General features: G+C 45.3%; 2 protein-coding genes across 5 annotated transcripts; one reads left to right on the top strand and one right to left on the bottom strand.

The window, feature by feature from the left end:
* Window positions 1–30,978: 30,978 nt before the first annotated feature.
* Window positions 30,979–83,728, top strand: ppp2r3b (protein phosphatase 2, regulatory subunit B'', beta). 4 transcript variants are annotated; one of them, XM_061724249.1, is made up of 15 exons: window positions 30,979–31,110; window positions 34,920–35,194; window positions 36,719–36,878; window positions 62,751–62,942; window positions 65,245–65,348; window positions 66,031–66,133; window positions 66,276–66,350; window positions 67,233–67,319; window positions 67,609–67,765; window positions 70,175–70,223; window positions 70,312–70,401; window positions 71,444–71,619; window positions 79,513–79,631; window positions 81,264–81,370; window positions 82,988–83,728. In XM_061724249.1, the coding sequence occupies exons 2-15, from the start codon at window positions 34,950–34,952 to the stop codon at window positions 83,133–83,135; spliced, it is 1,812 nt and encodes a 603-aa protein (XP_061580233.1). In that variant the 5' UTR covers window positions 30,979–31,110; window positions 34,920–34,949; the 3' UTR covers window positions 83,136–83,728. The 4 variants fall into 4 exon arrangements, with proteins under 4 accessions (XP_061580233.1, XP_061580231.1, XP_061580232.1 ...); XM_061724247.1 differs by having other exon boundaries at window positions 34,902–35,194; XM_061724248.1 differs by having other exon boundaries at window positions 30,979–31,116; window positions 34,902–35,194.
* Window positions 83,729–99,991: 16,263 nt separating this feature from the next.
* On the bottom strand, window positions 99,992–103,391 carry LOC133446253 (E3 ubiquitin-protein ligase TRIM21-like). Its single transcript, XM_061724253.1, has 3 exons — window positions 103,305–103,391; window positions 102,944–103,095; window positions 99,992–102,600 (listed from the first exon to the last, which is right to left on the bottom strand). The coding sequence occupies exon 3, from the start codon at window positions 102,589–102,591 to the stop codon at window positions 100,945–100,947; it is 1,647 nt and encodes a 548-aa protein (XP_061580237.1). The 5' UTR covers window positions 102,592–102,600; window positions 102,944–103,095; window positions 103,305–103,391; the 3' UTR covers window positions 99,992–100,944.
* Between the last annotated feature and the right edge of the window lie 40,788 nt (window positions 103,392–144,179).

Genomic DNA, 144,179 nt, shown 5'->3' with positions numbered 1-144,179 from the left:
GATGGTTCCTCTAACGTAGTGATGGTTCCTCTAACGTAGGTTAGTGATGGTTCCTCTAACGTAGGTTAGTGATGGTTCCTCTAACGTAGGTTAGTGATGGTTCCTCTAACGTAGGTTAGTGATGGTTCCTCTAACGTAGGTTAGTGATGGTTCCTCTAACGTAGGTTAGTGATGGTTCCTCTAACGTAGGTTAGTGATGGTTCCTCTAACGTAGGTTAGTGATGGTTCCTCTAACGTAGGTTAGTGATGGTTCCTCTAACGTAGGTTAGTGATGGTTCCTCTAACGTAGGTTAGTGATGGTTCCTCTAACGTAGGTTAGTTATGGTTCCTCTAACGTAGGTTAGTGATGGTTCCTCTAACGTAGGTTAGTGATGGTTCCTCTAACGTAGGTTAGTGATGGTTCCTCTAACGTAGTGATGGTTCCTCTAACGTAGGTTAGTGATGGTTCCTCTAACGTAGGTTAGTGATGGTTCCTCTAACGTAGGTTAGTGATGGTTCCTCTAACGTAGGTTAGTGATGGTTCCTCTAACGTAGTGATGGTTCCTCTAACGTAGGTTAGTGATGGTTCCTCTAACGTAGGTTAGTGATGGTTCCTCTAACGTAGGTTAGTGATGGTTCCTCTAACGTAGGTTAGTGATGGTTCCTCTAACGTAGGTTAGTGATGGTTCCTCTAACGTAGAAAGAAAGAGGGAAAAAAGAGGAAAAAAAGAGGGAAAAAAGGGGAAAAAAGAAGAAAAAAGAGGGAAAAAAGAGGAAAAATGAGGAAAAAGGTAAAAAAAAAGGGGGAAAGAGGAAAAAAGAGGAAAAAAGAGGAAAAAAACGCACGAAAAAACGCACGCAAAAACGCACGAAAAAACGCACGAACACACGAAAAAACGCACGAACGCACGTAAAAACGCACGCAAAAACGCACGCAAAAACGCACGAAAAAACGCACGAACGCACGAAAAAACGCACGAACGCACGAAAAAACGCACGAAAAACGCACGAAAAAAACGCACGAACACACGAAAAAACGCACGAACGCACGAAAAAAACGCACGAAAAACGCACGAAAAAACGCACGAACACACGAAAAAACGCACGAACGCACGTAAAAACGCACGCAAAAACGCACGAAAAAACGCACGAACGCACGCAAAAACGCACGCAAAAAAACGAAAAAACGCACGAACGCACGTAAAAACGCACGCAAAAACGCACGCAAAAACGCACGAAAAAACGCACGAACGCACGAAAAAACGCACGAACGCACGAAAAAACGCACGAAAAACGCACGAAAAAACGCACGAACACACGAAAAAACGCACGAACGCACGAAAAAAACGCACGAAAAACGCACGAAAAAACGCACGAACACACGAAAAAACGCACGAACGCACGTAAAAACGCACGCAAAAACGCACGAAAAAACGCACGAACGCACGCAAAAACGCACGCAAAAAAACGAAAAAACGCACGAACGCACGCAAAAACGCACGAAAAAATGCACGAACGCATGAAAAAACGCACGAACGCCCGCAAAAAGCGCACGCAAAAAACGAATAAACGCACGAACGCACGAAAAAACGCACGAAAAAACGCACGCAAAGACGTACTTTCGTACGTTTTTGCGTGCGTTTTTTCGTGCGTTTTAAACACACGCAAAAACGCACGCAAAAACGCATGCAAAAACGCACGAAAAACACACGCAAAAACGCACGCAAAAACGCACGAAAAACACACGCAAAAACGCACGCAAAAACGCACGCAAAAACGCACGCAAAAACGCACGAAAAACGCACGCAAAAACTTAGGTTAGTGATGGTTCCTCTAACGTAGGTTAGTGATGGTTCCTCTAACGTAGGTTAGTGATGGTTCCTCTAACGTAGGTTAGTGATGGTTCCTCTAACGTAGTGATGGTTCCTCTAACGTAGTGATGGTTCCTCTAACGTAGTTATGGTTCCTCTAACGTAGGTTAGTGATGGTTCCTCTAACGTAGGTTAGTGATGGTTCCTCTAACGTAGGTTAGTGATGGTTCCTCTAACGTAGGTTAGTGATGGTTCCTCTAACGTAGGTTAGTGATGGTTCCTCTAACGTAGGTTAGTGATGGTTCCTCTAACGTAGGTTAGTGATTGTTCCTCTAACGTAGGTTAGTGATGGTTCCTCTAACGTAGGTTAGTGATGGTTCCTCTAACGTAGTGATGGTTCCTCTAACGTAGGTTAGTGATGGTTCCTCTAACGTAGGTTAGTGATGGTTCCTCTAACGTAGTGATGGTTCCTCTAACGTAGGTTAGTGATGGTTCCTCTAACGTAGGTTAGTGATGGTTCCTCTAACGTAGGTTAGTGATGGTTCCTCTAACGTAGGTTAGTGATGGTTCCTCTAACGTAGTTATGGTTCCTCTAACGTAGGTTAGTGATGGTTCCTCTAACGTAGGTTAGTGATGGTTCCTCTAACGTAGGTTAGTGATGGTTCCTCTAACGTAGGTTAGTGATGGTTCCTCTAACGTAGGTTAGTGATGGTTCCTCTAACGTAGGTTAGTGATGGTTCCTCTAACGTAGGTTAGTGATGGTTCCTCTTTAACGGCTCTCCGGGGCAGCCAGTTTGATGAATCAGTCTTTGTTCCAGCATCATTATCTTCCAATTACATTAATCCGGTTATTCCTCCGTCTCATCTACAACACTAACAGCATTCCTGGGAGGCGCTCGCTCTGTCATGTTAACCATTAAACAATTATGTGTGTAAGTGATAATATGTTGCTGCTATTATCAGCCCGGCGACATGCAAACATACATAAATAAGTCAGACTCTGCAGAGGCAGAAAACACAGATATTTGATTCAAACGAGGGGGAAGTGAGGGAAGGTGAAGGAAAAGACAAATATTCAGTGGTGTAAGAGATGCACAAGGCAAACAAAACACGGCGAGGTTCATGTTTGAATGATGAGGTTGTGGAGGAAGGTTAGCACGCACGCGGCTCGGACGGGAGGCCAAGGCTTCCCCTCCTTTGAACAGAGAATCTCTCCCTCCTCTCCTCCTCCTGCAGCGTCTCTCTCTCCCTCCTCTCCTCCTCCTGCAGCGTCTCTCCTGGTGGAGCGGCGGCTCTCTGCACGCTCACGTGAAGTGCGTAGGAAAATGCTTCCTGACTGCTGGGCCTAATTAGCGGCTGTTCCCTGACCCTCGCTGGCCCGGGCTCGTCTCATTGGCCCGGCCTCGGCAGAACACTGATTCGTTATGAGCCGCGCCGGCCGGCGCCTCACGCTAATGAAGGCTAATGAATAATCATCAGCTGCTGGCGGCGCGGCCGGCCCACCGCAGGGACGCAGGCTAGCGGGCTAGCAGGCTAGCGTGCTATCAGGCTAGTGGGCCGCTAGTAGGCTCGCCACCCGTCCCTGGAAATACGGAATTGTTACGTAATTGGGAATTAAAAGTTCCGTATTGAACCAATACGGACACTTATACATATACTATACACATATACTCTTACTTATTGATGTCATAACACACTTTAGTCATAACACGCTGGTGAAGGTCGGAACATTTGAATATGTCGCAAAACTTCATTCGTAGTAAATTAAATTAAAGGTGAAACAAATATGTTATTTCCCACTACATTCAAAGTGAGATATTTCAAACCTTTGTTTGTTATAATTTTGGTGATTATGGCTCACAGTTTATGAAAACCCCAAATTAAAATCTAAAAAAATTAGAATATTTTATGAAATAAAAAAAAACAATTAAATCACCAAAATTATAACAAATAAAGGTTTTAACATATCTCGATTTGCATGTAATAAGACCATGTAATATATTATTCTCACCTTCTAAGTTGAATTATTGAAATAAATTAACTTTTACACCATATTCTAGTGGAATTATTGAAATAAATGGAGGAGAACAGGTGAACAGGTGAACAGGTGAACAGGTAACCAGGAGAACATGTGAACAGGTAACCAGGTGGACAGGTGAACAGGTAACCAGGAGAACATGTGAACAGGTAACCAGGAGAACAGGTGAACAGGTAACCAGGTGAACAGGTGAACAGGTAACCAGATTAAAAGTTGTTTTTTTTTTTTTTTTTTTACCTTGTCTGCACACATATTATTGATTGATACCATGACGGTAGAAACCAAAAGTATATATATGTGCATTATTACTATATTTAATATATATACGCATACATATGCGTACACATACATAAATATACACATACAAACCCAGTGTTTTTTTTTTTTTTTTTTGGGGGGGGGGTGACGACATCCACTGCCAATCCAGGAAGCAGGAACACACGGAAACACACGTCAAGCACTGGAAATCTGCAACAAAAAACCACAAACAAAGCACGAAACCGGCACGGAGCCGACCAAAACACGAACAGCAATCGACCTAAATCTTGAGATCTGATTGCAGTCTGAGCTAAGCTATCGCTACCGCTACCTAACCCCAAAAACTAGAGAGCCAGCATGCAGGTGAACAAGCCAGTGTGTATGTCTATGTGTGTGTGTGTGTGTGTGTGTGTATGTATATGATCATGTGTGTGTGTGTGTGTGTGTGTGTGTGTGTGTGTGTGTGTATATGCATGTGACTAAGTGACTATGTGTGTGTGTGTGTGTGTGTGTGTGTGTGTGTGTGTGTGTGTGTGTGTGTGTGTAATAGACCAAACAAAGCTCCACCTGAAGTGTATCTATAGTGGGGGAGGGGGGGGAGCAACCCCGCCACCCGCGAGACCAGAGGCCGACACGGAAGAGCCCGGAACCCAGGCCACCGGCAACCCCACAGAGGGGAGAAGTAGGAGGGAGGCAACCCACCGCCTGCGAGGCCCCCCCCCCCCCCGGCGGCGGCCGAGGGGGCCCGCGGGCGGGGCCCCCACGGCGCGGGAAGAAGCAGCCAGGGATCCCGCGGCGGCGGACCGCGACCCAGGCAATCCCCGGCCACCCGGTCCGGGCCGGACACGCGGCCAGGAGGCCCTCACCCTTCAGGCCAACGACCCCCACCCGGCAGGGGGCCAGCCTGCCCGGAGAGACAGAGCCGCCCCGGCCGCCGACGCGGGCAGGCGCACCCGTCCCCCACGAAAGGTGCCCTCCAAGACCAGAGGGGCGCCCCGCCGCGGAGGCAGCGGGGGGGACCGGAGACGGGCCCGGAGAGAGGGAACCCCCCAACAGGGCGACACCCGTGCAGGCCCGACAACGGAGGGCCCCAGACCCAGGCATCCTATTCATTCATCCATTCACCTATCCGATACCTATACTAATAATAATATAATATACTATACATAATAATAATACTAATAATAATAATAATAATACTAATAATAATAATAATAATAATAATAATAATAATAATAATAATAATAATAACCATCTTTGTATAATATAATATTCATAAATTATTAAGTTTTGATGTCCTGCCAATGGAGGCCCAAATCCTCCATGGCAGGACCCTTCCATACCGCATTCTCACCGACACAGACACACAATCACGCACCGTTTCCCCCTCCCTGGGGGGGTCCAGCACCGTTTCCCCCTCCCCGGCAGGGTCCAGCACCGCCAGAAGGCACCCCAGGCTGCACGGCGGGCCCCGCCAGGCCCGGGTAACCCAACCCACCTATCCCAGGCCGGTGAGGGAACGCGGGTGATGTGGGACCCCCTCCCGCCCCTGGTGTTGAGTGCATGTGATTAATGCAATAAAAACAGGGAGGGGGGAGGGCCAAGTATCGATTTGACACCGACCCCCCCCCTCCAGATTAAAAGTTAAACAGGTGAACAAGTGAACAGGTAACCAGATTAAAAGTTAACCAGGTGAACAGGAGAACAGGTAACCAGGTGAACAGGTAACCAGGTGAACAGGTAACCAGATTAAAAGTTAACCAGGTGAACAGGAGAACAGGTAACCAGGTGAAAAGGTGAACAGCTGATTGGCTGCTGGGCGTGTCCTGGGGGAACGTGGGCAGCTGATTGGCTGCTGGGCGTGTCCTGGGGGAACGTGGGCGTGTCCTGGGGGAACGTGAGCAGCTGATTGGCTGCTGGGCGTGTCCTGGGGGGAACGTGAGCAGCTGATTGGCTGCTGGGCGTGTCCTGGGGGAATGTGGGCAGCTCTTCCCCTGGTGAGGAAATGTAAAAGTTGCTGGTGTTATTTTCTCCCCACCGTCGGTTCTTTTGATCTGTGTGTACATTATCTGCAGCTCTTTGAATTCCTACTCCACTGTCATGTTAGCTCTTTTCATCGCAGCAGACGACGGCAGCGCTAATAATATTCAACTTTTAGGTCACAGCGGAATGCTAATTAGACTAGCTATTTTAATTAATTTGTCCCTGCAGGTTTCCATATCAATTCAGTTTTAACACCGTATCGTGCACTTTGAGCTAAAAAAATTAAAATGAATCCCCAAAACAAAAACAACTTCAAAAAAAGAAGTATGTTAAGGTGTTGGAGCCGCGTTCATTTGAACTGTGTTTACATAAATACTGGTTGTTGCTCAATAAACAGAATAATATTAACAACGCTGACGTTCAGCCGTTATTCTGATTCCTGCAAGAGAAATAAACCCATCAGGTGTGTGTGTGTGTGTGTGTGTGTGTGTGTGTGTGTGTGTGTGCGTGCGTGCGTGCGTGCGTGCGTGCGTGCGTGCGTGCGTGCGTGCGTGCGTGCGTGCGTGCGTGCGTGCGTGCGTGCGTGCGTGCGTGCGTGCGTGCGTGCGTGCGTGCGTGCGTGCGTGCGTGCGTGCGTGCGTGCGTGCGTGTGTGTCATTCATCATGTTGAGAGGAAACACATTGCGTCCTGCAATGTGAACGAAGCTGAATTCTCCTCAGAATCAGAATCAGAATCCGCTTTATTGGCCAGGTTCGAACATTGGAACAAGGAATTTGACTCCGGTAGTTTTGCTCTCTATAAATATAATAACAATATTAAAACACAAACACATTTTATTCTGTTCTTTATTCTTTATTCAAGATTAACTGGAAGTTAACATCTGTTGAAGAATAATATCAATCCAGTTGAGAAGTCGCTGTGGTGTAGAGAGTTTTAGTCTGTGGTGTATTTAGTTTTAGTCTGTGGTGTATTTAGTTTTAGTCTGTGGTGTAGAGAGTTTTAGTCTGTGGTGTAGAGAGTTTTAGTCTGTGGTGTAGAGAGTTTTAGTCTGTGGTGTAGAGAGTTTTAGTCTGTGGTGTAGAGAGTTTTAGTCTGTGGTGTATTTAGTTTTAGTCTGTGGTGTAGAGAGTTTTAGTCTGTGGTGTAGAGAGTTTTAGTCTGTGGTGTAGAGAGTTTTAGTCTGTGGTGTAGAGAGTTTTAGTCTGTGGTGTAGAGAGTTTTAGTCTGTGGTGTAGAGAGTTTTATTCAGTAGCCGGCGGTGAGCAGACCTACAGAGCGTGTCTGGGTTGGTGTGCTGACCCAGAGTGGTTGGAATCATGACTTTTATACAGTAAGTTCAAAGTACAAAAGGCAGGAATAAACAAGCCAAGTGAGAGACAAAAACAATTAATGGGTATTTACAGTCAGATGTGATCTGTGGCCAAATACCGTTATTGGGCATTTGGCATGAATATCATTTAGTTGTAAATTACCCCATAGGGTGTTCTAGTTATTCAATGTTTGTTGAAGCTACTTCCAAGGTGTGGGCCCTGCAGTTGGGAGGAAGCTGGAGTTTCACGTCAGCCACGGTGTCACAATGCCTCATCACAGCCTAACTGGACGTTAACAGACTAACCGGTCGTTGTCCAACACGCGGTGCTTCAGTTCAGCTCTCACTAAATGAAGGTTCAGGTTCAGTAACTCCTATTTTCTCCACATCCTCCTTAAGGAAGGGAAACCGCAGCTTTAGCTCAGAAACTCAGCTCAGGGGGGACGAGGGCGGGGCTGTTTGGATGTTTATTATACTTTAAAATGAAGTGATCCACATTTCACTGCCTGCGAGGTAATTAATGTGTGGAAATCTTGAATTAAAGATGTAAATCCTGACACTTGGGCGGGGGGGTGGGTAAGGGACAGCGGTCTCCCAGGTCTGGATTATTCTTAGCATATACCAATTAACACCATGTATCTTCTTTTATGTTCACTTCAATTAAGAGCCTTTACAATTCCTAAGTTCTTTTCTTCTCCGTAGTTAGATGATGTCAGAGAGAATGATCAAAGGCTCGGCTGCCGTCCTGCACCGGAGGTAGCGCTGCTAGCGCTGCTTAGCATCAAGAAATCTGCATTAATAAGAAGCTGCTCGTTTCCTTCTGCATGAATTACAGAGAGGAGGTGGAGGTGGAGGTGGAGGTGGAGGTGGAGGTGGAGGTGGAGGTGGAGGTGGAGGAGGTGGAGGTGGAGGAGGAGGTTCAGGTGGAGGTGGAGGAGGTTCAGGTGCAGGCAGGTGAAGGCAGGTAGAGGAGGAGGAGGTGGAGGCAGTTGGAGGTTCAGGTGCAATTCAATTCAATTCAACCCTGCTGAAGGTCAGACTGGGGGAGTCGGGGACGTCAGCAGCACAGCAGGCAGGTGGAAGCAGCAACGGGATGATCAGGGGTGGGGACCGCAGGCCAGAACGCAGCTCCCGAGGCTCCGGCCTGCAAACATGCACAAAAGAAAAGAGAAAAAAGGGGGGCCGGCACAAGAAACTACAGGAACGATGGACAAAAATGATAGATATTATCACTCAGGTTATCATTCTTGGTCCAGAGCATCTTAGGAAGGGACTAGATGGTGTTGCGATGGCTTCCAGTGCAACTGTGAGAAACCTTGGTGTTATTTTCGATCAGGATTTGCCGTTTAAACCATATGTTAATCAGGTTTGTAAAATAGCCTTTTTCCATCTCCGTAATATTGCAAAGATTAGGAAAATCCTCTCGCAGAGTGATGCAGAAAAACTAGTTCATGCGTTTGTATCTTCTAGACTGGATTACTGTAATGTGTTGTTAGCAGGATGTCCAAGTAATTTGCTGAATAGGCTCCAGCTGATCCAAAATGCAGCAGCACGAGTACTGACAGGAATTAGCAGGAGAGACCACGTCTCTCCAGTGTTAGCGTCGCTCCATTGGTTACCCGTAAAATTCAGAATCCAATTTAAAATTTTATTACTTGCATATAAAGCCCAAAACGGCTTAGCTCTGCATTATTTGCAAGACCTGATAGTGCCTTATGTTCCTGGCAGAGCTCTCCGTTCTCAGAGTGCAGGTTTACTCGTAGTTCCTAGAGTATCTAAATGTAGATTTGGAGGGCGGGCGTTCTGCTATCAGGCACCATTACTATGGAACCAACTTCCAATCTGGGTTAAGGAGGCTGACACCACCTCCACCTTTAAACTAAACTTCTGTTTAGTAAAGCCTATAGTTAGTGTTTAGTAAACCTCTAGCTGGTGTTGGTAAATCTCTAGGTAGTGTAAACTTTAGTGTGTCAGAGTCGCTCCTGTAGTTTCTTGTGCTGGCCCCCGCTCCTCCCTTTTCTCTCTTTTGTCCATGTTGCAGCATCCTTTGCCGGACACCGGAACCTACAGGTGGTCGTGGGTGGCTTGTAGCTTGCATTACGGAGCACAAGTCTTTCCCCGACCCTGCACCCCAACCTGGGACTTGCTGATTGGGCCGGAGCTTCGGGAGCTCTGTCACTGTTTGGCTTAAGGTTTTTCTCCCACTAGGGGAGTTTTTACCTGCCATTGTTTATGTAATAACTGCTCGGGGGTCATGTTCTGGGTATGGGTCTCTGGAAAGCGTCTAGAGACAACTCTGTTGTATTAGACGCTATATAAATAAAATTGAATTGAATTGAATTGATAGATATGAGATATTTATAATAAATAAAAATGTAAATGGAGAAGAGAGGAAGGGAAGAGGAGAGGAGAAGAAGGGTGAGAGGCACCGCCCAGTGGGTCATGTCGGTGCCCCCTGCAGCATAGGCCTATAGCAGCATATCTACCACCAAGCTATATTTGAGACTAACTATTATAGTCTTGTTCTATAGCTGCAACTATGACTACTGACTCTAACACACTAGAGTTTACACTACCTAGAGATTTACCAACACCAGCTAGAGGTTTACTAAACACTAACTATAGGCTTTACTAAACAGAAAGGTTTTAAGTTTAGTTTTAAAGGTGGAGGTGGTGTCAGCATCCTTAACCCAGATTGGAAGTTTGTTCCATAGTAATGGTGCCTGATAGCAGAACGCCCGCCCTCCAAATCTACATTTAGATACTCTAGGAACTACGAGTAAACCTGCACCCTGGGAGCGGAGAGCTCTGCCAGGAACATAAGGCACTATCAGGTCTTGCAAAAAAATGCGGAGCTAAGCTGTTTTGGGCTTTATAAGTAATAAGATTTTAAATTGGATTCTGAATTTTACGGGTAACCAATGGAGCGACGCTAACACTGGAGAGACGTGGTCTCTCCTGCTAATTCCTGTCAGTACTCGTGCTGCTGCATTTTGGATCAGCTGGAGCCTATTCAGCAAATTACTTGGACATCCTGCTAACAACACATTACAGTAATCCAGTCTAGAAGATACAAACGCATGAACTAGTTTTTCTGCATCACTCTGCGAGAGGATTTTCCTAATTTTTGCAATATTACGGAGATGGAAAAATGCTATTTTACAGACCTGATTAACATATGGTTTAAACGACAAATCCTGATGGAAAACAACACCAAGGTTTCTCACAGTTGCACTGGAAGCCATCGCAACACCATCTAATCCCTTCCTAAGATGCTCTGGACCAAGAATGATAACCTCTGTTTTATCTGAATTTAGAAGCAGGAAATTTCTGGACATCCAGTCCTTGATGTCCCTAAGACATGCCTGAAGTTTAACTAACGGTTCTGTTTCATCCGGCTTCATAGACAAGTAGAGCTGCGTATCATCAGCATAACAATGAAAGTGTATGCCGTGATTCTGGATTATACTTCCCAACGGCTGCATGTATAAACTGAACAAGATTGGCCCTAGCACTGAACCCTGCGGAACACCATAACAGACCCTTGACTGTTCTGAAGAAACCTCATGTACATGAACAAACTGGAACCTGTCAGATAGATATGATTTAAACCAACGTAGAGCTGTCCCTTTAATCCCAACAACATGCTCTAACCTGTGCAGTAAAATGCTGATCTGTTACTGTTACTGCTGTTATTGCTGTTACTGCTCTGTTACTCCATCGATGCTCCCACCGTCTCCTGCAGGATCTAATGCTGTTTAAACAAAGTGCTGACATCATAATAAAAGGCCTCTCTGCGGTCGGAGCTTCAGGCCCCGGAGCAGGAAGAAGAATGACGATCTTCAAAGTCTGCGGCTGCCGTTACCGCGGATAATCAGACTCCAGCGGTTTCATACGACGCTGGCGCGACGGAAACTGCAGTCGGAACAATTACCGGATCACGGGGGAGATAAATAATGTGTTCGATGCTCCACTTTGACACTTCTATTACCCCGGACCTGTTTTGAAATCTGTCAGTTTAATTGAAGTGTTTCCTGAACGGCGCCAGAGAGAACCTGGATGTGAAGAATATATATTTAATTTGACATAGCATAGGGTTTATTTTTAAACACACTCCGCTGCTCTTTCACCCGGTGTCGTTGCAACTGTACCTGACTCTGACGACGCCGACGCTAATCCATTGTTCCTGACTTCATAAAAAAATAAAGAAGGAAAGGTTTGTAATTTCAAACATCAAAACACGAGCTGGTGACGCTTGTGCACGTGCGTGTGCACGTGCGTGTGCACGTGCGTGTGCACGTGCGTGTGCACGTGTGTGTGCACGTGCGTCTGCACGGCGGAGAGGTGTCTGGGAGCATTATGGAGAGGATGAAGAGGAGGAAGAGGATGGAGAGGATGAAGAGGATGGAGAGGAGGCCTCAGCCCTCTCCTCTGCAGGCCTGCCGGCAGCAGCAGCAGCATTAACAGCAGCAGCATTAACAGCAGCCGCCGCCACCGTGGGGCTCACACGCCATCTGGTGGCGGAGACGAGCAAGCGCGGGACCTGCCGGGAGCTGCAGAGACTTCTGGTCCAGATCTTCTGGTCCCGGGTTCTGGGTCTGGGTCTGGGTCTACAAATAATAATAATAATTAAAGCTGCAAGCAGCGATGAACGGCCCCTCGCGCGTGCAATTTTCTCTAATTATGGTCAAGGACTCAAAACTAAGTCCGATGACACCACCATGACTCTTTATATCAAACCATTCAAAAGTTATTGCAGAAAGTAGGAACTATCAAATATGGACCAATCAGATGAAGGGTGGGCGCGCTTTTTGGCGTCTAGCGTCGCCACGGTAACGCTTTTGACTGAGAAAAGTAATGCGTGTAGTCACAGGATGGAGACGCATATTTTGATGTATAACACACCTGGGTGCACGTTACGGTTCGGGCTGTATTAACTAAGTTGGGCCATGATACAGGTGTGTACCGATTTTCGTTCATGTACGTCAAACCGTATTGTGGGGCTTGAGGCACAAAGTTTTCTAGGGGGCGCTGTTGAGCCGTTAGGCCACGCCCATTAATGCAAACCATTAGATATCAAATTTATCACCAGGTCTGGCTTGGTGAAACATTTGGTGACTTTTGGGGCACGTTTAGGGGAAAGAAGCCCTCATTTAGTCAGAAAAGTAAAGAAAGAAGAAAGAAAAATTCCTACAGATACAATGTGTAAACTAAAGTAAACTAAACACGGGACACCTCATCGGCCTTCACCCTTTCCTGGTGTGGTGATTATTTTCAGAGGAGTATAAAGTACTTGAAAAAAGTAAGTAAACGTAGAAATACCATAACTGAAAAAGACTTGAGTAAAAGTCTTAAAGTAGCTCACATTAAATATACTTAAGTATCAAAAGTAGAAGTACAAGTATTTTATAGTACGCATTAAAAGAAGCAACACAAACAAAAATGATCCTTCCCTTGTTTTTTTTATTTAATTTCACTTTCATTTCACTTTCTTGCAAAATATAATTCTTTGATTATTATAATTTGTAACCAGTAACGAGGTGGCAAATGTCAAAGTAACAAAGTAAAATATATTTTTGAACTTTTAAATGTAGTGAAGTAAAAGTAAAAATAAAAACGCAAGTAAAGTACAAATCCTCAAAAAAACGACTTAAGTAGTGTAACGAAGTACATCTACCTCGTTACTGTACAAACTAACCCTTTTTTTGTGAGTTAAACCATTTTTTTAACTATTTGACTCGAACCTGAATTGAATTAAAACATATTTTTTCAGACATGGAAAACAAATTATTATCCAGCAATTCACTTTAATACAAAATAACCAAAAGAACTGAATAAATAAGTATCTTTCTTAAACAGAACCCCATCCTGCTTAACTTAAAATGGTATAAATTAATATAAAACAACAGAAAGAAAGCAGAACATCCATTCTGTAATAACCAGTTAAAACTGGTCTGTTAATTCCGGTAACGAGTGGAGACAGACGAGCCTCTTAAAGAAGAAGTTACAGGTCTGGAAAAGACAGAAATCAAAAAACCTAATACTTATTTTACCAATTAATTCAGTAAAAATCCTACAAAGTGATTTCCTGGATTCTTTCCCTCCATTCTGTCTCTCATAGTTGAAGTTACTGAGATCGAAATTACAGGCCTCTCATCTTTATAATATATAATATATAATATAACTGTCTGGTAACACTTTACAATAAGGGTCCCTTAATTAACGTTAGTTAATGCATTATTAAGCATTAATTAACAGTTTAATAATAGTTAAATAACCATTATTATGTATTACTTAACATTAATTAGCATATTAGTTAATGCATTAATAAACAGTTAGTTAATGCATTATTAAGCATTAATTAACAGTGTAATAATAGTTAAATAACCATTATTATGTATTACTTAACATTAATTAGCATATTAGTTAATGCATTAATAAACAGTTAGTTAATGCATTATTAAGCATTAATTAACAGTGTAATAATAGTTAAATAACCATTATTATGTATTACTTAACATTAATTAGCATATTAGTTAATGCATTAATAAACAGTTAATTAATGCCTACTGCTCAGAGTTAATTAATACATTAGTAAGCATTCATAAACGTTACATGATGTAATTATTTATCCTTATGTAGCATTACTTAGTATTAAGTAATACATTACTTAATACATAAGTAAAGCGTTAATAATGTCCCTAGTAATCATTTACTAATGGTGTTTATTTGGAGTGAATATGCATTAAGTAACAGCTACCTAATACATCTACTAATCATTCACTAATGGTGTACATGTTTACTGGATGGGCATTATTAAACAACTATTTAGAGTCTTAAGTAATCATTTCCTAATGGTGCTGTGTATGTTATCAGGTAGCTTACCTGACCTTATGAACGGTAACCTGACATAAACCTTAATAAATGTATAGGAGTGGCTCATAACCATTACTTAACCATTAGTAAAGGCTTGCTGGACCCTTATTGTAAAGTGTAACACATTTATCCCTTAGGTAACACATTATTAATGCTTAACTGCCTCATAAGCATTACTTAACCATAATTAACCATTAGTAAATACTATTCTGGACCCTTATTGTAAAGTGTAACACATTTATCCCTTAGGTAACACATTATTAATGCTTAACTGCCTCATATGCCCTATTATTAAACTGTTAACTAATGCTTAATAATGCATTAACTAACGTTAATTAAGGGACCCTTATTGTAAAGTGTTACCAACTGTCTTATAGTGTCTTATAGTCCACCTTGTAGAATTTAAAAAAAACATCATTTATGGAAACACTTACAAAGCACTAATGTTTATTGAACTAATTTACATGTAATGAAAAAAAGAACTTGACAAATGAGGCCTAGATACACGTTTATACATCTGATGTTAAAAGTGATAGTTTCATGGCAAACATTAGAAACTCCAGTCCGTAAAAGCTTCTTTTAAGGTTTTGAATCATCCGACAAAAAATGGCTTATTTTGATTTTATCATCAGAGTTAAGAAAAGCTGCAGCAACAATTTAAACGGGGAATAAATTCTTTGGTAGGAAACAATGTTAAAAGAAACAGGTGTCACTCCCATTGGCCAGGGGTGAGTGATACCTCACTCCCTTTGGCCAGGGGTGAGTGGCACCTCACTCCCATTGGCCAGAGGTGAGTGGCACCTCACTCCCATTGGTCAGGGGTGAGTGGCCCCTCACTCCCATTGGCCAGGGGTGAGTGGCACCTCATTGGCCAGGGTTGAGTGGCACCTCACTCCCATTGGCCAGGGGTGAGTGGCACCTCACTCCCATTGGCCAGGGGTGAGTGGGGGCTCAATCCCATTGGTCAGGGGTGAGTGGCACCTCACTCCCATTGGCCAGGGGTGAGTGGGGGCTCACTCCCATTGGTCAGGGGTGAGTGGCACCTCACTCCCATTAGCCAGGGGTGAGTGATACCTCACTCCCATTAGCCAGGGGTGAGTGATACCTCACTCCCATTGGTCAGGGGTGAGTGGCACCTCACTCCCATTAGCCAGGGGTGAGTGGCACCTCACTCCCATTGGTCAGGGGTGAGTGGCACCTCACTCCCATTGGCCAGGGGTGAGTGGCACCTCATTGGTCAGGGGTGAGTGATACCTCACTCCCATTGGCCAGGGGTGAGTGGCACCTCACTCCCACTGGCCAGGGGTGAGTGGGGGCTCACTCCCATTGGCCAGGGGTGAGTGGCACCTCACTCCCATTGGCCAGGGGTGAGTGGCACCTCACTCCTATTGGCCAGGGGTGAGTGGCACCTCACTCCCATTGGCCAGGGGTGAGTGGCACCTCACTCCCATTGGCCAGGGGTGAGTGGCACCTCACTCCCATTGGCCAGGGGTGAGTGGCACCTCACTCCCACTGGCCAGGGGTGAGTGGCACCTCACTCCCATTGGTCAGGGGTGAGTGGCACCTCACTCCCATTGGCCAGGGGTGAGTGGCACCTCACTCCCATTGGCCAGGGGTGAGTGGGGGCTCACTCCCATTGGCCAGGGGTGAGTGGCACCTCACTCCCATTGGCCAGGGGTGAGTGGCACCTCATTGGCCAGGGGTGAGTGGCACCTCACTCCCATTGGTCAGGGGTGAGTGGCACCTCACTCCCGTTGGCCAGGGGTGAGTGGCACCTCACTCCCACTGGCCAGGGGTGAGTGGCACCTCACTCCCGTTGGCCAGGGGTGAGTGGCACCTCACTCCCATTGGCCAGGGGTGAGTGGCACCTCACTCCTATTGGCCAGGGGTGAGTGGCACCTCACTCCCATTGGCCAGGGGTGAGTGGCACCTCACTCCCATTGGCCAGGGGTGAGTGGCACCTCACTCCCATTGGTCAGGGGTGAGTGGCACCTCACTCCCATTGGCCAGGGGTGAGTGGCACCTCACTCCCATTGGCCAGGGGTGAGTGGCACCTCACTCCCATTGGCCAGGGGTGAGTTGCACCTCATTGGCCAGGGGTGAGTGGCACCTCACTCCCATTGACCAGGGGTGAGTGGCACCTCACTCCCATTGACCAGGGGTGAGTGGCACCTCACTCCCATTGGCCAGGGGTGAGTGGCACCTCACTGCCATTGGCCAGGGGTGAGTGGCAGCTCACTCCCATTGGCCAGGGGTGAGTGGCACCTCACTCCCATTGGCCAGGGGTGAGTGGCACCTCACTCCCATTGGTCAGGGGTGAGTGGGGGCTCACTCCCATTGGTCAGGGGTGAGTGGCACCTCACTCCTATTGGCCAGGGGTGAGTGGCACCTCACTCCTATTGGCCAGGGGTGAGTGGGGGCTCACTCCCATTGGTCAGGGGTGAGTGGCACCTCACTCCTATTGGCCAGGGGTGAGTGACACCTCACTCCTATTGGCCAGGGGTGAGTGGCACCTCATTGGCCAGGGGTGAGTGGGGGCTCACTCCCATTGGCCAGGGGTGAGTGGCACCTCATTGGCCAGGGGTGAGTGGCACCTCACTCCCATTGGTCAGGGGTGAGTGGCACCTCACTCCCATTGGCCAGGGGGTGAGTGGCACCTCACTCCCATTGGCCAGGGGTGAGTGGCACCTCACTCCCATTGGTCAGGGGTGAGTGGCACCTCACTCCCATTGGCCAGGGGTGAGTGGCACCTCACTCCCATTGGCCACGGGTGAGTGGCACCTCACTCCCATTGGTCAGGGTTGAGTGGCACCTCATTGGCCAGGGTTGAGTGGGACCTTATTTGTCAGGGGGAGTGGGGGCTCACTCCCATTGGCCAGGGGTGAGTGGGGGCTCACTCCCACTGGCCAGGGGTGAGTGGGGGCTCACTCCCATTGGCCAGGGGTGAGTGGCACCTCACTGCCATTGGCCAGGGGTGAGTGGCAGCTCACTCCCATTGGCCAGGGGTGAGTGGCACCTCACTCCCATTGGCCAGGGGTGAGTGGGGGCTCACTCCCATTGGTCAGGGGTGAGTGGCACCTCACTCCTATTGGCCAGGGGTGAGTGGCACCTCACTCCTATTGGCCAGGGGTGAGTGGCACCTCACTCCTATTGGCCAGGGGTGAGTGGCACCTCACTCCCATTGGCCAGGGGTGAGTGGCACCTCACTCCCATTGGCCAGGGGTGAGTGGCAGCTCACTCCTATTGGCCAGGGGTGAGTGGCACCTCACTCCCATTGGCCAGGGGTGAGTGGCACCTCACTCCTATTGGCCAGGGGTGAGTGGCACCTCACTCCCATTGGCCAGGGGTGAGTGGCAGCTCACTCCCATTGGCCAGGGGTGAGTGGGGGCTCACTCCCATTGGCCAGGGGTGAGTGGCACCTCACTCCCATTGGCCAGGGGTGAGTGACACCTCACTCCTATTGGCCAGGGGTGAGTGGCACCTCATTGGCCAGGGGTGAGTGGGGGCTCACTCCCATTGGTCAGGGGTGAGTGGCACCTCACTCCTATTGGCCAGGGGTGAGTGGCACCTCACTCCCATTGGCCAGGGGTGAGTGGCAGCTCACTCCCATTGGCCAGGGGTGAGTGGGGGCTCACTCCCATTGGCCAGGGGTGAGTGGCACCTCACTCCCATTGGCCAGGGGTGAGTGGCACCTCATTGGCCAGGGGTGAGTGGCACCTCACTCCCATTGGCCAGGGGTGAGTGGCACCTCACTCCCATTGGTCAGGGGTGAGTGACACCTCACTCCCATTGGCCAGGGGTGAGTGGCACCTCACTGCCATTGGCCAGGGGTGAGTGGCAGCTCACTCCCATTGGCCAGGGGTGAGTGGCACCTCACTCCCATTGGCCAGGGGTGAGTGGGGGCTCACTCCCATTGGCCAGGGGTGAGTGGCACCTCACTCCCATTGGCCAGGGGTGAGTGGCACCTCACTCCCATTGGCCAGGGGTGAGTGGGGGCTCACTCCCATTGGTCAGGGGTGAGTGGCACCTCACTCCCATTGGTCAGGGGTGAGTGGCACCTCACTCCCATTGGCCAGGGGTGAGTGGGGGCTCACTCCCATTGGCCAGGGGTGAGTGGCACCTCACTCCCATTGGCCAGGAATGAGTGGGGGCTCACTCCCATTGGCCAGGGGTGAGTGGGGGCTCACTCCCATTGGCCAGGGGTGAGTGGCACCTCACTCCCATTGGCCAGGGGTGAGTGGCACCTCATTGGCCAGGGTTGAGTGGCACCTTATTGGCCAGGGGTGAGTGGCACCTCACTCCCATTGGCCAGGGGTGAGTGGGGGCTCACTCCCATTGGTCAGGGGTGAGTGGCACCTCACTCCCATTGGCCAGGGGTGAGTGGGGGCTCACTCCCATTGGCCAGGGGTGAGTGGGGGCTCACTCCCATTGGCCAGGAATGAGTGGGAGCTCACTCCCACTGGTCAGGGGTGAGTGGCACCTCACTCCCATTGGCCAGGGGTGAGTGGGGGCTCACTCCCATTGGTCAGGGGTGAGTGGCACCTCATTGGCCAGGGTTGAGTGGCACCTTATTGGCCAGGGGTGAGTGGCACCTCACTCCCATTGGCCAGGGGTGAGTGGCACCTCACTCCCATTGGTCAGGGGTGAGTGGGGGCTCACTCCCATTGGCCAGGGGTGAGTGGGGGCTCACTCCCATTGGCCAGGGGTGAGTGGCAGCTCACTCCCACTGGCCAGGGGTGAGTGGCACCTCATTGGCCAGGGGTGAGTGTCACCTCACTCCCATTGGCCAGGGGTGAGTGGCACCTCATTGGCCAGGGGTGAGTGTCACCTCACTCCCATTGGCCAGGGGTGAGTGTCACCTCACTCCCATTGGCCAGGGGTGAGTGGGGGCTCACTCCCATTGGCCAGGGGTGAGTGGCACCTCACCCCCATTGGCCAGGGGTGAGTGGGGGCTCACTCCCATTGGCCAGGGGTGAGTGGCACCTCACTCCCATTGGCCAGGGGTGAGTGGCACCTCACTCCCATTGGCCAGGGGTGAGTGGCACCTCACCCCCATTGGCCAGGGGTGAGTGGGGGCTCATTGGTCAGGGGTGAGTGGCACCTCACCCCCATTGGTCAGGGGTGAGTGTCACCTCACTCCCATTGGTCAGGGGTGAGTGGCACCTCACTCCCACTGGTCAGGGGTGAGTGGCACCTCACTCCCATTGGCCAGGGGTGAGTGGCACCTCACTCCCATTGGCCAGGGGTGAGTGGCACCTCACCCCCATTGGCCAGGGGTGAGTGGGGGCTCACTCCCATTGGCCAGGGGTGAGTGGCACCTCACCCCCATTGGTTAGGGGTGAGTGGGGGCTCATTGGTCAGGGGTGAGTGGCACCTCACTCCCATTGGCCAGGGGTGAGTGGCACCTCACCCCCATTGGTCAGGGGTGAGTGGGGGCTCATTGGTCAGGGGTGAGTGGCACCTCACCCCCATTGGTCAGGGGTGAGTGGCACCTCACCCCCATTGGCCAGGGGTGAGTGTCACCTCACCCCCATTGGCCAGGGGTGAGTGGGGGCTCACTCACATTGGCCAGGGGTGAGTGGGGGCTCATTGGTCAGGGGTGAGTGGCACCTCACCCCCATTGGCCAGGGGTGAGTGGCACCTCACTCCCATTGGCCAGGGGTGAGTGGGGGCTCATTGGTCAGGGGTGAGTGGCACCTCACCCCCATTGGTCAGGGGTGAGTGTCACCTCACCCCCATTGGCCAGGGGTGAGTGGGGGCTCACTCACATTGGCCAGGGGTGAGTGGCACCTCACTCCCATTGGCCAGGGGTGAGTGGCACCTCACCCCCATTGGTCAGGGGTGAGTGGCACCTCACTCCCATTGGCCAGGGGTGAGTGGCACCTCACTCCCATTGGCCAGGGGTGAGTGGCACCTCACTCCCATTGGCCAGGGGTGAGTGGGGGCTCATTGGTCAGGGGTGAGTGGCACCTCACCCCCATTGGTCAGGGGTGAGTGTCACCTCACCCCCATTGGCCAGGGGTGAGTGGGGGCTCACTCACATTGGCCAGGGGTGAGTGGCACCTCACTCCCATTGGCCAGGGGTGAGTGGCACCTCACCCCCATCGGTCAGGGGTGAGTGGCACCTCACCCCCATTGGCCAGGGGTGAGTGGCACCTCACCCCCATTGGCCAGGGGTGAGTGGCACCTCACTCCCATTGGCCAGGGGTGAGTGGGGGCTCATTGGTCAGGGGTGAGTGTCACCTCACTCCCATTGGTCAGGGGTGAGTGGCACCTCACCCCCATTGGCCAGGGGTGAGTGGGGGCTCACTCCCATTGGCCAGGGGTGAGTGGCACCTCACTCCCATTGGCCAGGGGTGAGTGGGGGCTCACTCCCATTGGCCAGGGGTGAGTGGGGGCTCACTCCCATTGGTCAGGGGTGAGTGGCACCTCACTCCCATTGGCCAGGGGTGAGTGGCACCTCACTCCCATTGGCCAGGGGTGAGTGGCACCTCACTCCCATTGGCCAGGGGTGAGTGGCACCTCACTCCCATTGGCCAGGGGTGAGTGGGGGCTCACTCCCACTGGCCAGGGGTGAGTGGCACCTCACTCCCATTGGCCAGGGGTGAGTGGCAGCTCACTCCCATTGGTCAGGGGTGAGTGGTACCTCACTCTCACTGGCCAGGGGTGACTGGCACCTCACTCCCATTGGCCAGGGGTGAGTGGCACCTCACTCCCATTGGCCAGGGGTGAGTGGCAGCTCACTCCCATTGGTCAGGGGTGAGTGGCACCTCACTCCCATTGGCCAGGGGTGAGTGGCACCTCACTCCCATTGGCCAGGGGTGAGTGGGGGCTCATTCCCATTGGCCAGGGGGTGAGTGGCACCTCACTCCCATTGGCCAGGGGTGAGTGGGGGCTCATTCCCATTGGCCAGGGGGTGAGTGGCACCTCACTCCCATTGGCCAGGGGGGAGTGGCACCTCACAGGGGTGGCCACCAATGTTGTGCAGGTTCATACTTCTCATGAACTAGTTCAAAGTTCAGTTCACATAGTTTAAAAATGAACAGTTCACGTTCATAGTTCACCATTTTCATTTTGAAATATATATATATATATATATATATATATATATATATATATATATATATATATATATATATATATATATATATATATATAAAACACCTTCAAACCAATATCTGCCTTAAATGACCTTATCTAGAATTATTTGAACACTTTTCACCTTTATTGTGATAGGGTTTACACTACCTATAATTATATTCAACCTTCACTTTGTTCCTTCTAAATGACAAATCATCATTCCTGTTATGCTTGGTGATTCCTGCTCCTCCAGTGCTTCCCTCTGGGATGCACATTGCGGCGTCCCGCAAGGTTCTATTCTAGGCCCACTTCTTTTTTCATTATATATGTTGCCATTTGGGTCCATTATAGCCAGACATAACTTATCATTTCATTGTTATGCAGATGATCTACAGATCTATCTGCCACTGAAGCCTAAAGTCACTAGTGCACAAAGCTCCTGCTGGAATGCTTTGCTGACATCAAGCAGTGGTTGGCACGCAATTTTTTACATTTAAATGAGGACAAAACGGAGTGCATTTTGTTTGGAGACGCCGTGACGGCCGACTTTGGCGCTTTGACCGGATCTTTCAGTCCCAAAGTCAGAAACCTGGGAGTTATTTTTGATAGCTTTTTAACATTTGACCGACAAGTGGACAATGTTGTGAAGGCAAGTTTTTATCAGTTGCGTCTTTTAGCCAAAGTCAAAACATTTTTGAGCCGTCACGATATGGAGAGAGCTGTCCACGCTCTAGTCAGCTCCAGATTGGATTACTGTAATGCAATTATGTCGGCATCGCCCAATCCTCTTTTAGCGTCTTCAGCTGGTACAAAATGCTGCTGCCCGTCTTTTAACGAACACACCCAGACGAGAGCATATCACCCCGTAACAATCACACCCAGACGAGAGCACATCACCCCGTAACGAACACACCCAGACGAGAGCACATCACCCCGTAACAAACACACCCAGACGAGAGCACATCACCCCGTAACGAACACACCCAGACGAGAGCACATCACCCCGTAACGAACACACCCAGACCAGACCACCCCGTAACAAACACACCCAGACGTGAGCACATCACCCCGTAACAAACACACCCAGACCAGAGCACATCACCCCGTAACAAACACACCCAGACCAGAGCAGATCACCCCGTAACAAACACACCCAGACCAGAGCAGATCACCCCGTAACAAACACACCCAGACGAGAGCACATCACCCCGTAACAAACACACCCAGAACAGAGCACATCACCCCGTAACAAACACACCCAGACGAGAGCACATCACCCCGGTCCTCTATTCCCTTCACTGGCTGCCTCTTCGTTTTAGAGTTGATTTTAAACTTTTAATGTTTGTTTTTAAAGCTCTTAACGACCTTGCCCTCCTTATCTATCAGAGATTTTAACGGTGCGTGAGCCTGGTAGAGCTCTGAGATCCTCCAACCAACGTTTGCTGGAAGTTTCCCGGTCAAAGCAGAAGCACTGGGTACTACAGTACTACAGTACTACAGTACTCCAGTACTCCAGTACTACAGTACTCCAGTATTACAGTACTACAGTACTCCAGTACTCCAGTACTCCAGTACTCCAGTACTCCATTACTCCAGTATTACAGTACTACAGTACTCCAGAAGTTTCCAGGTCAAAGCAGAAGCTCTGGGGGGACCAGTACTACAGTACTCTGGGGTGACCGAGCCTTTTCAGTTCTCCAGGCTCTGGAATCAGCTCCCTGTGAGTTACGCACCATCTCTGACCTTGGCCTTTTTAAACCTAAAATTAAAACTTATTTATTCAGGGTGGCTTTTAATACCCAGTAGTGTGTCGACACTTTTTATACTTGATGTTTTTATATGTTCATATGTTTTATTCTTGTTTTATTTTGTTGTATGTTATGTAAAGCACTTTGGGTCACCTTCAGGTTGATGTAAGGTGCTATACAAATAAAGTACATTTACATTTTGTAATTTTGCTACCTGTATGTGAAATATGAACTGGTATAGAGTTCCATCAACCATGGCTCTGTAAAAAACAGTTCTCTGAATCAAACCTGTTCTCCCCTCGGTGGTAGAACCTGCTTTCTGATGTGATTCTAGTATTGTAACCATGGTGAGCAAAATGATAATAGAATCTGTCATACAGTTGTTTCTGAGAGCATGTCACCAGTATATTTATCAGAAAACTTAACATAACATACGTAGACCTTTGTCTTACAGATAACCAGCCTAGTGTTTTATGCTGCTGGACACATTAGATCTATAAACACATTAGATCTATAAGGACATGATAAAGCACAACGTGCAGCTTTATTTTGTGCCACTTGTAATTTCTTTACATTTTTAACTAAAGTATTTGACCAAACCACAAAACAATAATCACGTTGCGAGAAAACCAAAGCATTCACAACCTGTCTCCTAACATCTAGAGATAAACATTTAGAGATTGTCAATGTCAATGTCAATTTTATTTATAAAGCACATTTAAAAACGACGAGGTCGACCAAAGTGCTGTACAGCATACAACAAAACAATACCAAAAGAAAAACACAGTGTAGAAACAATAAAATCACTAACATACTAAAATGATCAATAAAATAGTAATAAAAAATAGAAAATAGAGAATAGACGACAAAGAACCGACACATAAAGTGCACATTCACTTCTCACAGATGTGGGGAACTAATTTGTCACACACTAAAAGCCAAAGAAAATAAATAAGTTTTCAAAGAAGACTGAAAAACCACTAGGGTCTCAGCAGATCTAACATTTAGTGGCAAACTACATTCTTCTCACTAGTGACACCAGCCTCTTCCCATTTTGCAAACAACAGAATCAGTTTGTTTAGACCATGACAAATTATGATCTAAAATTACACCCAAAACCTTTGTCTCATAAACCTGTTCAACAGACATATTATTTACATTCAATTTCAGTAGTAGTTCAAGTTTAAATTGATATTTAGAACAAAGCAATATTGATTTTGTTTTGCCAACATTAAGAATTAATTGATTATAATCTTTCCATTCAGCTACTTAATTCCTCCTGCGGTCGGCACGTGAAACCAAGCGTCCTGTAGGTCCACCGTTGTGAACCACTCCCCCTGACCGACCACACGCAGAGCTTCTTCTGTGGTCGGCATCCGGACGGGCAGGGCCTTCATGTAGAGCGGTTCCCGGTCTAAAACCTCCTCCAGAGCATCCTGGACCGGAGGGAGGTCGGAGGAAAACTGTTTGCTTCTTCTGGAAATTCAGTTTAAACGTTTTCTCTGAGCAGCTCCCAGCACGTTTCCCTCCCTCTCCATAAGAGAACGAGGATAAAGCTAAACGCTGCCCTGACGAGGACGTAAACTGCTGATGGTTGAACTCCGCGCTGAGTCTTTACACATTGATGAGGCATTGGGACACCGTGGCTGACGTGAAACCCCAGCTTCCTCCCCCTGCAGGGCCGACACCTTGGAACTGGCTTCAACAATCACTTGAACCACGGGAATTCCATATGACGAAGTTCCTGACTCACTGATATGTTAATACCAACTCATTTGGCCACAGACTTGAACCACGAGAACACAATTTTACACAAATTACACAAATTTACAATTTAGTGACAGTCATGCTAAATGCCCAATAATGGCATTTGGCCAGAGATCACATCTGACTGTAAATTGTTTTTTGTCTTTCACCTTTAGTTTGTTTATTCCTGCCTTTTGTGCTTTGAACTTACTGTATAAAAGTCATGATTCCAACCACTCTGGGTCAGCACACCAACCCAGACACGCTCTGTAGGTCTGCTCACCGCCGGCTACTGAATAAAACTCTCTACACCACAGACTAAAACTCTCTACACCACAGACTAAAACTCTCTACACCACAGACTAAAACTCTCTACACCACAGACTAAAACTCTCTACACCACAGACTAAAACTCTCTACACCACAGACTAAAACTCTCTACACCACAGACTAAAACTCTCTACACCACAGACTAAAACTCTCTACACCACAGACTAAAACTAAATACACCACAGACTAAAACTCTCTACACCACAGACTAAAACTCTCTACACCACAGACTAAAACTCTCTACACCACAGACTAAAACTCTCTACACCACAGACTAAAACTAAATACACCACAGACTAAAACTCTCTACACCACAGACTAAAACTCTCTACACCACAGACTAAAACTCTCTACACCACAGACTAAAACTCTCTACACCACAGACTAAAACTCTCTACACCACAGACTAAAACTAAATACACCACAGACTAAAACTAAATACACCACAGACTAAAACTCTCTACACCACAGACTAAAACTCTCTACACCACAGACTAAAACTCTCTACACCACAGCGGACTCTGAACTGGATTGATATTATTCTTCGATAACATTAAAGACGGAGAGGTTCCATCTTCGTCACAAACTGGTCATGAAAGTTGGGTCAGAACAGCCGGCCCCTGCGGTTCCAGCAGAACCTTTGAACGTTCTTCAAGAAAACAACATTCTGCTTTGGGTCAAATGCTATTTGTTGTGGGTGATTAGAGTGTGAGAGCTGCAGGGTTGAGAGCTGGAGCCGTAACTTTCTCTGGTGGGATATTGATCGGTTGATGGGGAGATGTGAGGCTGCTGATCTGCAGAACAGAACGGCTCATTACACGCCGCCGCCAACGTGGAGGCTTCACGTCTGATCCGTCGTCCAGGGACACAATCAGCAGAAAACAGTCGATACAGTTCACCCCCACGGAGCTGCTGATGTGCTCTTGAGCAGCAAACCTGCAGCTGCTGATGTGCTCTTGAGCAGCAAACCTGCAGCTGCTGAACCTGGTGCTTTAACCAGACAGAGACGATGATGATGATGATGGTGATGATGATGATGATGATGATGATGATGATGATGATGATGATGATGGTGATGATGATGATGATGATGATGACGATGACGATGATGATGATGATGACGATGACGATGATGATGATGATGATGATGGTGATGATGATGATGATGATGATGATGATGATGATGATGATGATGATGATGGTGATGATGATGATGATGATGATGATGATGATGATGATGGTGATGATGATGATGATGATGATGATGATGATGATGATGATGATGATGATGATGGTGATGATGATGATGATGATGATGACGATGACGATGATGATGATGATGACGATGACGATGATGATGATGATGATGATGGTGATGATGATGATGATGATGATGATGATGATGATGATGATGATGATGATGGTGATGATGATGATGATGATGATGATGATGATGATGATGGTGATGATGATGATGATGATGATGGTGATGATGATGATGATGATGATGATGATGGTGATGATGATGATGATGATGATGATGATGATGATGATGATGGTGATGATGATGATGGTGATGATGATGATGATGATGATGATGATGATGATGATGATGATGATGATGATGGTGATGATGATGATGATGATGATGATGATGGTGATGATGATGAGAAACGCTGCAGCACCATGAGCAGGAAACGCTTTAGGATTTTAGTCAAATTAACTTCGTTTTTTAATATTTTTTTTATATATAATAAATACATGTTTTACATATTTTTTTTATCTTGTTAATAATAATAATAATAATAATAATAATAATAATATAATAATAATAATAATAATAATAATAATAATAATAATAATAATAATAATAATAATAATAATAATAATGATAATAATAATAATAATATAATAATAATAATAATAATAATAATAATAATAATAATAATAATAATAATAATAATAATAATAATAATAATAAACGCCTGCAGCCATGAGCCGGAAAAGCTTTACGTGACTTAGGATTAGGGTTAGGGTTTATGGTTACGGCCCCCTGCGGGGAACCAATACGCTACCGCCTCCTACGCTCGTTAGCGGTTCCAGAGATTGCAAAAGGTAGTGTTGCACTCTCACATCGTACATCCAGTAGAGGTCCGTATGCACTAAAGTACTTTGTCAGTAGCGTATGGTGCTGGACCTCTGAGAGTTTCAGAGTTTTGTTTTGAGATGTGCTGCATGGTGTATCAAAGTAACTGGGTACCTCTTATGCGTGCAGTCGGATTATGGAGAATCCGGTGTCTTCGTCTGTGGCTAGTGGATGCAATATGAGAGGACAGTTGTGAGTTTTGGAAGGGGAGAAGAGGGAGGGTGGTGATAGTTCAGAGAGGAGAGGTGAGGGGTTTTTTTTAGAGCGGTTTTTAGGATTTGGGGTTCGGGTTAGGGTTATAATTTGTTTGTGTAGTTTAAGATTGGGGTTAAGGTTAGGGTTTAGTTTAAGTTTAGGGTTTGGTGGGATTTGGGGTTTTGGTTAAGGTTCGGATTTGGGATGAGGGTTAGGGTTAGGAGTTAAGGTTTAAGGTTAGGGTTAAGGTTAGGGGTTAAGGTTAGGCGTTAAGGTTAGGGTTAGGGTTAGGGTTAGGGTTAGGGTTAGGGTTAAGGTTAGGGGTTAAGGTTAGGGTTAGGGTTAGGGTTAGGGTTAGGGTTAGGGTTAGGGTCAGGGTCAGGGGTAGGTTAGGGTTAGGGTTATGGTTAGCATTTGAGCTGAGGATGGGCTTTGAGTAAGGTTAAAGGTAAGGATGTGGGATGTATCAGATGAATGTAATGAGGTATGGAGCCCCCTTGTGGCTGAAATGTGTGTATTTGTGTTAGTAATTCTGTAGTTATTCAGATAATTAAAATAATTTTAAGATATAAGTCAAGTTGTTCAGAATTTTAAAGTAGATTTGAATTTGAGAGTATGACCCTGTTTGCTTGGAGGTCGGTTTTAAGTGTATTAATTCCTAGTTTAGGATAACCTTAATTATTATCCCTCCTGGAGGCCCGGGAGGAGATAGTAATTAATGGTACCTAATGTAAATTTCTGGACTTTTCATCAGTGGTATCCTAACGGATCAACAGACGTTTCGGCCGCTTAAATACCAGACGTCCTCCCCATTGGTGGCCCCCTGGGTTGATCAAATCCCAAGGTTTGTCCAGTTCCATAATAATTAGGGTTAGAGTTAGGGTAACCCTAACCCTAGACCTAACCCTAATAAACATGATTCTGATTCTCAATGATCCACATCATGAAACATCTGAGTGAGAGTTTATAAGACACTTAGAGCAGATCCGTCTGTAACGGATCAAAATGACACAACAATAATGTCCGAGGGAATAAAACTCTTCCATGTGCAGGATTTTACCGTCAGACATGACGGATTTCTCCCAACACAGTTTACTGTTGCTGCTGGAGGCCGGTTACCACGGCAACCGCTGTTTACAAACCCAAACAGAGACCGAGTTGTTGGTTTGGTTTATTTAGAGTTTATTTAGAGAGAAATCGCTCCTTATATTACCGTTAAAGTCCAATGTCGTCATCACGGAGTTCATCAAGATGAAATAAATGAACACACACATCTCGATCATCTCAATCATCTTGATCTGGTTTAATCCTGGTCGTTTCTTACGCTTAATAAAGTTCATTTTGTCCTCGGCTTCACAATTTAACTTGCTGATTATTTTCAAGAATATTTAAGATTTAAATCAAACGTTTTAATTGGGCGGCAGGAATCGCTGAAACATGTCAGGTATTTATTTAAAAACCTAAATATTCTTGTCCCACGAAAAGAATCAGCAAATGAAAGTCTTGATCTGTTTTTTAGGATTTTACAGTGAACTGATCAAAATACCAGTTTGATTGAAATAAAATCATAAATTAAAAAACAAAGTGTACTTTAAACGCATGCAATTTCCAAACAAGATGAAAATAGCTAAAGTTGTACGGCTGTATAAAACTTCACAAATTACACAACTGTTTTTTTACTTCCACAATTCTCAAAGGTTTTAGAAAAACTATTCAATAACAGACTAGATCAGGGGAGTCAAATGTGCGGCCCAAGAGAGATTTTCATGCGTCCCGCAAGAGGTTTCCAACGCAAAAAGTTGAAATGTTAATTTACTAAAAAGAAAGGCATAAATAATTGCCATGAATCGCAGCATATCCCATAATATATTTCTTCTACAAATCCATCGTTATTCCACAAATAGAGCAGTTTTCGACATTTTTTTAGTTTTCTAAAATGCATTTGCTGATTTTATTTCTTTGTAGACGGTCGTTTATTTTTATTAACTGACTTCTATTATATATTTTAGCAGGAAAAATATCACTGCTAAAAAAGATGATAGAAGATATTTATTGGGAGAATTTCAGTTTTGAATACGAGGATAGTGACAAAGTAAAACAGTTAAAAGAGAAGTTCTGACTTTTTCGGCACACTGGTGTAAATATCCGCAACAATTTTTAACAATAAATACACTGAATTGTACTGGAAATATCTCTAAATCACAAAGAAACTCTCGGATGTAATAAGAAAGATTTAGCTTTTGATTAAATTTCCTATAAAAAAGCGAAATTAAAAAAAAAAACATACTTGTTTCTGTTTATCTTTGTAAAATGATATTAAAAGTATTTTACATAATTTGAAAAAAAACGAGAAATTTCAAGAAAAGATCCTGAAGAAATGTATTTTACATAATTACAGTGTAAACAAAGTGCATATTTCCTTTAAAATTAACTAATCTGATATTGGATTAGATAACAATAGTAAAAAAAAAGAATTAGAAAAAAATGAGCGTGCGGCCGCGAGAAAAAAATTGGTGAAATCCGGCCCGCCAAGAAAAATGAGTTTGACACCCCTGATATAGACATTTATTGTTTGACTTCATTGACTGTCATGACTTATGTCAAAAACATTTTTTTTAATATTATTAATCTTATACTTTTGACAAAATGGTTTATTGTCAATGTCAATTTTATTTATAAAGCACATTTAAAAACGACCGAGGTCGACCAAAGTGCTGTACAGCATACAAGAGAATAAAACAATACCAAAAGAAAAACACAGTACCAAGTGTAGAAACAATAAAATCACTAACATACTAAAATTATCAATAAAATAGTAATAAAATACAATAAAAAAAAATCACTTCACACAAATGTGGGGAACTAAGTTGTCACACACTAAAAGCCAAAGAAAATAAATAAGTTTTCAAAGAAGACTTAAAAACCACTAGGGTCATTATTCATAAATCCCGGTATACTAATCAAAAGCCTCTCTTTTGTATTTTCTAAAATCAGGTCAAACATTAGAACATTAACTCTCCACCGATCAAAGGCCGTTAAGACCTGAAGTTTGTGTCTCTTTTTCATGTATTTCTAGTTCATTGTTTCATCGTGTCCAGATTTCCCTGAGTGTTTGTCTCCCCCTGGTGGAGGATTGTATGTTTGCATCTTGTCTTTCAATAAAAAACTAATAAAAAAGAAGTTGGAGCGTGGTTTCCTCTCGCGAGAGTTCCGCGCGGTTAACAGGGGAGCGAGAGTTGGAGCGTGGTTTCCTCTCGCGAGGTTTTTTTTTGTTTTTCTTCACAATTCTTTATTTCAAATTGTCTAACTACATTATAAAACAAACAGAACATTTGTAGAAACAGTTGCTGCCAGAGGATTAGTCAGAAATTATAGATCAGTTCAAAAAACGAACGAGAATTGGAGCGTGGTTTCCTCTCGCGAGAGTTTGGGCGGTAACCAGGGGAACGAGAGTTGGAGTGGTTTCCTCTCGCGAGAGTTCCGGAGCCACAGAGCAGTAAAACTTGTAGCAGCGGTTTCTGGTTTATTTATTTATTTACGGTTCCGTTTCTGGCGGATAAACGTCGCGGATAAATAACATCTTTGGTGTTTGGACCGAGAAAACCCCGAGGTTTGTGTGAGTTTGCAGCAGAAACCGCGTTAGCAGGACGGAGCTAGGCGGCTAACAGGCTAGCAGCTCTGGAAAACTGATTTAAAGTGAAGTTTCTGTTAGAAACAGCTGTTTAAGGTGATGTTTCTCAGAGAAACAGCTGGTTAAGGTGATGTTTTAGGAGGAAACAGCTGTTTAAGGTGATGTTTCTCAGAGAAACAGCTGTTTAAGGTGATGTTTTAGGAGGAAACAGCTGTTTAAGGTGATGTTTTAGGAGGAAACAGCTGTTTAAGGTGATGTTTTAGGAGGAAACAGCTGTTTAAGGTGATGTTTTAGGAGGAAACAGCTGGTTAAGGTGATGTTTTAGGAGGAAACAGCTGGTTAAGGTGATGTTTTAGGAGGAAACAGCTGTTTAAGGTGATGTTTTAGGAGGAAACAGCTGGTTAAGGTGATGTTTTAGGAGGAAACAGCTGGTTAAGGTGATGTTTTAGGAGGAAACAGCTGTTTAAGGTGATGTTTTAGGAGGAAACAGCTGTTTAAGGTGATGTTTTAGGAGGAAACAGCTGTTTAAGGTGATGTTTTAGGAGGAAACAGCTGTTTAAGGTGATGTTTTAGGAGGAAACAGCTGTTTAAGGTGATGTTTTAGGAGGAAACAGCTGGTTAAGGTGATGTTTCTCAGAGAAACAGCTGTTTAAGGTGATGTTTTAGGAGGAAACAGCTGTTTAAGGTGATGTTTTAGGAGGAAACAGCTGGTTAAGGTGATGTTTCTCAGAGAAACAGCTGTTTAAGGTGATGTTTTAGGAGGAAACAGCTGGTTAAGGTGATGTTTTAGGAGGAAACAGCTGGTTAAGGTGATGTTTTAGGAGGAAACAGCTGTTTAAGGTGATGTTTTAGGAGGAAACAGCTGTTTAAGGTGATGTTTTAGGAGGAAACAGCTGTTTAAGGTGATGTTTTAGGAGGAAACAGCTGTTTAAGGTGATGTTTTAGGAGGAAACAGCTGTTTAAGGTGATGTTTTAGGAGGAAACAGCTGTTTAAGGTGATGTTTTAGGAGGAAACAGCTGTTTAAGGTGATGTTTTAGGAGGAAACAGCTGTTTAAGGTGATGTTTTAGGAGGAAACAGCTGTTTAAGGTGATGTTTTAGGAGGAAACAGCTGTTTAAGGTGATGTTTTAGGAGGAAACAGCTGTTTAAGGTGATGTTTTAGGAGGAAACAGCTGGTTAAGGTGATGTTTTAGGAGGAAACAGCTGTTTAAGGTGATGTTTTAGGAGGAAACAGCTGTTTAAGGTGATGTTTTAGGAGGAAACAGCTGTTTAAGGTGATGTTTCTCAGAGAAACAGCTGTTTAAGGTGATGTTTTAGGAGGAAACAGCTGTTTAAGGTGATGTTTCTCAGAGAAACAGCTGGTTAAGGTGATGTTTTAGGAGGAAACAGCTGGTTAAGGTGATGTTTTAGGAGGAAACAGCTGTTTAAGGTGATGTTTTAGGAGGAAACAGCTGTTTAAGGTGATGTTTTAGGAGGAAACAGCTGTTTAAGGTGATGTTTTAGGAGGAAACAGCTGTTTAAGGTGATGTTTTAGGAGGAAACAGCTGTTTAAGGTGATGTTTTAGGAGGAAACAGCTGTTTAAGGTGATGTTTTAGGAGGAAACAGCTGTTTAAGGTGATGTTTTAGGAGGAAACAGCTGTTTAAGGTGATGTTTTAGGAGGAAACAGCTGGTTAAGGTGATGTTTTAGGAGGAAACAGCTGTTTAAGGTGATGTTTTAGGAGGAAACAGCTGTTTAAGGTGATGTTTTAGGAGGAAACAGCTGTTTAAGGTGATGTTTTAGGAGGAAACAGCTGGTTAAGGTGATGTTTTAGGAGGAAACAGCTGGTTAAGGTGATGTTTTAGGAGGAAACAGCTGTTTAAGGTGATGTTTTAGGAGGAAACAGCTGTTTAAGGTGATGTTTTAGGAGGAAACAGCTGTTTAAGGTGATGTTTTAGGAGGAAACAGCTGTTTAAGGTGATGTTTTAGGAGGAAACAGCTGTTTAAGGTGATGTTTTAGGAGGAAACAGCTGTTTAAGGTGATGTTTCTCAGAGAAACAGCTGTTTAAGGTGATGTTTTAGGAGGAAACAGCTGTTTAAGGTGATGTTTTAGGAGGAAACAGCTGTTTAAGGTGATGTTTTAGGAGGAAACAGCTGGTTAAGGTGATGTTTTAGGAGGAAACAGCTGTTTAAGGTGATGTTTTAGGAGGAAACAGCTGTTTAAGGTGATGTTTTAGGAGGAAACAGCTGTTTAAGGTGATGTTTTAGGAGGAAACAGCTGGTTAAGGTGATGTTTTAGGAGGAAACAGCTGGTTAAGGTGATGTTTTAGGAGGAAACAGCTGTTTAAGGTGATGTTTTAGGAGGAAACAGCTGGTTAAGGTGATGTTTTAGGAGGAAACAGCTGTTTAAGGTGATGTTTTAGGAGGAAACAGCTGTTTAAGGTGATGTTTCTCAGAGAAACAGCTGGTTAAGGTGATGTTTTAGGAGGAAACAGCTGGTTAAGGTGATGTTTTAGGAGGAAACAGCTGTTTAAGGTGATGTTTTAGGAGGAAACAGCTGTTTAAGGTGATGTTTTAGGAGGAAACAGCTGGTTAAGGTGATGTTTTAGGAGGAAACAGCTGTTTAAGGTGATGTTTTAGGAGGAAACAGCTGTTTAAGGTGATGTTTTAGGAGGAAACAGCTGTTTAAGGTGATGTTTCTCAGAGAAACAGCTGTTTAAGGTGATGTTTTAGGAGGAAACAGCTGTTTAAGGTGATGTTTTAGGAGGAAACAGCTGTTTAAGGTGATGTTTTACGAGGAAACAGCTGTTTAAGGTGATGTTTTAGGAGGAAACAGCTGTTTAAGGTGATGTTTTAGGAGGAAACAGCTGTTTAAGGTGATGTTTTAGGAGGAAACAGCTGGTTAAGGTGATGTTTTAGGAGGAAACAGCTGTTTAAGGTGATGTTTTAGGAGGAAACAGCTGTTTAAGGTGATGTTTTAGGAGGAAACAGCTGTTTAAGGTGATGTTTTAGGAGGAAACAGCTGGTTAAGGTGATGTTTTAGGAGGAAACAGCTGTTTAAGGTGATGTTTTAGGAGGAAACAGCTGTTTAAGGTGATGTTTTAGGAGGAAACAGCTGTTTAAGGTGATGTTTTAGGAGGAAACAGCTGTTTAAGGTGATGTTTTAGGAGGAAACAGCTGTTTAAGGTGATGTTTTAGGAGGAAACAGCTGTTTAAGGTGATGTTTTAGGAGGAAACAGCTGGTTAAGGTGATGTTTTAGGAGGAAACAGCTGTTTAAGGTGATGTTTTAGGAGGAAACAGCTGTTTAAGGTGATGTTTTAGGAGGAAACAGCTGTTTAAGGTGATGTTTTAGGAGGAAACAGCTGGTTAAGGTGATGTTTTAGGAGGAAACAGCTGGTTAAGGTGATGTTTTAGGAGGAAACAGCTGTTTAAGTTGATGTTTTAGGAGGAAACAGCTGTTTAAGGTGATGTTTTAGGAGGAAACAGCTGGTTAAGGTGATGTTTTAGGAGGAAACAGCTGTTTAAGGTGATGTTTCTCAGAGAAACAGCTGTTTAAGGTGATGTTTTAGGAGGAAACAGCTGGTTAAGGTGATGTTTTAGGAGGAAACAGCTGTTTAAGGTGATGTTTTAGGAGGAAACAGCTGTTTAAGGTGATGTTTTAGGAGGAAACAGCTGGTTAAGGTGATGTTTTAGGAGGAAACAGCTGTTTAAGGTGATGTTTTAGGAGGAAACAGCTGGTTAAGGTGATGTTTTAGCCCCCCAGGTTCATGTCTGGTTCTTTTCCCCGCAGGTTCTGGTTCCGGAGCAGGTTCTGGTTCCGGAGCAGTTTCCCGGCAGAATGCCGTCTCCACAGATCCTGCAGCCGGTCCTGAAGATGAAGGTGGACGAGCTGTTCCTCACCTGGCTGAGCCACCCGGAGACCCAGTCCCTGCTGGGGGACTACCTGGACCTGGTCAGGACCGGGGGACCCGTGGACCCGATCAGGACCGGCGGGGACCCGGGCCACGGCGAGGTCCGGACCAAGCGGCCCCCGGGCCTCAGCGACAACACTGCAGCGTCTCGGAGGAGTCCGGTGGAGAAACGGTCGGTTCCTGAAAAACTGCTTTTTCCCTAAAACCATAACCTGAACCAACTGAATATGAAGAAGTTCCTGACTGACTGATATGTTGTTTTGGGAGAAAATCTCACTTAGGTTCGAGAGCGGTCGGCTGTGCAAAAAATGAATCGGACACACACGCTTTCGCTATAATGAATACATTTATTAGCAAGCAAGCAGTGCAAACAAAAGACTCACACAACTGCCCTTTGCTAGGATAACTCTGTGTCAAGTTATCCCCCGCAAATGACAGAGCAACATACAATCACAAGGGGCTTGGCCTGAACTCTTACCTTAACACAGAGGACTGGGAGAGCCGGACAGTCCAGGCAGAGCAGCCATTAAAAACCCCGGCTGGGCGTTGTGCACTAGACCCACAGCAGACTCTCAATCCGGACTTCCGGCTCTCGCGTCTTTATACCTTTCTCGCGGAAGGGGCTGCCCTTTCAACCCCCACCTGCCAGTTCTCACGCTAAGTCTTGGCCCACACGGTACTTAGCTTCCCGTGTGAACCAAGCGCCTCTCTCACGGTTACAATAAACAGCAGGTGCATAGCTGATATGACTGTTTTGAGAATGACGGACATTTCAGGACACAAAACTAACCCAAAACAAAACTTTTCTTCCTTCAATGATGAAGTTCCTGACTGACTGATATGTTAATACCAACTCATTTGGCCACAGACACATCTGACTGTAAATTGTTTTTGTCTCTCACTTGGCTTGTTTATTCCTGCCTTTTGTGCTTTGAACTTACTGTATAAAAGTCATGATTCCAACCACTCTGGGTCAGCACACCAACCCAGACACGCTCTGTAGGTCTGCTCACCGCCGGCTACTGAATAAAACTCTCTACACCACAGACTAAAACTCTCTACACCACAGACTAAAACTCTCTACACCACAGACTAAAACTCTCTACACCACAGACTAAAACTCTCTACACCACAGACTAAAACTCTCTACACCACAGACTAAAACTCTCTACACCACAGACTAAAACTCTCTACACCACAGACTAAAACTCTCTACACCACAGACTAAAACTCTCTACACCACAGACTAAAACTCTCTACACCACAGACTAAAACTCTCTACACCACAGACTAAAACTCTCTACACCACAGACTAAAACTCTCTACACCACAGACTAAAACTCTCTACACCACAGACTAAAACTCTCTACACCACAGACTAAAACTCTCTACACCACAGACTAAAACTCTCTACACCACAGACTAAAACTCTCTACACCACAGACTAAAACTAAATACACCACAGACTAAAACTCTCTACACCACAGACTAAAACTCTCTACACCACAGACTAAAACTCTCTACACCACAGACTAAAACTCTCTACACCACAGACTAAAACTCTCTACACCACAGACTAAAACTAAATACACCACAGACTAAAACTCTCTACACCACAGACTAAAACTAAATACACCACAGACTAAAACTAAATACACCACAGACTAAAACTCTCTCTCTATTCTATTCCCCCCAGTGACCCGTCCAGCCCCCCCAGCAGCCCCGTGACCTCCGGCACCACCGGCACCCTGCCCTCCGGCACCGGCACCGTGCCGTCCGGCACCCTGCCGTCCGGCAGCAGCACCCGAGGGACCGGACCCGGCAGAATCCTGCGGAGATCCGTCAGCTCCAAGAAGGTAAACACGCTACGCACTCGGAACTTTCAGGCCACGTTTCCACAGACCTGGTATTTCCAAAAACTGATATTTCCCCCTCTACGTTTATAAAAGTCCCATCATTTCCAGGAACCTGCATAAATATCTGTTAAGGGGCTATGAGCAGCCAAACCTACAGGGGGCAGTGTAACGAGAAGATAAAGTCATGCTAGCCAATCAGAATCCTGGAAAAAAACATCAACAAATGACACGAGTAACTTCCAGTTACTTCCAAGATGAACCAGAGTCTTTGGTTTGGAGTGACAGAGAAGTGGAGTTACTTTTAAGTGTGACGTTAGAATATAAAACAGGTAAAATACAAGAAAATATTGACGGTTACAAACTAATTGTAACCACAGGTGTCACTCATGACGCTGGTGACGTTTCTGTCTCATAATGTGACGTTCTGAAGAATAAATGTCCGTTTTTCTCCGTTTACAAGCAAACGTGAAGACGGAGGTTTTAAAAATCTACACTTTGGACGGAGTTTTCAGGAATTATGGTTTTTGGAGACTTTGAGCTTCGTTTTCCTGTAAATGAACGAACAAAACGCAGGAAAACACCAGCGTTTCTGCTCCGTGGAAATGGATTTAATCATGGATTCAGTTTCTTCTCATTTCCGTCGTGTGTATAATAGTAATCAAGTTTATTTAGACGGGACAAAAAGGCATATTAATGAACACTACATTAACAGTGTAAAGACAGAAAACATCCAAACTATTCAGTCAAACAAGGAACAAACATAAAACACACATAGTAGCAAAATAGATTCAGCAGCATTTAAAAGCAGGATGGATTGTATCTAACGTGACCTGAGTTTAAAGTAACTTAACTTGGTAAAATAGCAGCGATGGTAATACTATGGTACTGAGAGTATCATAGTTTCCCTGTACGTACGAATCATCATAGATAATTAACATTAAGAACATTTTAAACATTCTTTCAACATTATTATTATATTATTAACTGTATTTACTTGGTGTTTGGACGTTTTGACCGAATAGAAACGTAATTCTCGACAGTTGTGTGAAATAAGACCTGGAAACAGGCATTGTGGTGTAGAATTGTCAAATTGGTTGAATTCACCGTACGAATTGTTACAGATTACTTTAGTAATCCTGTATTTGACCCGGTCTTTGTACGTTTTGACCGAATAGAAATGTAATCATTACCATTAGAATGAGATGAACCTGCTGGATCTACTGCCCTTACTGACTAACCCTACTACTACTAACCATAACCCTTACTGACTAACAACTGCTGCTTTTATTATTTTACCTCTTTTATTATCATTTTATTTCATTTTATGTTTTAATTGTGTCTTGCTGCTTTTAATGTTGATGTAAAGCACTTTGAATTACCTTGTATTAGAGGTGTAACGGTATTTGTATTCGTCCCGTCCCGTCACGGTACGGGGGTAACGGTTCGGTTCACGCAGTCATACGGCGAATACGTCTGACTGAGTTAAAAAAAAAAAAAAAAAAATCAATCATCGTTTTTTTTCCCTTATAAATATCAACAGTCACGTTCCATTACAGACCTAAATGTGTGCTAGTCTGTGCATATCAATAAATATATGTGCAATTCATATATCATCATAAATTGTAGGCTATAATAACGATAAAATGTTCTAATTCTTAATTTACAACTGTCCTGAACGCATCAGGTCCGTGTGCCAACGCGGATTGGCTGTAAAGCCTGATTTATGGTTCTGCGTTAAATCGACGCAGAGCATACGCCGTAGGGTACGGCGCAGTCTACGGCGAGGTTATGCGGCGACGCGCAACCTTCGCCGTAGACGCTGCGTTGGTGTAACGCGGTACCATAAATCAGCCTTAACAGTCACAGTGAAGGAGATTAGCGCTAAAGTTTAAAAGAGGACTAAATTTGTACAAAGTTTTGAATGTTACCCCATTTTCCACATTACCTGGATTATTTTGGGTTATGGAAGAGTCAACTACCGTTGGTGAGTCAGGGCCCATGGAGAATGCTCCGCCCCCAGACGGCTCTGCCCATGTGCAGCAGTAGAGGAGCCCGGGTTCAAGTATTTATTAAAAGTGCTCGAGCCTCGTTACAATGTCCCATCCCGCGCTCACATAAGAAACATAAAAAATTAAAAACACTAATGCACAAGTTAAATGTTTTATTCTATTTATTTTACACTTTAATAAGAGATGCTTTTTAGTTTTGTAGCCAATTGAACAAACTTTAACTTTCAAATGCTATGATCAAAATAAAGGAAGAAAAAACTCGTCTTATACATTTGGGACTTTTTGTATTTTTTTTTCTGTTGTACCGAACCCGTACCGAACCCGTACTGAACCGTGACCCCTAAACCGAGGTACGTACCGAACCGTGACTTGTGTGTACCGTGACACCCCTACCTTGTATTGAAATGTGCTGAACAGATAAACTCCAGCAGTTTAAGCTGGTCCTGACAACAGTTGTTCCTCCGACAGCCAGGACTTAAAATGTTGGGTGGAAGAGGTTAAAAGCCTTTTTTTTCTTTTATTTATTTATTTATTTATTTATTTATATATATATATATATATATATATATATATATATATATATATATATATATATATATATAAAAAACATTAAAACATTGGTCCTGAGTCCCCGGAGCTTCATGACATCAGTGTTTCCTAAATGCTGCTAGTGTTTGTTGAGACTTATCACCAGTGAAATCTAACCCTAACCTTAACAAGGGCGTGTAATTGTGTGTAATTGTGTTGCTATGTCATTTTAAAAATAAACAAAATGCTTACTATTAAAATGATCAGAGTACTTTTCATACTTTTCAAATTGTTGCGTTTAGTTTGAGTAGCCGTTCACTTGACGGTGTGGAAGTGACAACAATAATAATAGTCGTATAAAAGCAGCGTTTGGCTCGTTTATTTGGAGGATTCTTTATTATTTTGGGATAATGAGCCTCGGCCGGTGATTTCACCAGGAGAAACAAAGCATTTCTACATCAAGAAAATAAAGAAAACGTACACGTCCACGCCGGTCAGGTTAGTCCTGGTCTCATTTGTTATTTCATCATTTATCACTGACAAGTTGATCTGAGCTTTGAGACTTTAACCTGCAGAATAACGGAGACTTTCTCACCCGGCTCTGGCCCCCGGACTACCAGGACTCTTTATTAGCCCAATACTGTCTTTATTAGCCCAATACTGTCTTTATTAGCCCAATACTGTCCAAACATTAGCCCAATACTGTCTTTATTAGCCCAATACTGTCTTTATTAGCCCAATACTGTCCAAACATTAGCCCAATACTGTCTTTATTAGCCCAATACTGTCCAAACATCAGCCTGAAGTTAGCTAGCTAGTTAGCTAGAGAGTGGTGTGGTTGGAGCTGGTTCTGGTTCTGGTTCTGGTCTGTAGTTACGGTGGTGAGAGAGTGGTGTGGTTGGTTCTGGTTCTGGTTCTGGTTCTGGTTCTGGTCTGTAGTTACGGTGGTGAGAGAGTGGTGTGGTTGGTTCTGGTTCTGGTTCTGGTTCTGGTCTGAAGTTACGGTGGTGAGAGAGTGGTGTGGTTGGTTCTGGTTCTGGTTCTGGTCTGAAGTTACGGTGGTGAGAGAGTGGTGTGGTTGGTTCTGGTTCTGGTTCTGGTCTGTAGTTACGGTGGTGAGAGAGTGGTGTGGTTGGTTCTGGTTCTGGTTCTGGTCTGTAGTTACGGTGGTGAGAGAGTGGTGTGGTTGGTTCTGGTTCTGGTTCTGGTTCTGGTTCTGGTCTGTAGTTACGGTGGTGAGAGAGTGGTGTGGTTGGTTCTGGTTCTGGTTCTGGTTCTGGTCTGTAGTTACGGTGGTGAGAGAGTGGTGTGGTTGGTTCTGGTTCTGGTTCTGGTTCTGGTCTGAAGTTACGGTGGTGAGAGAGTGGTGTGGTTGGTTCTGGTTCTGGTTCTGGTTCTGGTCTGAAGTTACGGTGGTGAGAGAGTGGTGTGGTTGGTTCTGGTTCTGGTTCTGGTTCTGGTCTGTAGTTACGGTGGTGAGAGAGTGGTGTGGTTGGTTCTGGTTCTGGTTCTGGTTCTGGTTCTGGTCTGAAGTTACGGTGGTGAGAGAGTGGTGTGGTTGGTTCTGGTTCTGGTTCTGGTTCTGGTTCTGGTCTGGAGTTACGGTGGTGAGAGAGTGGTGTGGTTGGTTCTGGTTCTGGTTCTGGTTCTGGTCTGAAGTTACGGTGGTGAGAGAGTGGTGTGGTTGGTTCTGGTTCTGGTTCTGGTTCTGGTCTGGAGTTACGGTGGTGAGAGAGTGGTGTGGTTGGTTCTGGTTCTGGTTCTGGTTCTGGTTCTGGTTCTGGTCTGAAGTTACGGTGGTGAGAGAGTGGTGTGGTTGGTTCTGGTTCTGGTTCTGGTCTGAAGTTACGGTGGTGAGAGAGTGGTGTGGTTGGTTCTGGTTCTGGTTCTGGTTCTGGTCTGTAGTTACGGTGGTGAGAGAGTGGTGTGGTTGGTTCTGGTTCTGGTTCTGGTTCTGGTCTGTAGTTACGGTGGTGAGAGAGTGGTGTGGTTGGTTCTGGTTCTGGTTCTGGTTCTGTTCTGTAGTTACGGCTGCTGCAGTCGGGGCAGACCTGCACCCTCTCAAGGACGTGGAGTTGTAACTCCGTGACATTAGTGAGCTGGACAGTGAGAGACAGGACAGCTGGAGACACGTGTTGCTCGGCAACCGCAGCATCTACATGCTGTTGACACGGAGAGACAAAGTAGTTCCTGCTGGGACATCTGCTGCCGCGCTGCCTGGAATCACAGCCAGGGTTGGAGTTGGTTTGAGGTCACGGTCGGGGTCACGGTCGGGGTCAAACATCAGTCTAGGGCTGCAACAACGAATCGATAAAATCGGTAAAAATCGTTTATTAAAAGCGTTGGCAACGAATTCCATTATGGATTCGTTGTGTCGCGCGATTATTACGTCACTCACTAAAGCCTGATTTATGGTTCTGCGTTAAATCGACGGTGTAGCCTACGGCGTAGGGTACGCAGTGATGCACACCGCCGCGTACCCTACGCCGTAGCTCTGCGTTGGTGTAACGCGGAACCATAATTCAGGCTAAAGTCGTGGAGCTGAAGTTCAGGTGTTTCACCCGGACTACATTTAATGCGACACAACGCGCTGACGCCGCGCACGTAAAAAGAAGAAAGAGGGCGCGGATTTGTTTGGTTTTGTTAACATGCTCAGGCATAGAGATATATTATATTATATATATATATATATATATATATATATATATATATATATATATATATATATATATATATATATATATATATATATATATATATATATATTTATATGTGCTCAGGCAATGAGTCTGCAATGGCCCAGACGGAGACACATGTAGTTCAGTGCTTAACCTTTATTTTTAATCCACTCTATATTCTTGTGGTCCGTTCTCCTATATGCTCCCCCTCTAACCCGGTACATACATAGGTTCCTCTAAACATCTGTTCCCGCTACAGTTTTAACTAAAAGAAAAGGCAGAAAATGTCAGACAAATAAAAACGTAATAAAGCTAACTGGGTAGTTTTCAATTTTATCTCTGTAGTCATTCATGGATAAAACAAGCAGCACTGGTGTCTAATGTTCCAATACAGCAGGATCAGAATTATATTTTGAACACTGCCAACACTCAAAATCTTACAAAGACTTTAACTTAAAATTTAACTAGAACTTAAAATGTGCTCGACACAAATGAAAGTTCAATTTTAATACGTGGGAAAAACAACTAACATTTTAACTTATGTGTGTTATCAGGTGTAATGGCATTTTTAGGTTAGATATAAGAACATTTCTTGGTAAGATCTTAGTTTTTTGAGTGAAGGCAGTGAGAGAACAAATTGTAATGTTCAAACAAATCCTGTTTCTGATTTGTATTTTTCTTTATTTTGTATAATTTATTTATTGTTCTGAAAGCTCAGGTCCCTTTTAAACAAAGTATACCTCTTAAACTTAAAATAAAGTGTCTTTTGTGCACTTTATTTTTATATATTTGGCAGATGTAAAGCATACATGTGTATGTTTTCTGTGTTAGTCCATTTAGTTTTTTTTTTAATCAATACTTTAAAAGCTCAGGGATGTTCAACCTGTTTGTGAACTTTCTGAAGATTATCTGCACTGTGAATTTGCACCGTCGGTTCTGTTTTCGAATGGTTGGAATTTATTGCTTTTTTTTTTTTTATCTGATTAATCGAAAAAATAATCGACAGATTAATCGATTATTAAAATAATCATTAGTTGCAGCCCTACATCAGTTCCAGTCAAACATCAGTCAAACATCAGTCAAACATCAGTCAAACATCAGTCAAACATCAGTCAAACACCAGTCAAACATCAGTCAAACATCAGTCATACATCAGTCAAACATCAGTCAAACATCAGTCAAACATCAGTCAAACACCAGTCAAACATCAGTCAAACATCAGTCAAACATCAGTCCCAGTCAAACATCAGTCAAACATCAGTCAAACACCAGTCAAACATCAGTCAAACACCAGTCAAACATCAGTCAAACACCAGTCAAACATCAGTCAAACACCAGTCAAACACCAGTCAAACACCAGTCAAACATCAGTCAAACATCAGTCAAACATCAGTCAAACACCAGTCAAACACCAGTCAAACACCAGTCAAACACCAGTCAAACATCAGTCAAACATCAGTCAAACATCAGTCAAACATCAGTCAAACATCAGTCAAACATCAGTCAAACATCAGTCCCAGTCAAACACCAGTCAAACACCAGTCAAACATCAGTCAAACATCAGTCAAACATCAGTCAAACATCAGTCAAACATCAGTCAAACACCAGTCAAACACCAGTCAAACACCAGTCAAACATCAGTCAAACATCAGTCAAACATCAGTCAAACATCAGTCAAACATCAGTCAAACATCAGTCAAACATCAGTCAAACACCAGTGTAACACCAGTGTAACACCAGTCAAACATCAGTCAAACATCAGTCAAACACCAGTCAAACATCAGTCAAACATCAGTCAAACACCAGTCAAACATCAGTCAAACATCAGTCAAACATCAGTCAAACATCAGTCCCAGTCAAACACCAGTCAAACACCAGTCAAACATCAGTCAAACATCAGTCAAACACCAGTCAAACATCAGTCAAACATCAGTCAAACACCAGTCAAACATCAGTCTAACATCAGTCAAACATCAGTCAAACATCAGTCCCAGTCAAACACCAGTCAAACACCAGTCAAACATCAGTCAAACATCAGTCAAACATCAGTCAAACATCAGTCAAACATCAGTCAAACATCAGTCAAACACCAGTCAAACATCAGTCAAACACCAGTCAAACACCAGTCAAACATCAGTCAAACATCAGTCAAACATCAGTCAAACACCAGTCAAACATCAGTCAAACATCAGTCAAACACCAGTGTAACACCAGTCTAACACCAGTCTAACACCAGTCAAACATCAGTGTAACACCAGTCTAACACCAGTCTAACACCAGTCAAACATCAGTCAAACATCAGTCAAACATCAGTCAAACATCAGTCAAACACCAGTCAAACACCAGTCAAACACCAGTCAAACATCAGTCAAACATCAGTCAAACATCAGTCAAACATCAGTCAAACATCAGTCAAACACCAGTCAAACGTCAGTCAAACATCAGTCAAACACCAGTCAAACATCAGTCAAACACCAGTCAAACGTCAGTCAAACACCAGTCAAACATCAGTCAAACATCAGTCAAACATCAGTCAAACATCAGTCAAACATCAGTCAAACACCAGTCAAACGTCAGTCAAACACCAGTCAAACATCAGTCAAACATCAGTCAAACACCAGTCAAACACCAGTCAAACATCAGTCAAACATCAGTCAAACATCAGTCAAACATCAGTCAAACACCAGTCAAACATCAGTCAAACATCAGTCAAACACCAGTCAAACATCAGTCAAACATCAGTCAAACATCAGTCAAACATCAGTCAAACATCAGTCAAACACCAGTCAAACACCAGTCAAACACCAGTCAAACACCAGTCAAACACCAGTCAAACATCAGTCAAACATCAGTCAAACACCAGTCAAACACCAGTCAAACATCAGTCAAACATCAGTCAAACATCAGTCAAACATCAGTCAAACACCAGTCAAACATCAGTCAAACATCAGTCAAACACCAGTCAAACATCAGTCAAACACCAGTCAAACATCAGTCCCAGTCAAACATCAGTCAAACATCAGTCAAACACCAGTCAAACACCAGTCAAACATCAGTCAAACACCAGTCAAACACCAGTCAAACACCAGTCCCAGTCTAACATCAGTCTAACATCAGTCTAACATCAGTCAAACATCAGTCAAACATCAGTCAAACATCAGTCAAACACCAGTCAAACATCAGTCAAACATCAGTCAAACATCAGTCAAACACCAGTCAAACACCAGTCAAACACCAGTCAAACATCAGTCAAACATCAGTCAAACACCAGTCAAACGTCAGTCAAACACCAGTCAAACATCAGTCAAACACCAGTCAAACACCAGTCAAACATCAGTCAAACACCAGTCAAACATCAGTCAAACATCAGTCAAACACCAGTCAAACATCAGTCAAACACCAGTCAAACATCAGTCAAACACCAGTCAAACACCAGTCAAACACCAGTCAAACATCAGTCAAACATCAGTCAAACATCAGTCAAACACCAGTCAAACACCAGTCAAACATCAGTCAAACATCAGTCAAACATCAGTCAAACATCCGTCAAACATCCGTCAAACATCAGTCAAACATCAGTCCCAGTCAAACATCAGTCCCACACCAGTCAAACATCAGTCAAACACCAGTCAAACACCAGTCAAACATCAGTCAAACATCCGTCAAACACCAGTCAAACATCAGTCAAACACCAGTCAAACACCAGTCAAACACCAGTCAAACATCAGTCAAACATCCGTCAAACATCAGTCAAACATCAGTCAAACATCAGTCAAACATCAGTCAAACATCAGTCAAACACCAGTCAAACACCAGTCAAACACCAGTCAAACATCAGTCAGTGTTTCTGAACCTCTGTCGTGTTTCTGGGTTTGGACTAAAGACGTCCAGGATTCTGGTTCTTATGGGATGTCGGAGTCCGTCCCGTGACCGTCCCGTGACCTTCCCGTGACCTTCCCGTGACCTTGGCCACAGTTCCTCAGACTAAAGCAACAGCTGGCCGGCCTGTGACATCACAAAACGCACGCCCCCTGGTGGAACAGGCGGCTGTGAGTCGTATGAATGTAATACGTCTATTTTAAGGCTGAAGGAATGCCTGTATAGAGATCATTCTTAGCAGGATTACTGGAATATTCCACTAATGTGGCGCTGGTGCCGTCGGAGCAGCTGGTGCCGTCGGAGCAGCTGCTGCCGCTCTGACACCAGACACCGATAAAGATAGAGCTGCTTCCCTGGTGATGGTCAGATACGCAGAAGAAAGGAGTGGCAGCACATTCACACATTCTTCCCCTCCTTCATTTACTCTAAAACACATTCATCCTCTATTAGATACTGGCATTGTCAGGATGAGCTTGGAGATTGTTTAGTGAAACTACCGTAGGTCTCGTCTAACCGTTTACATGGAAAGTTTAATTCCTCTCTAATTCACAATTGAAATTAAATCCGATTCAGGCTCTGTTTCTACGTATCAAAAACGCTGGTGTTTTTCTGCGTTTTGTTCGATCGTTTACACGAAAACGAAGCTCAAAGTCTCCATTTTTAAAACCTCCGTCTTCACGTTTGCTTGTAAACGGAGAGAAACGGACATTTAGTCTTCAGAACGTCACATTATGAGACAGAAACGTCACCAGCGTCATGAGTGACACCTGTGGTTACAATTAGTTTGTAACCGTCAATATTTTCTTGTATTTTACCTGTTTTATATTCTAACGTCACACTTAAAAGTAACTCCACTTCTCTGTCACTCCAAACCAAAGACTCTGGTTCATCTTGGAAGTAACTGGAAGTTACACTTCGTGTAAACGAATGGCCAAAATGCATGAAAACACCAGCGTTTTTGCTTTGCATTTACTATATATTTCATGGATAACTACCGGGTATTTACCCATTCATTATTGATTTATGTATTATCAATGGATTGGTGCATGTACCCCCGAGGGTGTAAATGACTCTATTGACCTTGTAATTAACCTGATAGTTACCATGTTTTACCTGGTAATGGCAGGTACTTACCTTGTAGTTACTTGCCCAGTAATTCTATTTCCTAAGTATTTACCCAATAAGTTCAGACATTTTTACTTTTACTCAGTAATTAAAGTGAAACTGGACTGTAAAAAAAAGCGTGTGTTGTTTCCATAATATTACCTGGTACTTCCTCATTAAGTACAGAAATAATTACCTGATATTTACCCAGTAATTAAAGTGAAACTGGACTGTAAAAGAAAGCGTGTGTTGTTTCCATAATAAATCAATAATGAATGGGTAAATACCCGGTAGTTATCCATGAAATGTATAGTAAATACAAGGTAACTACATGGTCATTGAAGTGTAATTAGCTGGTAACTATCTCAAATATAGGTTATCATTTCCTGGTAGTTTGCAGAAAAATACTTTTTTTAATTACCTGGTACTTAGAAATAATTCAAGTAATTTCAGAGTAATTACATGGTAAATTGACTGGTAGTTACCAATATTAAGATAAGATAAGATAAGAAATCCTTTAATAGTCCCCCAGAGGGGAAATTTCCAGGTTACAGCAGCAAAGGGGATAGTGCAAAACAAGAGGCATCAATATCACACAACAATAATAATAATAATAATAAACACTATAACACTATAAACAGTATATACAATAATAATAATAAGAAGAATAAGAAGGAGAATAAAAATAGTAATAAATAAAAAAAAATTCTAGTATACAAAAAGAAAAAACAGATGGATATTTACAGATGTTATTTATGCCCGTTGCAGAATGGTTTTTATTGTCAGGATTGTTTGTATTGTTTGTGGTCTACTGTGAGCAGTGCTGGTTGTGTAGTCTCACAGCTGCAGGGAGGAAGGACCGTCTGTAGCGCTCCTTCACACACCTAGGGTGAAGGAGTAAATACCTGTAATTTCCCTCATAGTTCCATCTAATGTCTTTGTAATTACCTAGTAATGTTTAGTTTAAACAACCAGGTATTTACCATGTAATTACATGGTAAATACACATAATTACATGGTACAAGAAAATACGTAATAATTACCTAGTACTTACTGAGTAAATTACCCGGTAGTTACCATGTAATTACCTTGTAAATACAAGGTACTACTATGTAATTACAGTGTAATTACCATGGTATTACCTGGTTATTACTGTACTGTAAAAGAAAGGGTTACCAATAAATCTTCCCCTCTCAAATATTTTTTCTCCTGCATGGCCCTAATACTCTTCCGTACAAATCTTCGCAACGTACGGTGCGTGTCGCCGCGTACCCTACGCTGTAGGCTCTACGTCGATTTAACGCAGAACCATAAATCAGCCTTAAACCACAAACACTCACACAGACCGGGTCGGATCAAAACACGGGTTTTATTCCCCACTTCTCCAGCTAAACGCAGTTGCTGGCCAGCTCTCTGCGGTGCGGTTAACCCCAATCTTCAGATAAAACTAGTTTGTTGAGGAAAAGATATTAACTCTATTTGTAGCTGCAGAGGAAAAAAATAATCTCACGAGGAAAACAAAAATATTGCTCACGCCTCGGAGCCTCTTCAGCATAATATAGCAGTCAAAAAAAAAGAAAAGAGAAGTAAGAGTGATACAAAACATGTACTGTATGTTGTACTATTATACAAATTTATTGAAACACATGGCGAGTCAAACATTTACCAAAGCAGCTGCCAAACACTCCTAAACAAGGTAGTAAGACGGTGGTTCTGCAGAACTGCGGCAGTAAATCCTTCTAAAGATTGGAGGTCCGACGAGGAGCTCCACTCTTTAGTAGGGATTTCATATTGATCCAAACGTTAATAATCATTATTTTCTCCATATACTGCTCCCTGGCTTCCTTGTTTAAGGTATCCCGGTAAATTCCAGTTCCTTTCCAGCAGTTTAACATCTTTTTTTTGCGTTCCGTCTGTTCACTTGTTGAAACAGAAAAGCGTCCCGTCTTCTCTCAAAACAAATGCAGCGACGGGACAGGAGTTTTCCAGCAGTACGCGCTGGTGCTCATGGGAAACGTAGTGTTCTTTCTGGTAAAGCACTACCGCTTTGGTCCAAAAGATGCCGCCAAACTCAGAAAAGCTGAAAGTTACGTTGTGCTGCTTTAACAAAAATGTTGAAATGTAATATTTAACATATGTAACACACAACACCAGCGGCTGTTGCATGCTGGGACATCTGCACCGATGCAGATCAGCCCTCCAGGAAGCAGATGTTTATCTGAGGACTAAACTGGAACTGAACTGGAACTGAACTGGAACTAAACTGGAACTGAACTGGAACTGAACTGGAGCTAAACTGGAACTGAACTGGAACTGAACTGGAACTAAACTGGAACTAAACTGGAACTAAACTGGAACTAAACTGGAACTAAACTTGGACTAAACTGGAACTAAACTGGGACTAAACTGGGACTAAACTGGGACTAAACTGGAACTAAACTGGGACTAAACTGGAACTAAACTGGAACTAAACTGGAACTAAACTTGGACTAAACTGGAACTAAACTGGAACTAAACTGGAACTAAACTTGGACTAAACTGGAACTGAACTGGGACTAAACTGGAACTGAACTGGGACTAAACTGGAACTGAACTGGAACTAAACTGGAACTAAACTGGGACTAAACTGGAACTAAACTGGGACTGAACTGGAACTAAACTGGGACTGAACTGGAACTGAACTGGAACTGAACTGGAACTAAACTGGGACTAAACTGGAACTAAACTGGGACTGAACTGGAACTGAACTGGAACTGAACTGGAACTAAACTGGGACTGAACTGGGACTGAACTGGAACTGAACTGGAACTGAACTGGAACTAAACTGGGACTGAACTGGGACTGAACTGGAACTGAACTGGAACTGAACTGGAACTAAACTGGGACTGAACTGGGACTGAACTGGAACTGAACTGGAACTGAACTGGAACTAAACTGGAACTAAACTTGGACTAAACTGGAACTAAACTGGGACTGAACTGGAACTGAACTGGAACTGAACTGGAACTAAACTGGGACTAAACTGGGACTAAACTGGAACTGAACTGGAACTAAACTGGGACTAAAGTGGAACTGAACTGGAACTGAACTGGAACTAAACTGGGACTAAAGTGGAACTAAAGTGGAACTAAACTGGAACTGAACTGGGACTAAACTGGGACTAAACTGGAACTAAACTGGGACTAAACTGGAACTAAACAGGAACTAAAGTGGAACTAAAGTGGAACTAAACTGGAACTGAACTGGAACTGAACTGGAACTAAACTGGAACTGAACTGGGACTAAAGTGGAACTAAACTGGAACTAAACTGGAGCTAAACTGGGACTGAACTGGAACTAAACTGGGACTAAACTGGGACTAAACTGGGACTAAACTGGAACTAAACTGGAACTAAACTGGGACTAAACTGGGACTGAACTGGAACTGAACGGGAATTAAACTGGTCCTGGGCTCCTCCAGATCTGGTTTCCATGGTTTCCCAAACACCGTTGTTCTTTTAATAGGTGGCGACTGGTTCTCTGCGTCGGCCCCCTCCCGCCCCCCCACGACTATAATAAGACGAGGAATGAGGAGGCACAACAAAGATCTGCATGTTTGTCAGACCTGGACTCTCTTCACGCTTCAGGATTTCTCTAGTTAGTTAGTTCGTTAGTTTCAATTTATTGTCCCTTCACAAATTCTTTTTGCATCTGTCTGTCAGAATACATGGTCAAAAACAAGAAAACAGAACAATATACAAGACAGTTGGACATAGAAGGATTAAGTGCAGTAAAGCAGGGGTTCCCAACCTTTTTTGTGCCGAGGACCAGCAGAAGTATAAACAAAAAGCTCAGGGACCGGTTGACAATTTATGTCAATTTTAATAAACATTTTAGAAAAAAACTATGCATTTTAAAATGCAGGCTATCATCAGCGACGTTAGCTGATGTTGTGGCCTTTAAAACTTGCTTCTGCAAATCTAACTCACGTTTTTTCCTTTCGAAAAAATCCACTGGTTTGTCTTTGAGAGAAGGATGTTTTGTATTTAAGTGTCTTTGGAGCTTGGATGGCTTCATTGCTTCATTGCCGAGCGTTTCTCCACGTAAAATACATAGTGGGTTTGGCGCCTCCAAATCGCCCGTTGCAACAAATCCGTATTTTATATACATAATGTCGTACTTGCGATTAAAGCTTTTGCTTTTCGTTTTGGTAGGATTTTCTACTTGTTCATCACTATTTCTTTTACTCGAACAACCAGTAAAGAAACGGCTCATGGAGGTTTGCTGAGGTCCGCTCATCTCTGCAGCTGACTGAACCTAACCTGCATACAGCACCTGTGCATGGCGCTGTTCAGTCCGGTCGGGTACCAGAACTTATTGTCCGCCAAGCCATGACAGGGCTGCCACTCAAAGAAACACATTTCCATTTATACAAGTTTTGGATGAAATTATATGACAAAAAAATGCAAAAATTGTTTTCTTAAATTTAGTATGAGGTTGCTTTAATTATGTGGCAAATGATAATAAACACGAGAAAGATGGCACTTCAATGAAAAATAGATATTTTATTCAACTTTGCTGCTGTTCATACAAAAAGTAAATAAAAAACAACAATTTCTTTTCAAAGATTTTCACTTGAAATAAGTAGAAAAATCTGAGATTTTTTTGCTTGTAATGAGAAGATAAATCTTGTTCCACTGGCAGATTTTTCTACTTATTTCAAGTGAAAATTGACTTGAAACAGGTGAAAATTGTCAAATGAGTTATTTTTCTGGTGTTATTTTTCTGGTGATGACTCCAAATGTTGAAATAGCAGTAAAACCACATTCATTGATGAAATGACATAAGGGATGGAAAGGAGGGATGGCAGTTTTACAGGGGGATGATTTGGACCGTTTTTATTTTAGGGGGGGATGATTCTGACCGTTTTTATTTCAGGGGGGGATGATTTGGACCGTTTTTATTTCAGGGGGGGATGATTTGGACCGTTTTTATTTTAGGGGGATGATTCTGACCGTTTTTATTTCAGGGGGGGATGATTTGGACCGTTTTTATTTCAGGGGGGATGATTTGGACCGTTTTTATTTCAGGGGGGATGATTTGGACCGTTTTTATTTCAGGATGATTTGGACCGTTTTTATTTCAGGGGGGGATGATTTGGACCGTTTTTATTTCAGGGGGGATGATTTGGACCGTTTTTATTTCAGGGGGGGATGATTTGGACCGTTTTTATTTCAGGGGGGATGATTTGGACCGTTTTTATTTCAGGGGGGGATGATTTGGACCGTTTTTATTTTAGGGGGATGATTCTGACCGTTTTTATTTCAGGGGGGATGATTTGGACCGTTTTTATTTCAGGGGGGGTGATTTGGACCGTTTTTATTTCGGGGGGGGGATGATTTGGACCGTTTTTATTTCAGGGGGGGGATGATTCTGACCGTTTTTATTTCGGGGGGGGGATGATTCTGACCGTTTTTATTTCAGGGGGGATGATTTGGACCGTTTTTATTTCAGGGGGGATGATTTGGACCGTTTTTATTTCAGGGGGGGATGATTCTGACCGTTTTTATTTCAGGGGGGGGGGGGGTGATTATTTGGACCGTTTTTATTTCAGGGGGGGATGATTTGGACCGTTTTTATTTCAGGGGGGGATGATTCTGACCGTTTTTATTTCAGGGGGGGGGGGGTGATTATTTGGACCGTTTTTATTTCAGGGGGGGATGATTTGGACCGTTTTTATTTCAGGGGGGATGATTTGGACCGTTTTTATTTCAGGGGGGGATGATTTGGACCGTTTTTATTTCAGGGGGGGATGATTCTGACCGTTTTTATTTCAGGGGGGGGGGGGTGATTATTTGGACCGTTTTTATTTCAGGGGGGGATGATTTGGACCGTTTTTATTTTAGGGGGATGATTCTGACCGTTTTTATTTCAGGGGGGGATGATTTGGACCGTTTTTATTTTAGGGGGATGATTCTGACCGTTTTTATTTAAGGGGGGGATGATTTGGACCGTTTTTATTTCAGGGGGGATGATTTGGACCGTTTTTATTTCAGGGGGGGATGATTTGGACCGTTTTTATTTCAGGGGGGATGATTTGGACCGTTTTTATTTCAGGGGGGATGATTTGGACCGTTTTTATTTCAGGGGGGGATGATTTGGACCGTTTTTATTTTAGGGGGATGATTCTGACCGTTTTTATTTCAGGGGGGATGATTTGGACCGTTTTTATTTCAGGGGGGGATGATTTGGACCGTTTTTATTTCAGGGGGGATGATTTGGACCGTTTTTATTTCGGGGGGGGGATGATTTGGACCGTTTTTATTTCAGGGGGGGGATGATTCTGACCGTTTTTATTTCGGGGGGGGGATGATTCTGACCGTTTTTATTTCAGGGGGGATGATTTGGACCGTTTTTATTTCAGGGGGGATGATTTGGACCGTTTTTATTTCAGGGGGGGGATGATTCTGACCGTTTTTATTTCAGGGGGGGGGGGGTGATTATTTGGACCGTTTTTATTTCAGGGGGGGATGATTTGGACCGTTTTTATTTCAGGGGGGGATGATTCTGACCGTTTTTATTTCAGGGGGGGGGGGGTGATTATTTGGACCGTTTTTATTTCAGGGGGGGATGATTTGGACCGTTTTTATTTCAGGGGGGGATGATTTGGACCGTTTTTATTTCAGGGGGGATGCTGGCTTTAGTTCTTCTGAGGAGGAGACGAGCAGCAGCAGCAAGGAGGGTCCATGAAATCCTCATGAGAAGACTTGAGAAGATTTGGGGGAATCCAGGCTCGTTGGAGCTACAGCTCCATGATGACCAGGTCTACTTCAGATTGAACAGGGAGCAGTTTGACAGCCTGTTTTGGAGTGGGTCCTCAGCAGGATGACAACCACCTTCTCTCCTATTGGTCGCACCGAGATGCCCTCACAGCGCGATGAAATTAAAAAATGTTCAATTCAGACGCAGGCAGGTGAAACGCCCGTGGCAGGTGGCCTCTCGCGCGCCGCCAAGCTCGCCAGCAGAGCGGTCCACTCTTGCGCTGCGGCAGCACATACACAATGAATGGGAAAGCCGGCGGCGGTCCCGCTTTGCGCCCTCTATGTGAAAGGGGCTTAATACTGTTGGCCCCTGAAGGTTACATTTGGCCCCATAATGGCCCCTGTTTCAGAAAAATCCTAGAACCCCCAGTGCCAAGTTTTGTTACCCGCAACTGCGCTGACACGCAAAAAAAAGAGAAGCTGCTGAGACCCTGTCGTGCAGCGCTGCTCTCGGCAGAGATTGTATGAGGTGAAGTGAAGTGAGATGCCTCACTCCATTGGGAAAAAAACGTCTGGTGACAATTTTGATTATCGCTTTTTTGTCGACAACGTCGGCGAATCATTGCAGCCCTAATTATGATCGGAACACAAGCCATTCCACGGCCCGGTAGTAACGGCTCTACGGACCGGTACCGGTCCGGGGACCGGGGGTTGGGAATCACGGCAGTAAAGTACAACACTTTACACTAACATAAGAATCTTTGATCCTAAAGGGCTTCACTCCAAACCCAGTGGATTGTGAGATTAATAAGGCGTCTAGAATGTGTTTAGCAGAGCTAAACTAGAGGGTATGAAGCAGCCGCATGTGGCTCTTTGCCTGCTGTCCTGCGGCTCTTGCAGCTTTATTTGATAGATGTAGTGAGAGACGACACATAGGGAGTGGAGGTGAGATATCTAACAGATGTAGCTCCACATGTCGGAGACAGGAACTCCTCCATCCATCCATCCATCCATCCATCCATCCATCCATCCATCCATCCATCCATCGTTAGCTCCTCCCGCTAACGTTAGCTCCTCCCCGCTAACGTTAACTCCTCCCCGCTAACGTTAGCTCCTCCCCGGAGATCAACCTTTACCCTCAACATGCCTCATTAATTGTTAACGAAAATAAAACTAAACTTTAACACCAGCTACTTTCTGCTACCGGCTGTAACCGTCATAAATCTGTACCAGTTGGTTGTTGTCATGGAAACATTGTTGCTTCCCTGACGTGGAATGATCTGCTGTGGTGAGACTTTAGAATAGAAGCCGTGGTATAAGCTCATTATACCACAGTTACCAACCAATCAGATCATTATACCACAGTTAACAACCAATCAGATCATTATACCACAGTTAACAACCAATCAGATCATTATACCACAGTTAACAACCAATCAGATCATTATACCACAGTTAACAACCAATCAGATCATTATACCACAGTTAACAACCAATCAGATCATTATACCACAGTTAACAACCAATCAGAGTGCAGGAGAGAGAGCAGGGAGTGAGGGATCATGGGTAGTTGATGTGGCTCTTTGCAGGAACACAGTTACTGCTATAAAGGATCTTTGGGCCCTGGAGGTCGTTTTAAGCCTGAATTATGGTTCTGCGTCAAACCAACGCAGAGCACACGCCGTCACGGTGACGCCGTCACGGTGACGCCGTCACCGTGACGCCGTCACCGTGACGCCGTCACCTTCGGACTTCTCCGTCACTCCATTTCTCCGCGGTGCAGTTCCCCCCGCGACTGCTAAGTCTTTTCCTGAATGGTTTATCCGACTTTTCCGGTCACAGTGAATCAAAGAGATAAGGACAACTATTGTGCAAAAAACAAAACAAAAAAAATCACCCATACACGAAGAAAAGAGCCTGAAAGTTCACGACTGCTTCAAACCGGAAATGCGTCCGAAACACAGCCCTCTCGTCTGCGTCGGGTCTGCGTCGCTTCCACGCGTAGTTACAATTTGTGGGAGGTGACGTCGACGCGTACCACACGCCGTAGGCACGGCTTCGTTTTGAGGCAGAACCATAACTCAGCCTTTAGGAGCATTTATATCAGCGAGTCCAAATGAGGACTAGCTTTAATTGTATTTCATCCTTATTGGACTGATATTTCTCGCTGGTTCTGTGCTGACTGGGGTCCAGATGACCATGGGGGGGGGGGTGTGTTCACGGTCCCGAGCTGCTGCAGAGAAACAGCAACAGCAGCTCCGTCTCTTTACATAACTTTCCACGAGCACCAAAGAATGCAAACTGGAAAGGGCAGATCCACCACCGACACCCCCCCCCGTCCACACAGTCCCTCCTTATCTCCCAGCAGCCCGAGGCTCCTGACCCCCCCGTCCCCTCCGTCCCCCCCGTCCCCCTCGGAGGGAGAGAGCTGAGATTGTGACCAGACCGGGGGGGGAGTGGAGGGAGAGACGAGGGAGAGACGCAGCAGCAGCTGCTGCTGAGGCGCTAAGAGGCTCCGGCAGAGGACCGTCAACCACCCAGAGGACGACCGTAGAGGACCCGGGACGACCGTAGAGGACCCGGGACGACCGTAGAGGACCCGGGACGACCGTAGAGGACCCGGGACGACCGTAGAGGACCCGGGACGACCGTAGAGGACCCGGGACGACCGTAGAGGACCCGGGACGACCGTAGAGGACCCGGGACGACCGTAGAGGACCCGGGACGACCGTAGAGGACCCGGGACGACCGTAGAGGACCCGGGACGACCGTAGAGGACCCGGGACGACCGTAGAGGACCCGGGACGACCGTAGAGGACCCGGGACGACCGTAGAGGACCCAGGACGACCGTAGAGGACCCAGGACGACCGTAGAGGACCCAGGACGACCGTAGAGGACCCAGGACGACCGTAGAGGACCCAGGACGACCGTACAGGACCCAGGACCGCCGTAGAGGACCCAGGACACCTCACTTCCAGGGTTAGGGTTAGAGGACGACCGTAGAAGACCCCCGGTGAGGAGGACCCCCCCGGTGAGGAGGACCCCCCTGGTGGACCAAGCTCCTCTCCGAGCCCCCGTCCCCCCGGACCAGCATGAGGATGAGGGAGCTGTCCCTCCGCCAGGACCCGGACCTGAGGAAGGAGCTGGCCCTGCTGGCCCGGGGCTGCGACTTCGTCCTGCCGTCCCGCTTCAAGAAGAGGCTGAGAGCATTCCAGCTAGGACAGGCAGGTGGTGGGAGGGGACCTGGTCGTTGCTGTGGTGACATCGTTGCTGCGGCAACATCGTTGCTGTGGTGACATCGTTGCTGTGGTGACATCGTTGCTGTGGCGACATTGTTGCTGCGGCAACATCGTTGCTGTGGTGACATCGTTGCTGTGGCGACATCGTTGCTGTGGTGACATCGTTGCTGTGGCGACATTGTTGCTGCGGCGACATCGTTGCTGTGGCGACATCGTTGCTGCTAATGTTAGCTGTGGCTGCGCTGACGACCGGGTGCTTTGCGTTTATGTTGTTAAACTAAAGTCCTTTCTACAGAGACATCTCTCTACATTTATCAACGGTGCCGTCGGGGCGTTTTAGAAATGTGACTTCAACATTCACCGGACCGACACCTTTCACCTGCTCCTCCCTACTCACCCCCCCCCCCCCCACCTGTCCAGCTAGCAGCCTAGCTAACCACGCCCACGCACAGGGACAGCCAATTAGTGTCCACTTCAAGGTGGGACTGACCACCGCACGAACACAGATTTGAAAATAAAGGCTACTCCCAACAGAAAAACTAAAGTTAAAGATTAAAAAATAGATTAAACGATTTAGAAAAATAACGTGCTAAATATGCCTGTAATTAAGTCATCGCAATTAACGCGCTAATTTGACACCCTTAAATAAAATACAATCCTTACAATTAAAATACAAAAATGATCTGAGATGGAATTCAACCCTTAAAGGTATTGTGACATCATTTTTAACATGCTTTTAACACTATTAAAAGTCTTGGCCAACATCCCTCAAATGTGTCTAAAAGAGTGTAACAAGAAAAACTTCACTCTTAGTACTCCATTCCTGGCTTTTTATTACAGTGTTTTTTTGCGCCGTGAAAAACGCTTCCTTTTCCCCCTTTCCTGTCAATCATTGCTCCGCTCCTCCTCCAAACCTCCTCCTCCTCCAGCCATACGCTCACAGCGGCGTCGGAGAGTTAAGCCGGGAGCGACAGGCGAAGCATGCACGGAAAAGCAGGAGGGCGAACCAGAGCAAACAATCGTAAAAATAAAGGCATGCAAGCAGCAGTGTCCCCTTATCTTAAGTCCAGTCAGTGGCCGCGGGTCTTCTTAGCAGTTTTCCTCCGGTGATTAGAACAAAAGAGGCTCTAAACAGCTCCGTGTTAAGCCTGATTTATGGTTCCGCGTTAAATCGACGCAGAGCCTACGCCGTAGGGTTCAGCGTACGGTGCGCGTCGCCGCGTAACCCTACGCCGTAGGCTCTGCGTCGGTGTAACGCGGAACCATAAATCAGCCTTTATGGTGCGCTGGAGAGGAGAGGAGGCAGGGAGCTGGGTGGAGGGGGCGGTGATTTAGCGGGTCGTTACGTAACGGCCCGCCACCAAACCACATGCGCCGTTTTTGCATAATTATGCGGAAAATCCCAGAAAGCACACAATACACTGAATGTTAAAAGTTTGTTGTTTTTTGGGTGTAATTGATGTCAAGACACCCAACAAAACACAAAAAATCAAGAAAAATGTGTTTTTCATGTCACAATACCTTGTTGAAGTGTTGAAACCAGCCAAAACCAAACAACTAAATATTTTAGATTTTACACTCAGAATTTCAGAATAAACCAAGAATTTCAGAATAAACCAACTAACTAAAACTGACTTCCTCGCTAAGTGCTGCTTTTTAAAATTTACTGGTCTTTAGGTTATTGGTTCCTGGTCTTTAGGTCATTGGTTCCTGGTCTTTAGGTCATTGGTTCCTGGTCTTTAGGTCATTGGTTCTTGGTCTTTAGGTCATTGGTTCCTGGTCTTTAGGTCATTGGTTCTTGGTCTTTAGGTCATTAGTTCCTGGTCTTTAGGTCATTGGTTGTTGGTCTTTAGGTCATTAGTTCCTGGTCTTTAGGTCATTGGTTCCTGGTCTTTTTTGGGTATGAACAAAAAAATGTTGTAATGTAATGAATGTAAAAAATCGATCTTTAGACATACAAATCGATTTTTAGGAATTAATATGAGAATCGATTTAGAATTGGAAAATCGATTTTTTTTCAACACAGTAGTCGTGTTGGGCTGGTTGGTCGGAGCCCGTTTCCCCGTGTTTCTCCGCATTTCCCTGTTTCCCCGCGTTTCCCCGCGTTTCTCCGTGTTTCTCCGTGTTTCCCGCGATTCTCCGTGTTCCCCCGTGTTTCTCCGTGTTTCCCGCGATTCTCCGTGTTTCCCCGTGTTTCTCCGTGTTTCCCGTGTTCCCCCGTGTTCCACCGTGTTCCACCGTGTTTTCCCCATGTTTCCCCGTGTTTCCCCGTGTTTCCCCGTGTTTCCCCGTGTTTCCCCGTGTTTCTCCGTGTTTCTCCGTGTTTCCCCGTGTTTCCCCGTGTTTTCCCCGTGTTTCTCCGTGTTTCTCCGTGTTTCTCCGTGTTTCCCCGTGTTTCCCCGTGTTTTCCCCGTGTTTCTCCGTGTTTCCCCGTGTTCCCCCGTGTTTCTCCGTGTTTCCCCGTGTTTCCCCGTGTTTCCCCGTGTTTCTCCGTGTTCCCCCGTGTTTCCCCGTGTTCCCCCGTGTTTCTCCGTGTTTCTCCGTGTTCCCCAGTGTTTCCCCGTGTTTCTCCGTGTTTCTCCGTGTTTCTCCGTGTTTCCCCGTGTTTCCCCGTGTTTCCCCGTGTTTCTCTGTGTTTCCCCGTGTTTCCCCGTGTTTCTCCGTGTTTCTCCGTGTTTCTCCGTGTTTCCCCGTGTTTCTCCGTGTTTCCCCGTGTTTCTCCGTGTTTCCCCGTGTTTCTCCGTGTTTCCCCGTGTTTCTCTGTGTTTCTCCGTGTTTCTCCGTGTTTCTCCGTGTTTCCCCGTGTTTCTCCGTGTTTCCCCCGTGTTTCTCCGTGTTTCCCCGTGTTTCTCCGTGTTTCCCCGTGTTTCTCCGTGTTTTTCCGTGTTTCTCCGTGTTTCCCCGTGTTTCTCTGTGTTTCTCCGTGTTTCTCCGTGTTTCCCCGTGTTTCCCCGTGTTTCCCCCGTGTTTCCATGTGTTTCTCCGTGTTTCCCCGTGTTTCCCCGTGTTTCTCCGTGTTTCCCCCGTGTTTCCATGTGTTTCTCCGTGTTTCTCCGTGTTTCCCCGTGTTTCTCCGTGTTTCCCCGTGTTTCTCCGTGTTTCCCCGTGTTTCTCCGTGTTTCCCCGTGTTTCCCCGTGTTTCTCCGTGTTTCTCCGTGTTTCTCCGTGTTTCTCCGTGTTTCCCCCGTGTTTCCATGTGTTTCTCCGTGTTTCCCCGTGTTTCTCCGTGTTTCTCCGTGTTTCCCCGTGTTTCCCCGTGTTTCTCCGTGTTTCCCCGTGTTTCTCCGTGTTTCCCCGTGTTTCCCCGTGTTTCCCCGTGTTTCCCCGTGTTATTCGTGTTTCCCCGTGTTTCCCCGTGTTTCCCCGTGTTTCCCCGTGTTTCCCCGTGTTTCTCCCTGTTTCTCCGTGTTTCCCCGTGTTTCCCCGTGTTTCCCCGTGTTTCCCCGTGTTTCCCCGTGTTTCTCCCTGTTTCTCCGTGTTTCCCCGTGTTTCCCCGTGTTTCCCTGTGTTTCTCCGTGTTTCCCCGTGTTTCCCCGTGTTTTCCCCGTGTTTCTCCGTGTTTCCCCGTGTTCCCCCGTGTTTCTCCGTGTTTCCCCGTGTTTCCCCGTGTTTCCCCGTGTTTCTCCGTGTTCCCCCGTGTTTCCCCGTGTTCCCCCGTGTTTCTCCGTGTTTCTCCGTGTTCCCCAGTGTTTCCCCGTGTTTCTCCGTGTTTCTCCGTGTTTCTCCGTGTTTCCCCGTGTTTCCCCGTGTTTCCCCGTGTTTCTCTGTGTTTCCCCGTGTTTCCCCGTGTTTCTCCGTGTTTCTCCGTGTTTCTCCGTGTTTCCCCGTGTTTCTCCGTGTTTCCCCGTGTTTCTCCGTGTTTCCCCGTGTTTCTCCGTGTTTCCCCGTGTTTCTCTGTGTTTCTCCGTGTTTCTCCGTGTTTCTCCGTGTTTCCCCGTGTTTCTCCGTGTTTCCCCCGTGTTTCTCCGTGTTTCCCCGTGTTTCTCCGTGTTTCCCCGTGTTTCTCCGTGTTTTTCCGTGTTTCTCCGTGTTTCCCCGTGTTTCTCTGTGTTTCTCCGTGTTTCTCCGTGTTTCCCCGTGTTTCCCCGTGTTTCCCCCGTGTTTCCATGTGTTTCTCCGTGTTTCCCCGTGTTTCCCCGTGTTTCTCCGTGTTTCCCCCGTGTTTCCATGTGTTTCTCCGTGTTTCTCCGTGTTTCCCCGTGTTTCTCCGTGTTTCCCCGTGTTTCTCCGTGTTTCCCCGTGTTTCTCCGTGTTTCCCCGTGTTTCCCCGTGTTTCTCCGTGTTTCTCCGTGTTTCTCCGTGTTTCTCCGTGTTTCCCCCGTGTTTCCATGTGTTTCTCCGTGTTTCCCCGTGTTTCTCCGTGTTTCTCCGTGTTTCCCCGTGTTTCCCCGTGTTTCTCCGTGTTTCCCCGTGTTTCTCCGTGTTTCCCCGTGTTTCCCCGTGTTTCCCCGTGTTTCCCCGTGTTTCTCCGTGTTTCTCCGTGTTTCTCTGTGTTTCCCCGTGTTTCTCCGTGTTTCCCCGTGTTTCCCCGTGTTTCCCCGTGTTTCCCCGTGTTATTCGTGTTTCCCCGTGTTTCCCCGTGTTTCCCCGTGTTTCCCCGTGTTTCCCCGTGTTTCCCCGTGTTTCCCCGTGTTTCCCCGTGTTTCTCCGTGTTTCCCCGTGTTTCCCCGTGTTTCCCCGTGTTTCCCCGTGTTTCCCCGTGTTTCCCCGTGTTTCTCCGTGTTCCCCCGTGTTCCCCCGTGTTTCCCCGTGTTTCCCCGTGTTTCCCCGTGTTTCCCCGTGTTTCTCCGTGTTTCTCCGTGTTTCCCCGTGTTTCCCCGTGTTTCTCCGTGTTTCTCCGTGTTTCCCCGTGTTTCCCCGTGTTTCCCCGTGTTTCTCCGTGTTTCCCCGTGTTTCTCCGTGTTTCCCCGTGTTTCTCCGTGTTTCCCCGTGTTTCCCCGTGATCTCCATGTTTCCAGAGCTCAGCTCTTCTCCAGCACCACATCATTGTGGGTGTAAATGTCATGAGGCTTAGCGGCTAGCGGCTAGCGGTGGACTGAGAGAGAGAGGGACCTGCAGGACATGTTGGTGTCCTTTTATAGCCAATTACTGATGCAGCAGCAGCATTTACCCGTTGCTAGGAGACCAGAGCCAGATCACCGATCACAGCAAGAAATCCATAAATTCATCAATATTGTTGTCTCATGTCAACACTGACATTGTATTATTAGGAATCTAAATTAGGAGATGAGAAAGTTTCATGAATTAACTGTTTTATTTCAGGCTGATGTGAAATATTTCCCTCTAGAGACTTGTGTAGTTTAGCAGCTTCAGCTAACCCTAACCCTAACTCCTGTGGTGATAATCATGTCCAACATGAACCAACACAGAAACAGCAGACATGTCTCTCTCTTAGAGCTGATACTAGTTGTAAACTATAAACCTTAGTTTTCCTGTGGAAAGAGGAATTAAATCATAAAATAAAAAATAATTATGAATGATTAAGCTTTGTGAAAGCTTTAGCGGTAGCATCCGCTGCGTGTGAGGAAACTCTTGTGAGGAAACAAAACTCTTCAGATGAAAGTTCTGTATCCAGATAAATCCAGCTCTGATCTTCCAACATGGTGTCTCTGTCTTTATTCCTGGTGTCTCTGATATTCCTGGTGTCTCTGATATTCCTGGTGTCTCTGATATTCCCGGTGTCTCTGTCCCCAGGCCGAGGTGAGGACGGAGGTGCCGGTTGCCGTGCCGACGCCGCTGAGCCAGAGCGTCCCCCGGTTCTACTTCCCTCAGGGACGACCGCGGGACGTCCCCAGCGTGGACGTCCTCATCTCCAGGGTGGAGGACGCCTTCGCCCGGTTCCCCGGGGAACGGGCGTCGGCCGGGGACATGCCGGCCGTCGCCAAGGTGACGCTTATTTACTTATTTAGGTGTTTATTTATTTACTTATTTAGGTATTTAGTTATTTATTTATTTAGATATTTAGTTATTTATTTATTTAGCTATTTAGGTATTGATTTATTTATTTATTAGGTATTTAGTTATTTACTTATTTAGGTGTTTAGGTATTTATTTATTTATTCATTTATTTATTTATTTATTTAGGTATTTACTTATTTAGTTATTTATTTATTTAGATAGTTATTTGTTTAGGTATTTACTTATTTAGTTATTTATTTATTTAGATAGTTATTTGTTTAGGTATTTAGTTATTTATTCATTTTGGTATTTAGTTATTTATTTATTTATTTAGATAGTTATTTGTTTATGTATTTAGTTATTTAGTTATTGATTCATTTAGTTATTGATTTATTTAGGTAATTATTTATTTAGTTAGTTATGTATTTGTTTAGGTATTTAGTTATTGATTTATTTATTTAATTATTTAGTTCAATATTTATTTAGATATTTATTTATTTAAGTAATTATTTATTTATTTATTTAGGTATTTAGTTATTGATTTATTTAGGTATTATTTATTCGGTTATTTATTTATTTAGGTATTTATTTATTTATTTATTTATTTATTTATTTATTTATTTATTTATTAGTGGAATCAAGCGCCTGACGATCAGTGTCTGCTGATGTTTAAAATCTCATGGAAAATATTCTCCCCATCTGAGGAGAGTTGTGTGTGTGTCTGTCTGTCTGTGTGTCTGTCTGTGTGTGTCTGTGTGTGTCTGTGTGTGTGTCTGTGTGTGTGTGTGTGTGTGTGTGTCTGTGTGTGTGTGTGTGTGAGGGTGATGTGTGTGAGGGTGATGTGTGTGAGAGTGATGTGTGTGAGAGTGATGTGAGAGTGATGTGTGTGTGAGAGTGATGTGTGTGAGAGTGATGTGAGAGTGATGTGTGTGTGAGAGTGATGTGTGTGTGAGAGTGATGTGTGTGAGAGTGATGTGTGTGTGAGAGTGATGTGAGAGGATGTGTGTGAGAGTGATGTGTGTGTGAGAGTGATGTGTGTGAGAGAGTGATGTGAGAGTGATGTGTGTGTGAGAGTGATGTGTGTGAGAGAGTGATGTGAGAGTGATGTGTGTGTGAGAGTGATGTGTGTGTGAGAGTGATGTGTGTGTGAGGGTGATGTGTGTGTGAGGGTGATGTGTGTGTGAGAGTGATGTGTGTGTGAGGGTGATGTGTGTGTGAGGGTGATGTGTGTGTGAGAGTGATGTGTGTGTGAGGGTGATGTGTGTGAGAGTTATGTGTGTGTGAGGGTGATGTGTGTGTGTGAGGGTGATATGTGTGTGTGAGGGTGATGTGTGTGAGGGTGATGTGTGTGAGAGAGTTATGTGTGTGTGAGGGTGATGTGTGTGAGGGTGATGTGTGTGAGAGTTATGTGTGTGTGAGGGTGATGTGTGTGAGAGTGATATGTGTGTGTGAGGGTGATGTGTGTGAGAGTGATATGTGTGTGTGAGGGTGATGTGTGTGAGAGTGATATGTGTGTGTGAGGGTGATGTGTGTGAGAGTGATATGTGTGTGTGAGGGTGATGTGTGTGAGAGTGATATGTGTGTGTGAGGGTGATGTGTGTGAGAGTGATATGTGTGTGTGAGGGTGATGTGTGTGAGAGTGATTGTGTGTGTGAGGGTGATGTGTGTGAGAGTGATATGTGTGTGTGAGGGTGATGTGTGTGAGAGTTATGTGTGTGTGAGGGTGATGTGTGTGTGAGGGTGATGTGTGTGTGAGGGTGATGTGTGTGAGAGTTATGTGTGTGTGAGGGTGATGTGTGTGTGAGGGTGATGTGTGTGTGAGGGTGATGTGTGTGAGGGTGATGTGTGTGAGAGTTATGTGTGTGTGAGGGTGATGTGTGTGAGAGTGATATGTGTGTGTGAGGGTGATGTGTGTGAGAGTGATATGTGTGTGTGAGGGTGATGTGTGTGAGAGTTATGTGTGTGTGAGGGTGATGTGTGTGAGGGTGATGTGTGAGAAAGTTATGTGTGTGAGAGAGTGATGTGTGTGTGTGAGGGTAATGTGTGTGTGAGAGAGTTATGTGTGTGAGAGAGTGATGTGTGAGAGAGTTATGTGTGTAGAAATGGAGTGACGGCGAAGTCCGGAGGTTCAGGACGGCGTTGCGGCTCCGCGTTGGTTTAACGCAGAACCAGAATCCAGGCTTGATGTGTGTGAGAGTGATGTGTGTGGCAGTGATGTAACCGGCGTGTCCCCCGTCCCCCGTCCCCCCCGTCCCCCCGTCCCCCCCCCCCGTCCCCCCGTCCCCCCCAGGCCTGCGGCGTCCCCCTCTACTGGAAGCTTCCTTTGTTCAGCTCGGCTGGAGGAGACAGGACGGGCTTCGTGTCGGTCCACAAGTTCGTGGCCATGTGGAGGAAGTAAGACAGAGCTGCTGCTGTTCTCCCTGCAGACCCCCACCCCCCTGCTGCTGTTCTCCCTTCAGCATCAGCATCATCATCAGCAACAGCTGCAGCTGCAGCAGCTACTGCTGTTCTCCCTGCAGACCCCCCCCAGTTCCCCCCCGCCCCAGCGCTGTTCTCCCAGGAACCCCTGCAGCAGCTGGATGCAGTGATGCTGCTGCTGCTGCTGCTGATGCTGATGCTGCTGATGCTGATGCTGATGCTGCTGCTGCTGCTGCTGATGCTGCTGATGCTGATGCTGCTGCTGCTGCTGCTGCTGCTGATGATGCTGATGCTGCTGCTGCTGCTGCTGCTGCTGATGATGCTGATGCTGCTGATGATGCTGCTGATGATGCTGCTGATGATGCTGCTGATGATGCTGCTGATGATGCTGCTGATGCTGCTCCAGTGTTTTTTCTGGGATGGCTCTTTAGTAGATCTTCATTTCTGTTACTTCCTCCCCTGATCTGAGGGGGGGGGGGGGGGGGGGGGTCAGTGTGATCCAGCTGGATAATGAGGAGGGGGTTTATTTATTATTTTATTTATCGTTTTTACCGTGAGATACAAATTCTTACCGTGGGGAATTTTTTTGACGGTTTATCGTGAAAGGTAAAATATCACCCATTCCTAGTGTGATCCATCCATCCGTCTCCTCCCCCAGAACTCTGCTGACGTGTCACGACGAGGCGTCCAAGTTCATCCACCTGCTGGCCAAACCCGGCTGTAATTACCTGGAACAAGACGACTTCATCCCCTTCCTGCAGGTACCGCTTACATTTAACTATTAATATATATTAATATAATATAATATATTAATATAACTATTAATATAGATCAGGGTACCGGTCACTGTTACATTTAACTTTATTAATATCAGTCAGCCTGACGTGATGCTTGTGTTTCCAGGATGTGGTGAATTCCCACGCAGGCCTGGCGTTCCTGAAGGACGCGCCGGACTTCCACTCCAGATACATCACCACGGTAACCACTAACTAGATACATCACCACGGTAACCACTAACTAGATACATCACCACGGTAACCACTAACTAGATACATCACCACGGTAACCACTAACTAGATACATCACCACGGTAACCACTAACTAGATACATCACCACGGTAACCACTAACCAGATACATCACCACGGTAACCACTAACTAGATACATCACCACGGTAACCACTAACTAGTTACATCGCCACGGTAACCAGACTAGATACATCACCACGGTAACCACTAACTAGATACATCACCACGGTAACCACTAACTAGATACATCACCACGGTAACCACTAACTAGATACATCACCACAGTAACCACTAACTAGATACATCACCACGGTAACCACTAACTAGATACATCACCACGGTAACCACTAACTAGATACATCACCACGGTAACCACTAACTAGTTACATCACCACGGTAACCACTAACTAGATACATCACCACAGTAACCACTAACTAGATACATCACCACGGTAACCACTAACTAGATACATCACCACAGTAACCACTAACTAGATACATCACCACGGTAACCACTAACTAGATACATCACCACGGTAACCACTAACTAGTTACATCACCACGGTAACCACTAACTAGATACATCACCACGGTAACCACTAACTAGATACATCACCACCACGGTATATTCACCCCCTCACCCGTTGATCTGGGTTCATGTGTTCACCCCCTCACCCGTTGATCTGGGTTCATGTGTTCATCGTTGATCTGGGTTCATGTGTTCACCCCCTCATCGTTGATCTGGGTTCATGTGTTCACCCCCTCACACATTGATCTGGGTTCATGTGTTCACCCCTCATACTTGATCTGGGTTCATGTGTTCATCCTCCAGGTGATCCAGAGGATTTTCTACAACGTGAACCGGTCCTGGACCGGGAGGATCAGCTGCTCGGAGCTCCGGAGGAGCCACTTCCTGCAGGTGAGTCACGTTTATGTATATTATTGTTGTAGAACCAGAACCATCTGTAGTCCTGCTGGTTCTGGTCCTGTGTTAACATCAGTCCAGCTGGTCCTGGTCCTGGTCCTGGTCCTGGTCCTGGTCCTGGTTCTGGTCCTGGTCCTGGTCCTGGTCCTGGTTCTGGTTCTGGTCCTGGTCCTGGTCCTGGTCCTGGTTCTGGTCCTGGTCCTGGTCCTGGTCCTGGTCCTGGTCCTGGTCCTGGTCCTGGCCTGGTCCTGGTCCTGGTTCTAACCCCGGGTCTCGTCCCCAGGACGTGTCCCTGCTTGAGACGGAGGACGACGTGAACCAGCTGACCGACTTCTTCTCCTACGAACATTTCTACGTGATTTACTGCAAGTTCTGGGAACTGGACACGGATCACGACCTGTACGTGGACCGGGAGGACCTGGCCCGGCACAACGACCAAGGTACTATTACTACTACTATAGTACTACTAATACTACCACTACTACTACCACGACCTGTACGTGGACCGGGAGGACCTGGCCCGGCACAACGACCAAGGTACTACTACTACTACTATAGTACTACTAATACTACCACTACTACTACCACGACCTGTACGTGGACCGGGAGGACCTGGCCCGGCACAACGACCAAGGTACTACTACTACTACTATAGTACTACTAATACTACCACTACTACTACCACGACCTGTACGTGGACCGGGAGGACCTGGCCCGGCACAACGACCAAGGTACGACTAGTACTACTACTACTATATTACTACTACTACTACTACTACTACTACTGCCATGACCTGTACGTGGACCGGGAGGACCTGGCCCGGCACAACGACCAAGGTACTGCTAGTACTAATACTAATACTACTACTAATACCACTAATACTACCACTACTACTACCACAACCTGTACGTGGACCGGGAGGACCTGGCCCGGCACAACGACCAAGGTACTGCTAGTACTAATACTAATACTACTACTAATACCACTAATACTACCACTACTACTACCACAACCTGTACGTGGACCGGGAGGACCTGGCCCGGCACAACGACCAAGGTACTGCTAGTACTAATACTAATACTACTACTAATACCACTAATACTACCACTACTACTACCACAACCTGTACGTGGACCGGGAGGACCTGGCCCGGCACAACGACCAAGGTACTACTACTACTAGTACTAATATTACTACTACTACTACTACTACTGCTACTGCTACTACTACTACTACTACTACTACTACTACTATAGTACTACTACTACCACTACTACTACCACGACCTGTACGTGGACCGGGAGGACCTGGCCCGGCACAACGACCAAGGTACTATTACTACTACTAGTACTAGTACTACTACTAATACTACTAATACCACTACCACTACTACTATAGTACTACTACTAGTAATACTACTAATACTACCACTAATACTACCACGACCTGTACGTGGACCGGGAGGACCTGGCCCGGCACAACGACCAAGGTACTACTAATACTAATACTACACAGTACCTTTTTCCCTTCCCTCACTTCAAAGTTCCCACACAGATCACTCTGGAATGAAAAGCCTCCAGCGCCAGATTCCAACCAAAAGACTAAACATAAAAACAATTCCTCTACATTCCCCCCTGTGATCCTGAAAGATCATTAATCATTATCCATATTCCTCGACATACATAGTTCTCACACTAAGGGTATGTTAGTACAACTCCAAAAACTTCTTAAGGTAAAAGAATATCTGACATAAGTCTAACAGTAGTTCCATCCCACAGCGAGGATCACCACCTGAGACACTGTCCCAGCTGCTAAGGCGGCTGCATGACCATGACTCGAACCATCCCGGGACTGGCCCATCCTAATGGTTCGGTGATCAGTCACTGCGGGCCCCTCACTAGCTGACCCTTGCAGACATGGAAACATCCATCTCATTGTTATACATACATGAGCATGCAATCAGATATACTAGTGAAGGTTAATAACAGCACACATCAAACCATGTCTATTCTGTTCACACAGCTAGTTACTGGTACGCTAATGAGGATTGATCTTCTTTCTTCTTGTCTTCGGGTGTCAGGGGTAGACTACCCTGACACCTGTTCGACCCCTTCAGTATTCTGGTACTCCACATACTCAAGTATGTTATATCTTACAAATAACTTTCCTAATAATCATATCCTTTTATCTTATGCAGATATACTATATGTTTACCAATTTATATTTCTATCAATTTTATACGCCTCCCTCGCACTCCAACAATTTTGTCCACTTATACACCTTTATATATTACCAACACTACGAGTATACGAACATACTTTGACGACAACACAATTACATAAGACTACTTATAACATTCTTCGACACAAACATCTATTTCCTTCTCCAAATCGGGTTGACGTCACCCTAAGCGGGACTATTTTAATTTCTACAATTGTCACACTGTAAGCCTTCACTTTACAGTACATAAACTACTTAATTTCTTCTTTTAATCTTTAGGGCGGGAGGGCGAACCGAACGGTTGGGTTTTACACCAAGAACCGCTGCATCCCCAGTGGACATCCCCCTTTTAGAAAAAAAAAAGAAAAAAGATTTGTTATATCACCTCCCGCCTCCGACCGGGACCTGCAGTCTCAGTCCGGCCACTTCCTCCTGGCTGGCTCGCCAAATGTAGAGAATCCTCTTTGCGACCCCCACATAAACCAAGTTATTCCTACCCCACATAGTCTGAGTTTACCCCCCCCCCCCCCCCCCCCCCCCCTACTTAAGGGAAACTCCAGGTGCTGCTTCAATCTGGTTATAAGTCTAGTGTAACGACAGTAAAAGGTCGTGTGTGTGTTTGTTCCAGCCGTCTCCCAGAGGATGATTGACAGGATCTTCTCAGGAACCGTGACCAGGTGAGTGGACCAGGACCTGAACCCTGAACCCCGACTCAGAACCAGAACCCTGAACCCCGGACCAGAACCAGCTTGTGTTTCTCTCCAGGGACCGGCGGGTCAGAAAGTCGGGCCGGCTGAGCTACGCAGACTTCGTCTGGTTCCTCATCTCCGAGGAGGACAAGAGGACGGACACCAGGTGAGACAGTCACTCCTCCGCTGTAGCTTCCTCTCTGGTCCCTCACGTACAGTTACCAAGAACCAGTGGTCCATGGACATTAATATTTGGTACAGTTACCAAGAACCAGTGGTCCATGGACATTAATATTTGGTACAGTTACCAAGAACCAGTGGTCCATGGACATTAATATTTGGTACAGTTACCAAGAACCAGAGGTCCATGGACATTAATATTTGGTACAGTTACCAAGAACCAGTGGTCCATGGACATTAATATTTGGTACAGTTACCAAGAACCAGTGGTCCATGGACATTAATATTTGGTACAGTTACCAAGAACCAGTGGTCAATGGACATTAATATTTGGTACAGTTACCAAGAACCAGTGGTCCATGGACATTAATATTTGGTACAGTTACCAAGAACCAGAGGTCCATGGACATTAATATTTGGTACAGTTACCCCAAGAACCAGTGGTCCATGGACATTAATATTTGGTACAGTTACCAAGAACCAGTGGTCCATGGACATTAATATTTGGTACAGTTACCAAGAACCAGTGGTCCATGGACATTAATATTTGGTACAGTTACCCCAAGAACCAGTGGTCCATGGACATTAATATTTGGTACAGTTACCAAGAACCAGTGGTCCATGGACATTAATATTTGGTACAGTTACCAAGAACCAGTGGTCCATGGATATTAATATTTGGTACAGTTACCAAGAACCAGTGGTCCATGGACATTAATATTTGGTACAGTTACCAAGAACCAGTGTTAGTACTGGTTTACTGGTTTAACTGGTTTACTGGTTTACTGGTGTACTGGTCTCGTCCCAGTATAGAGTACTTACTGGTTTTACTGGTTTCTCCCCAGTATAGAGTACTAGTTTTACTGGTTTACTGGTGTTAATGGTTGTACTGGTCTCGTCCCAGTATAGAGTACTGGTTTTACTGGTTTACTGGTGTTAATGGTTGTACTGGTTTCTCCCCAGTATAGAGTACTGGTTTACTGGTTTACTGGTTATAATGGTTTACTGGTGTACTGGTCTCCTCCCAGTATAGAGTACTGGTTCCGCTGCATGGACCTGGACGGGGACGGGGTTCTGTCCATGTACGAGCTGGAGTTTTTCTACGAGGAGCAGATTCAGAAACTGGACAGTCTGGCCATCGAACCGCTGCCGTTCCAGGACTGTGTGTGTCTGATGCTGGACGCCGTTAACCCGGAGGTCAAAGGTCAGTTAAACCAGAGGTCAAAGGTCAGTTCATTAACGTCCTAACAGGACTGTGTGTGTCTGATGCTGGACGCGGTTAACCCGGAGGTCAAAGGTCAGTTCATTAACGTTCCAGGACTGTGTGTGTCTGATGCTGGACGCCGTTAACCCAGAGGTCAAAGGTCAGTCAAACCAGAGGTCAAAGGTCAGTTTACTAACGTTCCAGGACTGTGTGTGTCTGATGCTGGACGCCGTTAACCCAGAGGTCAAAGGTCAGTCAAACCAGAGGTCAAAGGTCAGTTTACTAACGTTCCAGGACTGTGTGTGTCTGATGCTGGACGCAGTTAACCCGGAGGTCAAAGGTCAGTTTATTAAGGGTTTAACAGGACTGTGTGTGTCTGATGCTGGACGCCGTTAACCCAGAGGTCAAAGGTCAGTTAACCCAGAGGTCAAAGGTCAGTTAACCCAGAGGTCAAAGGTCAGTTTACTAACGTTCCAGGACTGTGTGTGTCTGATGCTGGACGCGGTTAACCCAGAGGTCAAAGGTCAGTTTACTAAGGTTTATTAAGGTTTATTAAGGTTCTAACAGGACTGTGTGTGTCTGATGCTGGACGCTGTTAACCCAGAGGTCAAAGGTCAGTTTATTAAGGGTTTAACAGGACTGTGTGTGTCTGATGCTGGACGCTGTTAACCCAGAGGTCAAAGGTCAGTTTACTAACGTTTATTAAGGTTTATTAACGTGTTAACAGGACTGTGTGTGTCTGATGCTGGACGCGGTGAACCCGGAGGTCAAAGGTCAGTTTATTAACGTTCCAGGACTATAGCTGTGTTCCAAACCGCCCCCTATACCCTATATAGTGCACTACATAGGGTGCACGCCATTTTCTAGTGCTGTTCCAATTCTCTTCACTACTTTTCGTCCACTACCTCGTTCACTATAAAATACCCACAATGCACCGCAAAAGTTAGTGTACAAGCCATGTACCCTACTTTTTACTCCCGTATACCACAATGCAATGCGGTCATGTTTTGTCTGAGGAGAAGAAGAAAAAGAAGAAGAAAAAATGGCAGCTGAACAGGAGGCGGGGGACCGCGGGAGCTCTTTACTCGCTTATAAATGTAAGTTCACAATTTGCGACTTGTTATAAAAGTATATGCTTGTCTGTTATTTTCAAAGGGACAGATGATGATGTTGAGGGCCTGATTAAGCTGCGTATGCAGCATTACAGGCTCTTCTCGGGGCGGCGTAACGCCGCGTTTCATGGATGGGAGTAATAAGCACATTTCAGTGATAGCATTATGTTTTTCCTTAGTGGATTTTATCTTGTCAAATTATGCTGGTCCTAACCTCGAATTACCTGTGTAAATATGTGCATTGTACTCTGTAAATCGTGACAAAAGATGTAGGGAAATCTAACAATTATGAGGTTGATATGATGTTATTAAACCATGGTAAAGAAACAACATGCACATCCGCTTACCCTGTTTATAAGCATCTGAGAGCCATCGCATAAAACGTCATGCTTAATTAAATTACACTTGCATGGGAGCCCCTATGGTGTGCAGACCTTTTTCTTATTTTTCGTTGTTATACAATTTAAACAGTAACACGTAGGTATATTTAATATTGTATTTGATGGATGCATGAAATAAATACTTTTCTTGTATTTCTTAGGGTTGTCCTGAAAGAAATGGGGCTGGAGGGGGTGATATCCCCAAATGGGAAAATTAAAAAAAAAAAAAAAAAAAAAAAAAAACTTACAAGGTAAGATTTGTCTCTTTGTAAAAAACATTCTTAACTTGTAATACGTTTGCTTTGTGTTTTACAGTTGCTGTCATCTCCAGCTCCCTCCAGAATGATTCCCTTGGGTGGGGAAGACTGTTCTTAAGACCTTTTTTATTGAAGCTTTTTTCAAAGTAATAAATAATGAATTAAATTTTTTTATTGAATTCATATTTGTCTTTCCTGGTTGAAATGTTCCTTTTATGAGTTTAAGTTTGTTTTAAGGTATATAAATACAGGATGCTGCAGGTATTTTAGATGATTTATCAGTTAATTGCGTACATTATTTATTACTATTCAATGGTACAATGGTGATTCATTACTCTAACATTTTTTATTTATTTGTTTTAAAATGTTGCAGTGGAAAGCCGAAATGATATATTCAAATGTACAGTTACTCACAAGCAGTACTCGAGTTGAGGGGGGATGATGGGGGATGGCATCCCCCCTGAAATAAAAACGGTCAAAATCACCCCCCTTTCCATCCCTTATGTCATTTCATCAATTAATGTGGTTTTACTGCAATTTCAACATTTAGTCATCGCCAGAAAAATAACTTATTTGACAATTTTCACCTGTTTCAAGTAAATCTTCACTTGAAATAAGTAGGAAAATCTGTCAGTGGGACAAGATTTATCTTGTCATTACAAGCAATAAAATCTAGTTCCACATGCAGATTTTTCTACTTATTTTAAGTGAAAATCTACTTGAAACAGGAGAAAATTGTTGTTTTTTCCAGGGATGAGTCTTGTTTTAAGTGTAATGAGATTTTTTTACTAAAATGAGACATTTTAACTAGAAATAAGACAAATATTCTTGTTAAGATTGTGAGTTTTTGCAGTGATCCATGTTACTTATCCTGTGAAGGACAGAGTCATATTGATAAGTTCAGAAAAGTGTTTTTTATTGTTGTGTTTTGATGTATTTGATGTAAGCCCAGTGGATATTTAAAGCTTACAGAAGGCTGCATTTAACTGCTGCTATGTCATTCCTGCAGTATTTCTGCAGGTGTTTTGGTCACTGCTATTATTTGTAATATATTATATTATTTGTAATCAGCACAAATTATCTGTCCCAATATGATAAAATCCACCATCCCCCCTGATTTTATTTTACAACTCGAGTACTGCTCACAAGCCAATTCCCTGTCAGGATATGAGAAACCATTAAACACTCCTAACAAACTGAAATTACAGAAGTATTGTTGCAAGTACTCGAACGAATTAATCAATAATAACCGCAGTTGGTGATTAATGTAATAACTGGTTAATTAGTAATTTAATTTAACTCGTGTTAAATATAAATACATTGGTAATTTGAGACTTTTATAACTTTGAGTTGACGTAACTGGAGTTACATCAACAAGCAGGAGTTGTGCAAAAAGCACCCAAACAACCACAGGAATCATATTTCTTAGATGTATCAAAGCAATCGTGGGTTAAATGCCAGCAGCCAGTAGCTAACGGTACCGTCGGACGTACTAAATAGGTTTTAGCTCGTGCAATGTCGTGAGCAGTTATAGCTGAGGATTGGAACACACAACAGTAGTTGACAAAAGCACACTTCTACACCATTCATTTTCAACAATTTATTGACACAGAAGTACCAGATCCCGGAGCATGGTTCGGAGTGTTTACATGTTGCATGTCGCGTCCGCTACGTCACAGGAACATCCGGCGCATTTACTGACGCGAACACGTTAAAAAAAATTACGTTGTAGTGTCCGAAATCTCCTCTGGTCATCCCCTACATAGTGCACTATGTAGTGTACACTATGTAGGGAGTAGGGAGTGAGTGAACGAGTGGACGATTTGGAACACAGCTTGTGTGTGTCTGATGCTGGACGCCGTTAACCCAGAGGTCAAAGGTCAGTAACCCAGAGGTCAAAGGTCAGTAACCCAGAGGTCAAAGGTCAGTTTATTAAGGTTTTAACAGGACTGTGTGTGTCTGATGCTGGACGCTGTTAACCCAGAGGTCAAAGGTCAGTAACCCAGAGGTCAAAGGTCAGTAACCCAGAGGTCAAAGGTCAGTTAAACCAGAGGTCAAAGGTCAGTTAACCCAGAGGTCAAAGGTCAGTTAAACCAGAGGTCAAAGGTCAGTTAAACCAGAGGTCAAAGGTCAGTTAAACCAGAGGTCAAAGGTCAGTTAAACCAGAGGTCAAAGGTCAGTTTACTAAGGTTTATTAAGGTTTATTAAGGGTTTTTCTAAGGGTTTATTAAGGGTTTATTAAGGTTTTTCTAAGGGTTTATTAAGGCTATTAAGGGTTTATTAAGGTTTATTAAGGTTATTAAGGTTATTAAGGTTTATTAAGGGTTTATTAAGATTTATTAAGGGTTTTTCTAAGGGTTTATTAAGGTTTTATTAAGGGTTTATTAAGGTTTATTAAGGTTTTATTAAGGTTTGTTAAGGTTTTATTAAGGTTTATTAAGGGCTTATTAAGGTTTATTAAGGGTTTATTAAGGTTTATTAAGGGCTTATTAAGGTTTTATTAAGGGTTTATTAAGGTTTATTAAGGTTTTATTAAGGGTTTATTAAGGTTTTTTTTAAGGTTTATTAAGGGTTTATTAAGGTTTATTAAGGGCTTATTAAGGTTTATTAAGGTTTATTAAGGTTTTATTAAGGTTTATTAAGGGTTTATTAAGGTTTATTAAGGGTTTATTAAGGTTTATTAAGGTTTTATTAAGGTTTGTTAAGGTTTTATTAAGGTTTATTAAGGGCTTATTAAGGTTTTATTAAGGGTTTATTAAGGTTTATTAAGGTTTTATTAAGGTTTGTTAAGGTTTTATTAAGGTTTATTAAGGGCTTATTAAGGTTTATTAAGGGTTTATTAAGGTTTATTAAGGTTTATTAAGGTTTTATTAAGGGTTTATTAAGGTTTTTTTTAAGGTTTATTAAGGGTTTATTAAGGGCTTATTAAGGTTTATTAAGGTTTTATTAAGGTTTATTAAGGTTTATTAAGGTTTATTAAGGTTTTATTAAGGTTTATTAAGGTTTATTAAGGGTTTATTAAGGTTTATTAAGGGTTTATTAAGGTTTATTAAGGTTTTATTAAGGTTTATTAAGGTTTATTAAGGTTTATTAAGGGCTTATTAAGGTTTATTAAGGTTTATTAAGGTTTTATTAAGGTTTATTAAGGGTTTATTAAGGTTTATTAAGGGTTTATTAAGGTTTATTAAGGGTTTATTAAGGGTTTATTAAGGGTTTATTAAGGGTTTATTAAGGGTTTATTAAGGTTTATTAAGGGTTTATTAAGGGTTTATTAAGGTTTATTAAGGGTTTATTAAGGGTTTATTAAGGTTTATTAAGGTTTACTAAGGGTTTATTGAGGGCTTATTAAGGTTTATTAAGGGTTTATTAAGGTTTATTAAGGTTTTATTAAGGTTTATTAAGGGTTTATTAAGGGTTTATTAAGGGTTTATTAAGGGTTTATTAAGGTTTATTAAGGTTTATTAAGGTTTTATTAAGGTTTATTAAGGTTTATTAAGGTTTTATTAAGAGTTTATTAAGAGTTTATTAAGGTTTATTAAGGGTTTATTAAGGGTTTATTAAGGGTTTATTAAGGTTTGTTAAGGGTTTATTAAGGGTTTATTAAGGTTTTATTAAGGTTTTATTAATGTTTTATTAAAGTTTATTAAGGTTTTATTAAAGTTTATTAAGGTTTTATTAAGGGCTTATTAAGGTTTTATTAAGGGTTTATTAAGGTTTATTAAGATTTTATTAAGCTTTTATTAATGTTTTATTAAACTTTTTTAAGGTTTTATTAAAGTTTATTAAGGTTTATTAAGGGTTTATTAAGGGTTTATTAAGGGTTTATTAAGGTTTATTAAGGTTTATTAAGGTTTATTAAGGTTTATTAAGGTTTATTAAGGGTTTATTAAGGTTTATTAAGGTTTATTAAGGTTTATTAAAGTTTTATCAAAGTTTATTAAGGGTTTATTAAGGTTTATTAAGGTTTATTAAGGGTTTATTAAGGTTTATTAAGGGTTTATTAAGGTTTATTAAGGTTTATTAAAGTTTTATCAAAGTTTATTAAGGTTTTATTAAGGGTTTATTAAGGGTTTATTAAGGTTTATTAAGGGTTTATTAAGGGTTTATTTAGGTTTATTAATGTTTTATTAAGGGTTTATTAAGGGTTTATTAAGGGTTTATTTAGGTTTATTAATGTTTTATTAAGGGTTTATTAAGGGTTTATTAAGGGCTTATTAAGGTTTTATTAAGGGTTTATTAAGGTTTATTAAGATTTTATTAAGCTTTTATTAATGTTTTATTAAAGTTTATTAAGGTTTTATTAAAGTTTATTAAGGTTTATTAATGTTTTATTAAGGGTTTATTAAGGGTTTATTAAGGTTTATTAAGGGTTTACTAAGGTTTACTAAGGTTTATTAAGGGTTTATTAAGGGTTTATTAAGGGTTTATTAAGGGTTTATTAAGGTTTATTAAGGGTTTATTTAGGTTTTTTTAAGGTTTGTTAAGGGTTTATTAAGGGTTTATTAAGGTTTGTTAAGGGTTTATTAAGGGTTTATTAAGGTTTTATTAAGGTTTTATTAATGTTTTATTAAAGTTTATTAAGGTTTTATTAAAGTTTATTAAGGTTTATTAAGGGTTTATTAAGGGTTTATTAAGGTTTATTAAGGGTTTATTAAGGGTTTATTTAGGTTTATTAAGGTTTATTAAGGGTTTATTAAGGTTTTTTTAAGGTTTGTTAAGGGTTTATTAAGGGTTTATTAAGGTTTTTTTAAGGTTTGTTAAGGGTTTATTAAGGGTTTATTAAGGTTTTATTAAGGTTTTATTAATGTTTTATTAAAGTTTATTAAGGTTTTATTAAAGTTTATTAAGGTTTTATTAAGGGCTTATTAAGGTTTTATTAAGGGTTTATTAAGGTTTATTAAGATTTTATTAAGCTTTTATTAATGTTTTATTAAACTTTATTAAGGTTTTATTAAAGTTTATTAAGGTTTATTAAGGGTTTATTAAGGGTTTATTAAGGTTTATTAAGGGTTTATTAAGGGTTTATTAAGGTTTATTAAGGTTTATTAAGGTTTATTAAGGTCTATTAAGGTTTATTAAGGTTTATTAAGGGTTTATTAAGGTTTATTAAGGTTTATTAAGGGTTTATTAAGGTTTATTAAGGTTTATTAAAGTTTTATCAAAGTTTATTAAGGGTTTATTAAGGTTTATTAAGGTTTATTAAGGGTTTATTAAGGTTTATTAAAGTTTTATCAAAGTTTATTAAGGTTTTATTAAGGGTTTATTAAGGTTTTATTAAGGGTTTATTAAGGGTTTATTAAGGTTTATTAAGGGTTTATTTAGGTTTATTAATGTTTTATTAAGGGTTTATTAAGGGTTTATTAAGGGTTTATTTAGGTTTATTAATGTTTTATTAAGGTTTTATTAAGGGTTTATTAAGGTTTATTAAGATTTTATTAAGCTTTTATTAATGTTTTATTAAAGTTTATTAAGGTTTTATTAAAGTTTATTAAGGTTTATTAATGTTTTATTAAGGGTTTATTAAGGTTTATTAAGGGTTTATTAAGGTTTATTAAGGGTTTATTAAGGTTTATTAAGGGTTTACTAAGGTTTATTAAGGGTTTATTAAGGGTTTATTAAGGTTTATTAAGGGTTTATTAAGGGTTTATTAAGGTTTATTAAGGGTTTATTAAGGGTTTATTTAGGTTTATTAAGGGTTTATTAAGGGTTTACTAAGGTTTATTAAGGGTTTATTAAGGGTTTATTAAGGGTTTATTAAGGGTTTATTAAGGTTTATTAAGGGTTTATTTAGGTTTATTAATGTTTTATTAAGGGTTTATTAAGGGTTTATTAAGGGTTTATTAAGGCTTATTAAGGTTTATTAAGGGTTTATTAAGGGTTTATTAAGGTTTATTAAGGGTTTATTAAGGGTTTATTTAGGTTTATTAATGTTTTATTGAGGGTTTATTAAGGGTTCATTAAGGTTCTAGATCTGGTCTGGGACATGAAGCAGGTTCTACAGGTTCTAGATCTGGGACATGAAGCAGGTTCTACAGGTTCTAGATCTGGGACATGAAGCAGGTTCTACAGGTTCTGGTTCTACAGGTTCTGGTTCTACAGGTTCTGGTTCTACAGGTTCTAGATCTGTCTCGTCTCCGTCTCCAGGTCAGATTTCTCTGCGGGACCTGAAACGGTGTAAACTCTCCCACGTTTTCTTCGACACTTTCTTCAACATCGAGAAGTATCTGGACCGAGAGCAGAGAGACCCGTTCTCCGTCAGACGGGTGAGTGGAGGAACATTAGCAGCTATGTTAGCAGCTATGTTAGCAGCAGAGAGACCCGTTCTCCGTCAGACGGGTGAGTGGAGGAACATTAGCAGCTATGTTAGCAGCTATGTTAGCAGCTCTGTTAGCAGCTATGTTAGCATCAGAGAGACCCGTTCTCCGTCAGACGGGTGAGTGGAGGAACCGAGTCGTTAGCAGCTATGTTAGCAGCTATGTTAGCAGCAGAGAGACCCGTTCTCCGTCTGACGGGTGAGTGGAGGAACCGAGTCGTTAGCAGCTATGTTAGCAGCATTAGCAGCTATGTTAGCAGCTATGTTAGCAGCTATGTTAGCAGCAGAGAGACCCATTCTCCGTCAGACGGGTGAGTGGAGGAACATTAGCAGCTATGTTAGCAGCTATGTTAGCAGCAGAGAGACCCGTTCTCCGTCAGACGGGTGAGTGGAGGAACATTAGCAGCTATGTTAGCAGCATTAGCAGCTATGTTAGCAGCAGAGAGACCCGTTCTCCGTCAGACGGGTGAGTGGAGGAAACTGGAGATGTGTGGTCCGGATGGACCAGTTAGCAGCTAAGTTAGCTATGTTAGCAGCATTAGCAGCATTAGCAGCTCTGTTAGAAGCTCTGTTAGCAGCTATGTTAGCAGCATTAGCAGCTATGTTAGCATTAGCAGCTAAGTTAGCAGCATTAGCAGCTATGTTAGCATTAGCAGCTAAGTTATCAGCATTAGCAGCTATGTTAGCATTAGCAGCTAAGTTAGCAGCATTAGCAGCTATGTTAGCATTAGCAGCTAAGTTAGCAGTGTTAGCAGCTATGTTAGCAGTGTTAGCAACTATGTTAGCAGTGTTAGCAGCTATGTTAGCAGCTATGTTAGCAGTGTTAGCAGCGTTAGCAGCTATTTTAGCAGTGTTAGCAGCATTAGCAGCTATGTTAGCATTAGCAGCTAAGTTAGCAGCATTAGCAGCTATGTTAGCATTAGCAGCTAAGTTAGCAGTGTTAGCAGCTACGTTAGCAGCATTAGCAGCTATGTTAGCAGTGTTAGCAGCGTTAGCAGCTATTTTAGCAGTGTTAGCAGCATTAGCAGCTATGTTACCAGTGTTACCAGCTATGTTAGCAGCATTATCAGCTATTTTAGCAGCTATGTTACCAGTGTTAGCAGCTATGTTAGCAGCATTAGCAGCGTTAGCAGCTATGTTAGCAGCTGTGTTAGCAGCCTTAGCAGCATTAGCAGCTCTGTTAGCAGCATTAGCAGCTATTTTAGCAGTGTTAGCAGCTCTGTTAGTAGCGTTAGCAGCTATATCAGTAGCTATGTTAGCAGCGTTAGCAGCTATGTTAGCAGCATTAGCAGCGTTAGCAGCTATGTTAGCATCATTAGCAGCTATGTTAGCAGCATTAGCAGCTATGTTAGCAGCTATGTTAGCAGCATTAGCAGCTATGTTAGCAGCATTAGCAGTGTTAGCAGCATTAGCAGCTATGTTAGCAGCATTAGCAGTGTTAACAGCATTAGCAGCTATGTTAGCAGCATTAGCAGCTATGTTAGCAGCATTAGCAGCTATGTTAGCAGCATTAGCAGTTATGTTAGCAGCATTAGCAGCTATGTTAGCACCATTAGCAGCATTAGCATCTCCTTGTCTCCAGGATCCAGACTCAGACGGTCCTGAACTCTCAGACTGGGAGAGATTTGCAGCAGAGGAGTACGACCTGCTGGTGGCCGAGGAGGCGGCTAGCAACCCCTGCACCGACATGTGAGTCCTGCTGGTACAGACCGGATCAGACCGGTCCAGACTGGTACAGACCGGATCAGACCGGTCCAGACTGGTACAGACTGGATCAGACCGGTCCAGACTGGTACAGACCGTCCCCCGGGGGACGTTAGGAGCCTCTACATCAGGGGTGTCCAACCACTCAGAGACTCAGAGCCACGAATGGTTCCTGCAAACATCAACTACCCATGATCCTTCACTCTAACTACCCATGATCCTTCACTCTAACTACCCATGATCCTTCACTCTAACTACCCATAATGGGTCAAATCAGCAAAATCAGGGTGAAATAGGTTCTATCAGGGTCAAATCGGGGTAAATGCAGGTTTATTTGTTTGTCACATTCATCAAAAAGGGAAGTGGAGGAGCCGTAACAAAGTAAATCAGGGTGAATCCCGTCCCGACCGGATATTTGATCATTGTGTCCATATTCCATCCGTTACTATAGCAACTGTACAGTATGAGGTGTGGGGGGGGGGCCGCAGGCAGGTGGAAGCAGCAACGGGATGACCGGGGGTGGTGGTTGAGAAGGGGCAGACCGGGCCGTTACCCTGACCGGGCCGTTACCCTGACCGGACCGTTACCCTGACCGGGCCGTTACCCTGACCGGGCCGTTACCCTGACCGGGCCGTTACCCTGACCGGGCCGTTACCCTGACCGAGCCGTTACCCTGACCGGGCCGTTACCCTGACCGGGCCGTTACCCTGACCGGGCCGTTACCCTGACCGAGCCGTTACCCTGACCGGACCGTTACCCTGACCGGGCCGTTACCCTGACCGGGCCGTTACCCTGACCGGGCCGTTACCCTGACCGGACCGTTACCCTGACCGGGCCGTTACCCTGACCGGGCCGTTACCCTGACCGGGCCGTTACCCTGACCGGCCCGTTACCCTGACCGGACCGTTACCCTGACCGTTACCCTGACCGGGCCGTTACCCTGACCGGGCCGTTACCCTGACCGGGCCGTTACCCTGACCGGGCCGTTACCCTGACCGGGCCGTTACCCTGACCGTTACCCTGACCGGGCCGTTACCCTGACCGTTACCCTGACCGGGCCGTTACCCTGACCGGGCCGTTACCCTGACCGGGCCGTTACCCTGACCGGGCCGTTACCCTGACCGGGCCGTTACCCTGACCGGACCGTTACCCTGACCGTTACCCTGACCGGGCCGTCACCCTGACCGGGCCGTTACCCTGACCGGGCCGTCACCCTGACCGGGCCGTTACCCTGACCGGGCCGTTACCCTGACCGGGCCGTTACCCTGACCGGGCCGTCACCCTGACCGGCCCGTTACCCTGACCGGACCGTTACCCTGACCGGGCCGTTACCCTGACCGGGCCGTTACCCTGACCGGGCCGTTACCCTGACCGGGCCGTTACCCTGACCGGGCCGTCGCCCTGACCGGGCCGTTACCCTGACCCTCTCACTCCCATGCTGCAGGATCCGGTGTTGTGCATTCAGAGATGCTCTTCTCCACCGGCAGAGGATGCTGCACCATGTACAAAAGAGAAAAAAGAGAAGAAAAGGGGGGCAGCACAAGAAACTACATTGTTATGGTTGTATTGGTCTGAGTTCTGACCCGGTTCTCCTCTGTCCAGGTTGGATCGGCCTCTCAGCCCGTTGGAGCAGCTCGTCTCCTCCTCCGACCCGGTTCTGGTGAAGAGACAGTTCTTTGAGGTTCCCAGTCCGGACCTGGACCTGGATCTGGATCAGTACCAGTACCAGGACGAGGGCGACTTTGAATAAAGTCCAGACCCAGACCCGGGTCTGGGTCTGGACCCGGGTCTGAAGACTGTGTCATGTCCGGCTCAGCGAGGCTGATTCTCCCACAAACCCCGAACAAACAAGTTCCAACGAGGAGATTCCAGTCTCCGTCTTGTACGTCAGGACCGGATCACCGGACCAGGACCGGGTCACCAGGACTGAACCAGAATCTTCCAGAATCCAGAAGCTGCAGTGGTTCTGCTGCCCCAGCGTGACCTCTGACCCCGGCTCTAGCACGGAGCTAACACGGACAGTAAAGGTTCCTCCTCGGTGCAGAATCATAGTCCAGACTGTCGGTGCAGAACCGGACCGGATCAAACTACTGGCTCGTGTTACATTCCACTGATCGATTCCTTTGATTATGTAAAAACAGCCAGTTTAACACACACACACACACACACACACACACACACACACACACACACCTGTGTTCTTCATGTATATTTGCGGTGGATCTAAATCTAAATTATTAGGATGAATTAATTAATCTTGTACATATTTATCTTGTTGTGTAAACGACTTTTCTATGTTTGAAAGTTTCATGTAACAGAGTAAAAGTTTGGGTTTTTCTCGGACTTAATAAAACTTTTGTCATTGGAGGAGTGACTTCCTGCTGCACACACACACACACACACACACACACACACACACACACACACACACACACACGCACTGTGGTGTAGAGAGTTTTAGTCTGTGGTGTATTTAGTTTTAGTCTGTGGTGTAGAGAGTTTTAGTCTGTGGTGTAGAGAGTTTTAGTCTGTGGTGTAGAGAGTTTGTGTATGTATGTAGAGAAGCACACCAACCAAGACACTGCGTCTGTGTCGACGTGCTCACCGCCGGCTGAATAAAAACTCACTACTCACAAGCGGACTTCTGAACTGGTTTTGATAAATTCCTCAACAATTTGGTGCTGTGACCCGGATGACAATAGACTTCAATGGGAACTCCTTTTCCAGACCAACGGCACAACCAACCAATCTAAATTTTCAAAGCAAGGGATCCACTTGCAAAATCCCAAATTATTGTTGCTGAGTTGTTGTCGAAAGTCTGTGGACTGGAGTACCAGAAAAAAGGTTGACGTCATCCTGAAATTTTAGGTAAGTCCCCTGTGTGTTTGTGAGCAAGGGGTTATTGGGAAAGGTTATTGTAGAGATGTTTAGGAATGCTGACAATTTCATAACATTTGAATTTGATTGTGTTGTGAGAATGCTTTGCTTATCCTGCCTTTGACTCGCTCTTCTAAAAAGGTTTAATATCTCGGGTAACATTAAAGAGAGAAATGGCCAGAACGCCATGGTTGGTCTGGGTACCAATAGTCCAGTGGGACTTATAGCATATGCAGGACTTGAGGTCCATAAAGAAGTGTTGGAACACTGAGATATTTGTGAGAAATAGACATATACTGTATGTGTGAAGGGCGTCTAACCTGGATCCACGCATCCCACTGCAAGAAATCAACATCTCCACCATGCACCGGAAACCAGCTGGTTCCCTCTTCTTCCTGGGGGTCCTCGTCCTCACAACCGTCGGAGCCAGTGAAAGAAACAACGCAGGCCCCGGAAAGCCCAGAAGTAGCTGAACTTCAACACCCCAAGAAATCCACGGCTGGCAGAGGAGCGGTGGAGCAGCGCAGGCCGCAGAGGCCCAGAAGCAGATGCTTTGTACATGCCAAAACACTCACATCTGTCACAGGAAAAAGACATAACTTGTGCTGTGATTAAAACTGAATGTTGTATATTTATACCTGACCACAATGCCACCATCCAAGAAATAACGGTTCACTTGAAAGATATTGCTAAAACGTTACATACACCTGTCACAACTAGTTTGGTTGATTGGTTTAAAGAACAGTTAGGACACGTTGGTTACTTAATTTTTGAATTTGCTTTACTTGGGTTTGGACTCCTAATTGTTATTTGGTTTATGATCACATGTCTAAGGTTTACTTGCAAAATATGTATCACTCAAACTATTACTAAAATGATGTACTCAACTGTAACTAAAAAAAAAAAAACCCAAAAAAAACTGAATTGTTGAGAGCCATTGTCACGCAAGTTCCAGCTTCCTGAGGACCCCTGCAGGGACGAGGACCCCTGCAGGGACGAGGACTTGCAGGCGTCTCCAGTCTCATTCAATGATCGAGACACATTGTCACGCAAGTTCCGGCGTCTTGAATCCCTGCTGAGACGGCACCGTGGAAGTGGCTTTGACTTCCAGCCCCTGCAGAGACGAGGACTTGATCCATGGAGGATACCATATATGGACTTCCTGACTCCTCAGGGGGTAGTCCCAAACTGAAAGATCACACCTGACTGTAAATTACTTTTTGTCTCTCACTTGGCTTGTTTATTCCTACCTTTTGTTGATTTAACTTCTTATATAAAAACCCTGTTGTAAAATCTCTCTGGGTCGGCACACCAATTCAGACCTGATCTGTGCTGGTCCTGCTCACCGCCGGCTGAATAAAAACTCACGATACCACAAGCGGACTTATGAACTTATTTTGATAAATTCCTCAACAATAGTTAGTCTCAAATATAGCTTGGTGGTAGATATGCTGCTATAGGCCTATGCTGCAGGGGGGACCGACATGATCCGCTGGGCGGTGCCTCTCACCCTTCTTCTCCTCTCCTTTTCCGTTCCTCTCTTCTCCATTACCATTTTTATTTATTATAAATATCTCATAACTATCATTTTTGTCCATCGTTCCTGTAGTTTCTAGTGCCGGCCCCCCTTTTTTCTCCTTTGTGAATGTTTGCAGGCTGGAGCCTCGGGAGCTGCGTTCTGGCCTGCGGTCCCGGCCCCCCCCCCCCCTCTGTTCATCCCGTTGCTGCTTCCACCTGCCTGCTGTGTGCTGCTGACGTCCCCCACTCCCCCAGTCTGGAGTCAGGAGGGTCCCCCCTTATGATCCTGGTCCTGGTCCACAAATAAAATTATGCATGTATATATATATATATATATATATATATATATATATATATATATATATATATATATATATATATATATATATATATATATATATATATATTAATTCTCAATATCAGTTTAACAGAAAACATGGGAGCTCTCCTCAGCCGGGGAGATGCTGCTGTCCTCCATCCCATCAGCAATGACAGATCTTGTTTCTTCTGTTGCATTTTTTCTCTGGATTTTTGGTTGTGATCCTGTAAAATATGAGGATATGCTGCTCTGGATTCTTTTAATTTTTTCATTCATTTGACTGACTATCTTTTATTTTGGCGAGCCGGAAGTCGGACTTTTGGAATGCAAGAAAATCCGGTTGGTTTTCAAAATAAAACTGCTTTCTGTGGGCGCGACTCGCTCCCGGTATCAAAATCCCACACAAGCAGAATGAACACGGACTCTGTGTTTTTTGGTTGTTATTAATTGTTAATAATTACGATGTAATGGTCAAAATACTTTGAGTGGGGGGGGTACATTTTGTCCCCAGCGAGGATAGAAAGAATTCAGCAGAGGGTAGGACGTGTAAACCCAACCCAGTCTCATATAAAAACGTACCCTGGCTACGTTGGTCCAAAGTGCAAAAACGTAGAGGGGTTACAATATTAGCCCTTGAAATGTATAACTGTTACATTTTTCTAGCACTTGAAATGTATAACTGTTACAATTTTCTGCCTATTCGTTTTGCGTCCAAGTCACGTGACTTTTAAGATTCTGGCCGTGATACCAACAAACACGGTGGACATTTTTCATTTTTGAGTGAAAAAAATCTATATTTTGAGTTAGTTTCTGCATAGAAATGCGTTTTGATTACATTTCTAGCAATATATAAATGTAGATAATCTCTTGCTTGCTCGTGGTTGCAACGTTTTTTTCAGATCTCGTCAGAATAATGTAAAACTGGAACGTTTTAATAACGTGAAATGGTTACATTTTTGGTTGCTGGACAGTGCTGTGAAAAAAATCAACATTTTGAGTTAGTTTCTGCATAGAAATGCGTTTTGATTACATTTCTAGCAATACATATTTCACTTTCATAATATTCACTCAGTAAATGTATATAATCTCTTGCTTGCTCGTGGTTGTAAGGTTTTTTCAGATCTCGTCAGAATAATGTAAAACTGGAACGTTTTAATAACGTGTAATGGTTACATTTTTGGTTGCTGGACAGTGCTGTGAAAAAAATCAACATTTTGAGTTAGTTTCTGCATAGAAATGCGTTTTGATTACATTTCTAGCAATAAGATAAGATAAGATAAGAAATCCTTTAATAGTCCCCCAGAGGGGAAATTTCCAGATTACAGCAGCAAAGTGGATAGTGCAAAACACAAGAGGCATCAATATCACACAATAATAATAATAATAGAAAAACACTATAAACAGTATATACAATAGTAATAATAATAGAAAAACACTATAAACAGTATATACAATAATAATAATAATAAAAATAAGAAGGAGAATAAAATAGTAATAAAAAAAAAAAAAAATACTAGTATACAAAAAGAAAAACAGATGGATATTTACAGATGATATTACAGGATATTTACAATACCAGAGAATGGTATTGCACATTTTTGTTTGTGGTCTACTGTGAGCAGTGCTGGTTGTGTAGTCTCACAGCTGCAGGGAGGAAGGACCTTCTGTAGCGCTCCTTCACACACCTAGGGTGAAGGAGCCTGTCGCTGAAGGAGCTCTCCAGCGCTCTGAAGGTGTCCTTCATGGGGTGGGAGTCCTTCTCCATCATGGATGACAGCTTAGCCATCATCCTCCTCTCTCCCACCACCTGCACTGTGTCCAGAGAGCAGCCCACGACAGAGCCGGCCCTTTTGATTGTTTTGTCCAGCCTCCTTCTGTCTGCAGCTGTGATGTTGCTGCCCCAGCAGACCACTCCGTAAAAAATGGCTGATGCCACCACAGTGTCGTAGAATGTTTTTAGGAGTGTTTCCTCCACACCAAAGGCCCTCAGTCTCCTGAGCAGATAGAGTCTGCTCTGGCCTTTTTTGTGGAGTGCAGAGGAATTAGTAGTCCAGTCCAGTTTATTGTTGAGGTGAACACCCAGGTACTTATAAGATGTCACCATCTCAATGTCCTTTCCCTGGATGTTCACCGGTGTCGGGGGGGATTTATTACACCTGCGGAAATCCACCACCAGTTCTTTGGTTTTCCCCGCGTTGATCTGGAGGTGGTTCTGCAGGCACCAGTCCACAAAGTCCTGGGACAGTTCTCTGTACTCGCTATCGTCTTCATCAGTGATGAGGCCGACGATAGCAGAGTCATCAGAGAACTTTTGAAGGTGACAGGTTGGGGAGTTGTAGGAGAAGTCAGCAGTGTAGAGAGTGAAGAGGAACGGCGCCAGGACCGTTCCCTGCGGGGCCCCCACACTGCAGACGACCAGGTCCGATGTGTGGTCCCGTGTCCTCACATACTGTGGACGGTTGGTGAGGTAGTCCAGAATCCAGGATGTGAGGTGACTGTCAACCCCTGCATTCTCCAGCTTGTCTCCCAGAAGTGCCGGCTGGATGGTATTGAACGCACTGGAGAAATCAAAGAACATGATCCTCACAGTGCTCCTCGCTACATATTTCACTTTCATAATATTCACTCAGTAAATGTATATAATCTCTTGCTTGCTCGTGGTTGCAAGGTTTTTCAGATCTCGTCAGAATACCCTGGCTACATTGGTCCAAAGTGCAAAAACGTAGAGGGGTTACAATATTAGCCCTTGAAATGTATAACTGTTACATTTTTCTAGCGCTTGAAATGTATAACTGTTACATTTTTCTAGCCCTTGAAATGTATAACTGTTACATTTTTCTGTCTATTCGTTTTGCGTCCAAGTCACGTGACTTTTAAGATTCTGGCCGTGATACCAACAAACACGGTGGACATTTTTCATTTTTGAGTGAAAAAAATCTATATTTTGAGTTAACAAACACGGTGGACATTTTTCATTTTTGAGTGAAAAAAATCTATATTTTGAGTTAGTTTCTGCATAGAAATGCGTTTTGATTACATTTCTAGCAATACATATTTCACTTTCATAATATTCACTCAATAAATGTATATAATCTCTTGCTTGCTCTGGTTGCAAGGTTTTTTCAGATCTCGTCAGAATAATGTAAAACTGGAACGTTTTAATAACGTGAAATGGTTACATTTTTGGTTGCTGGACAGTGCTGTGAAAAAAAAAATCAATATCTTGAGTTAGTTTCTGCATAGAAATGTGTTTTGATTACATTTCTAGCAATACATATTTCAATTTCATAATATTCACTCAATAAATGTACATAATCTCTTGCTTGCTCTGGTTGCAAGGTTTTTTCAGATTTCGTCAGAATACCCTGGCTACGGTGGTCCAAAGTGCAAAAACGTAGAGGGGTTACAATATTCAACCCAGTCTCACAGGAAAACGTGGTACAGGCTACGTTGGTCCACATTGCAAAACGTGGCCAATGTTACGATTTGCCCTCCTAAAACGTGAGATGTGAACGCGTTCCGTGGCTCATTCATTTTAATAGGTTTCGTTAGGTTTCGTTTCTGTCACGTGACTTTCAAGTTTTCGGCTGTGGAGGAAAAATAAAATTGCTGCCATTTCTTTGATTCTCGGTCTAAATTGCAATATTTTAAGATAGTTTCGCCATGAAAAGCAGATTTTATCATATTCATAGCAAGAAATATATTTTGGTTATTTTACCCTCATTTAATGGATCTTATTGACGGAAATGTATGAACCATGTGCTTGTTTTACTTCCTTTGAGTAATAAAACCACCAATTCTCTTGCATGGCCCCGTTATTAAAATATATGCCAGGCCCAGTGCTTAATTTGTAAAGTGGGAGGTCCCGGAGCGCAGACGATGAGTGGCTCCGGTGCCAGAGAAAACACACACACACACACACACACACGCACACACTGTTGAGGAATATTATCAAAACCAGTTCAGAGTCCGCTGTGGTGTAGAGAGTTTTAGTCTGTGGTGTAGAGAGTTTTAGTCTGTGGTGTAGAGAGTTTTAGTCTGTGGTGTATTTAGTTTTAGTCTGTGGTGTAGAGAGTTTTAGTCTGTGGTGTAGAGAGTTTTAGTCTGTGGTGTAGAGAGTTTTAGTCTGTGGTGTAGAGAGTTTTAGTCTGTGGTGTATTTAGTTTTAGTCTGTGGTGTAGAGAGTTTTAGTCTGTGGTGTATTTAGTTTTAGTCTGTGGTGTAGAGAGTTTTAGTCTGTGGTGTAGAGAGTTTTAGTCTGTGGTGTAGAGAGTTTTAGTCTGTGGTGTAGAGAGTTTTAGTCTGTGGTGTAGAGAGTTTTAGTCTGTGGTGTAGAGAGTTTTAGTCTGTGGTGTAGAGAGTTTTAGTCTGTGGTGTATTTAGTTTTAGTCTGTGGTGTAGAGAGTTTTAGTCTGTGGTGTAGAGAGTTTTAGTCTGTGGTGTAGAGAGTTTTATTCAGTAGCCGACGGTGAGCAGACCTACAGAGCGTGTCTGGGTTGGTGTGCTGACCCAGAGTGGTTGGAATCATGACTTTTATACAGTAAGTTCAAAGTAGAAAAGGCAGGAATAAACAAGTGTTGAATAAAAAATAATTCAAAACCAAATTGAATATGTAAACTGCATGTGCTCATTAACTAAATGTTTAATTCAATCTTTATTTCAGACTCAGATAGGTCCATATAAATACAATTAAAGAGACAACAACAGTAGACAAAACAACAAAGGACAGAATAAGAACATACCTAAAAAATATACAAACACCCTCTCCAATGCCTCCAAAAACTAGAAAAGAACCTAGTACTGCTCTTTTTGGCCATGGTTAAAGCCATAATAATTTCATTTTTTGAGTCATTCAGCCTTGCCATAAAATGATACATGAGATTCCTAAGGACAGCGTCTAAGGTAGAAACACCACTGTGCACAAACAACTGACTGGCACTCGTCCCTGACTGGGACCCCCCCCCCCCCCCCCTTTTTAGCTAGAGATTCTAAATTGCCCGAGAAACGGAAATGTTGAGGGTATTTGGCTTCGTGAAGATACTATAAGAATCTATGTTGACATGAGCCTGAAAAACAGAAACAGAGATGGTGAGATTGTGAATTATATGTAAAATTCAGCAGTAACTGCTGGCCTTGCTATGTGGGGGTGAGGGGCTGCGCTTGTGTGTAAAGCGCTTTCTGTGTGTGTATGTGAGAGACAGAGACTGTGTGTGTGTGTGTGTGTGTGTGTGTGTGTGTGTGTGTGTGTGTGTGTGTGTGTGTGTGTGTGTGTGTGTGTGTATATTAATGTGTTTGTGTGTGTGTGTGTGTGTGTGTGTGTGTGTGTGAGACAGAAACTGCTGGGATGTGTGTGTGTGAGAGAGAGGGAGAGATGTGAGAGATAGTGTGTGTCTTTGTGTGTGTGTTCATGAGACTTTGTGAACAGCTGAAAGTATATATATTGTCATTTTAAGAGAAATAGAAATATGATTTTATTGACCTCGTAGTTGGCTTTAAAATGGGAAATTGAATAAAGACAGAAAAGGTAAAAGAGAGATTCGTGGAAGTTGCAGGTTCAGATGCCATGGTTGTAAAAGTCCTTAGTCAGATCATGATCTGCTTTGAGCGATAGCAGATTTTATGGTGCTTGGAAAAGCAGAGAAGCAGAGACCACTCCTCTCCTCCTGTTTCAGAAAAAGGAGAGGGGTTGGTTGGGTCTTTTTTGCAGCAACCACAACAGTAAGGCTTTAAAGCTAGAGATTATGCAGATAATAATCTTATTTAGGGGTTGAATAGGTGACACATTTTAGAATATATTTGTATATTATAAGATAATATGTTAAGAAGTAAAAAGTTGAAATTTATATGAGCCTCTCTGTTGACATTTTGGTTAAAATAATATGAACAATGAGCTTCTTTTAATGATGCATTCTGTGTCTATAAAGGAGACTTTTTATTTGTTAAAACATACATGAGCTTCAAGAGAGGACTTTTTGGGAGACTTTTATAAGCATACCCCTGTTTGTTAGGAGGGGAATAATAATATTAACGTCTTAGATCTATAGAAGTGTTGATGAATACAGATTTTGGAACCTGTGATAGTGGGATGATGTAATTCTGTCTGTAATTTGTATAGTTGAGGTCACTCTCATTTTTGGGAAGTGGAAGTGCTTTTGCAATTTTCATTTTATTTAGGAAAAGGACCAGATTGTATGAGAAATTATAGATATGGGTTAGAGGTTTTACAATGTTATTTAGGACCTTTTTACAGTTATTAATATTAGGACAGTCAGTGGATAATTTACTTTTACATTTTTGAACAGGGTTTGTCACTTTCTGTTTACTGTATCTGTTGCTGAGAGAGGAAAAAATATATAGGAGTAGGCCTTCTCTATAATAGTTTGCCTCATGTTCTGATTCACACCATTATCCTTGTTCAATTACCGGTAGGTTGTTCAGGATGCCCCAAGTTCCTTTTATATTATGTTTATTTTCATTTAATGACTTTTTATAATATAGCTTTTTGTTAGGTCTTATTATATCTCTTGGTATATTTTTGTAGACTTTATATCTTTGTTCGGCTTCTTTGGTCTTTACCTTAAGGAAAATGTATAAAGATTATTTTCTTTTTACAAGCATTTGTTATTGCTCCATTAGTGAACCAAGGACTTTTTAAATAAATTTGGATTAATTTGAACAAGAAAGAAGCCTAAGGACGCGAAAAAAAGGAGACCATGGAATTTAAAGGAATGAAAACTGAAAAGCCACCTGGATAGGATAACAGGGAGGGGGTTGAAAAAGATAAGATAAGATAAGAATGTAGGGGTACTGACGGACCAGTCGTAAAAAGCAAAATTACTCCCTTTCTCCACTAAACCATGTCGTAAACATGTCGGGTGAAACAGGAACAAAAAAAAAAAAAAAGGAGGAACTTTGGAGTGCAGTTGCTGAGGCCAAGCGCGGGGTCGATGGCTGAGGTCAGGCCAAAAGGCACTGTTAGTAATTCAGGCATTAAACACACACAAGAATTGTAGAACCACCTTGAGCACCCAACCCCAACATACCATAGAGGGATGTGTGGACAATGGGGGGGGGGCGGGTGGGGGGCGGGGGGGGGGGGGCGGGGTGGACGAGGGGGTCCCATGCAAAGACCAAACGTAGCCTGTGACCAGGGCTACTTATGCCAGGAGAGAATCCCATCTGTCCATCCGTACACTGACGGGGACTGCCTTCTCTGGGGAAAAACAGACTCAACCATTCACACGCCCCCTCAGGATGAGGGTGGGACTGCAAACCCTGAAACATTTTTGTGTCACACATAGCTCCCTGTGACCTGATGGGAAGAGAGATACTAATGAGGGTGAGGATGACGATTCACTGTGGATCCAATTGTTTGACATACCTTTCTGGACGGGGGACACGGAGTCAATCAACCATCCAAGTGGACAATGCATGTTATCTCCTCAGCCAGGTCTGGCTGCAGCAGTACAGTATGTTGGACTTTGTTTGAACCAGAAACACCGGTTACTCCTGGCCCGATATACGGTCTATCAACAGTGGCGCCCCTGAATCGACACCTGGGGTCCTTACGCTCATTCCCCCAACCCCTTACATCTCACATTATTTTATGGCACAACACCCAATGCTACCATGAGGCCTTCTAAAATATACAGGGGGACCGTTGGAGTATTGGGTGCACACACATGTATGTTTCGCAGCTACGGCGAAATTAAAAAAAGTTAGTCAAAAATTAGTCAAAAAAAAAAAAGAAAAAGAAGCACCAAATATTTCATACACACACGAAGGATATCACAGGGGGAAAACCACACAAGTGCATGCAAAGAATCATTCGTGACGACAAAGTCAGGGAAGACTTAGTGAAAACACCATTTGACAAAGCGATAATTTGTTTGTAGACGGATACTGTTTTAAACACTAGAATGAAGGGTTACAATTAGCATATGCGATAGTAAACGAGGAAGACGAAACATGGGTAACAGTAGATGCTAGAAGGAAAGTAGGAATTAAAATCAGAATCAGAATCAGATTTATTAGTCAAGTTTGAATATTGCCCAAGGAATTTGACTCTGGTTGTTTTGCTTACCACCCGGATTTAAAAGTAGCAACAGTAACTAACAAATGTACGGTAGATAAAAGTGTGGCACGTATTAAAATATATACGATGAAAAAAGTGAAAGGTGCAACAGTATAGAGGTAGACATGGTAAAGACAGCTCTTAATAAGAAATATAAATAATAGTGACCTTGAGATGGGAAACGGAGATTGGAATGAGTTGAGTTAAACCTGAGACCTGATATATTGTACAAGCATTATGGGAATAATTATATTCTTTAAGGTAAAGAATACCAGAATGGGCAAACAGATGGCGATTAGGTGAATTAAATTCAGTCCAGGAGATGGCACGAGTAATTTTTCTTTTTTGTAAAAGGTAAAATTTTTTAGATAGCTGGGATAAGTATTACAGTAAATAATAGTACAGGAATTTAGATGTTGTCCAAACAAAGGTTTATAAAGAATAAGAAGAGCAGAGCATGGAAGCAGGGGTCTCGGTTTGAAAAGCAGACCGACATTTTTTAGATTCTTAGATATTTAGTTTTGCAAAAGTGATCTATATGATGATTAGAGTTTAGACAGTCATCAATGAGGACTCCAAGGAACTTTGTAGAGTTTACTTTCTTTATTTCTTTATCATTTATTTTGATCTGAAAGGCCAGATTTTCCGTATTCTTTTGTTCTTTATTGAAACTAAATTATATATAATTTGTTTTCTTAATATTAATATAGGTTTTGTTCATTTTGATCCAAATATCCACCTTAAAAAGCTCATTGTTAAGGAGATTTTGAATTTCATGGATGTTGTTATGTGATACAAGAAAGGTTGTTTCACTGGGCATTCCTAGAAAACATGTCAGTGTTTAGCCCCTGAGGCAGATCATTTTCAACTTTATTCTGTACGAAGATATGTCTTTATGTAACATTCAACAGTGAACTACGGAGGAGTTTAACAGGAAGGAATATGTTTTTCATATTGTAATAATTAATTTGATCATCGACCAGTATTTTAAGATAAGATAAGATAAGATATCCTTTATTTTCTCCCTCAGTGGGGAAACTTATTTTGTTGTCAGCAGTAACTTAGCACACACATGCAGGGGAGGGGTAAAAAGACTGAAAAGTCAGAATAAAAAATATATAAAAAATACAAAAAATATATATAAAATATGTGTAATCACAGAATATGAACAGTATATACCGTTGGTTGAAAGAAGAAACGGTGCGGAAAAAGCAGGTGGAGTGTTGTGAGGTAGACTGGCAGATTAGCAGATATTGCACATCTTATGTTATTGCACATATTATTGTTATATTATTGTCCACTGGCTACTGAGAGCAGGCGTGGTTATACAGTCTGATGCAGCGGGGAGGAAGGACCTGAGGGAGGAAGGACCTGCGATGCCTCTCGGTGGTGCATCGTGGGTGACGAAGCCGGTCACTGATGGATCTCCAGGGTCCTGACAGTCTCATGAAGGGGGTGGGAGACATTGTCCATGATGGAGGACAGCTTAGCCACCATCCTCCTCTCCCCCACCACCTCCACCCGGTCCAGACTGCAGCCCAGGACAGAGCCGGCTTTCCTCACCACCTTGTCCAGTCTCTTCCTCTCTGCTGCAGTGATGCTGCTGCTCCAGCAGACCACCCCATAAAAGATGGCTGACGCCACCACAGAGTCATAGACTCTGTTTGGGGCAAATATGCCATAGTTTCATGTGAGCAAATGATTTTTACTTTTTGTTACGTCGAAATGTCACTTTTCCACAAAGTAAATGTTAATCGAGTGGACGATCCTAAGTACCCCCTGAACGCGTAAAGGATTTAACAGAGTAATTTGCATGTATGAATTCTTTAAGTGGGTGTACATACAGTGCCCAAAGGGAAAGAAATCAGTAATGTTCATAAAGAAACAATTATTGCTCCACACCTATCTGTATGAAATTGTAGGATAATGTATTGAATCATCTGGAGTTGAGTATTGTGTAGTTTATTGTTTTTTATTGTTTATTAAGATCCCCATTAGCTGTCACCCACGGTAACAGCTAGTCTTCCTGGGGTCTACACATAAAATACATATAAATGTAACATATATAAAATTTGTACATTACTACGGGAATAGAGCTAAACTGAATGAACTAGGACTATACTCAGTGGTAGTAGTGGGTGACATCAGGAAGGCGTTTAGGAAACGCTGGATGGGACATGCAATTATGAAGACTAAATTGGCAAGAATCTGTGCACAGACCAAAATGACTTGGGTGGACGCGGGCCACGGACTGACCCGTACGAACTACAGACTGGACGATTTTTTCTAGGGCTGCAGAATGCGCCCTACTTGAAGGAGACTGACGAATAACAATTTGGTCAGAAAGCTCACTTCTCCGAACTGCAAAGTTTGGTCTCTGCTTACTCCAAACAGGCCGGGGACGGACGGACACGGACCTCACAGACAGAATGGGTTCCCCTGTGAGTCATCAAGGGACAGTGGTCGGAGCCGAGGTGGACAGGACCCAGAACGGACCTCCCACGTCATCCGATTCCACAGGAAAGGTGACATGTGATGTCACTGATCGCAGTGGGCAACACCGGACCCCCCCACGAAGATTAGGACCCCAGATCCGCTGGATCTGGTGCAGGAGCGTTAATAAAGGCCTTAGCTCTCAAGAAAGGGGCAGAATAATCCCCTGAGCGGGTCCACCGGGTGATCAGAGTAGTTTACCTCTGACTCCTGAAGAGGAAGAATAAAGAAGAAAGAAGATACATAGGTTGATCTCTGATTAGAGATCAAAATGGGGATTGTTGAATAAAAAATAATTCCAAACCAAATTGAATATGTAAACTGCATCTGCTGATTAACTAAATGTCTCTGTATGTAAAACTAATTTGCATTCCTCTGACTTTTTCACTGAAACTACCATGCTGTACCAGACACAGATAAGGAGGGGGCCCCCGAGCCATAAACTTGGGCCACCCCTCTCCCCCTTTCTCTAAGAGTAATAAAACTTGTTCTCAGGACAGAGAGGAGCAGATCTGGCGGGACGATGAACAAGCAGGCTGCAGGAGCTCTGCTCTGCCGATCTCCCTCATGAGGCCTCTTTAATTCTATCCCAGTCTTTTGTGTCTTTATTTACCTTTTCCAGCTCAATCAACAAACCCGGGGTGATCAATTTGATCACAACACAAGCCAAGTGAGAGACAAAAAACAATTAAAGTTAGATGTGATCTGTGGCCAAATGCCGTTATCGGGCATTTACATGACTGTCACTAAGTTGTAAATTACCCCATAGGGAGTTCTCGTGGTTCAAATCTTTGTTGAAGCTACTTCCAAGGTGTCGTCTCTTCAGGGTTAGGAAGGGGCAGGGCTGTCCCATTCCTAAAGTCGTTAAGGGTTCAGGGCTGTCCCATTCCTAAAGTCGTTAAGGGTTCAGGGCTGTCCCATTCCTAAAGTCGTTAAGGGTTCAGGGCTGTCCCATTCCTAAAGTCGTTAAGGGTTCAGGGTTGTCCCATTCCTAAAGTCGTTAAGGGTTCAGGGTTGTCCCATTCCTAAAGTCGTTAAGGGTTCAGGGCTGTCCCATTCCTAAAGTCGTTAAGGGTTCAGGGCTGTCCCGTTCCTAAAGTCATTAAGGGTTCAGGGCTGTCCCATTCCTAAAGTCGTTAAGGGTTCAGGGCTGTCCCATTCCTAAAGTCGTTAAGGGTTCAGGGCTGTCCCGTTCCTAAAGTCGTTAAGGGTTCAGGGCTGTCCCGTTCCTAAAGTCATTAAGGGTTCAGGGCTGTCCCATTCCTAAAGTCGTTAAGGGTTCAGGGCTGTCCCATTCCTAAAGTCGTTAAGTGCGCGAGGGCTCCCAGCAGACATTAGAGCCCTTACTGCTCACTTCCCGTAAGTCCGCATCTCTGGAAAGGGAATTACCCACAGTTCATTGCGTTGTGACATGAAAGGAGGTTACCAGGGAGAATGTAAACAAAACAGGGGGCGGAGGAAAAGGAACCATGCGAGACGAAAGAAGTTCACCTGTAAATATAAATACATAGCCCACTGGTGATTTAAATTCAGAAACTGTTGTCCCGTGATGATTTTTCAACATATTATTTCCTTTACAAACAGGGAGCGACCAACAAACGGAGGGAAGAAAACCAAAAAAAAGGACAAATGACATTTTGGACTTTCTTCAACACTAAAGACAGGAAAAGAGGCTGAGGGAGCTGGATGAAAAGGAGGAGGAGAGGGAAAGGAAGAGGGATGACCAGTTATCTAAGTTAATTCACATTTGTGGGAAGATGGAGGACAAAATGTAGTTTTCTTCATCATTTTTTTTTCATTTTATATTAGACCAGTGTTTTTCAATCCTGATCCTCGTGGGCCCCAGTCCTGCATGTTTTAGATGCTACCCTGCTTCAGCACACCGTGATAAAAGTACCTGTGTCATCAACAGAGCTGTGCAGACCTTGGTGACAAGCTAATTAAAACCATTAATTAGAATCAGGTGTGCTGAAGCAGGTAACATCTAAAACATGCAGGACAGGGGCCCACGAGGACCAGGATTGAGAAACACTGTATTAGACAAATCCTCAGTTGAATAAACAAGACTTGCTTTTCTTTAATCTGAGTACAGTGTTTGAATTAAGATTCCCTATGGTAACAGAAATGCATACATGTAAATACTAGCAAGATAGTTTTAGATCCAACACAAACAAGTCAGGCAGTAATTTGATTATTCATTTATTTATGACCACAAAATTTAAACAATTTCAGCAAGTTGAACAAAAACGTTGCAGTAAATAGTAATAATATAACTGAAATATTTAGCTCAGGTTACCATCAATTTATACGCTCTCTTACAAAAATGAAATGACATCATGCTGAAAAATGGAAAGTAATATTAGATGGTCATAACACAGCTGGAATATTTAACTCAGTTTACACGCGCTTAAAAAAAAGAAATTACTCTGCGATTGAGCCTGGCGTACTGGATGCGCTGGTATGGGTAGATTGAAAGAAAGACAATGTTAACAAGGAAATACATATTGTACTGTGCGCATGTTTAAATTGTGTTCTTTGTTGAATTTTATGCTCCTTTATATAGGCTACCACTTTGTTTTCAAACATCCGGATGATCATTCCCAAACTTATAATACCGGTACGGAACATTTTGATCTGACTAGGAATTTTGTAAATTGAAATGTTAAATAAAGTTTATTTAAAAAAAAAAAAAAACATTTTGATCGGCCCTGTTTCCGGTTTCTGCTAAGTGTGTCCCATTCTTATTTATACCATTTGGAGCCCTCACACTCTCTCACACTTGATCACTTCCAGCTGACGTCACTAAAGTCTGTGAGGGCTCAGGGCTTGAGGGTTCAGGGTGGAGATTGTAATTCAGGGTCCAATCCTGACCGTATGTGTCACATTAACAACATCCTAGGTCACCTTTGCACAGACTCATTTTCTGGCACTTTAAAACCAACATGTTGTACATTTGTTCTTTTAATATTATTTGTTCTTTTGTATTGTACGACGGAGTTGTACAATACAGGGGCCAAACTAAGACCAAGACAAACTAAGACAAAAAAAGGAAATTACGAGAATAAAGTAATAATATTATTAGAATAAAGTCGTAATATTACGAGAATAAAGTCGTAATATTATGAGAATAAAGTCGTAATATTATCGAGAATAAAGTCGTAATATTAAGAGAATAAAGTCGTAATATTAAGAGAATAAAGTCGTAATATTAAGAGAATAAAGTCGTAATATTAAGAGAATAAAGTCGTAATATTAAGAGAATAAAGTCGTAATATTAAGAGAATAAAGTCGTAATATTAAGAGAATAAAGTCGTAATATTATGAGAATAAAGTCGTAATATTATGAGAATAAAGTCGTAAAATTACAAGAGTAAAGTCATATTGTTGCGAGAATAAAGTCGTAATATTACGATAATAAAGTCGTAATATTACGATAATAAAGTTGTAATAATACAAGAAAAACAGTAGCCTAAACAAGATCTGACGTGACCAGCTCGACCTACAGCAGCCTCAGCCTGAGCCCTGCAGCACCGCAGTGAAGTTGGTTTTACGTTGGATATTGGACAGACATTGGTTCTGGGTAAACCTCTCGTTAGGGTCCAGGGCGGCTCTGAGCGAGCTGCTCCAACATTTCAAATGCACACGTATTACCGACTTTACAGTAAACACAGGCACACACAAAAGGGCTGAAGCGTGTCCTGACTTCATGTTTTCAAGATGAAATGTGAGATATAAGCATAGATACTGTGTTTAAAGTTGATTAGGAGCTAACAAGCTATATATATATATTAAACTGCCTCACAGATGTCATGATTAACCAACTCATTTTCTTTATTTTCAAGTTCTGGTCAAAATAGTTGATATTTATACAGGTTTTAAATCCTGCAAGACCAACTATCTAACAGAATGAATCAGCATTGTAATCTGATTACACTTGGAAAATCAAACCAGCACTCGCTGACTTTAAAAGGAACTTAGAATGGAGCTTTTCAAAATCAAGACTGTAACACCAGAGACAAACTCAGATTAAAGTGTTCAGGGAAAAAAGTGACTGGAAAATCTCAAATGTTCCTTTAAAAGGAGGAGGAACAAAAAAACAAGTAAAAGGTAAAAGTACAACATACAAATGCAATAATATGATCAATCAAACAAAATGACCACTTAATGAGATTAAAGAACTTTGGGGGGAACTTGAACATTTGTTTCCATCAATCAGAGTGAATCTTTAATCATTTCACATGAACATTCAGAGTTGATGAAGATTTATTACATCAAAGATCAGACAGTTTGATTGACAGGACAGATGATCAGAGGAGCAGAGTTTTTACCTCCATGATTGGAACAAGGACTGAAGAACGGGTGGAGTTTCTCCCTGAAGGAGCAGCCGGTAAAGGAGTAGAGAAGTGCTGCAGCATCTACATCATGAAAGGAGACCAGACCCTCCTCATAATCCACAAACACCCCCACCTTCTCAGGAGGAGAACTGGGATGGAGACGGACTTGAGGACCAGCATTAGCTGCATACTCGTTTCCATTTCTCAGCCAAACAGTCCAGTAACCATCCTGAGGTCTCAGTGGGATTTTTTCCTTCCTCTTGACCGACTCTCTGGCCACTCCAACATCCCAGCCAGTCTTTCCTTTAACCTGAACCTCAAAGTAAAATCTGCCTGAAGAGAAACTTTGTTTTCCTAAAACATTAGAATACATAGAAAATCTCTCTGGATTATCTGGAAGATTCTTCTTCACATCACCATGATACACTTGTTTTCCATCACCAGACAAGATGAGTTTAGGATATGCCGTATCAGGATCAAGAGTCACGTCAGCTTCAAACTGCTGGATCCTCCTCAGCTCAACTTCAGCGAGCAGCTTCTCCATCTTCTCTCTGAGGTTCTTCTCCAGCTGGTCCACAGCTCTCACCACAGTCCCCTCATATGAAGGTGGATGGACTCTGACCTCTGTCCAGTTCTTGGTGGGCGGAGCATCTTCCAGGGATGAGAATCTTTGGAGGAGGTGGAGGTGATCTTCAGAGCGTGAGAGCTGCTTCACCTCAGAGCTCCTCTTCTTCAGCTCACAGATTTCCTGTTCCAGATCTTTGATGAAGTCTTCAGCCTGTTTCTCTGCAGCTTTCTGTTTGTCTTCCATCTCCTTCATGAACTCCTTCAGACGTCTCTCAACAGACTCCTTCAGATCAGTGAAGACCTGAACACCTTCTGCTTTCTCTCTGTCTGCAGCATCGTTACTGATCTTCAGAGACGCTCTGATCTCCTGAATCTTCAGTCGTCTCTTCTGGATCATCTGCTGAATCTCAGCCTCTGTCTTCTGCAGATCTGCCTTCTTTCCTTCATATTCTTCTCTCAGAGGAACAAACTCATGAGTCTTGTGGTCTAAAACAGGGCAGAGCGTGCAGACACATGTCTGGTCGGTCTTACAGAACAGCTCCAGAGGTTTATCGTGCTTCGTACAAATCCTGTCCTCCAGGTTCTCCACAGGCTCCACCAGCTGATGTCTTTTCAGACCTGACATTGTCAGATGAGGCTCCAGGTGAGTCTCGCAGTAAGAGGCCAGACACACCAAGCAGGACTTCAGGGCCTTCAGTTTGGTTCCAGTGCAGACGTCACAGGGAACTTCTCCTGGTTCTGCAGCTTGTTGCTCTGAGCTGCTGCTGCTGGATTTCTGTTCAGCTTCACGTCTGAACTCAGAAACCATCTCTCTCAATAAGGTGTTGACTTCCAGGTCAGGTCTTGTACTGAACATTTTTTTACACATGGGACACTTGTAGAGAACATTATCATCCCAGAAATGAGTGATGCAGGTTTTACAGAAGTTGTGTCCACACGGTGTGCTGACTGGATCAGTGAACACGTCCAGACAGACGGAGCACAGGAACTGATCTGCAGATCTCAGGTTGCTGCCAGCAGACATGACGGTTATCTGGAAACAAAAGTGAAAGTGTGAAACATTAAAGCTGCAATAATGAAATGAAGAAGAGAAAAACAACGAGAGAAGGAAAGAGATGGAACAAAGAATGTCATGAATCCTCAGACACAACACCCGTCTGACAGTAAAAGGAGGAACGTTTCCTCAACACAAGTTTAGATTATTAATGTCACGACTCCAGAATAATTAACTATTTCATGTGAATCATTTTCCTCTAAACGTTCCTGTTCTTTGACCAGAGTCAGATTGAGTTTTCCAGAATAACATTTAGTAAACTGAGTTGAAGTTTTGTCGTCCCGCTGACAGAAACACAGTAAATGTTTTCTTCTGTACTCACCAGTGTTTCAGAGACTCTGCTGTGTTGTGGAGGAAAACCCGATGGAGTCGCTTGGACCTTCTTTCAGAGATGAACAGGAATCTTCTGGACTGGATTTCTGCTCCGTCACACTTGAACTTTCCTCCTTCCTCCCTCTGCTCTGGTTCCCTCCTCTGATTTACAAGATTATTGTCAAACAGCAGAGTTGATGTGATGAATAAGACGGTGTAATGACAATTTCCAAAAGGTTTTCCTATTTCCAAAGCTTCTTCATTACTTCACAGGTGGGGCAGGATTGAACCAACTCAGACCCAAATAACTAAATTCCAGGCAGTGACAGTTGCAGTTAGTTGTTGGTTTATTGAAGAAAAGGTTAACATACCAGATTTCTGTTGCAGGCGCAGCTCTGTTCCGTTTGTCTGTGTGATCTGTTGTGCGTCTGGTGAGAACTGTTTGCCTTTCCCTTCCTGTATCTTCCTCTTACTGTTCCCTATACCTCTATATATGGTGAACCCTAATCACAACCACCTAGTCTCCAAATGTTGTAACCACAAGCCAATAAATAAATAAAATAAACTGCCACCAATAAACATAAATGGCTCCTACAGACGGAGTGAAGCTTCGGCTGCAGCTTGTTGTTCAAACATTCACCTTTACAATGTTGTTTATCTTAAATTAACAGGAACTTGTTCAAAGTTCAGATCAGGACTGGGCGGTACAGACAATAAAACTATATCCCTCCTCATTCCTGCTGCTTTACAGTTCAGACGCTTCCTCTGCTTGATTTGCTTATGTTATTGATTTTATGCAGATTTTTCCCTGATTTTTCCCTCTTTCCCTGTGAACTTACCTGTGATAGCTTCTGGAAATTAAGAGCAAGCTAACAGACAGCTAAGGAGCACAGATAACACAGCCAAGTCTGTCCATTATAATAAATCATGGAGTGATAATCCTCCCTGGAACTGTCTCGGTGCAAAACCAAAGAGTAAATCCCGTCTCCTGAAACAGGGAGGATGAATCACAGGCAGGGCCGGGTGACCTGCGGGGTTGCAGACTCATTCAATTAATCATTTCAATGTCAAGAGTTAACACCTTGAAGGTTTCAGTCTTTTTAATATGGGGCTGTACAGCTGCCGGCCTCATCCAGAGTCCTGTTTCTGAAGGTTTACAGGCCCCCAAATACATTGCAGACTTTTTTGATGACCTCAGTGAACTGCTGTCTGTGATCTATTGATTTTGAAATGTTGCTGACCGCTAAATGTGAGGACCTGGAGGTCAGAGCCAGGAGCAACAACGTACGGCTGGTAGGTGTGCCGGAGGGGCTAAAGGTGTGGCCCAACTGAATTTACTACAAGCTGCTGATGGATTCCCTCAGCCTGGCTGATTTGTCCCTGCTTGTCCGTGCTCATCGCACTCTCCGACCCAAGCCTAGTGATGGTAAACCATCCCGACCCTTTCTGACTCATGTGCACTTCTTTCACGTGAGGAATGATATTCTACCCCGTGCCAGTGAGGCTTCCAGGGACTCTCCTCTTCTCTTCCAAGGCAAAAGACTATTCCCTTTTCTCCTGACTCCACCAGTTGTGAAGAAACGTCCTGCTAGGGTTTGGCACACCTTTCCTCCACCAGATGGCGCCAAAGTCTGGTCAGGCTTGGCCAGAGCAGCTGATCCCTATCTTCGTCCCCACACCTGACACCACTCAGCCTCGTCACCCAGTCTGCTCTTAAGCCTCCCTCCCACAAGCTGTGGTGTCGGATTATTTTCTCCAGCTCAGAGCCCTGTATGCTGCCCGTTTTCCTGGTCTTCCATGGTCTCCTGTTCGTGGGCCTTCCCTTCCTAGGTCATTGGGATTACTTTTTCCAGCCGTGAGTTTCCCTCCGGTCTTCGCTTTTAGTTGGACTTTCCAGCCGCGTTTTTTCCGTCTGTGATTTTGTGTTTGTCTTCCTTCCCTCCTGTGGAGCGCCTTTTGTTTAATAAACTTTATTATACCTGAACCTTGCTCGTGTTGTCCTGCATTTGGGTCCGCCCTCCTTCCCTCGAGCCTAACACCTGCATTCATGGATGTACATATTTGTTGCCTTCGTGTCCTGGAGTGAAGTTTGGTCTGAGGTTTCCTGTCTCTGATCCATGGCGCCTTCTTAATCCAACTAATAAAATCTATTATTTTTCCTCTCATGTTTATCATTCAACAACAAAAGTGAAAGTGTGAAACATCAAAGCTGCAATAATGAAATGAAGAAGAGAAAAACAACAAGAGAGAAGGAAACGGATGTAAAAAATGTCATGAATCTTCAGACACAACACCCGTCTGACAGTAAAAGGAGAAACGTTTCATCAAAACAAGTTTAGATTACTAATGTCACGACTCCAGAATAATGAACTATTTCATGTGAATCATTTTCCTCTAAACGTTCCTGTTCTTTGACCAGAGTCAGATTGAGTGGGAGAGAGTGGCAGGACATTTGGAAGAAGGAGGACAAAGGGAGGCACTTTTTTAATATTCAGCCCAAGGTCAAGACTTCATATCTCTATTCTGGAAGTCGAGATGATGTGGTTAAATTAACCCGATTGAGGCTGGGGCACTGTGGGCTACATCACAACTTATTTGTGGTAGGGAAACATCCAAGCGGGTTGTGTGAGTGTGGGAGGCCGGAAACAGTTCAATATGTTCTGATGGAGTGTAGAAAGTATTCTGCAGAAAGGAGTATTTTATATAGAACCCTGTTAGATCTAGGTATATCTGGTTTTTCTGTTAGAATATAACTCGGCCAACATAAGGACCACCAACTGATAGCAAGGGCAGTCATACATCTTCTGCATGCCACTGGGCTTTACTCAAGAATATAAGGCCCTGTCCCAATACACCCACTACCCCTACTTTTCAGCACTACCCCTACATTTTGCGTGTTCCCGTGAGGGTAGTGGTGTCCCAATTCCTCTTTTCACCTAGGGGGAGTGGAGAAAACGTGCGTTAGGGGGCATCAATCTGGCCCTTCAGAGCGAGGGTTTTCAGATGCTCAGACCACGTCCCTCCTACAGACCACGTCCCTACAGACCACGTCCCTACAGACCACGTCCCTACAGACCACGTCCCTCCTACAGACCACGTCCCTACAGACCACGTCCCTCCTACAGACCACGTCCCTACAGACCACGTCCCTACAGACCACGTCCCTACAGACCACGTCCCTACAGACCACGTCCCTACAGACCACGTCCCTACAGACCACGTCCCTACAGACCACGTCCCTCCTACAGACCACGTCCCTACAGACCACGTCCCTACAGACCACGTCCCTCCTACAGACCACGTCCCTACAGACCACGTCCCTACAGACCACGTCCCTACAGACCACGTCCCTACAGACCACGTCCCTCCTACAGACCACGTCCCTACAGACCACGTCCCTACAGACCACGTCCCTCCTACAGACCACGTCCCTCCTACAGACCACGTCCCTCCTACAGACCACGTCCCTCCTACAGACCACGTCCCTCCTACAGACCACGTCCCTACAGACCACGTCCCTACAGACCACGTCCCTCCTACAGACCACGTCCCTACAGACCACGTCCCTACAGACCACGTCCCTACAGACCACGTCCCTCCTACAGACCACGTCCCTACAGACCACGTCCCTCCTACAGACCACGTCCCTCCTACAGACCACGTCCCTCCTACAGACCACGTCCCTCCTACAGACCACGTCCCTCCTACAGACCACGTCCCTACAGACCACGTCCCTACAGACCACGTCCCTACAGACCACGTCCCTACAGACCACGTCCCTACAGACCACGTCCCTACAGACCACGTCCCTACAGACCACGTCTCTACAGACCACGTCCCTACAGACCACGTCCCTACAGACCACGTCCCTACAGACCACGTCCCTACAGACCACGTCCCTACAGACCACGTCCCTACAGACCACGTCCCTACAGACCACGTCCCTCCTACAGACCACGTCCATCCTACAGACCACGTCCCTACAGACCACGTCCCTCCTACAGACCACGTCCCTACAGACCACGTCCCTACAGACCACGTCCCTACAGACCACGTCCCTACAGACCACGTCCCTACAGACCACGTCCCTCCTACAGACCACGTCCCTACAGACCACGTCCCTACAGACCACGTCCCTACAGACCACGTCCCTACAGACCACGTCCCTCCTACAGACCACGTCCCTACAGACCACGTCCCTACAGACCACGTCCCTACAGACCACGTCCCTACAGACCACGTCCCTACAGACCACGTCCCTACAGACCACGTCCCTCCTACAGACCACGTCCCTCCTACAGACCACGTCCCTACAGACCACGTCCCTCCTACAGACCACGTCCCTCCTACAGACCACGTCCCTACAGACCACGTCCCTACAGACCACGTCCCTACAGACCACGTCCCTCCTACAGACCACGTCCCTCCTACAGACCACGTCCCTACAGACCACGTCCCTACAGACCACGTCCCTACAGACCACGTCCCTACAGACCACGTCCCTCCTACAGACCACGTCCCTACAGACCACGTCCCTCCTACAGACCACGTCCCTACAGACCACGTCCCTACAGACCACGTCCCTACAGACCACGTCCCTACAGACCACGTCCCTACAGACCACGTCCCTACAGACCACGTCCCTACAGACCACGTCCCTACAGACCACGTCCCTACAGACCACGTCCCTACAGACCACGTCCCTCCTACAGACCACGTCCCTACAGACCACGTCCCTACAGACCACGTCCCTCCTACAGACCACGTCCCTACAGACCACGTCCCTCCTACAGACCACGTCCCTACAGACCATGTCCCTACAGACCACGTCCCTACAGACCACGTCCCTACAGACCACGTCCCTACAGACCACGTCCCTCCTACAGACCACGTCCCTACAGACCACGTCCCTACAGACCACGTCCCTACAGACCACGTCCCTACAGACCACGTCCCTCCTACAGACCACGTCCCTACAGACCACGTCCCTACAGACCACGTCCCTACAGACCACGTCCCTACAGACCACGTCCCTACAGACCACGTCCCTACAGACCACGTCCCTACAGACCACGTCCCTACAGACCACGTCCCTACAGACCACGTCCCTCCTACAGACCACGTCCCTCCTACAGACCACGTCCCTCCTACAGACCACGTCCCTACAGACCACGTCCCTACAGACCACGTCCCTCCTACAGACCACGTCCCTACAGACCACGTCCCTACAGACCACGTCCCTACAGACCACGTCCCTACAGACCACGTCCCTACAGACCACGTCCCTACAGACCACGTCCCTACAGACCACGTCCCTACAGACCACGTCCCTACAGACCACGTCCCTACAGACCACGTCCCTCCTACAGACCACGTCCCTCCTACAGACCACGTCCCTCCTACAGACCACGTCCCTACAGACCACGTCCCTACAGACCACGTCCCTACAGACCACGTCCCTACAGACCACGTCCCTCCTACAGACCACGTCCCTACAGACCACGTCCCTCCTACAGACCACGTCCCTCCTACAGACCACGTCCCTACAGACCACGTCCCTCCTACAGACCACGTCCCTACAGACCACGTCCCTACAGACCACGTCCCTCCTACAGACCACGTCCCTACAGACCACGTCCCTCCTACAGACCACGTCCCTACAGACCACGTCCCTACAGACCACGTCCCTCCTACAGACCACGTCCCTCCTACAGACCACGTCCCTACAGACCACGTCCCTCCTACAGACCACGTCCCTACAGACCACGTCCCTACAGACCACGTCCCTACAGACCACGTCCCTACAGACCACGTCCCTACAGACCACGTCCCTACAGACCACGTCCCTACAGACCACGTCCCTACAGACCACGTCCCTACAGACCACGTCCCTCCTACAGACCACGTCCCTCCTACAGACCACGTCCCTCCTACAGACCACGTCCCTACAGACCACGTCCCTACAGACCACGTCCCTCCTACAGACCACGTCCCTCCTACAGACCACGTCCCTACAGACCACGTCCCTACAGACCACGTCCCTACAGACCACGTCCCTCCTACAGACCACGTCCCTACAGACCACGTCCCTACAGACCACGTCCCTACAGACCACGTCCCTACAGACCACGTCCCTACAGACCACGTCCCTACAGACCACGTCCCTACAGACCACGTCCCTACAGACCACGTCCCTACAGACCACGTCCCTACAGACCACGTCCCTACAGACCACGTCCCTCCTACAGACCACGTCCCTCCTACAGACCACGTCCCTACAGACCACGTCCCTACAGACCACGTCCCTACAGACCACGTCCCTACAGACCACGTCCCTACAGACCACGTCCCTCCTACAGACCACGTCCCTACAGACCACGTCCCTCCTACAGACCACGTCCCTACAGACCACGTCCCTACAGACCACGTCCCTACAGACCACGTCCCTACAGACCACGTCCCTACAGACCACGTCCCTCCTACAGACCACGTCCCTCCTACAGACCACGTCCCTCCTACAGACCACGTCCCTACAGACCACGTCCCTACAGACCACGTCCCTACAGACCACGTCCCTCCTACAGACCACGTCCCTACAGACCACGTCCCTACAGACCACGTCCCTCCTACAGACCACGTCCCTCCTACAGACCACGTCCCTCCTACAGACCACGTCCCTCCTACAGACCACGTCCCTCCTACAGACCACGTCCCTACAGACCACGTCCCTACAGACCACGTCCCTACAGACCACGTCCCTCCTACAGACCACGTCCCTACAGACCACGTCCCTACAGACCACGTCCCTACAGACCACGTCCCTCCTACAGACCACGTCCCTCCTACAGACCACGTCCCTCCTACAGACCACGTCCCTACAGACCACGTCCCTACAGACCACGTCCCTCCTACAGACCACGTCCCTACAGACCACGTCCCTACAGACCACGTCCCTACAGACCACGTCCCTACAGACCACGTCCCTCCTACAGACCACGTCCCTACAGACCACGTCCCTACAGACCACGTCCCTCCTACAGACCACGTCCCTCCTACAGACCACGTCCCTACAGACCACGTCCCTACAGACCACGTCCCTCCTACAGACCACGTCCCTACAGACCACGTCCCTCCTACAGACCACGTCCCTACAGACCACGTCCCTACAGACCACGTCCCTCCTACAGACCACGTCCCTACAGACCACGTCCCTACAGACCACGTCCCTCCTACAGACCACGTCCCTCCTACAGACCACGTCCCTACAGACCACGTCCCTACAGACCACGTCCCTACAGACCACGTCCCTACAGACCACGTCCCTCCTACAGACCACGTCCCTACAGACCACGTCCCTCCTACAGACCACGTCCCTACAGACCACGTCCCTACAGACCACGTCCCTACAGACCACGTCCCTACAGACCACGTCCCTACAGACCACGTCCCTACAGACCACGTCCCTACAGACCACGTCCCTACAGACCACGTCCCCATGAGGACATGATGAAATAAGTTGAAATTTTGAGAAAAAATTGAAATTTTGAGAAAAAAATTAAATGTTGAGAAAAAAATTAAATTTGGAGAAAAAAGTTGAAATTTCGACAAAAAGGTGAAATTTAAAAAAAAAAATTGAAATGTCAAAAACGCACGAAATAACAAACACACGAAAAAATAAATGATCGTACGCAAAACGAACGCACGCACGCAAAAACGCACGGAAAAACGCAAGAAAAAGAGCACGAACGCACGAAAAAACGCACGAAAAAACGCAAAAACGCACGAAAAAACGCAAGAACGCACGAAAAAACGCACGAAAAAACGCACAAACGCACGCAAAAACGCACAGAAAAACGCACGAACGCACGCAAAAATGCACAAACGCACAAACGCAGACCACGTCCCTACAGACCACGTCCCTACAGACCACGTCCCTCCTACAGACCACGTCCCTACAGACCACGTCCCTACAGACCACGTCCCTCCTACAGACCACGTCCCTCCTACAGACCACGTCCCTACAGACCACGTCCCTACAGACCACGTCCCTACAGACCACGTCCCTACAGACCACGTCCCTACAGACCACGTCCCTCCTACAGACCACGTCCCTACAGACCACGTCCCTACAGACCACGTCCCTACAGACCACGTCCCTACAGACCACGTCCCTACAGACCACGTCCCTACAGACCACGTCCCTCCTACAGACCACGTCCCTACAGACCACGTCCCTCCTACAGACCACGTCCCTCCTACAGACCACGTCCCTCCTACAGACCACGTCCCTACAGACCACGTCCCTCCTACAGACCACGTCCCTACAGACCACGTCCCTCCTACAGACCACGTCCCTCCTACAGACCACGTCCCTACAGACCACGTCCCTACAGACCACGTCCCTCCTACAGACCACGTCCCTCCTACAGACCACGTCCCTACAGACCACGTCCCTACAGACCACGTCCCTACAGACCACGTCCCTCCTACAGACCACGTCCCTACAGACCACGTCCCTACAGACCACGTCCCTACAGACCACGTCCCTCCTACAGACCACGTCCCTACAGACCACGTCCCTACAGACCACGTCCCTCCTACAGACCACGTCCCTCCTACAGACCACGTCCCTACAGACCACGTCCCTCCTACAGACCACGTCCCTACAGACCACGTCCCTCCTACAGACCACGTCCCTACAGACCACGTCCCTACAGACCACGTCCCTACAGACCACGTCCCTCCTACAGACCACGTCCCTACAGACCACGTCCCTACAGACCACGTCCCTACAGACCACGTCCCTACAGACCACGTCCCTACAGACCACGTCCCTACAGACCACGTCCCTACAGACCACGTCCCTACAGACCACGTCCCTACAGACCACGTCCCTACAGACCACGTCCCTACAGACCACGTCCCTCCTACAGACCACGTCCCTACAGACCACGTCCCTACAGACCACGTCCCTACAGACCACGTCCCTACAGACCACGTCCCTACAGACCACGTCCCTCCTACAGACCACGTCCCTACAGACCACGTCCCTACAGACCACGTCCCTACAGACCACGTCCCTCCTACAGACCACGTCCCTACAGACCACGTCCCTCCTACAGACCACGTCCCTACAGACCACGTCCCTACAGACCACGTCCCTCCTACAGACCACGTCCCTCCTACAGACCACGTCCCTACAGACCACGTCCCTACAGACCACGTCCCTACAGACCACGTCCCTACAGACCACGTCCCTACAGACCACGTCCCTACAGACCACGTCCCTACAGACCACGTCCCTCCTACAGACCACGTCCCTACAGACCACGTCCCTCCTACAGACCACGTCCCTACAGACCACGTCCCTACAGACCACGTCCCTACAGACCACGTCCCTACAGACCACGTCCCTACAGACCACGTCCCTCCTACAGACCACGTCCCTACAGACCACGTCCCTCCTACAGACCACGTCCCTACAGACCACGTCCCTCCTACAGACCACGTCCCTCCTACAGACCACGTCCCTACAGACCACGTCCCTACAGACCACGTCCCTACAGACCACGTCCCTACAGACCACGTCCCTCCTACAGACCACGTCCCTCCTACAGACCACGTCCCTACAGACCACGTCCCTACAGACCACGTCCCTACAGACCACGTCGCTACAGACCACGTCCCTACAGACCACGTCCCTACAGACCACGTCCCTCCTACAGACCACGTCCCTACAGACCACGTCCCTCCTACAGACCACGTCCCTACAGACCACGTCCCTACAGACCACGTCCCTACAGACCACGTCCCTACAGACCACGTCCCTACAGACCACGTCCCTACAGACCACGTCCCTCCTACAGACCACGTCCCTCCTACAGACCACGTCCCTACAGACCACGTCCCTACAGACCACGACATGAGGACATGATGAAATAAGTTGAAATTTTGAGAAAAAAGTTGAAATTTTGAGAAAAAATTTAAATTTTGAGAAAAAAATTGAAATTTCGACAAAAAGGTGAAATTTAAAAAAAAGAATTGAAATGTCGAAAACGCACCAAATAACAAACGCACGAAAAAATGCATGAACGTACGCAAAACGAACGCACGCACGGAAAAACGCACGGAAAAACGCAAGAAAAAGAGCACGAACGCACGAAAAAACGCACGAAAAAACGCAAAAACGCACGAAAAAACGCAAGAACGCACGAAAAAAAGCACGAAAAAACGCACGAACGCACGAAAAAACGCACAAACGCACGCAATAACGCACGAAAAACGCACGAAAAAATGCACGAACGCACGCAAAAACGCACGCAAAAACGCACGCAAAGAAGCACGAACGCACGCAAAAACGCAAAAACGCACGAACGCACGAAAAAACGCAAAAACGCACGAACGCACGAAAAAACGCAAAAACGCACGAACGCACGAAAAAACGCACGAAAAAACGCACGTCCCTACAGACCACGTCCCTCCTACAGACCACGTCCCTACAGACCACGTTCCGCACGAAAAAATGTGTGAACGTACGCAAAACGAACGCACGCACGGAAAAACGCACGGAAAAACGCACGGAAAAACGCAAGAAAAAGAGCACGAACGCACGAAAAAACGCACGAAAAAACGCAAAAACGCACGAAAAAACGCAAGAACGCACGAAAAAACGCACGCAAAAACGCACGCAAAAACGCACGCAAAAACGCACGCAAAAACGCACGCAAAAACGCACGCAAAAATGCACGCAAAGAAGCATGAACGCATGCAAAAACGCACGCAAAAACGCACGCAAAAACCGACGAAAAAACGCACGAACGCACGAAAAAACGCAAAAACGCAAAAACGCAAAAACGCACGAACGCACGAAAAAACGCACGAAAAAACGCACGTCCCTACAGACCACGTCCCTACAGACCACGTCCCTACAGACCACGTCCCTACAGACCACGTCCCTCCTACAGACCACGTCCCTCCTACAGACCACGTCCCTACAGACCACGTCCCTCCTACAGACCACGTCCCTACAGACCACGTCCCTACAGACCACGTCCCTCCTACAGACCACGTCCCTACAGACCACGTCCCTCCTACAGACCACGTCCCTACAGACCACGTCCCTACAGACCACGTCCTTACAGACCACGTCCCTCCTACAGACCACGTCCCTACAGACCACGTCCCTACAGACCACGTCCCTACAGACCACGTCCCTCCTACAGACCACGTCCCTCCTACAGACCACGTCCCTACAGACCACGTCCCTACAGACCACGTCCCTACAGACCACGTCCCTACAGACCACGTCCCTACAGACCACGTCCCTACAGACCACGTCCCTCCTACAGACCACGTCCCTCCTACAGACCACGTCCCTACAGACCACGTCCCTACAGACCACGTCCCTACAGACCACGTCCCTCCTACAGACCACGTCCTTACAGACCACGTCCCTACAGACCACGTCCCTCCTACAGACCACGTCCCTCCTACAGACCACGTCCCTACAGACCACGTCCCTACAGACCACGTCCCTCCTACAGACCACGTCCCTCCTACAGACCACGTCCCTACAGACCACGTCCCTCCTACAGACCACGTCCCTACAGACCACGTCCCTACAGACCACGTCCCTCCTACAGACCACGTCCCTACAGACCACGTCCCTCCTACAGACCACGTCCCTACAGACCACGTCCCTACAGACCACGTCCTTACAGACCACGTCCCTCCTACAGACCACGTCCCTACAGACCACGTCCCTACAGACCACGTCCCTACAGACCACGTCCCTCCTACAGACCACGTCCCTCCTACAGACCACGTCCCTACAGACCACGTCCCTACAGACCACGTCCCTACAGACCACGTCCCTACAGACCACGTCCCTACAGACCACGTCCCTACAGACCACGTCCCTACAGACCACGTCCCTCCTACAGACCACGTCCCTACAGACCACGTCCCTACAGACCACGTCCCTCCTACAGACCACGTCCTTACAGACCACGTCCCTACAGACCACGTCCCTCCTACAGACCACGTCCCTACAGACCACGTCCCTACAGACCACGTCCCTACAGACCACGTCCCTCCTACAGACCACGTCCCTCCTACAGACCACGTCCCTACAGACCACGTCCCTACAGACCACGTCCCTACAGACCACGTCCCTACAGACCACGTCCCTACAGACCACGTCCCTACAGACCACGTCCCTACAGACCACGTCCCTACAGACCACGTCCCTACAGACCACGTCCCTACAGACCACGTCCCTACAGACCACGTCCCTACAGACCACGTCCCTACAGACCACGTCCCTACAGACCACGTCCCTCCTACAGACCACGTCCCTACAGACCACGTCCCTACAGACCACGTCCCTACAGACCACGTCCCTCCTACAGACCACGTCCCTACAGACCACGTCCCTACAGACCACGTCCCTACAGACCACGTCCCTACAGACCACGTCCCTACAGACCACGTCCCTACAGACCACGTCCCTACAGACCACGTCCCTACAGACCACGTCCCTACAGACCACGTCCCTCCTACAGACCACGTCCCTCCTACAGACCACGTCCCTACAGACCACGTCCCTACAGACCACGTCCCTACAGACCACGTCCCTCCTACAGACCACGTCCCTACAGACCACGTCCCTACAGACCACGTCCCTCCTACAGACCACGTCCCTACAGACCACGTCCCTACAGACCACATCCCTCCTACAGACCACGTCCCTCCTACAGACCACGTCCCTACAGACCACGTCCCTCCTACAGACCACGTCCCTACAGACCACGTCCCTACAGACCACGTCCCTACAGACCACGTCCCTACAGACCACGTCCCTACAGACCACGTCCCTACAGACCACGTCCCTACAGACCACGTCCCTCCTACAGACCACGTCCCTACAGACCACGTCCCTACAGACCACGTCCCTACAGACCACGTCCCTACAGACCACGTCCCTACAGACCACGTCCCTACAGACCACGTCCCTCCTACAGACCACGTCCCTACAGACCACGTCCCTCCTACAGACCACGTCCCTCCTACAGACCACGTCCCTACAGACCACGTCCCTCCTACAGACCACGTCCCTACAGACCACGTCCCTCCTACAGACCACGTCCCTACAGACCACGTCCCTACAGACCACGTCCCTACAGACCACGTCCCTACAGACCACGTCCCTACAGACCACGTCCCTACAGACCACGTCCCTCCTACAGACCACGTCCCTACAGACCACGTCCCTACAGACCACGTCCCTACAGACCACGTCCCTACAGACCACGTCCCTACAGACCACGTCCCTCCTACAGACCACGTCCCTACAGACCACGTCCCTACAGACCACGTCCCTACAGACCACGTCCCTACAGACCACGTCCCTACAGACCACGTCCCTACAGACCACGTCCCTACAGACCACGTCCCTACAGACCACGTCCCTACAGACCACGTCCCTACAGACCACGTCCCTCCTACAGACCACGTCCCTACAGACCACGTCCCTCCTACAGACCACGTCCCTCCTACAGACCACGTCCCTCCTACAGACCACGTCCCTACAGACCACGTCCCTACAGACCACGTCCCTCCTACAGACCACGTCCCTACAGACCACGTCCCTACAGACCACGTCCCTACAGACCACGTCCCTACAGACCACGTCCCTACAGACCACGTCCCTACAGACCACGTCCCTCCTACAGACCACGTCCCTACAGACCACGTCCCTACAGACCACGTCCCTACAGACCACGTCCCTACAGACCACGTCCCTCCAGACCACGTCCCTACAGACCACGTCCCTCCTACAGACCACGTCCCTACAGACCACGTCCCTCCAGACCACGTCCCTACAGACCACGTCCCTCCTACAGACCACGTCCCTCCAGACCACGTCCCTACAGACCACGTCCTACAGACCACGTCCCTCCTACAGACCACGTCCCTACAGACCACGTCCCTACAGACCACGTCCCTCCTACAGACCACGTCCCTACAGACCACGTCCCTACAGACCACGTCCCTACAGACCACGTCCCTCCTACAGACCACGTCCCTACAGACCACGTCCCTACAGACCACGTCCCTCCTACAGACCACGTCCCTACAGACCACGTCCCTACAGACCACGTCCCTACAGACCACGTCCCTACAGACCACGTCCCTACAGACCACGTCCCTACAGACCACGTCCCTACAGACCACGTCCCTCCTACAGACCACGTCCCTACAGACCACGTCCCTCCTACAGACCACGTCCCTACAGACCACGTCCCTACAGACCACGTCCCTACAGACCACGTCCCTACAGACCACGTCCCTCCTACAGACCACGTCCCTACAGACCACGTCCCTACAGACCACGTCCCTCCTACAGACCACGTCCCTACAGACCACGTCCCTCCAGACCACGTCCCTACAGACCACGTCCCTACAGACCATGTCCCTCCTACAGACCACGTCCCTCCTACAGACCACGTCCCTACAGACCACGTCCCTACAGACCACGTCCCTCCTACAGACCACGTCCCTACAGACCACGTCCCTACAGACCACGTCCCTACAGACCACGTCCCTACAGACCACGTCCCTACAGACCACGTCCCTCCTACAGACCACGTCCCTCCTACAGACCACGTCCCTACAGACCACGTCCCTCCTACAGACCACGTCCCTACAGACCACGTCCCTACAGACCACGTCCCTACAGACCACGTCCCTCCTACAGACCACGTCCCTACAGACCACGTCCCTACAGACCACGTCCCTCCTACAGACCACGTCCCTACAGACCACGTCCCTACAGACCACGTCCCTACAGACCACGTCCCTACAGACCACGTCCCTACAGACCACGTCCCTACAGACCACGTCCCTACAGACCACGTCCCTACAGACCACGTCCCTACAGACCACGTCCCTACAGACCACGTCCCTCCTACAGACCACGTCCCTACAGACCACGTCCCTACAGACCACGTCCCTACAGACCACGTCCCTACAGACCACGTCCCTACAGACCACGTCCCTACAGACCACGTCCCTACAGACCACGTCCCTACAGACCACGTCCCTACAGACCACGTCCCTCCTACAGACCACGTCCCTACAGACCACGTCCCTACAGACCACGTCCCTCCTACAGACCACGTCCCTCCTACAGACCACGTCCCTACAGACCACGTCCCTACAGACCACGTCCCTACAGACCACGTCCCTCCTACAGACCACGTCCCTACAGACCACGTCCCTCCTACAGACCACGTCCCTACAGACCACGTCCCTACAGACCACGTCCCTACAGACCACGTCCCTACAGACCACGTCCCTACAGACCACGTCCCTACAGACCACGTCCCTACAGACCACGTCCCTCCTACAGACCACGTCCCTACAGACCACGTCCCTACAGACCACGTCCCTACAGACCACGTCCCTACAGACCACGTCCCTCCTACAGACCACGTCCCTACAGACCACGTCCCTCCTACAGACCACGTCCCTACAGACCACGTCCCTACAGACCACGTCCCTACAGACCACGTCCCTACAGACCACGTCCCTCCTACAGACCACGTCCCTACAGACCACGTCCCTACAGACCACGTCCCTCCTACAGACCACGTCCCTCCTACAGACCACGTCCCTACAGACCACGTCCCTACAGACCACGTCCCTACAGACCACGTCCCTCCTACAGACCACGTCCCTACAGACCACGTCCCTCCTACAGACCACGTCCCTACAGACCACGTCCCTACAGACCACGTCCCTACAGACCACGTCCCTCCTACAGACCACGTCCCTACAGACCACGTCCCTACAGACCACGTCCCTCCTACAGACCACGTCCCTACAGACCACGTCCCTACAGACCACGTCCCTACAGACCACGTCCCTACAGACCACGTCCCTACAGACCACGTCCCTCCTACAGACCACGTCCCTCCTACAGACCACGTCCCTACAGACCACGTCCCTACAGACCACGTCCCTACAGACCACGTCCCTACAGACCACGTCCCTACAGACCACGTCCCTCCTACAGACCACGTCCCTACAGACCACGTCCCTACAGACCACGTCCCTCCTACAGACCACGTCCCTACAGACCACGTCCCTACAGACCACGTCCCTACAGACCACGTCCCTCCTACAGACCACGTCCCTCCTACAGACCATGTCCCTACAGACCACGTCCCTACAGACCACGTCCCTACAGACCACGTCCCTCCTACAGACCACGTCCCTCCTACAGACCACGTCCCTCCTACAGACCACGTCCCTACAGACTACGTCCCTACAGACCACGTCCCTCCTACAGACCACGTCCCTACAGACCACGTCCCTCCTACAGACCACGTCCCTACAGACCACGTCCCTACAGACCACGTCCCTACAGACCACGTCCCTACAGACCACGTCCCTACAGACCACGTCCCTACAGACCACGTCCCTACAGACCACGTCCCTCCTACAGACCACGTCCCTACAGACCACGTCCCTACAGACCACGTCCCTACAGACCACGTCCCTCCTACAGACCACGTCCCTCCTACAGACCACGTCCCTACAGACCACGTCCCTCCTACAGACCACGTCCCTACAGACCACGTCCCTACAGACCACATCCCTCCTACAGACCACGTCCCTACAGACCACGTCCCTCCTACAGACCACGTCCCTACAGACCACGTCCCTACAGACCACGTCCCTCCTACAGACCACGTCCCTACAGACCACGTCCCTACAGACCACGTCCCTACAGACCACGTCCCTCCTACAGACCACGTCCCTACAGACCACGTCCCTACAGACCACGTCCCTACAGACCACGTCCCTCCTACAGACCACGTCCCTACAGACCACGTCCCTACAGACCACGACATGAGGACATGATGAAATAAGTTGAAATTTTGAGAAAAAAGTTGAAATTTTGAGAAAAAAGTGGAAATGTCGAAAAACCTACGCAAAACGAACGCACGCAGGCAAAAACGCACAAACGCACAAAAAAACGCAAGAACGCACGCAAAAACGCACTAAAAAAGCAAGAAAAAACGCACGAAGGCACGAAAAAATGCACGAACGTACGAAAAAACGCACGAGCACGAGGTTTGGTGCTGGTTTGGTGCTGGTTTGATTCTGGTTTGGTGCGGGTTTGGTTTGGTGCTGGTTTGATGCTGGTTTGGTGCTGGTTTGATGCTGGTTTGGTGCTGGTTTGATGCTGGTTTGGTGCTGGTTTGATGCTGGTTTGGTGCTGGTTTGGTGCTGGTTTGGTGCTGGTTTGGTGCTGGTTTGATTCTGGTTTGGTGCGGGTTTGGTTTGGTGCTGGTTTGATGCTGGTTTGGTGCTGGTTTGATGCTGGTTTGGTGCTGGTTTGATGCTGGTTTGATGCTGGTTTGATGCCGGTTTGGTGCTGGTTTGGTGCTGGTTTGGTGCCGGTTTTGTTTGGTGCTGGTTTGGTGCTGGTTTGGTGCTGGTTTGGTGCTGGTTTGGTGCTGCTTTGGTGCTGGTTTGGTGCCGGTTTTGTTTGGTGCTGGTTTGGTGCTGGTTTGGTGCTGGTTTGGTGCTGGTTTGATGCTGGTTTGATGCTGGTTTGATGCTGGTTTGGTGCTGGTTTGATGCTGGTTTGATGCTGGTTTGGTGTTGGTTTGGTGCTGGTTTGATGCTGGTTTGGTGCTGGTTTGGTGCTGGTTTGGTGTTGGTTTGATGCTGGTTTGGTGCTGGTTTGATGCTGGTTTGGTGCTGGTTTGATGCTGGTTTGATGCTGGTTTGGTGCTGGTTTGATGCTGGTTTGATGCTGGTCTGGTGCTGGTTTGATGCTGGTTTGATGCTGGTTTGGTGCTGGTTTGGTTTGGTGCTGGTTTGATGCTGGTTTGGTGCTGGTTTGATGCTGGTTTGGTGCTGGTTTGATGCTGGTTTGATGCTGGTTTGGTGCTGGTTTGGTGCTGGTTTGATGCTGGTTTGGTGCTGGTTTGATGCTGGTTTGATGCTGGTTTGGTGCTGGTTTGGTGCTGGATTGATGCTGGTTTGGTGCTGGTTTGATGCTGGTTTGATGCTGGTTTGGTGCTGGTTTGATGCTGGTTTGATGCTGGTTTGGTGCTGGTTTGGTGCTGGTTTGGTGCTGGTTTGATGCTGGTTTGGTGCTGGTTCGGTGCTGGTTTGATGCTGGTTTAATGCTGGTTTGGTGCTGGTTTGGTGCTGGTTTGATGCTGGTTTGATGCTGGTTTGGTGCTGGTTTGGTGCTGGTTTGATGCTGGTTTGGTGCTGGTTTGGTGCTGGTTTGATGCTGGTTTGGTGCTGGTTTGATGCTGGTTTGGTGCTGGTTTGATGCGGGTTTGATGCTGGTTTAATGCTGGTTTGGTGCTGGTTTGGTGCTGGTTTGATGCTGGTTTGATGCTGGTTTGATGCTGGTTTGATGTTGGTTTGGTGCTGGTTTGGTGCTGGTTTGGTGCTGGTTTGGTGCTGGTTTGATTCTGGTTTGGTGCGGGTTTGGTTTGGTGCTGGTTTGATGCTGGTTTGGTGCTGGTTTGGTGCTGGTTTGGTGCTGGTTTGGTGCTGGTTTGATTCTGGTTTGGTGCGGGTTTGGTTTGGTGCTGGTTTGATGCTGGTTTGGTGCTGGTTTGATGCTGGTTTGGTGCTGGTTTGATGCTGGTTTGATGCTGGTTTGATGCCGGTTTGGTGCTGGTTTGGTGCTGCTTTGGTGCTGGTTTGGTGCCGGTTTTGTTTGGTGCTGGTTTGGTGCTGGTTTGGTGCTGGTTTGGTGCTGCTTTGGTGCTGGTTTGGTGCCGGTTTTGTTTGGTGCTGGTTTGGTGCTGGTTTGGTGCTGGTTTGGTGCTGGTTTGATGCTGGTTTGATGCTGGTTTGATGCTGGTTTGGTGTTGGTTTGGTGCTGGTTTGATGCTGGTTTGGTGCTGGTTTGGTGCTGGTTTGGTGCTGGTTTGATGCTGGTTTGGTGCTGGTTTGGTGCTGGTTTGATGCTGGTTTGGTGCTGGTTTGATGCTGGTTTGGTTTGGTGCTGGTTTGATGCTGGTTTGATGCTGGTTTGGTGCTGGTTTGGTGCTGGTTTGATGCTGGTTTGGTGCTGGTTTGATGCTGGTTTGATGCTGGTTTGGTGCTGGTTTGGTGCTGGATTGATGCTGGTTTGGTGCTGGTTTGGTGCTGGTTTGGTGCTGGTTTGATGCTGGTTTGGTGCTGGTTCGGTGCTGGTTTGATGCTGGTTTGATGCTGGTTTGGTGCTGGTTTGGTGCTGGTTTGATGCTGGTTTGGTGCTGGTTTGGTTTGATGCTGGTTTGATGCTGGTTTGGTGCTGGTTTGATGCTGGTTTGATGCTGGTTTGGTGCTGGTTTGATGCTGGTTTGGTTTGATGCTGGTTTGGTGCTGGTTTGGTGCTGGTTTGATGCTGGTTTGGTGCTGGTTTGGTGCTGGTTTGATGCTGGTTTGATGCTGGTTTGGTTTGATGCTGGTTTGGTGCTGGTTTGGTGCTGGTTTGGTGCTGGTTTGGTGCTGGTTTGGTGCTGGTTTGATGCTGGTTTGATGCTGGTTTGGTTTGGTGCTGGTTTGATGCTGGTTTGGTGCTGGTTTGATGCTGGTTTGATGCTGGTTTGGTGCTGGTTTGATGCTGGTTTGGTACTGGTTTGATGCTGGTTTGGTTTGATGCTGGTTTGGTGTTGGTTTGGTGCTGGTTTGGTGCTGGTTTGGTGCTGGTTTGGTGCTGGTTTGATGCTGGTTTGATGCTGGTTTGGTTTGGTGCTGGTTTGATGCTGGTTTGATGCTGGTTTGGTGCTGGTTTGGTGCTGGTTTGATGCTGGTTTGATGCTGGTTTGGTTTGATGCTGGTTTGATGCTGGTTTGATGCTGGTTTGGTGCTGGTTTGATGCTGGTTTGATGCTGGTTTGATGCTGGTTTGGTGCTGGTTTGGTGCTGGTTTGATGCTGGTTTGATGCTGGTTTGGTTTGATGCTGGTTTGGTGCTGGTTTGGTGCTGGTTTGGTGCTGGTTTGGTGCTGGTTTGGTGCTGGTTTGATGCTGGTTTGATGCTGGTTTGGTTTGGTGCTGGTTTGATGCTGGTTTGGTGCTGGTTTGATGCTGGTTTGATGCTGGTTTGATGCTGGTTTGGTACTGGTTTGATGCTGGTTTGGTTTGATGCTGGTTTGGTTTGATGCTGGTTTGATGCTGGTTTGGTGCTGGTTTGGTGCTGGTTTGATGCTGGTTTGGTACTGGTTTGATGCTGGTTTGGTTTGATGCTGGTTTGGTTTGATGCTGGTTTGATGCTGGTTTGGTACTGGTTTGATGCTGGTTTGGTTTGGTGCTGGTTTGGTTTGGTGCTGGTTTGATGCTGGTTTGGTGCTGGTTTGATGCTGGTTTGGTGCTGGTTTGATGCTGGTTTGATGCCGGTTTGGTGCTGGTTTGGTGCTGCTTTGGTGCTGGTTTGGTGCCGGTTTTGTTTGGTGCTGGTTTGGTGCTGGTTTGGTGCTGGTTTGGTGCTGCTTTGGTGCTGGTTTGGTGCCGGTTTTGTTTGGTGCTGGTTTGGTGCTGGTTTGGTGCTGGTTTGGTGCTGGTTTGATGCTGGTTTGATGCTGGTTTGATGCTGGTTTGGTGCTGGTTTGATGCTGGTTTGATGCTGGTTTGGTGTTGGTTTGGTGCTGGTTTGATGCTGGTTTGGTGCTGGTTTGGTGCTGGTTTGGTGTTGGTTTGATGCTGGTTTGGTGCTGGTTTGATGCTGGTTTGGTGCTGGTTTGATGCTGGTTTGATGCTGGTTTGGTGCTGGTTTGATGCTGGTTTGATGCTGGTTTGGTGCTGGTTTGATGCTGGTTTGGTGCTGGTTTGGTGCTGGTTTGGTTTGGTGCTGGTTTGATGCTGGTTTGGTGCTGGTTTGATGCTGGTTTGATGCTGGTTTGGTGCTGGTTTGGTGCTGGTTTGATGCTGGTTTGGTGCTGGTTTGATGCTGGTTTGATGCTGGTTTGATGCTGGTTTGGTGCTGGTTTGATGCTGGTTTGTTGCTGGTTTGATGCTGGTTTGATGCTGGTTTGATGCTGGTTTGGTTTGATGCTGGTTTGGTGCTGGTTTGGTGCTGGATTGATGCTGGTTTGGTGCTGGTTTGATGCTGGTTTGATGCTGGTTTGGTGCTGGTTTGATGCTGGTTTGATGCTGGTTTGGTGCTGGTTTGGTGCTGGTTTGGTGCTGGTTTGATGCTGGTTTGGTGCTGGTTCGGTGCTGGTTTGATGCTGGTTTAATGCTGGTTTGGTGCTGGTTTGGTGCTGGTTTGATGCTGGTTTGATGCTGGTTTGGTGCTGGTTTGGTGCTGGTTTGATGCTGGTTTGGTGCTGGTTTGGTGCTGGTTTGGTGCTGGTTTGATGCGGGTTTGATGCTGGTTTGATGCTGGTTTGGTGCTGGTTTGGTGCTGGTTTGGTGCTGGTTTGATGCGGGTTTGATGCTGGTTTGATGTTGGTTTGGTGCTGGTTTGGTGCTGGTTTGGTGCTGGTTTGGTGCTGGTTTGATTCTGGTTTGGTGCGGGTTTGGTTTGGTGCTGGTTTGATGCTGGTTTGGTGCTGGTTCGGTGCTGGTTTGGTGCTGGTTTGGTGCTGGTTTGATGCTGGTTTGATGCTGGTTTGGTGCTGGTTTGATGCTGGTTTGATGCTGGTTTGGTGCTGGTTTGATGCTGGTTTGGTTTGATGCTGGTTTGGTGCTGGTTTGGTGCTGGTTTGATGCTGGTTTGGTGCTGGTTTGGTGCTGGTTTGATGCTGGTTTGATGCTGGTTTGGTGCTGGTTTGGTGCTGGTTTGGTGCTGGTTTGGTGCTGGTTTGGTGCTGGTTTGGTGCTGGTTTGGTGCTGGTTTGATGCTGGTTTGATGCTGGTTTGGTGCTGGTTTGGTGCTGGTTTGGTGCTGGTTTGGTGCTGGTTTGGTGCTGGTTTGGTGCTGGTTTGATGCTGGTTTGATGCTGGTTTGGTTTGGTGCTGGTTTGATGCTGGTTTGGTGCTGGTTTGATGCTGGTTTGATGCTGGTTTGGTGCTGGTTTGATGCTGGTTTGGTACTGGTTTGATGCTGGTTTGGTTTGATGCTGGTTTGGTGCTGGTTTGGTGCTGGTTTGGTGCTGGTTTGGTGCTGGTTTGGTGCTGGTTTGGTGCTGGTTTGATGCTGGTTTGATGCTGGTTTGGTTTGGTGCTGGTTTGATGCTGGTTTGATGCTGGTTTGGTACTGGTTTGATGCTGGTTTGGTTTGATGCTGGTTTGGTTTGATGCTGGTTTGATGCTGGTTTGGTGCTGGTTTGGTGCTGGTTTGATGCTGGTTTGGTGCTGGTTTGATGCTGGTTTGATGCTGGTTTGATGCTGGTTTGATGCTGGTTTGGTTTGATGCTGGTTTGGTGCTGGTTTGGTGCTGGTTTGGTGCTGGTTTGGTGCTGGTTTGGTGCTGGTTTGATGCTGGTTTGATGCTGGTTTGGTTTGGTGCTGGTTTGATGCTGGTTTGATGCTGGTTTGGTGCTGGTTTGATGCTGGTTTGATGCTGGTTTGGTACTGGTTTGATGCTGGTTTGGTTTGATGCTGGTTTGGTTTGATGCTGGTTTGATGCTGGTTTGGTGCTGGTTTGGTGCTGGTTTGATGCTGGTTTGGTACTGGTTTGATGCTGGTTTGATGCTGGTTTGATGCTGGTTTGGTACTGGTTTGATGCTGGTTTGGTTTGATGCTGGTTTGGTTTGATGCTGGTTTGGTGCTGGTTTGGTGCTGGTTTGGTGCTGGTTTGGTGCTGGTTTGGTGCTGGTTTGATGCTGGTTTGATGCTGGTTTGGTTTGGTGCTGGTTTGGTGCTGGTTTGATGCTGGTTTGATGCTGGTTTGGTACTGGTTTGATGCTGGTTTGGTTTGATGCTGGTTTGGTTTGATGCTGGTTTGATGCTGGTTTGGTGCTGGTTTGGTGCTGGTTTGATGCTGGTTTGGTGCTGGTTTGGTGCTGGTTTGATGCTGGTTTGATGCTGGTTTGGTTTGATGCTGGTTTGGTTTGATGCTGGTTTGATGCTGGTTTGGTACTGGTTTGATGCTGGTTTGATGATGGTTTGATGCTGGTTTGATGCTGGTTTGATGCCGGTTTGGTGCTGGTTTGGTGCCGGTTTGATGATGGTTTGATGCTGGTTTGATGCTGGTTTGATGCTGGTTTGGTGCTGGTTTGATGCTGGTTTGATGATGGTTTGATGCTGGTTTGATGCTGGTTTGATGCCGGTTTGGTGCTGGTTTGGTGCCGGTTTTCTTTGGTGCTGGTTTGGTGCTGGTTTGGTGCTGGTTTGGTGCCGGTTTTGTTTGGTGCTGGATTGGTGCTGGTTTGATGCTGGTTTGATGCTGGTTTGGTGCCGGTTTTGTTTGGTGCTGGATTGGTGCTGGTTTGATGCTGGTTTGATGCTGGTTTGGTGCCGGTTTTGTTTGGTGCTGGTTTGGTGCTGGTTTGATGCTGGTTTGATGCTGGTTTGATGCTGGTTTGGTGCTGGTTTGATGCCGGTTTGGTGCTGGTTTGGTGCTGGTTTGATGCTGGTTTGATGCTGGTTTGGTGCTGGTTTGATGCTGGTTTGATGCTGGTTTGATGCTGGTTTGGTGCTGGTTTAGTGCTGGTTTGGTGTTGGTTTGGTGCTGGTTTGATGCTGGTTTGGTGCTGGTTTAGTGCTGGTTTGGTGTTGGTTTGATGCTGGTTTGATGCTGGTTTGGTGCTGGTTTGGTTTGATGCTGGTTTGGTGCTGGTTTTGTTTGGTGCTGGTTTTGTTTGGTTCTGGTTTGATGCTGGTTTGGTGCTGGTTTGGTGCTGGTTTGGTTTGATGCTGGTTTGGTGCTGGTTTGGTTTGGTGCTGGTTTGGTGCTGGTTTGGTGCTGGTTTGGTTTGGTGCTGGTTTGGTGCTGGTTTGATGCTGGTTTGATGCTGGTTTGGTGCTGGTTTGGTTTGATGCTGGTTTGGTGCTGGTTTGGTGCTGGTTTGATGCTGGTTTGGTGCTGGTTTGGTGCTGGTTTGGTTTGATGCTTGTTTGGTGCTGGTTTGGTTTGGTGCTGGTTTGGTTTGATGCTGGTTTGGTGCTGGTTTGATGCTGGTTTGGTGCTGGTTTGGTGCTGGTTTGGTTTGATGCTGGTTTGATGCTGGTTTGATGCTGGTTTGATGCTTGTTTGGTGCTGGTTTGATGCTGGTTTGATGCTGGTTTGATGCTGGTTTGGTGCTGGTTTGGTGCTGGTTTGATGCTGGTTTGGTGCTGGTTTGGTGCTGGTTTGATGCTGGTTTGGTTTGGTGCTGGTTTGATGCTGGTTTGGTGCTGGTTTGATGCTGGTTTGGTTTGGTGCTGGTTTGGTGCTGGTTTGGTTTGATGCTGGTTTGGTTTGATGCTGGTTTGATGCTGGTTTGGTGCTGGTTTGGTTTGATGCTGGTTTGATGCTGGTTTGATGCTGGTTTGATGCTGGTTTGGTGCTGGTTTGGTTTGATGCTGGTTTGATGCTGGTTTGGTGCTGGTTTGATGCTGGTTTGGTGCTGGTTTGGTGCTGGTTTGATGCTGGTTTGATGCTGGTTTGATGCTTGTTTGGTGCTGGTTTGGTGCTGGTTTGGTGCTGGTTTGATGCTGGTTTGGTGCTGGTTTGGTGCTGGTTTGATGCTGGTTTGGTGCTGGTTTGGTTTGATGCTGGTTTGATGCTGGTTTGATGCTGGTTTGATGCTGGTTTGGTGCTTGTTTGGTGCTGGTTTGGTGCTGGTTTGGTGCTGGTTTGATGCTGGTTTGATGCTGGTTTGGTGCTGGTTTGGTGCTGGTTTGATGCTGGTTTGGTGCTGGTTTGGTGCTGGTTTGATGCTGGTTTGGTTTGGTGCTGGTTTGGTGCTGGTTTGGTTTGATGCTGGTTTGGTGCTGGTTTGATGCTGGTTTGGTGCTGGTTTGGTTTGGTGCTGGTTTGATGCTGGTTTGGTGCTGGTTTGGTTTGATGCTGGTTTGATGCTGGTTTGGTGCTGGTTTGGTTTGATGCTGGTTTGGTGCTGGTTTGGTTTGATGCTGGTTTGATGCTGGTTTGATGCTGGTTTGGTGCTGGTTTGATGCTGGTTTGGTGCTGGTTTGGTTTGATGCTGGTTTGGTGCTGGTTTGGTTTGGTGATGGTTTGGTGCTGGTTTGGTTTGATGCTGGTTTGGTGCTGGTTTGGTTTGGTGCTGGTTTGATGCTGGTTTGGTGCTGGTTTGGTGCTGGTTTGATGCTGGTTTGGTGCTGGTTTGGTGCTGGTTTGGTGCTGGTTTGATGCTGGTTTGATGCTGGTTTGATGCTGGTTTGGTGCTGGTTTGGTGCTGGTTTGATGCTGGTTTGGTGCTGGTTTGATGCTGGTTTGGTGCTGGTTTGGTGCTGGTTTGGTGCTGGTTTGGTTTGATGCTGGTTTGGTGCTGGTTTGGTTTGGTGCTGGTTTGATGCTGGTTTGGTGCTGGTTTGGTGCTGGTTTGGTTTGGTGCTGGTTTGGTGCTGGTTTGGTTTGGTGATGGTTTGGTGCTGGTTTGGTTTGATGCTGGTTTGGTGCTGGTTTGGTTTGGTGCTGGTTTGATGCTGGTTTGGTGCTGGTTTGGTGCTGGTTTGATGCTGGTTTGGTGCTGGTTTGGTGCTGGTTTGGTGCTGGTTTGGTGCTGGTTTGGTGCTGGTTTGATGCTGGTTTGATGCTGGTTTGATGCTTGTTTGGTGCTGGTTTGATGCTGGTTTGATGCTGGTTTGATGCTGGTTTGGTGCTGGTTTGGTGCTGGTTTGATGCTGGTTTGGTTTGGTGCTGGTTTGGTGCTGGTTTGATGCTGGTTTGGTTTGGTGCTGGTTTGATGCTGGTTTGATGCTGGTTTGATGCTGGTTTGGTTTGATGCTGGTTTGGTGCTGGTTTGGTGCTGGTTTGGTGCTGGTTTGGTGCTGGTTTGGTGCTGGTTTGATGCTGGTTTGATGCTGGTTTGATGCTTGTTTGGTGCTGGTTTGATGCTGGTTTGATGCTGGTTTGATGCTGGTTTGATGCTGGTTTGATGCTGGTTTGATGCTGGTTTGGTTTGATGCTGGTTTGATGCTGGTTTGATGCTGGTTTGATGCTGGTTTGGTGCTGGTTTGGTGCTGGTTTGATGCTGGTTTGGTCTGATGCTGGTTTGGTGCTGGTTTGATGCTGGTTTGATGCTGGTTTGGTGCTGGTTTGATGCTGGTTTGATGCTGGTTTGGTGCTGGTTTGGTGCTGGTTTGGTGCTGGTTTGGTTTGATGCTGGTTCGGTGCTGGTTTGGTTTGATGCTGGTTCGGTGCTGGTTTGGTGCTGGTTTGGTGCTGGTTTGGTGCTGGTTTGGTGCTGGTTTGGTGCTGGTTTGGTGCTGGTTTGGTGCTGGTTTGGTGCTGGTTCGATGCTGGTTTGGTGCTGGTTTGGTGCTGGTTTGGTGCTGGTTTGATGCTGGTTTGATGATGGTTTGATGCTGGTTCGGTGCTGGTTTGGTTTGATGCTGGTTCGGTGCTGGTTTGATGCTGGTTTGATGCTGGTTTGATGCTGGTTTGGTGCTGGTTTGGTGCTGGTTTGATGCTGGTTTGGTGCTGGTTTGGTGCTGGTTTGGTGCTGGTTTGGTGCTGGTTTAATGCTGGTTTGATGCTGGTTTGATGCTGGTTTGGTTTGTTGCTGGTTTGGTGCTGGTTTTGTGCTGGTTTGATGCTGGTTTGGTTTGTTGCTGGTTTGATGCTGGTTTGGTGCTGGTTTGATGCTGGTTTGGTGCTGGTTTGGTGCTGGTTTGATGCTGGTTTGGTGCTGGTTTTGTGCTGGTTTGATGCTGGTTTGGTGCTGGTTTGATGCTGGTTTGGTGCTGGTTTGATGCTGGTTTGATGCTGGTTTGATGCTGGTTTGGTGCTGGTTTGGTGCTGGTTTGGTTTGATGCTGGTTCGGTGCTGGTTTGATGCTGGTTTGATGCTGGTTTGGTGCTGGTTTGGTGCTGGTTTGATGCTGGTTTGATGCTGGTTTGATGCTGGTTTGGTGCTGGTTTGGTGCTGGTTTGGTGCTGGTTTGGTGCTGGTTTGATGCTGGTTTGGTGCTGGTTTGATGCTGGTTTGGTGCTGGTTTGATGCTGGTTTGATGCTGGTTTGGTGCTGGTTTGATGCTGGTTTGATGCTGGTTTAATGCTGGTTTGGTGTTGGTTTGGTGCTGGTTTGATGCTGGTTTAATGCTGGTTTGCTGCTGGTTTGGTGCTGGTTTGATGCTGGTTTGGTTTGTTGCTGGTTTGGTGTGTTGCTGGTTTGGTGCTGGTTTGATGCTGGTTTGGTGCTGGTTTGGTGCTGGTTTGGTGCTGGTTTGATGCTGGTTTGGTGCTGGTTTTGTTTGGTTCTGGTTTGATGCTGGTTTGGTGCTGGTTTGGTGCTGGTTTGATGCTGGTTTGGTGCTGGTTTGATGCTGGTTTGATGCTGGTTTGGTGCTGGTTTGATGCTGGTTTGATGCTGGTTTGGTTTGTTGCTGGTTTGGTGCTGGTTTAATGCTGGTTTGGTGCTGGTTTGGTGCTGGTTTGGTGCTGGTTTGATGCTGGTTTGGTTTGTTGCTGGTTTGGTGCTGGTTTGATGCTGGTTTGGTTTGTTGCTGGTTTGGTGCTGGTTTGATGCTGGTTTGGTGCTGGTTTGGTGCTGGTTTGATGCTGGTTTGATGCTGGTTTGGTGCTGGTTTGATGCTGGTTTGGTGCTGGTTTGGTGCTGGTTTGGTGCTGGTTTGATGCTGGTTTGGTTTGTTGCTGGTTTGGTGCTGGTTTGATGCTGGTTTGGTGCTGGTTTGGTGCTGATTTGATGCTGGTTTGGACTGGTTTTGTGCTGGTTTGATGCTGGTTTGGTGCTGGTTTTGTTTGGTTCTGGTTTGATGCTGGTTTGGTGCTGGTTTGGTGCTGGTTTGGTTTGGTGCTGGTTTGGTGCTGGTTTGATGCTGGTTTGGTGCTGGTTTGGTGCTGGTTTGGTTTGGTGCTGGTTTGATGCTGGTTTGGTACTGGTTTGGTGCTGGTTTGATGCTGGTTTGGTGCTGGTTTGGTGCTGGTTTAATGCTGGTTTGATGCTGGTTTGGTGCTGGTTAGGGCCCGAGCACTGAAAGTGCGAGGACCCTATTGTATCTGTGATGTTTATTATTATTAGGGCCCGAGCACTGAAAGTGCGAGGACCCTATTGTATCTGTGATGTTTATTATTATTATTATTATTATTATTATTATTATTAGGGCCCGAGCACTGAAAGTGCGAGGACCCTATTGTATCTGTGATGTTTATTATTATTATTATTATTCTCGCCGTAAATAAATTGCCTTTTTGGAGGCCTTAAAATGCTCAAAAACTCACCAAATTTTGCACACGCTTCCAGAGTCGCGTAAAATTACGTATTTTATGGGCGACAGGCATGGGTCCACAAGAATGGGCTCTATAGCGCCACCTATTTTATGTTTTTTGACGAGCCCCACAATATGGTTTGACTTACAGCAATGACCTTTATGTGTGTATTATATTAGACAAAGAGCTACAAAAAAGTCTTTTGGACCCATGGTCTAAGTCACACAGGAAGTCCGGCATTTTGAACAGAAAATGTCATTTTTCATGAATTCTGATCATTTCTAGGCCTCGTACTTTAACGAACTCCTCCTAGAGATTTTATCGAATTGGCTCACAACTTGGTTTGTACAATCTAGACACATGGCCGACGCTAAATTGCGAAGCTTTTAAGTTTTCAGCAGAGGGCTTGACCGTAGTCATTCGGCGAAGTTTGAGGTCATTTTTAAGCCTCGCCATGAAACATCAATTGGCTGTAATTCAGCAATACATTATTTTATGTGGCCGAAAACGTATGTGCATGATTGTAGGCTGAGCCTGAAGACATATGTGGTGGAATATTCAGGATCGGTTGTAGCGCCACCTGTTGGCACCAGGAATTGTCATGTCTTCTAGTATGCATCTGTGCTCCAAGCGAGATGAGATTAATGATCTCAAAGTTGGTCAGATAATAGGTAAGACATTGACGATGACTGACAGAGAAAACTGTACGTTCTTATCGAAGGGTGTGGCCGTTAGAGGTAGTCAAATTTCGGTGTCTCACCATGAACATAAAAGTTGTTGTAACTTAAACATAATTGGTCAGAATTAACCCAAAATCAATTCATGTAATCAGGCTTCCATTCTGAACAAGTGGATATGACAATCTTGGATGAACTCCATAGCGCCACCTTTTGGTCAGGTATACATTTTTCATCAAATTATGTGCTATAATTGCTGTTTCGTTCATCCAATCTTAATCCAATCGACACATATGATTGTCAATAGGTCCCTTGTTGACCGTGTCGCGTATCGTGGTCGTAATTTGAAAGGAATTGGCATTTTTATGTCACTCTGTATTTCTGGTAAAATATTATTTAAAAATCAGAGATTTTGTGTAAGGAAAATTAAATGGCAGTTTCAGATAGCTTACAACAGGACTAAAAAATCATACACTGGAACATATTATTTTCGAACAACTCCGTCACTCTAAAAATTAAAAAAATGAACTAATAACATAAAAAGCTATGTCTTTGTCACAAAATGTCAAAATTAACATCCGACTACGTAGATATGTTGTTTACTATAATGAGAAAATATCTTGTGAATTTCATAAGCCTGAGTGGGACCGGTGATTTTCTATTAATATTTATGTTAAATTCACTGGATTCTTAACTCTGACTGACTGCCTGCAGCGGGTGACAGCCAGAGGAGAGTAGAGAAAGGAGGGGTGCAGCTCCCGCGGGGGACGGAGGGAGGGAGGGGTGGGGGGTGGTGGGTGGGGGGGTGGGGGGGGCTTGTTATGCGCGCGCATCTCCCGCGGGGGGGCGGGGCATTGGAGCTGACGTTCAGCGCGGCCGCCATCTTGGATAAGGTACCGACGGCCATCTTGGAGAGGCTGGCAGAGATTTAGTTATGAAACAGGACGCTGTCACACATTAAAAATACGCACTTTTATGCTGAAAGACATTGTATTATGCTCTTTTACAAAGACATGGTATGGAATATTGATAAATGTATAAATTAATTAATTGTATAAAGAAACAAGTTTGATTGTTCATTTGAATTTATTTGAAGGGGAGAGGGGTGTGTTGTTGTATTTATTTATATATATTTATTTATTTATTTGAGAGTGAGAGTGAACTTTGTAATATTATAAGTCCTCTTGGCTTACTATTCCTATCCATTTTTCATTGACTGTTTTTTGGGTTTTTTTTTATAGCAAAAGGTGCAAATAAAAATATACACCGTCGGAATTCGGAAACTGATGATTATTTCTTCATCCACTGCATCTTTCATCCACTGGTGCGTTCAGGGACAATTGGAATTTACTCAATTTGGCGAGAATTGACCATTGTGGTTTCTCCTGTTTACTGGTGTGATGAGTGATATCTAAATATTGTAATCTTTAAAGGAGCTTGAGGCTCCTTTTAAGAAATGAGACTCTCTAGCGCCACCCTTCGCCACGACGGACGTTGGGGGTACTGCAGCCAACAGCGAAGCCGGCACGGGAGAACGGGGAGAACGCGCATGCAGCGTCATGTGACGTCACATCCGCAGGACAGCGCGGGAAATTCCGGGCACAATTGCAGCACATTTTGCAGCACACAGCCTGTTCAAGGCAACGGAGAGATACACTAGATGAAACATTCTTTTTGGTTTGGAACGCTTCATCTGACATTATTACTAGAAAACTTAAAACGTATACACATTTTTTTCATAAATCCTGCCTCAATCCTGCCTCAAGCTCCTTTAATTACCAACTTCATCTAATTAATGTTTTTCATCTAACCTCAGTAGTGTGAGATATTGTTTCAATGGGAAACTGCACACAAACTCAGCGGTGGTTGGTGTTGTTTTTCCTATGGGCAAGCCAGGCCTGGTGATAAATTTGATTTCATGGTTTGCATTAATGGGCGTGGCCTAACGGCTCAACAGCGCCCACTAGAATACTTTTCTCTGCCATAACTTTTGAATGGTTTGACATAAAGAGTCGTGGGTGGTATCATGGGACTCGGTATTGAGTCCTTGACCATAATTGGTGAAAATTAGCCCCGCCCCTTCTTCTGATTGGTTGTCCCGATTTTCTGCTATAACTTTTGAATGGTTTGACATAGAGAGTCGTGGGTGGTGTCATCACATTCTGTATGGAGTCCTTCACCTTCATTGGCCTGAATTAGCCCCGCCCCTTCTTCTGATTGGTTGTCCCTTTTTTCTGCTATAACTTTTGAATGGTTTGACATAGGAAGTCGTGGGTGGTGTCATTTTTGATATGCTCATGGGGGGCGGTGGCCGTGAGTGCGAGGGCCCGTTCATCGCTGCTTGCAGCTTTAATTATTATTATTATTATTCTCGCCGTAAATAAATTGCCTTTTTGGAGGCCTTAAAATGCTCCAAAACTCACCAAATTTTGCACACGCTTCCAGAGTCGCGTAAAATTACGTATTTTATGGGCGACAGGCATGGGTCAAAAAGGATTAGGCTCTATAGCGCCACCTATTTTATGTTTTTTGACGAGCCCCACAATATGGTTTGACTTACAGCAATGTCCTTTATGTGTCTATTATATCAGACAAAGCCCTACAAAAAAGTCTCTTGGACCCATGCTCTAAGTTACACAGGAAGTCCGGCATTTTGAACAGAAAATGTCATTTTTCATGAATTATGGTCATTTCCAGGCCTCGTACTTTAACGAACTCCTCCTAGAGATTTTATCAGATTGGTTCACAACTTGGTTTGTACAATCTAGACACATGGCCGACGCTAAATTGCGAAGCTTTTAAGTTTCTGCCAGAGGGCGTGACCGTAGTGATCCGGCAAAGTTTGAGGTCATTTTTAAGCCTCGCCATCAAACATCAATTGGCTGTAATTCAGCAATACATGATTTGATGTTGTTGAAAACGTATGTGCATGATTGTAGACTGAGCCTGAAGACATCTGTGGTGGAATATTCAGGATCGGTTGTAGCGCCACCTGTTGGCACCAGGAATTGTCATGTCTTCTAGTATGCATCTGTGCTCCAAGCGAGATGAGTGTATTGATCTCAAAGTTGGTCAGATAAAAGGTAAGACATTGACGATGACTGACAGAGAAAACTGTACGTTCTTATCGAAGGGCGTCGCCGTTAGAGGTAGTAAAATTTCGGTGTCTCGCCATGAACATAAAAGTTGTTGTAACTTAAACATAATTGGTCAGAATTAACCCAAAATCAATACATGTAATCAGGCTTCCATTCTGAACAAGTGGATATGACAATCTTGGATGAACTCCATAGCGCCACCTTTTGGTCAGGTATACATTTTTCATCAAATTATGTGCTGTCATTGCTGTTTCATTCACCCAATCACAATGAAATCGACACATATTATTGTCATAAGCGTCCTTATTAACTGTGTTGAGTATCGTGGTCATAACTTGAAGGGAACTGCCATTCTACGTCACTCTGAATTTTTTTTTTATTACAATTAAATCATATCTTTGTCATGCCATGTCCAATTAACTTCGTAAACTTCGTAAAAATATTGTTTACAGTGATGTGAAAATATATTTTGTGCGTACAACGCGGGATTTTTAATCAATATTTATTTAAATCCATTGGATTTAAAGCAAACTGGCTCTGTGTGCCGGCCCTGCAGCGGAGCGGAGGCCGAGGGAGGAGGGGGGGAGCGGGGGGAGCGGGGGGACGTCGTTGCGTGCTCAGCGTGGTGACGTCACTCACACGACATGACACCACGTGTTTTCACGAGCCCGACTCCATGGTCCCGAATCTGTAAGTATTTTTTGTTGTGTGCATAATTGTAGAGTAGTCTTAAGACATATATGGTGGAATAATCCTGTGGAATAGTTTTCACCGATGTATTTCGGCGGCGCATGTCTGCTTACAGACATGCGCAGTTCGCTTTGTTCATCTCTACCGAGACAGAGACCACTTAAATAAAACCACACTGATTTTGAGTCAAACCCGTCTTTTTACATTCAATTTTTATACAGAAAATAATTACAGTGCATGTATTACACCTTATTGCACAGCAGCTTTGCAATTTTATTATATTATTATCGGCTTTCAGCCGAGATCTGGTCGGGACCGCGCAGCGCCGCGGAGGAGGTGCATTCAGGGACCGGTCGGAATTCTAAAATTACAGATTATCCTACTGGTGCGTTCAGGGACAACTGGAATTTACTTTATTTGGCGAGAATTGCTTCATTTGCTTAAAAATTATTTAAAGGTGACCTATTATGGCATTTAATGTATATTTTAAACGGGCATTGAATGTCTTAAAAACAAGCTTTTGAATGTTTTTTCTACATAAATGAGAAATTCAGCCTCTGGGCCATGTCTTTATTTTTACCGTTTCTAACCTTCTCTATGAGGGATTCTGAGGGAAGGGGGGGCTATGTTAATGAGGCTCTGTGCTGATTGGCTGCCTGAATGACGTGTAGCAGGGGAGCTTTAAGCCTGAATCACAGTTGTGTGTCAATAATGTATTAGGCCTTTGAGTTATTTATCTCAAAATTAATAGATTTCCTTAACAAAATTTATATTTTAATAAGTATCAGTAATTAAATTAACTTTTCAAGAAAGATAGACTCATATGTCCTTTACTTTTTGAAAACCATTTTGAAATACATTTGATCTATAATGGAAGTGTCACCCTCATAAAGCCATTTATGCATACTATACCAATGATTTATATTTCTTTTAGATTTATATTATACCAAAACTGATAGACATTAAATTTTGAATTTGGTACAAAATTGCGATTCGTTGGTTACCCCACATGACGGGTGGTCGGCCCAAATGATGAGAAACGGCAGACAGTTTGATTTGAGACAAATTTAAAGACAAATATTAAAGAATCAGCATAACTATGTCATTGTATGTTCCTATGTTTTTCATAATAGGTCTTCTTTAAAGAGGGATAACCTTCATTTATAGTTAGAAGGAGAACCATGAACATTTTCAATATTTTTTGCAAGACGTGGAACCACATTTATAAAGAAATCATGGAATTTATTAGCAATTTGTGTATGCTCTGTTATCTTATGCACCATCCTGAAATGTAGACTGGGCTGGAATAGATGATTTTTTTTCTTGTTGAGTGATTCTTTCAATATTATCCATAGATCATTTATTTATTTCTAATAAGGTGGTTGTATTTATTCCTATAATTTTTGTATGTAGCACAATTTAAAGGACTAGGACTTTGTAAATGCCTTTTATAAAGCTTGTTTTTCTTTAAAGCAGATTTCTTAAGTTCTATAGTAAACCATGGTTTGTTAAGGTTTTCAGAGCTTCCTTTATCGTCCTTTATCGGTACACACCTGTATCATAGCACAACTTAAAAAAAAGTCTCCTGGCGCCATGGCCGAAACCCAACAGGAAGTCGGCCAGTTTGAATTAATCATGTAATTTTGGCGCAATTTATGCCATCCCTTCAGCCGCTTCTTCGCCCGAACCGTAACGTGCACCCAGGTGTGTTATACATCAAAATGTGCGTCTCCATCCTGCAATAACGTGCATAACTTTTCTCAGTCAAAAGCGTTACCGTGGCGATGATAGACGCCAAAAAGTGTGCCCCCACTTCATCTGATTGGTCCATACAGATAAAACTTCGTGCCTCAAGTCCCACAATACGGTTTGACGTACATGCACGAAAATCGGTACACACCTGTATCATGTCGCAACTTAAAGGAAAGTCTCTTGGCGCCATGGCCGAAACCGAACAGGAAGTCAGCCATTTTGAACATTTTGAATTAATCGTGTAATTTTGGCGCAATTTATGCCATTTCTTCGGTCATTAATACGGCCCGAACCGTAACGTGCACCCAGGTGTGTTATACATCAAAACGTGCGTCTCCATCCTCCGACACCACGCATTACTTTTCTCTTTCAAAAGCATTACCGTGGCGACGCTAGACGGCAAAAAGCGCGCCCACCCTTCATCTGATTGGTTCAGACAGAAAAAACTTTGCGCCTCAAGCCCCATAATACGGTTTGACGTACATGAACAAAAATCGGTACACACCTGTATCATGTCGCAACTTAAAGAAAAGCCAGGCCTGTCGATACATTTGATATTTCATGGTTTGCATTAATGAGCGTGGCCTAACGGCTCAACAGCGCCCCCTAGAATACTTTTCTTTGCCATAACTTTTGAAAGGTTTGACATAAAGAGTCGTGGGTGGTGTCATGGGATTCGGTATTGAGTCCTTGACCATAATTGGCGAAAATTAGCCCCGCCCCTTCTTCTGATTGGTTGTCCCGATTTTCTGCTATAACTTTTGAATGGTTTGACATAGAGAGTCGTGGGTGGTGTCATCAGATTCTGTATGGAGTCCTTGACCTTCATTGGCCTGAATTAGCCCCGCCCCTTCTTCTGATTGGTTGTCCCTTTTTTCTGCTATAACTTTTGAATGGTTTGACATAGGAAGTCGTGGGTGGTGTCATGTCTGATATGCTTATGGGGGGCGGTGGCCGTGAGTGCGAGGGCCCGTTCATCGCTGCTTGCAGCTTTAATTATTATTATTATTATTCTCGCCGTAAATAAATTGCCTTTTTGGAGGCCTTAAAATGCTCAAAAACTCACCAAATTTTGCACACGCTTCCAGAGTCACGTAAAATTACGTATTTTATGGGCGACAGGCATGGGTCCACAAGAATGGGCTCTATAGCGCCACCTATTTTATGTTTTTTGACGAGCCCCACAATATGGTTTGACTTACAGCAATGACCTTTATGTGTGTATTATATTAGACAAAGAGCTACAAAAAAGTCTCTTGGACCCATGGTCTAAGTTACACAGGAGGTCCGGCATTTTGAACAGAAAATGTCATTTTTCATGAATTCTGATCATTTCTAGGCCTCGTACTTTAACGAACTCCTCCTAGAGATTTTATCGAATTGGCTCACAACTTGGTTTGTACAATCTAGACACATGGCCGACGCTAAATTGCGAAGCTTTTAAGTTTCTGCCAGAGGGCGTGACCGTAGTCATTCGGCGAAGTTTGAGGTCATTTTAAAGCTTCGCCATCAAACATCAATTGGCTGTAATTCAGCAATACATGATTTGATGTGGTTGAAAACGTATGTGCATGATTGTAGGTTGAGCCTGAACCCATCTATGGTGGAATATTCAGGATCGGTTGTAGCGCCACCTGTTGGCACCAGGAATTGTCATGTCTTCTAGTTTGCATCTGTGCTCCAAACGAGATCAGTTTCTTGATCTCAAAGTTGGTGAGATAATAGGTAAGGCATTGACGATGAGTGACAGAGAAAACTGTAAGTTTGTGTCAAAGGGCGTCGCCGTTAGAGGTTGTCAAATTTCGGGGTCTCGCCATGAACATAAAAGTTGTTGTAACTTAAACATAATTGGTCAGAATGAACCCAAATTCAATACATGTAATCAGGCTTCCATTCTGAACAAGTGGATATGACAATCTTGGATGAACTCCATAGCGCCACCTTTTGGTCAGGTATACATTTTTCATCAAATTATGTGCTTTAGTTGCTGTTTGGTTTATCCAATCTTAATGAAATTGACACATTTGATTGGCAGTAGGTTCCTTGTTGACTGTGTCGCGTATCGTGGTTATTTCTTGAAAGGAATTGGCATTTTTATGTCACTCTGTATTTCTGGAAAAATATTAATTAAAAATCAAAGATTTTGTGTAAGGAAAATCAAATGACAGTTTCAGATAGCTTACAACAGGAGTAAAAAATCATACACTGTAACATATTGTGTTTGAAAAACTTGGTCACTCTAAAAATTAAAAAAATGAACTAATAACGTAAAAAGCTATGTCTTTGTCAATAAATGTCATAGACATATGGGACTTCATAAGTATATTGTTTTACTGTATTTTGAAAATGTCCTGTGATTTTGATAAACCTAATCATTAGACGTGATTTTAAATGAATATTTATGTGTGATCAGACTGTGTCTCAGTCAGATCCAGCAGGACTGCTGCCGCTGATAAGACTGCTGCAGCAGCACTGGGAGGGGAGGGGAGGGGTTGAGCTCCCGCGGGGGGAAGGTGGGGGGATGAGTGCAGTTTGGAATGCGCGCGCAGCTCTTCGGGGGAGGGGGGGTGGGGCGCGGCCGCCATCTTGGACAGGGCATTATTTGCGTTTTAGTGCATCATTTCTACTGAGCAAGGTTTCTCCCGGACTACAATCATTCATAACTCTCAGACTCTTTACCCGATTTCCACACAGTTTGGTTTGAACAAACGGCAGAGATGTAGTTATGATACAGGATGCTGTCACACGTTAAAAATACGTACATTTATTCTGAAAGACTTTGTATTATGCTCTTTTACAAAGACATATGGTTTTTGTATAAATTGTATAAGGAAATAAGTTTGATTGTTTATTTGAATTTATTTTAAGAGGAGAGGGGTGTGTTGTTGTATTTATATATATATATATATTTATTTAGTTGAGAGTGAGAGTGACCTCATGCAAATATCTGAGATTAATTCCAATATCTGCTCAACAAACCACTTGCTCAGAAGTTGTTGTCTGTGTTTTGAAATATGTATACACTGTTGACATCCCACTTGCATTGGTTGTCGCTGTCTTGCCTGTCTCACTCACTGTTTTTTTTTTGTTTGAGTCATTTTTCTTTCTTTTCTATTATTATCATAGCCTGTAATTCCTGTATATAATCGAATTGAATCAATGTATTTTACAATTAGCTGTTATGTACAATAATTGTCATTAAAACCGATAATATTCCTATTTGTTTTAATTTAAATGAAAGAAAAACATTTAATTTTATCAAAATAGAAAAATAATATTTATAGCTTATAGGCTGTAAAAATAATGTTCATTAAAGCAGTATATAAATACCATGTTATAGCTATCTGTTTCTGGTTATTTTCATATAAAAGTACGTTTTTCAATGTTTATAATTATTCACAAGTATGCAGTGTTATAACTACATCTCTGACGTTCATAACAAACTAAACTGTTAGAAAATCTTTAAAGGGGGACCTATTATGAAAAACACGTGTTTTCTTGTTTTAACATATTTAAAGTGGTCTCCCCTCAGCCTGCCAACACAGAAAAGATGAAATCCCATGAAAATCTGCAAGATCTGCTCGCCCCCACCCTTACAGAGTCCCCCAGTGTCACGTGGTTTCTGTGAGCCGTTAAGATTGGTGCATTTTCTTTACGTCACCAAAATGCACACCACCCCTCGGTCTCCTCCGCTGCTGAAACCACGCCCACCACCAGCTCTGCCGCTCGAGCTGCAGCCATTATTACAAGCAGGGGCTGTTTCCACAGCGAGGGAGAGTTAAAATGAGGTTTTGCCTCGACAAGGCGGTGCCGAGAGGGAGAGAGAAAAAAAAGGCGCTGGAGGAAGACGCGGCCAAATGTCAAAAATTGGTTGATTTATTCAGCCCCCTCCACAGCAAAGATGCGTCCGCACGTAAGTTGCAGTTCACTTTCAGGCTACACAGTGTAAATATGCAGCCTATAAACCCTGGCCGTTAAATAAAAATAAGGATTGAGATTTTTAAATTATTGATTTATAAGACACTTTATTATAATCAGTACTCGAGTTGAGGGGGGATGAGGGGGATTTCCCCCCTGAAATAACAACGGTCCAAATCATCCCCCCTGTAAAACTGCCATCCCTCCTTTCCATCCCTTATGTCATTTCATCAATGAATGTGGTTTTACTGCTATTTCAACATTTAGAGTCACCACCAGAAAAATAACACCAGAAAAATAACTTATTTGACAATTTTCACCTGTTTCAAGTAAATGTTCACTTGAAATAAGTAGAAAAATCTGCCAGTGGGACAAGATTTATCTTCTTATTACAAGCAAAACAATCTTGTTCCACATGCAGATTTTTCTACTTATTACAAGTGAAAATCTACTTGAAACAGGGGAAAATTGTTGTTTTTTCCAGTGATGAGTCTTGTTTTAAGTGTAATGAGATTTTTTTACTAAAATTAGACATTTTAACTAGAAATAAGACAAATATTCTTGTTAAGATTTAGAGTTTTTGCAGTGATCCGTGTTACTTATCCTGTGAAGGACAGAGTCATATTGATAAGTTCAGAAAAGTGTTTTTTATTGTTGTGTTTTGATGTATTTGATGTAAGCCCAGTGGATATTTAAAGCTTACAGAAGGCTGCATTTAACTGCTGCTATGTCATTCCTGCAGTATTTCTGCAGGTGTTTTGGTCACTGCTATTATTTGTAATATATTATATTATTTGTAATCAGCACAATTATCTGTCCCCATATGATAAAATCCACCATCCCCCCTGATTTTTTTTTTTTACAACTCGAGTACTGATTTTAATTATTTACTGATTTTGAAATTATTTATTTGGGCAACAAATGGGATAGCCTATAATCATTCAATTAGTATGTATATGAATACAAGGCCAAATCAAGTGAGACAAAGGCTACACTATCTTCCTGTATGAACTATACGTGTATGAAAAAACACTAAGCATATTGGCTGTTCAAAGGTGGTGATGGTGATGATACCAGTCCTGCTGTTGCTTCAGGTATTAACGTTTTACTACCTCCTCTCGAAACACTGAGCCAGGCCTGGTGAAAAATTTGATATTTAATGGTTTGCATTAATGAGCGGGACCTAATGGCTCAACAGCGCCCCCTAGAAAACTTTGTGCCTCAAGCCCCACAATACGGTTTGACGTACATGCACCAAAATCGGTACACACCTGTATCATGTCACAACTTAAAGAAAAGTCTCTTGGCGCCATGGCCGAAACCGAACAGGAAGTCGGCCATTTTGAACATTTTGAATTAATCGTGTAATTTTGGCGCAATTTATGCCATTTCTTCCGTCATTAATACGGCCCGAACGTAACGTGCACCCAGGTGTGTTATACATCAAAACGTGCGTCTCCATCCTCCGACACCACGCATTACTTTTCTCTTTCAAAAGCGTTACCGTGGCGATGCTAGACGGCAAAAAGCGCGCCCACCCTTCATCTGATTGGTTCAGACAGAAAAAACTTTGCGCCTCAAGCCCCATAATACGGTTTGACGTACATGAACAAAAATGGGTACACACCTGTATCATGTCGCAGCTTAAAGAAAAGCCAGGCCTGTCGATACATTTGATATTTCATGGTTTGCATTAATGGGCGTGGCCTAACGGCTCAACAGCGCCCCCTAGAATACTTTTCTCTGCCATAACTTTTGAAAGGTTTGACATAAAGAGTCGTGGGTGGTGTCATCGGACTCGGTATTGAGTCCTTGACCATAATTGGCGAAAATTAGCCCCGCCCCTTCTTCTGATTGGTTGTCCCGATTTTCTGCTATAACTTTTGAATGGTTTGACATAGAGAGTCGTGGGTGGTGTCATCAGATTCTGTATGGAGTCCTTGACCTTCGTTGGCCTGAATTAGCCCCGCCCCTTCTTCTGATTGGTTGTCCCGATTTTCTGCTATAACTTTTGAATGGTTTGACATAGAGAGTCGTGGGTGGTGTCATCAGATTCTGTATGGAGTCCTTGACCTTCATTGGCCTGAATTAGCCCCGCCCCTTCTTCTGATTGGTTGTCCCGATTTTCTGCTATAACTTTTCAATGGTTTGACATAGGAAGTCGTGGGTGGTGTCATTTCTGATATGCTTATGGGGGGCGGTGGCCGTGAGTGCGAGGGCCCGTTCATCGCTGCTTGCAGCTTTAATTTTGTTTGGTTCTGGTTTGATGCTGGTTTGGTGCTGGTTTGGTGCTGGTTTGGTTTGGTGCTGGTTTGGTGCTGGTTTGATGCTGGTTTGGTGCTGGTTTGGTGCTGGTTTGGTGCTGGTTTGGTTTGGTGCTGGTTTGATGCTGGTTTGGTGCTGGTTTGGTGCTGGTTTGGTGCTGGTTTGGTGCTGGTTTGGTTTGGTGCTGGTTTGGTGCTGGTTTGATGCTGGTTTGGTGCTGGTTTGATGCTGGTTTGGTGCTGGTTTGGTGCTGGTTTGGTTTGGTGCTGGTTTGGTGCTGGTTTGATGCTGGTTTGGTGCTGGTTTGGTGCTGGTTTGATGCTGGTTTGGTTTGGTGCTGGTTTGATGCTGGTTCGGTTTGATGCTGGTTTGATGCTGGTTTGGTGCTGGTTTGGTGCTGGTTTGGTGCTGGTTTGGTGCTGGTTTGGTGCTGGTTTGATGCTGGTTTGAAGCTGGTTTGGTGCTGGTTTGGTGCTGGTTTGATGCTGGTTTGGTTTGGTGCTGGTTTGGTGCTGGTTTGGTGCTGGTTTGGTGCTGGTT

Source organism: Cololabis saira, chromosome 6, assembly GCF_033807715.1.
Source record: "Cololabis saira isolate AMF1-May2022 chromosome 6, fColSai1.1, whole genome shotgun sequence".
Taxonomy (NCBI): Eukaryota; Metazoa; Chordata; class Actinopteri; order Beloniformes; family Belonidae; genus Cololabis; species Cololabis saira.
Note: the sequence above shows the minus strand (reverse complement) of the source record. Positions and strands in the feature narration are given on the sequence as shown.

Excerpts from the sequence above, each read along its gene's own strand:
- LOC133446253 (XM_061724253.1), bottom strand. The coding sequence starts at position 102,591 with ATGTCTGCTGGCAGCAACCTGAGATCTGCAGATCAGTTCCTGTGCTCC.
- ppp2r3b (XM_061724249.1), top strand. The coding sequence starts at position 34,950 with ATGCCGTCTCCACAGATCCTGCAGCCGGTCCTGAAGATGAAGGTGGAC. Across the intron at positions 67,320-67,608 it reads GGAGGAGCCACTTCCTGCAG|GACGTGTCCCTGCTTGAGAC; the intron begins GTGAGTCACGTT and ends TCTCGTCCCCAG. Across the intron at positions 79,632-81,263 it reads ACCCGTTCTCCGTCAGACGG|GATCCAGACTCAGACGGTCC; the intron begins GTGAGTGGAGGA and ends CCTTGTCTCCAG.